Source organism: Diabrotica virgifera, chromosome 2 (assembly GCF_917563875.1).
Source record: "Diabrotica virgifera virgifera chromosome 2, PGI_DIABVI_V3a".
In the NCBI taxonomy this organism is placed as follows: domain Eukaryota; kingdom Metazoa; phylum Arthropoda; class Insecta; order Coleoptera; family Chrysomelidae; genus Diabrotica; species Diabrotica virgifera.
In genome coordinates this window covers 40,902,446-41,005,031 of record NC_065444.1, presented here as the reverse complement: position 1 = coordinate 41,005,031, position 102,586 = coordinate 40,902,446, and the positions used below count along the sequence as shown (strand labels likewise).

The 102,586-nt window shown below is 33.1% G+C and overlaps 2 protein-coding genes across 5 annotated transcripts; both read right to left on the bottom strand.

The window, feature by feature from the left end:
- Positions 1 to 2,921: 2,921 nt before the first annotated feature.
- On the bottom strand, positions 2,922 to 101,364 carry LOC114327982 (cathepsin L-like proteinase). 4 transcript variants are annotated; one of them, XM_050643629.1, is made up of 5 exons: positions 101,244 to 101,364; positions 100,078 to 100,168; positions 98,203 to 98,538; positions 7,130 to 7,418; positions 2,922 to 3,270 (listed from the first exon to the last, which is right to left on the bottom strand). In XM_050643629.1, the coding sequence occupies exons 2-5, from the start codon at positions 100,156 to 100,158 to the stop codon at positions 3,002 to 3,004; spliced, it is 975 nt and encodes a 324-aa protein (XP_050499586.1). In that variant the 5' UTR covers positions 100,159 to 100,168; positions 101,244 to 101,364; the 3' UTR covers positions 2,922 to 3,001. The 4 variants fall into 4 exon arrangements, with proteins under 4 accessions (XP_050499586.1, XP_050499587.1, XP_050499583.1 ...); XM_050643630.1 differs by lacking the exons at positions 98,203 to 98,538; positions 100,078 to 100,168; positions 101,244 to 101,364 and adding exons at positions 80,137 to 80,472; positions 80,594 to 80,684; positions 84,223 to 84,309; XM_050643626.1 differs by lacking the exons at positions 2,922 to 3,270; positions 7,130 to 7,418; positions 98,203 to 98,538; positions 100,078 to 100,168; positions 101,244 to 101,364 and adding exons at positions 63,656 to 63,964; positions 74,825 to 75,113; positions 80,137 to 80,472; positions 80,594 to 80,684; positions 84,223 to 84,296.
- On the bottom strand, positions 30,062 to 47,282 carry LOC126880036 (cathepsin L-like proteinase). The gene is made up of 5 exons (XM_050643631.1): positions 47,138 to 47,282; positions 40,240 to 40,330; positions 37,891 to 38,226; positions 32,189 to 32,477; positions 30,062 to 30,375 (listed from the first exon to the last, which is right to left on the bottom strand). Exons 2-5 carry the CDS (start codon positions 40,318 to 40,320, stop codon positions 30,107 to 30,109), a joined length of 975 nt encoding a protein of 324 aa, XP_050499588.1. The 5' UTR covers positions 40,321 to 40,330; positions 47,138 to 47,282; the 3' UTR covers positions 30,062 to 30,106.
- Positions 101,365 to 102,586: the final 1,222 nt, after the last annotated feature.

The window sequence follows — 102,586 nt, the reverse complement described above, 5'->3', positions numbered from 1 at the left end:
TGCTAAGTAAAAAATTCTTCTAATAATTTATTTAATCTGACTCATTTATATTGGCAATTCATAAATATTGGCAACATCATTTTAAAGTCTTCTAATTTAAAATGTATTATATACGTCTGAAGAATTTTTTTACTTAGCAACAACAATTTTGTTTAATTTAGTAGTATTTTGTATTTTGACAACGACACCCGATTTGGGCGCCGAAATGTTTTTTCAATTTAATTGTGGCTTATTTCCCATCTAAATAGTTAACCCTGTGGAATATTCCAGCATATAAAATTATTGAAATTAAAACTCGACTGTAGCCTTAGGCTTTCTTAACATTTTGCTTTTTGATCCATTCGCTTATGTTGGATAATAAAAAGTTAGGTACTTTAAAAACTAGCAACGTTCTTCATCAAAACAGGGTGTTTCTAAATAAGTAATATTTTTTTCTTACAAAATGATTATTTATTTATTGTTCTAAAACCGGTTGCAAATGAATTTTAGTAGGTTTTAAGAGCAGGTTATTGCGCATTTTTTGACATACAATTAAGAGTTTTATATTCACCATTGGCGTGCATAGGCATATTACCCGGTCATATTACCCGTATGCACGCCAATGGTGAATATAAAATTCTTAGTTGTATGTCAAAAATGCGTAATAACTACCTCTTAAAACCTACCAAGTTTCATTTACATATCTCAACTGGTTTTAGAGCAACAAATAAATTGTCAGTTTTTAAGAAAAAATTCAACATCCCGTATCTCGGAAACGAAGCATTTGCGGACATATGTTTGTAAAGCAAACGGTAATTATATTTCATGCAGAATTATCCCTTAAAGTTTGTCGCACTTATTTAGAAACACCCTGTATTGATGATGAACGTTGCTAGTTGTTAAAGTACCTAACTTTTTTATTATCCAACAGAAGCAATTGACTCAAAAAGCAAAATGTTAAGCAAGCCTGAGGCTACAGTTGAGTTTTAATTTCAATATTCATCATACGATGAAATATTCCACAGGGTGTTCCGAACTTTGAGAAAAAAACACACTATCATTGTTACACCCGGTATACAATGACACTTACCTGTTTAGCAACAATATTATTACGTCGATATTTTTGAATAATAAAGCTATAACATACTAAAAAATTACTCAAATCAGACAACAGGTTTAGGAAATACGAGACATAAAAAATGTCACATTTTTAAGGTGGTGCGTTAATTTTGATGCTTAGTGTATTTGGCATAAAACACAATTTTTTTATTGGATTGAATATTTGATCCCGGCATAGGGTCATAATTAACTTCTTAACTTTTTTTCTTTAAGACTCTGTCTCTTTTTCAATGCCTCCAGTAATTTGTCGTTCCATCATTTTCGTGGTCTTCCCATTGATCGTCATCCTATTTTGCTCTGTCCTATTATAGTGGCTTACCAGCGATTTTTCTAAAGGCTTTCGTCTCTGCTGTTTCTAGCATTATTTTTATTCTCTCTTTATCAGGTCGTGTTTCTGCCGCATAATATGTCATTATTGGTCTGATGACTGTTTTTTATATTTTGTATGGCCTTTTATTTCTTTCACGATATTATCATTACACCATATTGTTCTGTTCAGGCATCCTGCGGCCTTGTTTCTTCTATTCACTTGATCTTCTACTTCATTTTGGAGCTTTCCGTAGCTAGATATTTAGACTCCATCACTTGTTCGATTATCTGACCTTCCAGCTCTAATTTATATCTTACATCCAGATTTACTGTTAGAATACACCAATACCAATGTAGTTATAACATTGGTGCAACATACGCTACAAATCATCTTCACTTTGAGAGATTAGTATTGCATCGTCTGTCCGAGTATAGCAGATTATTTTAAGTTGTTTTTCTCCCATTTGGGACAACTGTTTTTGTTCTTAATTTTTTATTATTTCATGCATGATCAGGATAAATGTATATAGAGTTCAAAGATCCCCCTGTCTTATACCATTGCCAGCTTCAATTGGTCAGTTAGTTCTACTACTTTTACTTTATTGTGTTTTTCTGGTAGACATTTTCGATAGTATTGATTATTACTAGAGGTATCTCTCTTGCATACAAATAGGTAGATACCATCCTTTAATTTGACCCTGTCTAATGCCTTTTTAAGGTCCACGAAATTGGTTTGTTGTTTTCTTATGCTTTCTCTTGCACTTGACTCATTAGAAATAATATTTCTATATTATAGCGTCGGCGAATGATCTCGACATGAAAACTTACTGTTCTTCTGCTAGTGATATAATTTCGTTTAGTTAATTTTTTTACAACTTTATTTATTAATTTTAGTGTCTTGAATAAATACCAAATATTGAATAATTTCTTTCATGTCAAACTTATCACTACCGGTGCATCATCGAGGATTTATGATTCGCGAATAAAATTAAAAATTAGAGGGAGCAGAAGTAACCGATACTGGGCCGAAAACCTATAAAAAATTGAATCGATTATTTCTGAAAGAACTTGAGTTAATTTTTTTGAAAAATTGGTGCAATAAAGAAAATCGAAAATTCTAGATTCATTTGAGTAATACACACCTTTAACCGAACCATAGTAATGAAAACAAGAATAAAAATTTTAAAATATCAAGAGGTTAAAAAATAAACAACATTTTTCTGTTTTTCTCAAAACTTGCTAATAGCACTTAGTCCCTTTAAGAAATAATTGATTCAATTTATCTGGATCTGATAAAGAAAGTAGAATAGATATGTCTAAAAGAAGAAATTAACCAGAATAAATATGTCTAAAATAGTAATATATTCTTTTGCACTAGCTTGTTTTTCTAGTCACCTTTCTTTATTTTTAAATTTTCCATTCTTTATGATAAGAATAAGGTAACAGTTAAGCCAATAAATTATGATTTTGGGAATTAAGGTCATATTGGTGGAAATGAGAAAGAATTATAAACATTATTTTACGATTTTACAATCTCTATTTAAATTACGTTCACATTGTTATTAAATTTCTTATTTAATCAACCAATGGCTTCTTACAAAACTGGATAGCTGGTCATCAAAGCCAAACCGCACAATTTAGCGTTTCTTTGCAGCCTGAAGTAACCTTGTTCTCCCCAACTTGCACCCCATGAGTTCTTGATAATCCAGTAGGGAGTGTTGTTTTCTTCACCGTAACCTACGACGAGGATTCCGTGATCCAAGTAGTTGACATTGTTCACGCACTGTTTGCTGTTAAAGATACCACTGTTGTAGAACTGGATTGGTTCGGCGTAAATGGCTGCAGAAATGGGACCAACAGTACCTTAAAAAGAGAAATAGGTAAACAATGGGCAATAAAAACAACAAATTAATATCGTTTGGCGTCTCGTTTTAACATATCAACATCGTTAAGAAGGCATTAATTTACTCCAGGCAAGAGAGGTGCTTCTAGGAATAATTAAAACGAACGAAAATATCTACCAGACCAACACAATTAAAATAAAAGTAGATGAAGAACTAATTGACCCAATTAAAGCTGGCAATGGGATAAGATAGGGAGACTCTCTGAATACTCTCTTGTTCAACCTGATCATGGATGAAATAATAAAAAAAACTAACAAATGATACCAAATGGGAGAAAAGCAACTTTCTACTGTGCAGACGATGCAATACTAATCTCTTAACCTTCCGATGACCAACCTTTTTTGTTACACGGATGACCAACGGGGGTCAAAAATAACCCCAAGTCAAAAATGACAATTGACAAAAAAATTAAGTTGTTTTAAAAAATAAAATAATGTATTCCTAATTTTAATGTTAATATTGTTTCAATAAATGATAAATAAACATTAGTAAAACATATTTTAAATACAACTGAACAAAAACAGGAATCATTCTGAACATAGAACTAAAGAAATTTTCAAATATACCCTTTAACTACCCGCGCATCAAGTTATAACATAACTACACGCGTGGCGTACTTTATACGCCACAAGAAAATACACTTAGAAACAGCGGATTTGTTTATTTTTTTTTTGAAAAATACACTTAGTTGTTTGTTATAAACCTTATTTGGCATCAGTGAATACTTGGAGTTCCTTCTCAGTAAGCCAATTGGGACTTATAACTACAATCATGGAATAACTGGATTCCATGATAAATAAAATTACTAATAAAAGATTTTTTGAAATGTGATTTTTTACAGGAGAAAAAGTATTGTTTATAAAGAAAAATATATTTTATGCCATAGTGACTAAAAAACAATTGAAATATATACTTATATTACTACTTATATTAATATAATCGTGGCGTATATTGTCCATCACCGGAAACAACAAATAATAAACTGTAAATTACGATCTTCCCAGAACGCCGATTATAACGAAACTAAAACCAAATTGTAAAACACATTCCAGTGATATAGTCTAAGAGCTAGTGAACCTTTTGACTAACGGTCGTCCTGTAAGGCTAAAAATTTGTAGAGTGATAATTCATAGCACACCAAAGCTAAAAACCATGACCTGGCAGGCCTCAGCGGTGCACGTGTATCTACCAGGTGAATCGAAAAGTGCAAATTTAGGGGGTAAAATAAACTTTCTCCTGTAAGGTTTAAATTTAAGTATGTGTTTGAGTAAGTCATTTAGAAGAAATGTGTACAATGACAGGCGATTCTGAAGAGCATAAGACCTTTCCAGGCGAGGGGAAAGATTAGGGGTTTTTATTAAAATTATTCTTTTTGCATCGAACAAATTTTTTTTTAGGCTTTTTGAATCATTCCAAACAGAAAAGGTCCTTAGTTATTTTTCTCTTAAGTTAATAGTTTTTGTTATATAAGCGATTGAAAATTTTGAAAATTGCGAAATCGGCCATTTTTAACCCAAATCGGACATTTATCTAAAAATTTCAATATTGGCAAGGTACGCAGATATTTCTTAAACATTGATTGATGAAATCCCGAAGAGTTTTTTGCAATAAAATAACGAAAACCGCTTTGTTTTTTTAATTGCTAATCAAGCGGGCGCTACACTGTAGTATAATTGAGGACGTTTGAGCTTGCATAAATTCATTATCTCGAGAATGGGCAAATTTGAAGAGAAATCCTCAGACAGGTCGATTTTTATTTTTGAATTAGGACTTTTTGGTATATATATAATACTAGTGACGTCATCCATCTGGGCGTGATGACGTAATCGATTATTTTTTTAAATAAGAGTAGGTGTTGTGTGATAGCTCATTTGAAAGGTTATTTAATTCTCTATTCAGTAATATAAACATTAACATAATTATTTATACAGGGTGTACAAAAAAAATTTTTTCTTCTATTTGTCAAATTTAATCAAAGTTAATTTAATAAAAAAAATTTTTTTGTACACCCTGTATAAATAATTATGTTATTGTTTATATTAGTGAATAGATAATTAAATAACCTTTCAAATGAGCTATCACACAACCCCTACTCTCATTTAAAAAAATCATCGATTACGTCATCACGCTCAGATGGATGACGTCACTAGTATTATATATATGCCAAAAAGTCCTAATTTAAAAATAAAAATCGACCTGTCTGAAGATTGCTCTTGAAATTTGCCAATTCTCGAGATAATGAATTTATGCCAACTCAAACGTCCTCACTTATACTACAGTGAAGTGTCCGCTTGATTAGCAATTAAAAAACAAAGGGGTTTCCGATATTGTATTGCAAAAAACTCTTTGGGATTTCATCAATCAATGTTTAAAGAATATCTACCTACCTTGGCAACTTTGAGATTTTTAGATAAATATCCGATTTGGGGTTAAAAATGGTCGATTTCGCAATTTTCAAAATTTTCAATCGCTTATATAACAAAAACTATTAACTTAAGAGAAAAATCACCAAAGACCTTTTCTGTTTGGAATGATTCAAACAACTGCACCGCTGAGGCCTGCCAGGTCATGGTTTTTAGCTTTGGTGTGCTATGAATTATCACTCTACAAATTTCTAGCCTTACAGGACGACCGTTAGTCAAAAGGTTCACTAGCTCTTAGACTAATAGGTTAGAGAGACAAACAAGGTCAAAAATTAAATTGTTAAATATATTTGCAGTAGAATTCTTATAATATCTGGCGTACAAAATACGCCAGCGCATGTAGTTAAAGGATACACTAATTTACGTCGCCACAGGTTTAACAAACATTTTTTTTTTCAATATTGGAATGTTTCTTACAAACAAACAATTCTTCATGATAGACGGTATCTACTTAATATAAAATTGAAACATGGAAGGCCAAGGTAGTTCGTCTTTGACCTCAAATTCAGAAAGTATTTTTTTTTGTCAAATATAAGAAATTTTTTTTATTACAAAATATGAGGGTAACTAGAATGATATTAAAGTTAAATAAAAAAAATTGAGTTTAAAATTGAAACTATTTCGGAATTTATTAAACAAAAACATACACTGGGGTCAAATTTTACCCCCCTTGGTCATCCGAAGGTTAAAGTGAAGATGATTTACAACGTATGCTGCACCAATCTATTATAATCGCTATAAAATTAATATGTTAATTTTCCCAAAAAAGACCAAATGCATGTTTATAACAGAATATCTAATAAGATGTAAATTAGAGCTGGTGGGTCAGATAATAGAATAAGTCATGGAGTTTAAATAGGTATCTAGGCATCACACTATCTAGCTACGGAAAGCTCGAAACAGAAGTCGAAGATCAAGTGAATAAAGCAAACAGAGCCACAGGTTGCCTGAATGAAACAATATGGAGAAATAAAAATATCGGATTAGAAGTGAAAGGCAGAATTTACAAAACAGTTAACAGACCAATAATGACACAAAAACATGACCTGATACAGAAAGGACAAAAGAATGCTAGAAACAGCAGAGATGAAAACCCTTCGAAAAATCGATGGTAAAATACTATGGGATAGAGCTAAAAGTGCAGATATACGACGGAGATGCAATATAGACAACATCAATAACTGGGTAAAAGACAGAAGAATAGAATGGAATGACCACATAAGCCGAATGACAACAAATAGAGTGGTAAGGACGGCGGAAGACGGTTCCTTAATAGGAAGACGAAGAGTGGGAAGACCAAGAAAATAATAACAACTTACTGGAGGCACATTGAAAAACAGAAAGAGTCGTTCCTACACCAAAAAAAAAAACATGAAGAAGAAGAGAAGAACTTACCAACAGCTTGCCTCAAAGCTTCTTCATTATCTGCTGGTTCTTTGTAACCTTTGATCTTCAGTTCGGATTTGCTAGCACTTCTTCTGCAGGTTCCTTGTCTGCCTGTGTAAGGATAGCTAGACTCAGATTCGATTCCGTTGTCCTCGATATATTCGAAAGCGTTGGTCATAAGACCACCTTCTTCACAGTCACCATTTCCGTAGTCTGAGGAACAATCCAAAAGTTCCTGCTCACTGAGACCTACTGATTTACCGTTGATGATGTAGTTTTGTCCTTCAAGAGAATCAGTCTGAAAATATATAGGGTATAAATTACGGAGGTACACTCTCAGCTATAAAAATATCTTCAGCATATTTTAATTTTAATGACACAGAAAAAAAAAACGATCAGAAATATATTAATATAATAAGAAAAGTACAAAAAATCGTATTATTAATCCAATGACAACAAATATAAATGGATGGATGAATTAATGCCTTACAGAAGCAATCCGAGAAAGCCAAAAGAAAAAGAAACACTGTCCAAATATAAATAACGAAGAGGAACTCAAGAGTTAAACCGATACTTTAATGCAACAAAAAAAATGTAAAAGAGAATTTACATACTAGTAAAGAAAAAATAAGAAACATGAATAAAGAAATATACAAAGCAATCAGAAAAGATTTGAGTACTAACCAACAGAACTGAGTTGTTAAAAACTGTGAGTAAAAGACGGGACACCGAAATAAACCTAACAAAGGCAACTGCAAAAACCATTTTTTTGAAAATCAAGTTTTTTTCTACAAATTATAAAATTTCTTGATTCAATCAAGAAATCAAGTTTCTGAACTACTTGATCAAGTGGTTCAACTTTTTTTCATCAAGTTTCTGAACTACTGCTAGACATAACGCTTAGTGAAATCAGAGAAGCAATGAATGAAACAATGAACCAAAATTGTTAGAAACAGCCGATGTGAAAATTCTTATAAAAATGGATGGTAATAAACTATTGGACAGAGCTTGACGTACAGATACATGAGAATGAAAGTGGGAAACATCAAGGCCTGGGTAAGAAAGAGAAGAGTGGAATTGAGTGCTCTTATAAGTTGACTGACAACAAATAGAGAGTAGTAAAGATGGCGAGAGATGGTTGTTCACCAATAGGAGAACGCAGTCCAGAATTTAGAATCTTGAGGCCCCTAGGCAACCCAAGCTAGGAGGCCGTTTAAGAAACTTTTGTCGTTTCCCTCCAAAACCTCGGATAACTTCTCCATCTCCGAGCGGTATTCCTTTTGCTTAAATTTTACAATAAAAAATTATTTTGCGAGTCAGCTCAATAATTAGCTTATCCAAAATTGGTAGATTCGTTTCAACCTTTAACTTTTCTCCACCCTGTAGAAAAACTTTATTGGAATTAGCATCATCAAAATGTAGTTTAATAATAAAACACTGAAAACGTTCGTTTTCTATACTTACACAGAATTTATTATAACTAAGTGACTACAGCTGTTTCGGCAGAGTGCCTTTCTCAAGTGATATAGTTTACAATGTGTTTGCCTTTTTAAGTCTTCAACTGAAGAGGTTGAGGAGTGGGGAGCTGTTTGTCTCGAGTTGGTCATTCAGAATTATATCTGTATTTTTCAGTTTATTAATTTCCATAGATTCTAAAAAAGATAGCTTAAGGCCTTTATTTTGAATATGCAGAATTTGAAACTCTTCATTGAAAGAATGATTATGATCTAGAAGGTGAAGTGCGTATGTAGAAGTATCTGTTTTTCTATTGTTGAATGCCCTTTTGTGTTCTGCTATCCGTTTGTCAAAAGTTCTGCCAGTTTTACCGATGTACGTTTTCGGACAGTCACCACACGTTAGTTTGTACACACCACTCTGTAGTTGCATTCTCTTTCGACTTTTGTTGTTCTTAATATATTTGCTTAAGTTGTTGTTAGTTCTGAAAGCTGGTGTTATTCCTTTCTTTTTTATGTATCTGGCTATTTTTGTTGTTATCTTGCCAGTATATGTGAGGGAGCAGAAGGTACTGGGTTCTTTCTGTGGTGGTGGATACACTAATTTCAGGGCTTTCTTATGGAGTTTTTGGTTTAAAATTTTGTTACCTGTTTGTTCGTTATAGCCGTTGTTTACTGCTATTTGTTTAATGATGTTTAGTTCTATCTCGAAGTTATTTTTTGTCATGGGAATTTCTGTCAGTCTATGTATCATGCTATGGTAGGCTGCTAATTTGTGTTGTGTAGGATGGGATGATGAATTGTGTATAGTTGTGTCAGTATGGGTAGGTTTATGATATACGGAGAACTCATGTTTGTTGTGTAGTCTGGAAATCGTTACATCTAGAAAGTTTATGGAGTTATTCTGTTCTCTTTCTATTGTAAACTCAATATTATTATGAAGTGAATTAATATATGATAGAAATTGGTCAAGTTGTCTGTTAGTTCCTGTAAAGCATACTAGTATATCATCCTCGTATCTCCACCAATATAAGAACTGTTTAAATACGGGATGTTTAGAAATTGTTGTTTCAAGTTGGTTCATAAATATATCTGATAGCAATGGGCTTAGAGGATTACCCATAATAAGTCCTGCACTGTTGTTTGTGTATATTTGATTACCAACTTGAAACAACAATTTCTAAACATCCCGTATTTAAACAGTTCTTATATTGGTGGAGATACGTGAATGATATACTAGTATGCTTTACAGGAACTAACAGACAACTTGACCAATTTCTATCATATATTAATTCACTTCATAATAATATTGAGTTTACAATAGAAAGAGAACAGAATAACTCCATAAACTTTCTAGATGTAACGATTTCCAGACTACACAACAAACATGAGTTCTCCGTATATCATAAACCTACCCATACTGACACAACTATACACAATTCATCATCCCATCCTACACAACACAAATTAGCAGCCTACCATAGCATGATACATAAACTGACAGAAATTCCCATGACAAAAAATAACTTCGAGATAGAACTAAACATCATTAAACAAATAGCAGTAAACAACGGCTATAACGAACAAACAGTTAACAAAATTTTAAACCAAAAACTCCATAAGAAAGCCCTGAAATTAGTGTATCCACCACCACAGAAAGAACCCAGTACCTTCTGCTCCCTCACATGTACTGGCAAGATAACAACAAAAATAGCCAGATACATAAAAAAGAAAGGAATAACACCAGCTTTCAGAACTAACAACAACTTAAGCAAATATATTAAGAATAACAAAAGCCGAAAGAGAAAGCAACTACAGAGTGGTGTGTACAAACTAACGTGTGGTGACTGTCCGAAAACGTACATCGGTAAAACTGGCAGAACTTTTGACAAACGGATAGCAGAACACAAAAGGGCATTCAACAATAGAAAAACAGACACTTCTACATACGCACTTCACCTTCTAGATCATAATCATTCTTTCAATGAAGAGTTTCAAATTCTGCATATTCAAAATAAAGGCCTTAAGCTATCTTTTTTAGAATCTATGGAAATTAATAAACTGAAAAATACAGATATAATTCTGAATGACCAACTCGAGACAAACAGCTCCCCACTCCTCAACCTCTTCAGTTGAAGACTTAAAAAGGCAAACACATTGTAAACTATATCACTTGAGAAAGGCACTCTGCCGAAACAGCTGTAGTCACTTAGTTATAATAAATTCTGTGTAAGTATAGAAAACGAACGTTTTCAGTGTTTTATTATTAGATAAAATGAACTTCCATCAAGTAACGGTCGAATCCATCAAAATGTAGTTTTCTTGCTCGCCTTTGTTTACTCTCTTCGGTATATTCAGAGTATTGTAGATCGCAGATCTTCTCCTCGTAGTAAGCCAAATTATTTCTTTGGGATATTTAGAACTCCAAAAGTCATTTTAGAAGCTGAACTGCAGTTTCAAGTTCAATCTCTTCTCTCTGTAATGATTTACTGACAGCGTTGATGAGTTCTAAAATTGTTGCCCAAAACTCATTCATTCTGAATGTTTCTGTTTTGACATTTCTTTTAACAAACACTTAACCTCATGGACTGTTTCAGCTTTCTGATTACTTTTAGCAAGAGTATGAAGAGCAGATTTGAAGGCGTTATAACCTTTAGACAAAGCTCTTGTTGTATCAGCCCTTGCAGTCTATCTAGTGCTGCTTATTCTTTTAAGGACAAGGTTTAGATCGTGGCGAATGGGATCGCTTAGTGGAGTTTTATTTAAGCATTTGATCATAGCATCTCAACAGTGGGTAGAGGCTGAAAAAAAGTTGTACACGGACTGAACAAATTAAAAAAACGATATTGCTCCAACGGGTCCAACGCAACTTTTAGCAACACTTACTCCAACTAAAGCGAGTATGCGGCACAAAAGATGTAAATTGCAAGTTTGTTAATCTTAGATAACTGAGCTTGGAGACCTATTTTCCTGATCTGTAGTGAAAGGCATGTGTAATAAAGGAGAGGGTAGCGAGGGGGCGCTGACTCATTTGTTGCTCTTGCTCTTACTACTTTTCTAAGAAACCATGCAAGACTGTTAGGCAGTACTTCTACTCTACCAAACGGCATTCATCAGCGACTTATTCTCACAACATAGGTTTTCTATGTAAACAAAAGTATGCATTGTAATGTAGTTGTATACGTCCACCATCAATTTTTCATCATAATAATATATGATTTATAATTTTTATTTAAATTTAATTATTTTTTTCATTTTGGACCCTGCGAGGCCCCCTTTGGGGCCGTGGCCCCTAGGCAACTGCCTACTTTGCCTATTGGTTAATCTGGCACTGGAAAGACGATGATTGGGAAGTCCACGATGGAATAACAACTTACTGAAGGCACACACGAAACGAAACAGGTCCAAAATTACAGAAAGTAAAATGGAGTTTATGAGAAGAAGCTGCAGAGTAACACGAATAGATCGCATTAGAAATGAGGAGATAAAACGAAGAATGGTAGTAGAACAAGACATCCTCAGCTACATCAAAGAAAAACGTTTAATTTGGTATGGACATGTGAGAAGAGGAGATCGTACAAGGTGGTTATCCAAGAGTGCGGATTGGAGCACAATAGAAAAGAGAAGAAGAGGTAGACCCCGAAGATCATGGAAGCATAAAGTGGACGAAGCCATGGAAAGACGAGACCTTAGAGATGAAGAATGGCAGAAACGACTAGAGACGTTGGTTGAAAGAAGGAAGGCGGCGACAGCTGTAAAAATCCTTACATAGATAGATAGATGAAGGCACATTGGAAAACCGACAGAGTCATGGCTACACAAAAAGAAAAAGGAGAAGAAAATTATAATTGGAAACATAGTGTATACCAATACTTGCCTAATCAAATAAAAATGGTAATATATTGTACCGTGTAAGACTTACCTTAAAGAACAACAAAATGATACTTTAAAAAACTTCAGGACATAGAACTATTTATACCTCAGCAAAAATGGTACTTTACGTGTCCTAGACAATTACTTCAGATTTTTTAGATAAATTTTTATTATTTAAATTATCACCTGGAATACTCAACATAGTTAACGAGATAAGATCTACATAGTTTTGTATGCTGATTGTTCCTAGATCTTTTAGATTAGATTTCATCAATGTTTTAATCTCATGTGAATTCTGCTTGCTGTATTTTATTCGTAGAAGTATGTAGGTCTAAGGCTCTTACCATATTGTGTGCCTTTGTTTAAACTTGTTGGTATGTTTGCTAGATTTAGCTATTTTTGTATTGAATATCATTTGATTCAAAAACAGATCATGAAATTATAACTTTGATGTTCGAGAAGGAGTTTTTAAAAAAGTATTTATTTTCAAAATATAAATTATAAACTATTTTCAAAATACGAAACAACAGAAGTGTTACGACATACTTACAATATGATTTAAGATTAGCAAAAAGTCAGAATGATCTGAAAGTCCCTCTATTTATAAGGTACTATTGCGTAGTTTCTCGTATCCTAGAATCTGCAGAATCCAGTGGCGTAACTATGAAGTTCTTTTTCTCTTTGGTATTTTTAGCTATATAGTCTAAGATCCGATAGATCTAAGGTCGAACTGCACCGATCTGTTTAATAGAAAAAAATTATTTTATATGTAAATTAGTATGTTAAACATTATAAAATACAAGGGATGCCTGATATAATCCTGTTCTGACTATAATTAATTAATAATTAAAAAATGATTTTTTTTTATAAATTTGACTGGCGTGTTTAACAAAAAAAATTAACACTATCGGTAAGTGCAAAGCCTATAGGATATGTAAAAATAGGGGTGCCTGTAAAAAGCCTGTTCTAAATGGGGGTTGCCTAATTTTTAAAATTTTACAGCGTCTATTTATGAATAATTGAACATGTGTAAAACTTTGTTATTACTAATTTTACGAAAAAAAGTTATTCTTTATAAAAAGTTCTGCATGATGTAAGTCCTATCATTCAACAATCAGATGTCAAATTTTGTCAATCTTATACGAGTTATATAAAAAATGTTAATTTCGGTCAAGAGTGACTTCGACCTTTCGAAACGGTTCGAAACCTTATTATGAAACGGTATTAATAATCAAAAAATATATATTAGTGCGCAATTACATCATTATAATTAAAAAAAAATTGCAAATTTTTCCGAAATTAGATACTAAACTTCATTTTTATTTCTTACAAGTAGGATTACTCTTTTATTATAAATTTTGCGAAAAAAAGCAATTGTTCATAAAAAGCTTTGAATTGTCTAAAACCTAAGATGCAGCCATCATCAATTTTATAAATTTTATACGGGGTATGTCAAAAAATATGAATTTCGCTCGGGAAAAAAGTTATTCAGCATTAAAAGTATGTTGCAATATAGAATTATATCCTTAAAATTGGAATATTATATTGGAATTGGAATGAAATATAAAAGTATGAAACAACTCTTGAGCGAAATTCATTGGCAAAATTGGCAAAAAAAGGAAAATCACTGGCAAAAGCTCGCAATATTTGTAGGTACTTATATAATTACAAGTACTATGAAATATCCAATAATTTGGAAATATATTTACATTAGATTAATTAAAAAAAACTGTAAACATTAAATATTGAATTATATTATAATATATTTTTCAATACAAATCCTAAAATCGGTCAGGAATTTAGACATTTTTTGACAACTTTTTTGAAAGGAACGTTCGATATTTCCATATATTTAGCTGTTGCCTGGAAACTAAAAATATCTGTATGGAAATCTTATTTCCTTACAGAAATTTCCTGTAAGGAATAGTATACTGTACAACAAATAAGAAAAAACGACGTGTTTCTCACGAGCGCAGACATTTGTTGGCACGAGCCGAGGAAGAGGGCCGCAAATCAAGCGAGGGAGAAATATGTTGTAACGATCCGAAATAAGTATACCTTTAATTTAATAATATTTATTTCTCTTTTAATTCACACCGATTACTTGCATGACGTAATCATAATAATAAGTGGTCACCGCGAGAAAACTTTTTAAATTCAATTTTCAAACGCAACAAATTCCATAACGAAAGTCATTTTTCTGATAATCCACCGACTAACTGTCACTGTCTAATAAATCATTTTAAAATTTACTTGTGCATACAATCTGGTTTCACACAATAATTTTGGTAAGTGTTCATTAAATATTTCCTTTCCTTTCGGTTTAATAATGGCTGTCCATCGAAAAAAGAAAACGTTTGTCTTACGGTATAAATTGTTACAGGTTTTGGAATGTGAAAAAGTCACAAAAAGTCCTGACTTTTTGGCCAGATTTTGCGAGGTAGCGTATATTGTTAGGACGCTCTCGTTTTGATATGCCGTTAATTTGAGACCAATTCAATTTAAGACCGTCTAGTTTGAGGCCTGTACGAATAAAGTCAACCATATTTTGATTGTTTTACAATTGTTTATCCTGTTGCTGAATTTCCACTACATACCCATTTGGAAAACTAAAGTAATAAATTTTATTAATATTTCTCATCGATTCGGAATGTGACGACAGAATCCAGCTTATTTCCTGTTTTTTTTTTGAAAATTGAATATTTAGTTTCTAAAGAATTTTGTTAGAATACTCTGCTACATAATATTATATTATTTCTTATTTGTGAAGACTAAGAAAGCTTTCCGGCGTCCAAAAATAAGTTAATTACATAGTAAATAATAATAATATCTTCTTTTTCGTTTTGATAAAATTATAATTTTTTTTGTTATTTAATTGAACGATAAATATACCATACTCTAACGTTATTACCGTTGTTCACTATTCCTAGTTTTTTTATACTTAATTCTATTCCAGATGATGAGGTGTATCTAGATGATATAGTAAAGGTAGTTAACCTCCTAATAAATATTTCATATATTTTTTTTGTGTAATCTGACTATGTATACCATGTTTGTTTTGTGTGGTTTCCATGTTTCTCCTAGGTTAGCTGAAAGATATGGTGGCGCCCGCTGAAGATTGGAAAATAAGACCTGACACCGATCGTTGTACTAAAATATTTTTTTTTATTTGATTTTCATAATTTGATCTGATAAACAGCATCACATCTCTAATAACATCCATAAGAATCCATCCCTATAATCTCTAGAGACTAGAGCTACCGTGGTATTTATATGTGTTAGCTTCCTCCAGTGTGTTTCTCATTTTTTTTTTATCATTTTATTTGAGTGAAATCTCACCATTCTATGAATCGACACTATAGTGTTGCTACACATAATTTGACGCCCAACGTGGGACTTATTCTGTAGAGGTTTGTGACAGTGTTTTTTTAAGTATAAGAACAGGTATACATAGAGATAAAAAAGGAACTAAATTTTTTTTCTTTCACCTTTTATTTTTTTTTTCGATAACATAACACCTTAGTAAGTACCAGGAACAGCAACAAAGAACAATCTATTCAAATTTAGAAAAAATAGATATCTTGTTAATGATAAAAATTTGGTTGCATTGTTTATGTAAACTGAATGATAGGAATAAATAATTCCAGTTTTTTCCGATTGTTAGTGTTTGTTTGAATCTGTCAACAGAATACCTCCAAGGGTAAACTGTGGATTGTGTCCTAATGATTGAGTGATTTTGCCTTTTTAGTGTATGTTTTTTTTTTCTGGACAACAGTGTCGTGTCTGGTCGCATATCAAATATTTTGTTTTTGGCAGGTAATAACGAAGTCGTCGTGTGTTTGTAGTTGACTCAAGTCTTTTGTCTTTCGGAAAGTTCTGAAAGTTCTTTTTGTGTGAATTTCCAGTTTAGAAAGAAAATTTCAAACATACCAAGGAGATTACGAAAATATTTATCTTGTGTCTTTGAGTCAAGTTACTACAAATTTATTTCCCCAAATGTGACTTAGTTTTTTTTTTGTTTGCTGAAGTGCACACTATCGTTTTTTCGACGACTTAAATATATTGATTTGGTTAAGAAAATTTTTTCTTTTCTATTGAGATTTTGTTAATTCTTTTAACGATAATATGGAGTCCTCTATTGTACCATATTTAAAAGTTGATGAGTTAGATTATGAACTTTTTATACGGGGAGTTAAAACTACAAGGAGTGTTAGTGACAAAAAGACTATTCTTCGTAAACTTCTGTTAAAGAATTCTCCAATAGACATTGAAATCAATGTTCTTCACTTTGACGATGAAAAGACAAGCATTGATAACACTTTAGCTGATATTACCAACCTTGTTGATGAATTTGAAGGTGATGATAATGATTCTGTCTACCGTAGAGCTAAGGCTAGGTTGACCCATCTCGCTTATAGAATTGCTCGTCTTCCTAGTGTTTCAGCTGATGAAGTAGAATACAAAAATGAAGCTACTGCAAATTGCTTATTATATGAAGGTCAACTTGATGATAAGATTGTCTCTAGTCAACCATCCACTACCTTAGGTACTCCGATTAATCAGAACAATGTCGTTATCCCAACTCCAGTTGTACAAGTTTCTCATCCGATCAATCTTGCTGATTGGAACATCAAATTCAATGGTGATCCAAAAAGTGTATTCTCTTTCCTTGAAAAAGTTAAAGACATCTCAGAATCTAGGAATGTTTCACAAGAACTACTTTTTCGTTCAGCTGTAGAATTATTTTCTGGCAGTGCTGCTACATGGTTTAGAAGCGTTCGTCATACCATCACGAATTGGCTCGACCTTACTGTTTTATTAAAAACTACATTTCTACCGCATGACTATGACGAGGAATTATGGAGTCAGATCAAAACTAGGAAACAAAAGAGGAATGAATCTTTTGCTTTGTATCAAGCTCAAATTCTGTCCTTGTCAAAACGTCTGACTACCCTTCCTATTGAAAAAACTCTAGTTAAATATATGAGACAGAATATTCTTCCAGAGTATATTCCCTTAATTGCTTTAACCGATACTAACACCATCGAGGAACTTTCAATAGTTATCAGAAAATTAGAAAATAACGCTCAGATTTCAAATGTTAAGAAAGAATCATCTTCTAATGTTGCTTTGGTTAGTCACCAACGTCAGACTAAACATTCTAATTTTAGGAATAAAAAATCTTCTCAAAACCATGCTGAATCGAATCAGTCTTCTGAAAACCTTTCAAGTGGAAGTCCCAAAAATGTTATATGTTTTAATTGTCAAAAACCGGGGCACTTTTCCAGTGAGTGTAGACGAAAACATCAGCGTTACTGTTATCGCTGTGGTAAAAAAGATGTCACCATTCCAACATGCCCCAATAATTGTTCAAAAAACTAAAGAATGACACTACTGTGTTCGGTAGGTGTGTCTTTCGTAGGAGTAAAGAATCCGAACGAAAATGTCTTTCTATTTCGACTAACAAAAATTTCGATTCAAATGAGTGGTCCAAATGGCTCAATAACGTTAAAATTTTTTTAAACCAACCAAAACCACAAATAACTCCAGTTATATATTCCAAACCGTGTGACAACCGACCATATCTAAAGGTACAAATATTTTCTCAGACTTTTACTCTTCTGTTAGATACAGGATGTACTACCACTGTCGTAGGATCCCAGGGAATTGAATTTCTTCTAAAACATGACGTTCAGATTGCAATACCCAATCATAAGAGTGTATCGCTTGCCGATGGTTCTAGTCAAAAGGTAACTGGAATTGTAGATTTGCCGATAGTTGCTAATGGCGTATGTCACGTCATAAACTGTCTTATTGTTCCATCCTTACCTCTTACATTTATTCTTGGTAGCAATTTTATTTCGAAATTCTCTCTTTCGTTGAATTTTACTCAAAACACTTGGAATGTAAAAAATCGAGTATGTTTAACATCATGTGATGAATCAGAAATGAATGAGTCTTTTGATTATTTGAGTTCTATTGAATCGTTAGATCCAGAATCGAAAAATCGTGCAGAAAAAGCTATACAAAGTTTCCAAGAAGTAGACAATAAAAATGGGATAGGTTTAACTAATAAGATCAAGCTCACTATTGACACTGGTGATGCCAAACCATTTCGGAAACGTCCTTTCCCAATGTCCCCATATATGGCCAAAATTCTAAATGATGAATTGGACGAAATGTTAAAACTTAACGTCATAGAACCTTCTAATAGTCCATGGTGTTCCCCTGTGTTACTGGTCAAGAAGAAGACAGGCGAGTATAGATTTTGCTTTGATGGCAGAAATTTGAACGAGGTCACCCGTCATGACACTTATCCTTTGCCAAACATCGATCGTATTTTGTCTCTTTTAAGAAATGCTAGATATATCAGTTCCATCGATCTTAAAAAAGCTTTCTGGCAAATTCCCCTTGATAATGCTTCACGCGAAAAAACCGCTTTCGCTGTAGTAGGTCGTGGACTTTTCCAATTTACAGTCATGCCTTTTGGCTTATGCAATTCTGCACAGACACAACAAAGACTAGTCGATCAAATTTTTGGTCCCGAATTCGAACCATATATCTTTACTTACATCGACGATATAATAGTTTGTTCAGCTACAGCCGAAGAGCATATAGCCCTCCTTCAAAAAGTGAAAGATAAACTCAAAGAAGCAAATCTTACCATCAATGTGGAAAAATGTGAATTTTTTAAAACATCTCTTAAATATTTAGGTTACATCGTTGGCAATAATTCATTGAGATCTGATCCTGATAAGATAACTGCTATGGTCAATTATCCTCGTCCGACTAACACCACGGAAATAAAACGTTTCATTGGCTTGTGTTCTTGGTACCGACGTTTTATCAAAGATTTTTCGACACTTGTCTCTCCCATTAATGACTTACTTAAAGGTAAGAAGAAAAAGGAACTTATATCTTGGAATCCCGAAGCTGAAAAAGCCTTTCTCTCTGTTAAAGAAGCTTTAATATCTTCTCCTGTTTTAGTACAGCCTGATTTCTCCTGTCCGTTTACTGTTCAATGTGATGCTAGCAATACTGGTCTTGGTGCTGTTTTAACCCAAGAAATTGATGGCGGAGAAAAGGTAATCGCTTATGCAAGTCGTTCTTTAACTAAGCAGGAACGTAACTTTTCCACGACTGAGAAAGAGTGCTTAGCCGTGTTGTTTTCGGTTGAAAAATTTCGTCCTTATATTGATGGAGTCGAGTTTACTATCATAACTGATCATTACTCTCTTTTGTGGCTAACGAATCTTAAGAATCCGACTGGACGTTTATCTCGTTGGGCGATGCGTTTAAAACAGTTTGGTTTTAGAATTATACATCGAAAAGGAACTTCCCACAATGTACCGGATGCACTTAGCAGAACTCATGAACATTCTGAAATTTCCTATCTTGAGGTAGATACCGATCGTATCGATCCCTGGTTCGATAATCTGCGTTCTAAGATCCTTAATCATCCAGATGAATTTCCCCAATGGAAAGTCGAAAACGATCTCGTCTATAAATTCATACCGTCTTGTTTACCGTTTAATTCGAATATGTTTGAGTGGAAAATATTAGTGCCCAAACCTCAACGTCGTGATGTCATCAATTCATGCCATGAACCACCAACATGTGCACACCTCGGTGCTTACAAAACTCTTGCACGTATCCGAGAACGTTATTATTGGCCGAAGATGCGCCAAGACGTTGTAAAGTATGTTAGATCTTGTAAGACTTGTGGAGCTCAAAAAGCCCCTAATACTGCTAAAATTGGAAAAATGGGTCGTCAAAAACAAGCCGATTTTCCTTGGCAAATCATTGCTGTAGATTTAATAGGTCCTTTGACTCGTAGTAAAAGTGGCCACTCCTGGTTACTTGTAGTAGCTGATTGGTTTTCTAAATTTACTCTATTACATCCTTTGAGGAAAGCTACTGCTTCGAATATTTGCAATTTTCTTGAAAATCAAGTTTTTCTCATGTTTGGAGTTCCTCAGCATCTTCTTTGTGATAATGCCCCTAATCTTAATTGTAAGATCATGAAAGATCTGTGTGATCGTTACAACGTTCAAAAAATATGGTTTTCCGCAGTCTATTCCCCTCAGGTTAATTTTGTCGAGAGAAGCAACCGTGTCATCGGAACTGCTATTCGTTGTTACGTAGAAAATCACTGTGACTGGGATAAAGAAATCCATAAGATTCGTCAGGCAATAAACACCGCCAAGCATGAAGTGACTCAATTCACTCCAGCTTTTTTAAATTTTGCTCGGCATGTACCTATCTCCGGAAATTATTACGGTCGAATACCAAATGATCTTGTTGATTTGGAAATTGTCCCAGGTGACCGTAAATCATATGCCTCTGAAGTTAAAGGTTTGTCTGAAGTTTTCTCTTTTGTACGCAAGAATATCACCAAAGCTTATGAGCGCAATGCCAAGACGTACAACCTGCGCAAGCGTGATGTCCAATTTAGTGTTGGAGATAAAGTATGGAGAAAGAATATGGCTCTCTCCAGTGCACCAAAAAAATATATGGCAAAACTTGCGCCTAAATATGTGTTATGTACAATTGTGAAAAAATTTTCTCCTCTAATATATGGTTTGAAAAATCCTGATGGATCTAATGCTGGCAAATGGCACATAAAGGATTTGAAAACATATTATCCTGATAATGATTCAGACGACGAACCGAACTCGTCAGATACAGAATAAAAGAAAGTTTTTCTTTATTTAATACTGTATCGAGTGTATGTATAAACTTCTCCTGTTTAAATTACTTATGGCCAGTGTGTCCTTTGTGACCATTTTTGTTTTGTAACGATTTTGTTTTTCTTTTGCCAAATAAATCCAGACATCCATGATCTGTCTTATCTGGTAATTGCGAGAGAAAAATTTTATAATTGTGTTGTTTTTGCTTTGAGTTCGGCAACCATACATAAAGCTGTCAGATGTGTATACTATACGCATGCTGGTCGTTTTTGGTTTATGCCTCTACTGTGTATCACAATGTTAATGATATGTAGGTTATATATCATATATCTGTTGTGCAGTTTGTTTTAATCTTGGTGTGTATTGTTAACACACTACCTTTTAGTTCTGGTTGATGATGGATGTTAGTGTCGATTTCATGAATATTGGTAAATGGTAAATTTTTGGCCGACATAACGTTTTTTAGATAATACATCTAAATAGTCAACATGTGTGTTTTGTGATTTCTCTTTCCCTATATAGAGAGATTTGATATACTCATGGGGTCACAAAAACAAAATGATGTATTAGTACATCATGTAGTTAATAGTAAATATAGTAGTAGTAGTAAATATAGTATTTTTTTTTTATTTTTTTATGGGAATCGTTTATATCCTGAATTGTAGTAAACAGTACCTACTGTTCTGATATGTATTCTATCATATGAGTACTAGTTCGAATATTGTAGTTGTACTTTACCCTATAGACTAGGAATTTTGACTCCTTGCATTCAATATTTTTCTCATTCTTTCTCATTTTGTTACTAGCGTTCAACGGATGTCTTGGATAGCCAGGCACAGAGAAGGGCTAGGAAAAATGTTAGCAGATTTCCGCCAGCTACTTGTCGGAATAATAAGTTTTTCAGATATACCGTACCAATAATAATTTTTGAGTATCCTGATTAACTTTAAGTTATGTAACCTAGGATTTTAGACCCTCACCGATTTTGAGCTTACCGAATTTGACCCTCACCAAAAATGTCCCTATTACAGGCGTTTGATACGCGTTAGTTATCACCAGTCCTAAGGAAACAATAACTATTACCATCTATCTCATATGCAAGTATGTCATCCCGTATTTCTAATGTCTAACTTTTCTCCAGTATAACCCAATTCTTTTGTTTTCGAAAAACTAGTAACGTACCTCTATGTCTGAATTTCATGGTTTGTTTCTTTTATGGCCATGTTCCTACTTTTTGTTTTTTTTTAGTTTACTCATATAACATTTACGCTGTGAGTGAACGTAGAAATGTGAAAATATGTGATTAAGTCCGCTTATAGACGTGAGGATAAATACGTATACCTCAAGTCGAGAGATATAATGAAAATCTCTATATGTCAAGCCACAAAGGCTACAATTCTCCTTCCATTTTAGTGTAATAGTATGGTCGTTTGAATAAATTTTATCTAAATTTTCTTTGGATGTATGAATTTGTCTTGGTCGTTTCGTTACGTGTGTTTCCACACCCATAGTCCGATCTAAATCGCGCTAGCGAGCTTTAGTTCGTGAAGGAGGTTGTGTAACGATCCGAAATAAGTATACCTTTAATTTAATAATATTTATTTCTCTTTTAATTCACACCGATTACTTGCATGACGTAATCATAATAATAAGTGGTCACCGCGAGAAAACTTTTTAAATTCAATTTTCAAACGCAACAAATTCCATAACGAAAGTCATTTTTCTGATAATCCACCGACTAACTGTCACTGTCTAATAAATCATTTTAAAATTTACTTGTGCATACAATCTGGTTTCACACAATAATTTTGGTAAGTGTTCATTAAATATTTCCTTTCCTTTCGGTTTAATAATGGCTGTCCATCGAAAAAAGAAAACGTTTGTCTTACGGTATAAATTGTTACAGGTTTTGGAATGTGAAAAAGTCACAAAAAGTCCTGACTTTTTGGCCAGATTTTGCGAGGTAGCGTATATTGTTAGGACGCTCTCGTTTTGATATGCCGTTAATTTGAGACCAATTCAATTTAAGACCGTCTAGTTTGAGGCCTGTACGAATAAAGTCAACCATATTTTGATTGTTTTACAATTGTTTATCCTGTTGCTGAATTTCCACTACATACCCATTTGGAAAACTAAAGTAATAAATTTTATTAATATTTCTCATCGATTCGGAATGTGACGACAGAATCCAGCTTATTTCCTGTTTTTTTTTTTGAAAATTGAATATTTAGTTTCTAAAGAATTTTGTTAGAATACTCTGCTACATAATATTATATTATTTCTTATTTGTGAAGACTAAGAAAGCTTTCCGGCGTCCAAAAATAAGTTAATTACATAGTAAATAATAATAATATCTTCTTTTTCGTTTTGATAAAATTATAATTTTTTTTGTTATTTAATTGAACGATAAATATACCATACTCTAACGTTATTACCGTTGTTCACTATTCCTAGTTTTTTTATACTTAATTCTATTCCAGATGATGAGGTGTATCTAGATGATATAGTAAAGGTAGTTAACCTCCTAATAAATATTTCATATATTTTTTTTGTGTAATCTGACTATGTATACCATGTTTGTTTTGTGTGGTTTCCATGTTTCTCCTAGGTTAGCTGAAAGATATGGTGGCGCCCGCTGAAGATTGGAAAATAAGACCTGACACCGATCGTTGTACTAAAATATTTTTTTTTATTTGATTTTCATAATTTGATCTGATAAACAGCATCACATCTCTAATAACATCCATAAGAATCCATCCCTATAATCTCTAGAGACTAGAGCTACCGTGGTATTTATATGTGTTAGCTTCCTCCAGTGTGTTTCTCATTTTTTTTTTATCATTTTATTTGAGTGAAATCTCACCATTCTATGAATCGACACTATAGTGTTGCTACAATGTAATTTTCTCATGTGTTGTACACTGTACTTTTTCTATGGATGCGGTTTTATCAACAGTTCAAAATTCAAAATTTAATAGTTTAGGTGCTTTTAGGTATATTATATGCACAAATTGAAATAAAATCATCACATTTCCGACTTACTGTAGCCTTCTTTCTTTAATTGTAAGTTCAACTTCCTTCTCTTTACCTATTCTTTTCAGTACTTCATTGTCCGTAACTCTATCTACCCAGGAGACCCTCACAATTCTTCTATAGGTCCACATTTCAAAGGCGTTAAGTCGTCTCATTGTCTCCACATTTAACGTCCATGGTCCATAACTTATGGTTTTGAATAATAAAATTCTTGTACTGAATAAAATATCTTTAATAATTATTTTTTATTTTTTAATTTGAAATTTTTGACAACTGACATTGTTCATTTATATTTACATCCTTGAAAAAGATAAACGTTTCAACTAACTATGTGTTGCTTTCTGGTTGCAATTTATAACGATATTTAAATGCTTTATTTATAATGAATAATATATGAGCGCACTTATAACCGGCAAAATAACGCAAAAGATGGAAAACATATTAAGTTGTAAGATAAAAAGCGATGAACCTAGTGGAGATGTTAAATTTAGCGATAGTAACTTATAGATTGACATTATATTGATTGTTTTCCACCTTTAGACGTATCGGACGAGTTTGAGAAATGCCACTGTCACAGTGACAGTTTTAGTTGACATACTCCTCTGATACGTCTAAAGGTGGGAAAAAATCAATATAATGTCAATCTATAAGTTACTATCGCCAAATTTAACAACTCTACTAGTTTTGTTCCCTTTTATATCACAATTTAATATGTTCTCCATCTTTTGCGCTATTTTGCCGGTTATTAGCACGTTCATCACTGTATACATATATTGCGAGTTTTTGGCAGTGATTTTCCCTTTTTGCCAATTTTGCCAAGTTGGCCGATTTTGCCAATGAATTTCGCTTAAGAGATTTTTTATACCTTTATATATTTCAGAATATTTCAAATTATAAGGATATTCTTCTATATTGCAACATATATTTAATACTGAATAACTTTTCTCCGGAGCGAAAGAATAACTTTTTGTCGTAAAATTAGTAATAACAAAGTTTAACACATGTTCAATTATCCATAAGTAGACGCTGTAAAATTTTAAAAATTAGGCAACCCCCATTTAGAACAGGCTTTTTACAGGCACCCCTATTTTTACATATCCTATAGGCTTTGCACTTACCGATAGTGTTAATTTTTTTGTTAAACACGTCAGTCAAATTTATAAAAAAAAATCATTTTTTAATTATTAATTAATTATAGTCAGAACAGGATTATATCAGGCACCCCTTGTTTTTTATAATGTTGAACATACTAATTTACATATAAAATAATTTTTTTCCATTAAACAGATCGGTGCAGTTCGACCTTATATCGTATCCTCTACTAATAGTGGCTTAGATTTTAGTTGTAGTTCTTTCATCATCTACCCTCAAAAAGTCCTCTGCTGACGATAGGCCTCTTTGCCAGTCCAGCCTTCTTAAATCGCCAATCTATCGTGTAGGTGCTCGACCAACGCTTCTTTTGTCTTCTTTTGTTCTCCACTCTAATAACCTCTTTGTCCATCACCGATCTATTATTATAGCTATGTGTCCTGCCCATTTTATTTTTAGTCTGGCTATCCTTTTTTACCTCTACCTCTACTTTTTCTGTCTTCTCTTGGTCTCCACTCACTCCTCTAGAGGTAGGCCTATGTTCAACTTTGGATACAGAAGGCTGGATGATGATGATGATCTTTTCGATAACGTCAGTCATCTTGGTTCTTCTTCTAACCTCTTCGCTTTTGTGTAACTCTCAGTTTGGTAGCCGAGGCTTCTGTTAAGGTAAGTGTTTCTGCTCCGGGAGAATGCACTAATCAAATACTTTTCTCTTTAGGCATGTGGGCAGATTACTTTTAAAATTTTCTCTCGGTTTTCCATATGCTGGTCACCCAATATCGATTCTTCTCTTCAGTTCAAGGGTCTGATTATCCCTGCCAGTCATAATTTCATGTCCCAGCTATTTATATTTACTCCAGGGTAATAAGCTGGAAATATACCATGTTCGGGACACTCAAAGATCCAGGTAGCTGATTACTTTTTTAGTTATTGTAGACCTATAGGAAGAAAACCTACCTGTTTCCTGCCTAAAGTTCGCGTCCGTTTTTTAATGAATAACAATTTAGTGCAAAAATCGCGATTTTTTCGATTTTTTGCACCCCATTCAAAAGCTAAACAGTTGACATAAAACTACAAAATTTAATTTTTTAGAACATTGAAAAACCTACAAAATGCCGATTTTTGAAAGTTAAAAAGTTAATTTGTTGCTACGCAAACTGCAAAATAAATGAAAATATTTATTTGTTAATAACTTTTACTAAAACTACTTTAGAACTTTAGTGTTTCACCCAAAGTTGTGTATTGGGGTACTTAACAAACCCTCAAAAATTTGAGACCGATCCATTAATTAGTTTAAAAGTTATCCTATTTGTTTTTCCCAGAGACCTTTGGGCAATTTTGCGTATGTCAAATAAAAGTAGAAACGTAATACTATCAAAATGTACTAAAAAAAGATAAAAAATCATCTAATATAGTCAAAAATACTAATGCCAAATTTTTGAAATTTTGTAGTTTAAAAATATTGTCCGTAGAAAAAATCATTTTACATATTCGAAAAGTTGGTATTTTACACGAATTTTTAAAAATGTTGTTCAGTTGGTGACTAGTCGTGGTAAGTGAAGGGGGGAACATTACAAATATGTAATTTGTCTATTTGCAGTTTGACATTTATTAATTAATAAACAAGCTAATTTGTTTAAACAATTTTTGAAAAAATAATTTTTTCCCAAAAATCCATGTGTTTAATCAGACTATCATTATTAATCATAGAAAAAGTTAAGGTATACTTTAATAAATAAATTATCATCAATAAATAATTTTCTAATAAAAATAATTTATTTATTAAAATGAACTTTAACTTTTTGTATGATAATTAATGATACTATGAGTAAAAAAATAGATTTTTGTAAAAAAATATTTTTTCAAGAATTGTTTAAACAAATTAGACTAATTATTAATTATTAAATTTATAAACAAATTGCATATTTGTAATGTACGTAGAAATTACATACAAATTAAAAAACGAAAGATGAAAATCCATTGAATTTATCCGGAGATACAGAAAATTGTATTAGTTTGAAATTGTGTTTTCGGTGTTTTAACTCGTGGATTCGTAGGTTCCCCTTAGTAACCGTTTGAACTACAATTTTGAAAAATCGTAGAGGGTGCTGTGAAGATACAATGTTTATGCAAATTTTTCAACAAAAAGTACAAATCCCATTATTTAAAATGGCATCAATGAAATTCCTTAATTATTATAAACAAATTAGCTATGAATTAAAAAAACAAATGTCTAACTTTGTCCCTAATGAACCAAGGCTAAATTTTTTTATTTGAAAATTCGTGTTAAAATGCTAGTTTTCCGAATATATGAAAAGATTGTTCCTACGGACAATATTTGTCAAGTTATTCTAAATGCTTATAAACTGCAAAATTTCAAAAATTTGGCATTAGGATTTTTGATTATATTGATTAATTTTTTATCTTTTTTTAATGTATTTTGATACTATCAGTCTTCTACTTTCGTTCGGCATTCTCAGAATTGCCCAATGTTCATTATTTTCTGTCTTATGTTATTGCAAAATAAATGTCTCTGGGATAAACAAATAGAATAACTTTTAAACTAATTAATGGATCGGTCTCAAATTTTAAGGGTTTGTTAAGTACCAAATAACCAACTTTGGGTGAAACCCTAAAATTCTAAGTTAAATTTAGTAAAAGTTATTAACAAATATCAAATATTAGCAACAAATTAACTTTTTATCTTTCAAAAATTGGTATTTTAAAGATTTTTCAATGTTCTAAAAAATTAAATTTTTTAGTTTTATATCAATTGTTTAGCTTCTGAATAGGGTGCAAAAAATCGAAAAAATCGCGATTTTTGCAATAAATTGTTAATAATTAAAAAACGGACGCGAACTCTAGGCAGGAAACAGGTAGGTTTTCTTCCTATAGGTCTCCAATAACTAAAAAACTAGTCAGCTACCTGGATCTTTCAGTGTCCTGAGAAAATCCTTATTACCCTGTACTATGAGTTCTATTTCTTGCCCATCAATACTGATGTTTTGGTTGGGTATCAGATTTGTCATTATTTTTGTTTTCGAGATGAATATAAAGGCATAGGCGCAAACTGTCGCCTGTCAAAATGTTCAATGTGCTTTAAATTTATTAATTTTTTCAAATCGTGAGAAAACTATAAGTATTTTTGAAATATTTAAACGCAGAATGAAAGGCTGCATTATTACCGAGGGCCGAAAGTCCCTTAGAATAATCAAAAAGTTTTTTTGAATGAGATAGGTATTTAAAATTAAAAGCCGCACTAAATTTTCTCTTATTTTTCACCCCTGTAACTTATTAAAATAAACATTATAGAAGTTTTCAGGTTTTCAGCATAACAACGTAATCTTCCATTCTGCGTTTAAATTTTTCAAAATTACATATTAGTTTTCTCATGATTGGAAAACAATGAATACATTTAAAACACATTGAACATTTTGATAGGCGACATTTTGCGCCTATCCCCTTAAACCTACATTTTCTGTACCAACAACGAGTTCCTGTACCATCTCTCTTGCCATTTCTAGATCCTCAGCTATTATGACTATATCATCGGCGAAACCTAAGTTGCTTAAATATTTTCCATCCATTTATATTCTCTTTATTAGCCAATCCAAATTCTTAAAAGTAGGTACACCTAGAAATAGTACTATCGGAGGATGGAGGGAGACAGATTTAAATCAAAACGAATCCGTAGATTTTCTTATTTTGCTAATGCCATACTCTGTATTAGAGTACACAGACTCGATTCATACGGGTTGGCTGAACCGTATATTGGAATATTTTCCTAACGGTGCCTTTTGGTATTGTCATACCTGGGTTAAACAGAGAACTTGAATCGAGTCGAAATTCATTTCTCTTAAAAGTATGTTACAGGTATATAAAGTGTGTTACAGGTTCATAAATTTTATCGACTGTTCAGAGAACTATCTCAGAGTTTGCTGAACTTCAATGGACTGGTTATGTAGTAGATATGGGTGATGCTGAGAAGAGCTTTGGATACTAAATTTTGAACAGAAGATAAAATCTCACGTAAAAGATAGGATATCTAAGTGCTAACTTGCATAATATTCTGAACGTCAAAACTTTAATACTCATGTTGTTCTGAAGCTATTTTCTTGTGGCATTTTTATAATCAAGTATATTCAAATGGGAAATAAGCCACAATTTTACCTAAAAATGATTTTATTAACGTTTCGACGCCCAAGTCGGGTGTCGTTGTCAAAATTCAAAATAATACTAAATAAACAAAAATGTTGTTGCTTCGAAATTAATTATAAAATACAAAAATTACTTGGGCGTCGAAACGTTAATAAAATCATTTTTAGGTAAAATTGTGGCTTATTTCCCATTTGAATATACTTGACTTTAATACTAGTACGGAGGACTGCCTAAGTTAAAGATAGAAATTACAAAAGACTGAGGCACAATTTGGATGTAAGTGTGATTGGCATAAAAAACTATCAACTATGTCCCAATCTTGTTGACGCCTTTCTTCCATGCGAATTTCATCGGTCTTTGCTTCTAAATTAATTTTTGATAGTCCGTTTTTCTTCGTTAATCCCAAATTGCTACACCAATGGCGTCAAATATATCTTCTCTATCTTATTATACCTTCTCATTTATCTACTACTCCAAACTACTACAATCTGTTGAGTATTCTGCGATATTTGATATCATTTTTGGTATGTTTTAAACCGGTTCCAGTAGATAAATTCCTAGATATTTTAACTGTGATTCTGTTATATACTTTTGTTGTTGACGTTATTTTACTTCTATAATATAATATTAAAAATACAAAGTATTTTTCAGAAATATTTATTTAATTTTAAATTACTAGTACACCTTTACAAAACAGGATAACTTGCCATAAGAGCCACCCCACACAAATTTTCACCTCTCTCCAACCTGAAGAAACCTTCTTCACCCCAACTCTTGCCCCACGAGTTCTTGATAACCCAGTAAGGTTTGTTGTTTTCTTCACCATAACCGACCACCAGAATTCCGTGGTCCAAGAGATATCTTTCAGCTTTGCATTTTTTGTTGTCATAAATACCACCAGAATAAAACTGGATTGGATCAGCGAAAATAGCTGCAGAAATTGGACCAATAGCACCTAAAATTAAAGAAGAATGTTGTTAATTGAATTGGTCGTCGTATACAGGGTAATTGTTTAGTGTAATGAAACTCAGTACATCCGTTATAATAATAGATAACAATAAAAGTTAGTACCAAAAATTGTAGGCAATTTTAAGGTTCACATTACAGAATTAGTTAGAACTCTGCATTTTATTTTATACACGAAATCTTCTTTACTTCTATTACAACAATATTAGTTTTTTTATATTATGCAGAGTATTTACCAACTTTCCAAGTTATTACCAATTATCTATGAAAATCTAAACGAGTTCATAATCAACTCCATGTATAATTAAAAAAAAGCACAATAACAATGATCTATTGCTGCCATATTTTTAAATTGATTGTCATAATTTTCAAAATTGATAGATTTTGTTAATTTTCTTTATATCGAATACAGAGTGAGTCAAATCGCAATGTAAAAACATATCTGTTTTTACAGTATTTTCTGAGTAATTTTAAATAGAACATCCTATATTTTATGTCAATATCGAAAGTACCATAACCATACTTCAATTTTTATTGAATATTCCCTATGTCTAAATTTTTTAGATTTTGAGATATTTTCTTTTTTCAAAGCAGATTAATTATTAATTAGGTGTTTAAATTTTTACAAATTTTAAGTAAGCCATGACTGAATTGTCTAAAACTGAACCACGATTTAATGGTATTTCCAACTTTTATTTTAGTTTTGCGTCTTCTAATTCTTTAGCTCTTATTTCTTCCATTTAATTTTTATTTGATGTTATATGTTCTATGGTTCCTTTCATCTTTGTTTGTTAAGTTTTTTCCTCGTCTATACCTTTCTCTTAATAATGTTCACGCCAGTCCTTCAATATTATTGTTATATCTGTGTTTATTTGGTTACGTTTTTCTCTTACTCCTCTTTGTTATAATTCAGTACTTTCTCCCAGAAAATTCTATTGTTGTCTATAATTTTTGTTTAGCGAATCACCGGACATATTTTAATTCCCTTTCTCTATTTCCTACGTTTTCGTTATTTTGGGATTGTTTTTTGCTATTCCTCTCTTGTTCTATTATATTTTTCTAAGATTCCAACTTTACTTCCTCCTGTAGTCCTGTATGTATATATTCTACAATTCCGTCTTTTTATTTAATGTTTTAATTGAGACATATTATCTGTTTAAAATGTTTCTGGGTATTTGTTTTTTATCCCATATTTCTTCCATTCACATTCCCCTTTTCTTTCTTTCTGTCATTTTGAATTCTCTACTAATTTATTTTTGATACATTTTTTGCTTTCGCTCATTTTTTTTATTTTTGATTGCTGTTTTGTTTTGTGTCTTTAACGATTTTCGCCACATCATCTCTACCATTACCAGTACATGACGTACTCCGATTTTCCCCTTATTTTCAGTTCAAATTTATTTTATATACCCATTTTTTTTTCATTCCTTGCGTATATACAACACAACCACCTATTATGGGTTTTGCTTCTCTGCCTTCTGCTACGAGTGAATACTTACCTATCTTGTAGTGCTTACTGGGTAAAGTAGTCCCTACTAATAGATTACTTGTCCGGCAAAATCTAAACAATTTAATTCCGTTTCTTTTACATCTCTTCAACATGTTTTCCCATGCACCCAAGTCTTTTGCTTTCTGATTTGCCTATCATACGTTTCAATCTCCACCAACGCTACTATTTTACTACATTTCGTAAAATATCTCATGCCATTGTAAAGTTTTTGGAAAATTGCTGCTTCTGGTACTCAGTTGTTCCGTTAAAGTATATATACTACATTACTTATTTAACAATAGTCTTAACTTACCAACAGCTTGTTTTAAAGCTTCTTCATTAGCTTCTAGCTCTTTGTAACCTTGAATTTGAACTACAGTCTTGCTAGCACTTCGTGTGCAATATTGTCTTACGGCTTTGTAGGGATAGTCAGACTCGGATTCTATTCCCAAATCCTGAATGTACTTAAAAGCATTAGTCATAAGGCCACCATCATGGCAATTGCCATCGCCGTATCCTCCGGAACAATCCAGAAGTTCTTGTTCACTGAGAGGAACTGATTGACCATTTACGATGTAGTTTTGTCCTTCAACGGCACCAGTCTAAAAAAAAAACAGAATATAAATTGAATAACTTAATTTCTTGCGATCAATACAATAAAGGAATCATTCCTTATTTGTTTTTTATACCCAATAACCTCTTCCAATATGGACTATTACTATAATGAACAGCTTGTTGGACAAGAAAAAGCAGAGACGATGGACATGGTAAAGTCCACAGAAAACACAACCAAAAACCAAATTGACTGCATAATTAGTAACAAAAGACAAACCGTCAGATATGCCGGTTTTCAACTGATTTTATACAGCTCATATAATGCTCCCTGGCTGTAAAAGTTGGACAATGGACTCTGAAACAGAAAAAAAAAGAATAGATGCTGAGAATTCCATTGGTACAAAAAGTTACTAGCACTGAGGTACTTCGGCGCATCAACAAACAAAAAGAAATACTAAACGTAATCAAAGAAACAAAAATACGATACTTGGGTCATGTGTTAATGAGGTGAAAGATATGAATTACTTACAATTATATTGGAAGGTAGAGTACAGGGCAAAAGATCAGTAGGAAGACTCCAGAACCCGTGGCTGAAAGACCTGAGAAGATGGTTTGACCGCTGATCCGCAGAAATTTTTCGTCCAGCGGTTTCCAAAGCTTTAATTGCCATTTGGATGGCCAACCTTCGAAAGAAGACGGCGCACTAAGAAGAATAAATTTAAAGGAGTAAAGATAGAGTCGCAAACTAACGACATTCAGACCAAGGAAAGATAAGCAAAAAAGAACGATCTATAGAAAGGTAGGATGGTTTGATAATAAATAATAAAGACGAGTAAAAACCGCTAACAAAAACACAAAACTGAAAACTTTGACTACAAACAAAAGTGGCTTTATCTAGGATAATAGATATAAAAGCAGCTAATGATAATGATTAAATTTAATATCGCTTTCTTCCAGTGTATTATAATATGAACCCTCTGTATAAATAATAATTTAAATAAGATTATTAACTTTTAGGGTACTGAACAGATATAAAAACAATAGTTTATAGTTTTCTTTCACATGTTTATTATGCGTGAACTTGAACTATATTTGTTATGATTTAGATCGGTATAAAAACATGCTGAGCAATCAGTATGGGGACATAGACAGATAATTATTATTGTAGTCAGTATTTAAGTAATGTGAAGGTAGGTCGTTACTGTTATATGTAAACACATTGTTATGGTTAGTCGTTGATGGAGGTGATTGTAAGTATAATGTATCTGAACCAAAAAAGAGAGTTTTAATTAATAAATTAATATGGACCAGAAAGGCGTTAACATCACACTATTTATGACATGGCGCTCCTGAAAATTAATTAGGAGAATCTTCTGAAAATGGGCAACAAAAATTAGAAATACCGACGGCGAAAATGGAAGATGGACCAGGACCCAGGAACCGGACAGGAAACCCAGTGGAAAAAGACACAAGTGTTAAAATGTAAGTAAGAAATTTAGTCTATCTTTATTGAAAATGCTTCCCTCGTTTTTTATGTATACATTTTATTATTGAACATTGAATATTTATCTTTGCTGATTTTTGAATAATTTATGACGTATCGATTTTTTTTAGAATATCTATGAATTTTGAAACACAAAGTGATTTTTGAATTGAATATTTTTATCGAAGTTTATTATATGTGCTATTATTGAATTTTTATTGAATTTTGAATTTTTATTGAATTTATTTGAAAAATCTATCCGGTTTCGATTTTTAGTACGGTTATTTTTGAATATTTTATGGAATATCGAATTTTTTTCCAAAAATTTCTATCGAATTTTGAGATATAAACTTATTTTGAATATTTTTATCCAACTTTTGCATATGCTATTATTAAATTTTTATTGAATGTTTGTCGAATATGTATAGAATTATTGAATTTTTATTAGCCAGTTGTTTTATTATTGATATTTATTGAGTAAATTTAGTACATTTTCATCGATTTTGTGTTAAATTTTGTATGATATGAATCTGAATTAATAATTTTTTGTGTGATAAATGATATTTTTTTAATGAATAATGATTAGTGATGACATACGTTGATATAAGAGCTTTAAGATAAACATTGCTATAAGTAAGAGATATATTTTTAACAAACCGACCTGATGAGTCGAGATAATGAATTTGGAAAAGAACTATATAGATAAAAAGAAGAACTAACAATATTATAAGTTGAATATTATGAGGAAATTTGAGACAATAAGAAACCCACTGCTTTTGTCAAATTAGGAAGGTACTAAGTGAATTATAGAAGCTTGAAAGCTTATTAGAGACCCACTCTGTGTTTTGAAGGATACCTATTTTATTCATGATTATTCGTGAATAAACAACGGCCTCAAAGCAAGGGATTGAGGTTGTGATATTTTTAGAAGAATCTGAACCGCATAAAATACCTATTTTATGTTTAGAGTTAACTATACCACCTCAATGGTGCGTACAGATCAGGGCGAAAATTCGGGTTAATATTGGCGGAGAACTAAGACATCCGAGTGAAACCTCTTTTATTAAGGTAAAACGAAGGTATCGGAGCTAGTATATGAAGTGATGATTATGATGTTATATGAAATGATATATGAGATAAATGATATATGATTGTTATATGAAATATGTATATGAAGATGAATTATGTACACGGTAGAAGTGTTATTATGTGGAGAAAAATGAAGAAATATATAGTTGTAGTACCAGACAAGAAAAAGATTAGAAAAAAAAAGATAATTTTTAGTATAATATGTGGGAAAAATGAAAGAAGACACATAAAAATTGCAAGAAAAGAAGCAAAATTAAGAAGATATTAAGCAAATAATTAGGTAATCATTGAATTATGTCTAAGAATTAAAGTTGTAAATTTTTTTTCTCTAAAGTAACGTAAATTATATATGAATTCAGGTTAAATTTTTGCGGAAAATGGAAGTATTTGAATCAATGATAGACAATATCTTACAATAGTGTTAGTAGATAGTAAGCAAAGGGACACAAAAAGTGAAGTTCTTAGAGAGATTAATCTTTATTATAGGTACAAGAGGGTTATTAGAAGTTTTTAGAGACATATTAGAAGTTTTTAGAGAGATTACATTTTTATTATAGGTACATTATTTTAAAGTTATTAAGGCGTATATAAATAAATCAAAAGAAGACTGAAATAGGAATTATTAATAAAGTAAAGGTTACATTTTTATTAACTGATTCGAGTAATATTAGCTTAGCTTAGGACTTATTAGTTAGATACGAGATTTTTATAATTATTTAGGTAAATTAGATTATTCCCCTGCTTATATGAGATGCTTATAGGCACTAAAAGACTATGATAAAAATCCGGATAAGATTAGTCACTGTTTTTATGTGGACACTGTTTTTTTTTGTGAATGGAGAAAAGACTAAAAGGCAAGACGGAACAGAAAGTGAATTAGTGATAATATACCCTATTCCACGAACATACGCCTGTTTTGGATTAATTCGACAACGAATATTTTACTGTGCAAAATAAGAAGAACGAAAGTAAATTGCAAATTACATTGTTGTTTATTGGAATAATTATTAGCGCCATTTACTTTCGTACTTCTTATGCTGTACAGTAAAATATTCGTTGTCGAAGTAATCCAAAACAGGCGTATGTTTGTGGAATGGCCCATAATAAACAATTTTTTAGTATTAGAAAAAACCGGTTTAGAACAGGAAAAAGAATATACAGGTTTAGGGTATTAGGGTAGTTAGGAAATTTAATTTTTGAAAATAGTATTCGTAAACATTTTGTAAAAGGGAAAGAGGAATATATCGTCAGATATTCTTCTTCTCTTCTTAGGACTTTCTTAAAAAAAACCGGCAGAGATGTATTATAATATGAACCATCTGTATAAATCATAATTTAAATAAGATTATTAACCTTTAGGGTATTGGACAGATATAAAAACAATAGTTTATAGTTTTGTTTCACATGTTTATTATGCGTGAACTTGAACTATATTTTTTATGATTCAGATCGGTAAAAAAACATGCTGAGCAATCAGTATGGGGACATAGACAGATAATTATTATTGTATTCAGTATTTAAGTAATGTGAAGGTAGGTCGTTACTGTTATATGTAAACACATTGTTATGGTTAGTCGTTGATGGAGGTGATTGTAAATATAATGTATTTGAACCAAGAAAGAGAGTTTTAATTAATATGGACCAGAAAGGCGTTAATATCACACTATTTATGACACCAGCCTTCATTTTAAATTCCAATCTTAAAAAATTTATAAATTACTTATATTTAATTTATCAAAAATGAGTAACCATTTTCAATTTCATTGCAAAACGAAAATACAGCCGCATCATATTTCAGTCTAATCAGAGAATGCAGCAAGCATCTCTACCAGATTCGAAACTTATTAATGTCTCATCAGGAGGCACATATGCTGCTCTCTCTGATCCAACCAAAACAAACCCCGGAGTGCAGTCACGGATTGCAACGAACGAAATGGCATAGATGCCCTAGCGGCAACTGCTAACAAAAGACTAAGTTTTCAATCTAATGGCACATAAAACAACATAATGTTATTCTACATCCCACCAGACTAAAAACAATGGGAACCTTCTCTGGTTACACCTCCGAGGCTTCTACAATTTGCAAGCCATAACGGATGCTGAGACTAAGGAACATAAGGGAATTTTACAATTTATAATTCACGTCCCATCTGCTCAGCGCGGTAAAGTTCCAACGAGAATGGTTCCCTTCGTACTCCAATCAGAGAAAACATCTACATCAAAAATGAATAACCATTTTCAATTTCGTTGCAAAACGAAAATACAGCCGCATCATATTTTAGTCTAATCAGAGAGTGCAGCAAATACCCCTACCGGTTTCGAAACTTATTAGTCTCTCATCAGGAGGCACATATGCTGCTCTCTCTGATTCAACCAAAACAAACCCCGGCGTGCAGTCACGGATTGCAACGAACGAAATGGCATAGATGCTCTAGAGGCAACTGCTAACAAAAGACTAAGTTTTCAATCTAATGGCACATAACAAAGGGAACCATTCTGGTTGGAACTTTACCGCGCTGAGCATATGGGACGTGAATTATAAATTGTAAAATTCCCTCATCTTCCTTAGTCTCAGCATCCGTTATGGCTTGCAAATTGTAGAAGCCTCGGAGGTGTAACCAGAGAAGGTTCCCATTGTTTTTAGTCTGGTGGGGTGTAGAATAACATTAGGTTGTTTTATGTGCCATTAGATTGAAAACTCTGGTCTTTTATTTATATTTACTTTATACTAAATATCATCTAATTATTCAGGATCACTTCAACACATATACTACTGATGTAGGTGATGATAAATTAGTTAAATTATAAATCGGAAAAAAGAACGAAATATTAGATGAAACGTCAGGCAAGATTTTGAGTTAACTAACTTTTTATAAGTGACAACTTACAGCACTGAAAGCCCAGCAGGATCCACACTTTCCTTGATCTTTCACCTCCAATACAGCACCTTTTTGCCTCCAGTCAATAGCGTCTGGAACTTCATCATTTAGATTGGGAACATGAAGGCTTTTCTCGATGTTGGGCATGTTCTTAGTTTGCAGAATCAACTTGGCTTTGAACTCTTCTGGAGTCATGTCAGCGAACTGGTTGACACCCATTGTGTAACTTTCAAGTCCTTGTTCGTATTTTGCGTTGTGTTCGTTGATAAGTTTCAGATTAGATTGGAAAACTGAGAAGCGGACTCTTTCTTCGATTGGATTTTTGTAAACTTTGCCATGTTTGACCTGCAATAAATTTAGGAATTATGATATGTATATAAACATTTATTTTTTACTCTGGATACTTGTTACCCAATACTTTTTATAACTAAACAATACAAAATTTTTCAGTTGGAACCGTTATTCATATCGCCAAGCACACATGGTTTTCGAGGTTAATTTGAACTGATACTAAAGCTCCGGCTTCATTGTGTTGGGGTCGCTTGATGGTACGATTCGAATTAAGAGTAGGTTGACTCTCATACTGTAGAGTATAATACTTCACTTTTTCCTTTTCATGGTGTTTTGTCGCAGTGAAGTGAAGAAGAATGACATGGCATGATAGATTTTATATATAGAGGTATTGGTTATCTAGACTAGATATTTGTATATCTATATACATATAAATGAGAATAAAACAAAAGATATGGAGTGCACAAAATCGAATCAACATGAGAATCTGAAGGTAGAAAACCTGCGAATATGCCTCCGCTTTTCCTAACCTGGGCTCAATAATAAATGACAACAACACCAGTCAAGAAATATAAGCACGGATTCTTAACGGTAGTAAGTGCTTTTATGCATAAAATACTTAATGAATGAAAAGTAAGTTACTGAACCGTGGGTTTAAGCATACAGTCTACAAAATAGTAAGTAAACCAGTGGTCACATATGGATGTGAAACGTAGACCTTCTCAACCACTGATGAAAATCAACTGAGAATATTTGAGCGCAAAATACTAAGGAAGATATTTGGATCAACCCATTGCAGCGATGATTCGTGGAGATTTAGAGCGCACATATTGTTAGATTTGTAAAGTCACAAAAACTAAACTGGCTTAGTAACTTGGAAAGAATACTAGATAATCGAGCTGTAAAAGTAATCCATAGATGGAAGCCCCAAGGACATAGAACAAGAGAAAGGCCCCATAAAAGATGGATAGACTACGTAGAGGGGGATCTTAAAACCGTAACATCAGCCAGTGGCGAAGGAAAGTATTCGATAGAGCAGACCCACATAACAATGATGTTCTCATCATGTTCACAGCATATATGTACTACCAACATTTGTCGGAGTATATTCTTTTTAGTAGGTATATGCGTAGTACAAGCATAGCATGTACCTTAAAAACATTCTAAATTTCATGTTCTTTGCAAATGTCCTTTTAATGATTTGTGCAATTACTTTTTATAAAATAATTTTCACCCCGGAGAAGGGGCGGTATCCACCCTCAGGGTAAAGGCGCAAGGTGGCACCATGTCACCTTTGTTTCTTGAGGTATCCTCTAACCACTGACCAATTTTCGTGAAAATCGATGAAGGTTCACCGAAATTGAAGGTTTTCGTTGATTTTTACCTTCAGTGACTGCACTATACAAAATAAATTGCAATTTGCTGATCTAAATGCGCGTATTTTGGGAGCTCATAAATTACTAAATGATATGTAGTCGCCAAATAATTAATTTAATGTAGTTTAAGTACAACGCTCTCTTAAGGCGGAAAGATGGGGTAGTTTTCTTGCGAAGGGGTTGTAGCTCAATAATCGAAATGCACTTGATTTAATAGTTTATTCTTAGAGTATATAAGCTATAGGAATTATATCAGCAATACGATATATTTGAAGTTTTCTCAGCATTTTTCTCTTAAGTTAAATCAATTAAAGGGTTGTTTGGGGGTGAAGGGGATGAGCTCAAAAATCAAAACTATATCATTTCAAGAGCTCATAAATAGCTCGTAATTCTGCTGCAAAAATCGATTCAATATTCCCATTTTTATGTAGTGGGGGGGGGGGGGGGGCTGACTCAGCCACCCCCAATAAAATATTAAATTCCTGCTCAGTGGAACGAGCTCAAAATTTTTAATTTGCGGAATATGAGAGCTCATAAATAGCTCATAAATCAGGGCTATTTGTTTTTTAATTTTTGCAAGTGGGGGGTGGGGCAGCTCAACACGGGTTAAAAAAACTATAGTTATCACTGCGCCAAGGAAGTGTTCTAATAGATGAAAATATAGATACAACTCTATATTTCTTTGACTTACTTTGAAGTTCTCCCAATGTTGTTTAAGTGATAAAGCACTGACGCTCAAAATGATGGCTGCGAATGCAATTAATATTTTCATTTTGATTATTCTAAAACAAAAAAAAATCAATGAAAGAAATATGATAGAAATAAAGTGCACTATAGTCAAATCAATTTTTTTCGGTCCAAATTATCAGTAGTAATTGCACAAGAGCTCTAAAATTCTATATTAATTTTAGAGATCGAGTTCAATTTGTTGCGATTATTTCAAGAATAAAACTGTTCAAAACCAAAATTTTATTGTAATTTATTTATGTAAGTACAAATTAGTACAATTAAACACACAGCTGTTATACGACGGGCAACTATCAAAAATTATCAGTTTAATTTAGATTTCTGTAGCTTTCTATTGGTCAGAATCTCCTATGAATGAAATAATCAGTAGTAATTGCACAAGAGCTCTAAAATTCTATATTAATTTTAGAGATCGAGTGAAATTTGTTGCGATTATTTCATAAATAAAACTGTTCAAAACCAAAATTTTATTGTAATTTATTTATGTAAGTACAAATTAGTACAATTAAACCAACAGTTGTTATAAATATTAATTTGACGGTTAAAAGTCATTACTTTTATAATTTTTAAAACATTAATTGTCATTAATGTCACTGAATGTATTTTTTCGTAGCAACGAAGGGCATCTGACGTAATATACTTGACGACGGGAAATTATCAAAAATTATCGATTTAATTTAGATTTCTGTAGCTTTCTATTGGTCAGAATCACCTATGAATGAAATAATCGATGAAATTTTATTAAACGGCATAAGATATGTGTCAGATGTATTCGTTTAATAGATAACAATTTTTTTAATAAATAGCTTATATCTCAGTAACGGGACATATAAACATGTTTCATCATGGATCTACAATCCATAGTGGGACTTGGTCTATTCTGATTCTGATCTATGGCTTTCGTAAATTTACCACTCGTAAGTCGTCTTCCACCTTGTAGTGATGTTGATTATAGTTACATTCGATTATTCGTTACAAATCGTTACTTTTGTATAAAGTAATCATTTAGAGTATTAGTTACTTTGATTACTATGATTACTTTTGTATTTGAGTACCTGTAATCATATCGAGAATCGTATTTCTCAGTAGGTAGGTATTTTGTAACAACGACCTTCACCGATCTGTTTAAGGGATAAAAATGATTTGATTACTATGATTACTTTTGTTACTTTTGTATTTGAGTACCGGTAATCATATTGAGAATCGTATTTCTCAGTAGTTAGTTATTTTGTATTTTGTATAGGTATAGATATAGATCTAGATAAAAATATAGGGCTCCCGCATTCGATCTTTGTTAATGACATACATTACATATTTTACCTCCATTATACCTCCATCTTTTTCATCTTCTATCTTCTCCTCACCCTCACAGTGTGAGGCTCTGAGGCTCACACCCTTAAAACGCTTCATACCGATAACGATATTCGATAATACTCGTAAGATACCGGTCCCGTTCTTTACTCGCTGGGATACGATTGGTAGAAAGTAATCGCAAGTCTACTGGTTGTAGACACAATAGTCGTTACTCGCTGTGATACGATTGGTACGAAGTAATCAGAGTAATCAAAGTATATAAAATAGTGGTTACTCGCTCTGATAAGATTGGTACTAAGTAATCAGAGTAATCAAAGTAACGATTTGCCTCTCTGTATAGTAATCGTTACTTTCGGTACTCGTAAGTAATGAGTACTTTGTAACGAATAGATACTTTTTCAACATCTCTACCACTTAATCCTGAAATCATGCTCTGGACCTGCCCGTTCTCCTCACTCCAACCGGTCTTTGATTATAGACGTATTTTGATGGCTCCATCTAATTCATTATCTCAGTGATCTAGCCTCCGCAGAATTTTTATACCCCAGGCTGTGGATGAAAAAACGTGATATAATTCAGGAATTTTTGAAACCTATCAGGTGTTGTAAAGGACGATGCCAGGAATAACTTCTACTAAAATGTAACCAAAAATATTGTGCGCTTTTTTTTAATTGCGATTTTCATTTGTTAAATTTGCAATTTTTATTCATTTTTAATTTTGTAGCTTAGGATATTGATTTTAGAGAAAAACTTTTAAATAGAAAGTTGTAGTAAATTGAAAAACCTACAATTTGAGCTATGGTAAGTTTAATTTCGTTAATTGGTTATTGCAAAACAGCCTGCGAAATATCCAAAATGGCCGTTTTTTACAATTGCATTATTTATTGTACAAATAATTTTTTTTTATTTTTTAAAGCTTTAAAACGAACATCTTTCAATTCCAAACATAAAAAAAATTGTAAAGCCAGATTAGCGAATTTGTTGCTTAGATATTATAAATTGTTTATCCCAAGAGGTAAAATGTCGAAGGCTATAACTTTTTGAAAAAAAATCGTAGAAAGTTGATGAAACATCCAATTTCCTTCGAAAGAGTTATGTTTTCATATTCTGATGTAAATAAATGCGTAAAACCTTTTTAAACCTCTAATTTTTGGATTTGAAAATAAGGGGGCAAATTTCGTTATAAACATTTAGAGCTGAAGCGGCCCTATACATCCTATGAGTTTTTAACTTACATATTATTGTTGCTGAAGATGAAACGAAGGTTTATAAAAAAATAAAAAATTTCTACGACCAACTGAAGCCGAGATAATTTTTGGGTTTGCAAATAAGGGGGCAAATTTCGTTATAAACATTTAGAGCTGAAGCGGCCCTGTATATCCTATGAGTTTTTAACATACAGATTATTATTGCTAAAGACGAAACGAAGATTCATAAAAAAATTAAAATTTTCTACAACCAACTGAAGCCGAGATAATTGTTTTTTTTTTCTTAAATCATAGTGCCTTTATTTATAACAATTAAGAAATTATTTTACAGTCATTGACTAAAGAAAGACTTATACTATCTTAAAATAAAAATTATTATAAAATATAATTATATTTAATTATTAAAAATTATTTTTTAAATCGGTGCTTTTGCAAGCGGCCGAATTTTGCAAATCGCCCGGCTTGCTTCAAATCCGCGCGCTCGGAAAATTTTTACGTAACTTGTGTTAAATGACAGAAAACAATTTAATAATATTACCATTATAATATACAGTCTATTTACCACTGTATTTGTTTTTCTTTATAAACTTTTATATGTGAAATCCAAAAAAAATAGTCACTACAAGAAGAAAAAGTTTTATGTATATTATAGTAAGAAGTAACATTATTATTATTATTAATTATTTATATGGGAAATAAGCCACAATTAAAATGAAAAAAATAATTTTATTAACGTTTCGACGCCCAAATCGGGTGCCGTTGTCAAAATACAAAATATTACTAAAATAAACTAAAGTGTTGTTGCTAAGCAAAAAAAATTCTTCTAATAATTTATTTAATTTCACTCATTTATATTGGCAATTCAGACATATATTATACATTTTAAAGTAGAAGACTTTAAAATGATATTGCCAATATTTATGAGTTGCGTTCCTGGGACGACTTACTGAAAGATAGTTCATTCGATTACATGAAATTAACCCCAACTCAAGAATATCCGTCATAAAAAATTATAGCATGTGATATGTCTTTAAAAAGACAACCAAATGCAACGACAGTAAAATTCTCGCGTTAGAGACTTCATAGTAAATCACAAGGGAAAACCAGGAAAAAACCTTGTGATACTATCCCGACATCGTAAGTATTTGGTCTTACATTAATTTACTCTCAAAAAATAATACCAAATTCTGACTTGTAACATGTTTAAATTATAAATATTATTAATAATACTAGATATATAAGTAATACTAAAATATAAAATATGTACTAGCTCGATATTATTGACTTACTAATCTTGGTATTTTCTTTCTATTGACTTCCTCTTTCAGTATGGGTAACCACATCCTACTGCATTCTACCGAGGAATTTGCGACACAATTGGTTTCATTTAGCATAATTAGAGCCGCTTCTTTGATTTTTCTCTTTATTATTATTATATTTATATAACAATGAAAAAATTAAAAATATAGTTATATATTTCATATATATGTATCATTTTTGTATTATTATTTCTTCAGAAATGAAATTTTACATATAAAAGTATATCAAGAAAAACAAATACAGTGGTAAATAGATTGTATATTATAACGGTAATATTATTAAATTGTTTTCTGTCAAAATTTAATACAAGTTACGTGAAAATTTTCCAACCGCGCGGATTTGAAGCGAGCCGGGCGATTTGCAAAATTCGGCCGCTCGCAAAAGCACCGATTTTAAAAATAATTTTTAATAATTAAATTTAATTATATTTTATAATAATTTTTATTTTAAGATAATATAAGTCTTTCTTTAGTCAATGACTGTAAAATAATTTCTTAATTGTTATAAATAAAGGCACTACAACTTAAGAAAAAAAAAAACAATTATCTCGGCTTCAGTTGGTTGTAGAAAATTTTTATTTTTTTATAAATCTTCGTTTTGTCTTCAGCAACAATAATCTGTAAGTTAGAAACTCCTAGGATGTACAGGGCCGCTACAGCTCTAAATGTTTATAACGAAATTTGCCCCCTTATTTGCAAACCCAAAAATTATCTCGGCTTCAGTTGGTCGTAGAAATTTTTAATTTTTTTTTAAATCTTTGTTTCATCTTTAGCAACAATAATCTGTAAGTTAAAAACTCGTAGGATGTACAGGGCCACTTCAGCTCTAAATGTTTATAACGAAATTTGCCCCCTTATTTTCAAACCCAAAAATTAGAGGTTTAAAAATGTTTTACGCATTTATTTACGTCAGAATATGAAAATATAAATCTTTCGAAGGAGATTGGATGTTTCACTAACTTTCTACGATTTTTTGTCAAAAAGTTATAGCCTTCGACATTTGACCTCTTGTGATAAACAATTTATAATATCTAAGCAACAAATTCGTTAATCTGGCTTTACAATTTTTTTTATGTTTGGAATTGAAAGATCTTCATTTTAAAGCTTTAAAAAATAAAAAAAATTATTTGTGCAATAAATAATGCAATTGTAAAAAACGGCCATTTTGGATCTTTCGCAGGCTGTTTTGCAATAACCAATTAACGAAATTAAAAATCAATAAAAATTGCAAATTTAACAAATGAAAATCGCAATTAAAAAAAAGCGCACAATATTTTTGGATACATTTTAGTAGAAGTTATTCCTGGCATCGTCCTTTACAACACCTGATAGGTTTCAAAAATTCCTGAATTATATCCTGAAATCGACCTATTTTTCACCCACAGCCTGGGGTATTATTTTGATAGACCTACCAATACTAGATTCACTGTAAAGGTGGTAAAGCTCAATATTACAGCACCTAGGTCATAATACAGCCTCCTGTAAACCCTTATAAATATGTCTGAGGATTTTACGTCAAAAAATCCTAAAAGTTGAGGGATTGACAAGAGTAGGTACTGAATATCAATATTTTCATTCTTTTCGTGACTATGGTTGGTATTAAAAGTTGATAATAATCACTTTTTCTAAACCTAAGTTCAAATCTGCAACCTTGGATCCAATAAACAATCATCCGGCCTTGCATATATGTATCGTGAATCTTCATAGCTCATATTCTTCCTATAATTTCTTTATCATATATAATCCTTGTCCTCACTGTCTTGAGCAAATATGATTTGGTCGTCTGCGAAAAGTAGTGAATTTAATATATAGTATTATCTTATACTATAGTTTATTTTTCAACCAGGAGGATTAAACTAAAAAGGCAGATTCACACCCAAGAAAGTCACTAGAAAATTAACCAAATATATCTTCTTTTTTGAATGATCATGTCAGCTCTCAACGGTAATCCATACATATTATATTATACTAATACGTCACTAAAGAGTTCTAAAAATAATTTCATTTTATATAAAAGCAGACTAAAAATCTAAAAATTAAAGGAATACCACAGAAAACACAAAACATCGCCGATATAACTTAATTAACCTACGAAATGTCAATCATGTCAAAATGTGATAAATGTCATTAGTGTCAAAATTTTATATCAGTGGAGTAAACTTGCCTGCGGTTGGACCAATTACAAACAAGCATTACAGCGCGGTAAATTTGAATCACTTCTCTTGGTTTAAAAACAAACCATAGTATGCCCATTGTTCTGCAATTTCTATACTATCTTTTCAAAGCCATACATTTTTTAAAAAGTTTATGTGGCAGATTTAAGGCCATTTGTTGCGCGGATTGTTTTTGTTATTTCATTACAACTTTATTTTTGTATCATTTCTTTATTTACAGTCTTTGCGTTATATTCAACCATTTTTCTCTAAGGTTAATTTTTCTCATTCGTTCTCATAGTTGTTTCCTGGGCACGCTATCGTATGATTTCATCAAGTCGATAAAGATCATATATGTATTATGTTTCAATATTTTCTCTTTGTTCTTTTCTATCATTGTCTCATGACGAAAATATCTAGACATGGTCTAGCATTTCGGAATCCGGCTTGTTCTTCGCCACAATGGTGTTGTTCTATTTTTCTTTGATAACTGTGGAAAAGATTCTTGCTACTGAAGGCATTATACTGATCGCTCTATGGTTACCTTTTGTCACCTTAGTTGAAAACGGAGGACATATAATATACATTCCCCTCCTCTCATCTCCTCTCCTGCTACGATTTTGTTCAACAACACTCCGAAATACTATTTATCTAGAAGATATATTTATGTATTCGTGCAGATCATTAATTATTACAAAATTCCAATTACAGGGAGAAACAAATGCATAGCATATTATATACCAATAGACACGATTTAACAAAAACACAAAATATAAAAATATAAAAAACAATGTAACATAAATATAATACTTCAAACTATTCGTGTATATTTTACAAATATTACTTACCTTAAAGCAACAAACAACAAAATTATATGAAAGTAACTTCAAAACTTATAGATTATTTATAGGCAATTAAATTAATATCTTCTTTAAACTGTTTAAGTGACAAAAACAAGCAGACAATACTACCACTTAAGATTTTGGAAATGATATTGATTAAATTGCCACTAAAATCGTCACTGAGATAAGTCAAGTATATAATTATTTGATTAGTTTCTGTTTCTATGTGTCTTATATCTCACAATATAATAATAATAATAATACCTGCATACCAAGTCACCTAGGGCTCGATAACACGGAAAGAGTCCTACCAGAGCTCAATCCTTTTGATACCGTAGGTATCTGGGATGAGTCAATTTTCCCCTAGGATGGAGTGTGAGCCGTATGGCTAAATCTGGTATAATAATAATAATGAGTTTTGGGGAAATCAACTTTCCACACCAGCTGCTGTTAACAACAATGCTGGCTGGATGGAAGATACAACACACAACTGTCACCTCTACGTCACTGCTAACTACGAACCATTCACGACTGAAGAAGTCTCAAATGTCATCAAAGAGCTTTATAACTGGAAATCTCCTGGACCAGACGGAATTCATTCTGGCTTGAAAAATTTTGGAGTATTCATAAGTGCTTATCAACATTAATTAATCATGTTATTACTAATCCGCAGGAAATACCATAATTTATATCTCAGGGAACTACTTATTTAATACCCAAGGATCAAAATAACACCCAAGATCCATCCAAGTACCGCCCAATTACTTGTCTTCCAACTTTGTATAAATTGGTCACATCCTGTGTAACCCGGCGTATCTACCAACACTGTGCTCTAAACAATATCATAGAGCCTCAACAGAAAGGATGCGCTAAGGGTTCCATGGGTTACAAAGAACAACTTATCATCGACTCAGTCATTTCTAACCAGGCATTCACTGCAAAAAGGAACCTTTTTACTGCTTTTATTGACTATAAAAAGGACTTTGATTCAGTATCGCATGAATGGCTAATAGATATATTGAAAATATACAAAGTCGATGATAACATAGTGACCTTTTTAAGGCATATAATGAGAGGTTGGAAGACTAAAATTCACCTCCAAATACCTGGTGCAAACAATATCGAAACCGAAAATATCTCAATCAACCGGTGTCTGTTTCAAGGAGACTCGTTGAGTCCATTGTGGTTCTGTTTAGCGTTGAACCCCCTTTCCCAGCTATTAAACTCCACTGACTCAGGTTTTAGCATTAAAAACAATAATAGTGTGGTAGCGAAGCTCAATCATCTGTTGTATGTGGATGATTTGAAATGAATGGCTTCCACTCAAGAACACCTAGAAGAGATGCTAAAAACTGTAGAAACATTCTCTAATGATATTAGTATGCAGTTCGGTCTAGACAAGTGCCGTGTTATGAATATAGTCAGAGGAAAGGTACAGCCGGTGGATTCGATATGCAAAATGGCCAGAACATCGAGGCCATGGGCGATAACGATATGTAAAAATATTTTGGAGTAAAGCAGGCGCGGAAAATTGACCATAAGCAAATGAAAACTGAGATAACTACTGAGTTTATAAGAAGTGTAAAACAGCTGTTTCGTTCACAGCTTAACGGATATAGAAAATCTTCAGCGAAAAGTACGAACACACCTCACAAAGGCATACAAACACCACCCTAAAAGTGCAGTAGAACGAACGACATTACCCCGGTATTTAGGAGGAAGAGGACTTGTGGATATAGGTGAGCAATTAGATAAACAGATTGCTAATTTAAGAACTTTGTTTCAGATGCAGGCTGAGACATCTACTCTACACCGCGCAATTTGCGCAGTAGATGACACAACACCGATCAAACTGAGGGAACCAGAAATACGCATAAGCATAAACCACCTTACTAAGGACGAAAAACTGCGCACCTGGATGGGTAAACCTCTGCACGGGCGACATCCCAATGAGGTCAGTCAAGACTATGTCGACAATACAGCGTCGAACTATTGGTTGACATCAGGAAAGATGTTCCCTGAAACGGAAGGTTCATTACTGGCCATTCAGGATCAGGTTATACCAACCAGAAATTACCTGAAATATATCGTCAAAGACCCTCAGGTTCAAAACGACAGATGCCGATATGGATGTCAAGCCCAAGAAACCATACAATATATTACAAAGGGCTGCCAGGCATTTGCTGCAACTGAATACAAGGAACGGCATGACGCAGTGGGAAAAATACTTCATCAAGAGTTAGCTATCAAGCTGAGACTTCTCCAAACGGACCATCTCCCATATTATCAATACATTCCTGAGAGTATGATTGAAAATGGCAACTACAAGCTATACTGGGACCGCAATGTGCTCACAGACCAAACAGTGGCACATAATATACCAGATCTCATACTAGTTAATAAATTAACAAGACAAACAACACTTATTGATGTTGCGATACCTAACAACAATAATCTACGTAGTAAATTTACTGAAAAGATCGCCAAGTATAGAGATCTGGAAATTCAAATACGGAGACAATGGAGAATGCAAAGTACCCAGACAATACCGATTATTATGTCTACTACTGAAGTCATTCCGAAGACCCTCCTCGAAAGCATAAAAAAGCTGGGTCTCAATGAACATCCTTATAAGACCATGCAGAAAGCTGTACTGCTGGCGACGGCCAGAAGTGTACGAAAATTTTTGGGAAATACACCTGCATTTCAAGTCACCTAGGGCTCGATAACGCGGAAAGAGTCCCGCCAGAGCTCAATCATTTTGATACCGTAGGTATCTGGGATAAGTCAATTTTCCCCTTAGAGGGAGTGTGAGCCGTATGGCTAAATCTGGATAATAATAATAATAAGACTTTAACCTGTGGGAGTTTTTTTTCAGTTCTTCTATCAGGCGCGGCCTCCTGCGAATGGGGGATGCTTTCTGGATATTCCTGGCACCAATACCCAGAGGGTAGAAGGGATACTTGCCATGGAACAAAAACTGACACCTGGCAGTAGGTATAAAATGCAAACCCATTAATATGGCGAATAATGATTTATGTTTAGGATCGCTGCCTGGGAATCGCCAGGGCACGTTTGGAGCCGGCGCTGGACGTGACAGCATGCGGGACGTCGGTGGCAGGGTGTTCAAGAGGCGGGTCTCTGTCACACAAACAGCTACATCCCAACAACAACAATCACCATAAGTGAGCCAAACAACAACAAGAGCTCCACTCGCTGAAGGTGCTGCGCTGGAACATCAGCCGGCGCTTACTCAAGCGGGACGACCGAGACAGCTTATGAAATGGACTGTGTCCATGAACGAAAACATCCTGCGCTTTTAATCTAAGGTGACAAACCTCGGTCAAGAAGCAATCGGCTACCGACAACAACTGTATGCCGAATTTTGCACGGAGTACCTAAATATTCAAGTATATGAACAACGAGTAGCAGACCAATACCGGGTGATCATCAGCAATAATCTTATCTCTGAGACTAGACGCGATGTCATCAAAAGCGAAGTCGAAAGTAAGATTAATAACCAATAGCTAGTTGTGGATCAAGTCCCTAACGAAATACATGAGCAGATTCCCGAGCCTGCCATACAAGAAACTCAACCTGAGAACACACATGAGAACAACAACGAGTTGCACGATAGTCTGTTGAACGAAATGGCACGAGCCGTATAAGAGTTTAGTGAAACAAACCCACTTAGTAGACCACCGCTACCAAGAATAAACTCTTGTAAGAAACTAGGTGTGCTGTTACAAATTATGAACACTGAAGTCCTACCCAATTATGTCGTAGAAGCTCAAACATTGGAGTATTTGCATATGATGATCTATTGTGCAGCAACATCTATTGCTAGTGTAATGGGCGTTAAGATCAGAACACGACGGGGTACTAACAACGGAAGGACTGGTGACAGAATTGCACCTTGGGAAAAACGGCTGTAAACAAAAATTGAATCGTTGCGAAGCGATATTGGTCAAATAACAGAATATATTCGAGAAACAACGAGTAGAAAATTAATTAGAATAGCTGAAGGAATAATGCGAAATACTCCGAGACACTCACAGCATGATCCAGAGAACAAAACCGGCTGAACATTGCCTAGACACATTAAAACAAAAACTCTCCGTTTATTCAGGCCGTCTAAGGAGGTACAAAGTCAGTAACAACCGAAAATGCGATAACATACTCTTTGAGCATTCAGAGAAGGCGTTTTATAGGAAACTTAACTCCACTGTAGAAAATGAAAATAAAGTATACCCAAGTCAAGAAGAAATTCATGAGTTTTGGGGAAACCAACTTTCACCGCCAGATACGCATAAGAAGAGATAATCAAACGTGCGAACTAAGCCGCCGCAAAGGACTCAGTTCAGTGGCAGAATTCTTAAAGAACGGACGTATTTGGTACTCCGAGATATTTACCCAGGATATACGGAGTATTTAATACGGGAACTTTTTACCGAAGAGCGGAATAGTTGGCGTAAAGTGATTACGGAATTGTGGCAATCGCCTAATTGTTTTAGAACAAAAAGAAATTGCGAAGTTCATATTGTTTAGTTTTAGTGTTTACAATCATTAACAATATTCGAAAACCCATTAAAAGGTGATAAGAACGTGCAAAAACTAATACGGTAGGAACTGCTTTTAATACGGTGGATAGGAGAACGAGTTCCACGCGGAGGAAGTGACGAGCTCTTTTTACGCTATCGTGTTAAAAGTTTTGTGTACCGGGGGCATGTGAAAAGTTACTGAAATGTCGTCGGATGAACTAACGGATGAAGGCAAAAGAAGGAGAGAGAAAGGAGAGGACGATGAAAGTGACCCATTTAAAAGAAGCCGCAGAGTAGAGCGGTCACCAGAAAAGACGGGAGCTGACAGAAAAATAGACAGGGTGATGAAATTGTTGGAAGATTTAGCATCCGATGTGAAGGATATTAAAAGGGAACAAGGGACTTATGTAGAAGAAATTAGAGCATTGAGGGAAGAAAATAAAAAAATTATGAAAGAAAACGAAGAAATTAAAAAAGAGAATGAGCAAGCAAAAAGAGATGTACGAAATTTAACCAGTAGAGTTGAATATTTAGAGAAAGAAAGCAAAAAAGACAACGTGGTTATAACCGGTGTTAAGATAGATACACAGGACTCAGACATTTTAAAAGAGGTGATGGAAAACCTGATTGAGAAGACCATGAATATAAAAGTGGATATTAAAACAGCTGTAAAATTAGGAGAGGAAAAATGTTTACTGCACTTGGAAACCGCGGACAAGAGGAAGGTAATGCAAAATAAGAAAAAACTAAGAGATTTTAAGGAAGAACGGATTTATATAAATGATGATCTAACAGTAACAGAGATGGAAATGAAGAGCGAATTACGGAAAAAAGCTCAAGAAGCTAGAAGCGAGGGCAAGGCAGTGAAGCTGGGGTTCAGGAAGCTCATAATAGAAGGACAAACTGGGAGATGGAACAGAAAAGACGGAAAGCTGGACCAATCAAGAAACTAGACGAGGCCGCGTGGAGGGGACAAGATGACAAAAAAATCGCTATGAACAAGGATCTGAGAGAACACACGAATGACAAAGAAAGAGGGAAAAAACAGAGAAACAACGAGCCCATTCTTAGAATAGGAACTTGTAACATGAAGAGTACATATGAAGCTGGTGCTTTGAAGCAGATAGTGACAGTATTGAAGCAGTATAAGTTGGATGTGTTAGCAATGCAAGAAACGAAGCAGAAGGGTGACAGTGTGATAACAGTGGACGGTTACAGTTTTTTCAATAGTGGAGGCGCCGATAGAATGCTGGGTACAGGTTTTGTGGTGAGTGAGAGGCTGCAGAAGGCAGTGGTAGCCTTTGAAGCTTTATCAGAAAGGAGCTGTATGCTGAGAATCAGAGGTAAGACTAGAAAGCTAAGTTTATTTAATTTGCATGCCCCTTCAGAAACCAAAGATCAAGAAACAAAAGATGAATTCTATGATATTATAGAACGGGTTTACAATAAAATTCCAAAGTATGATGTTAAAATAATTATAGGGACCTTCATGCTAAAATGGGTAATGAGAACAGGTACAGGAAGACCACAGGTGGAAGGAGTAAGCACCAGGAAAGTAACGACAACGGCAAGATGTTGATGCTTTGCACAGGAGAATAATATGAGAATAATGAGTACATACTTTGATCATCTGGAAGAAGACGCATCTCCTGGCTAAGGAACCTTAGAGAATGGTTTAACTGTAGTTCATTACAACTGTTCAGAGCAGCAGCCAACAAAGTGACCATATCCATTATGATATCCAACCTCCGCTAGGAGATGGAACTTTAACAAGAAGACTTTGATCATAAGGCAATACATAAACAGACGTGGATTTCGCCAGATGGCCAAACAAGGAATCAAATTGACCATATTTTGATTGAAGCTAAACATGCTAAACAAATAACAGATGTACGAAGTTATCGAGGAGCTGATATGGATTCCGATCATATATTGTTGATAACAAAAATAAGAGAAAGAATGCCGAAACCGAGAGGTCAATTGGAAAGTCGAAAAAAATACGATGTTGCCAAATTGAACAACGAGGACATTGCAAAGAGCTTTGAAGCGGAAATTACGGACAAGCTTAGAGGTAGGCAGTACCATGACAATATAGAAACGGAGTGGACAGAAATTGAGGAATCTTTGAAGGAATCAGCAAGTAGCACCTGGGACAAGTAAGTAGAAAACAGGAAAAAGAATGGTTCGATGAAGACTGTAGGAAAAGGTTAGAGAAAGGGAATCAGGCACGACAAAGAATGATAGATGAGCCTAGTGAAAAAAATAGAAAGAAATATGAAGAAGAGAGGAGAAACACAAAAAGAATGTGTAGATATAAAAAGCGGGAACACATGACTAAAAAGCTTGAAGATATTGAACAACACTATATCAATAAGAACATTAGAAATTTCTACCAAGAAGCAAAAAGAAGTAAAGAGCAGTATTCAAGAGGACAAAACTTTTACAGGAGCCAAAAGGGGCACCTAATAGGCGACAAGGAAGGAAAACTGGATAGATGGAGAGAGCATTTTGAGGAACTGCTAAATGAGAGGCAGGAAGGTAATGACGAGGTTCAGATGGAAGTGATACAAGAAAACTACAACCAAGAGGATGTAGTGGGGCCGCCAACAGACGAGGAAATAATGGAAGTTTTAAGAAGCATAAAGAACAACAAGAGTGCGGGTATCAACGACATTCCAGGAGAAATGATTAAACATGGAGGTAAAATATTAGAAAAGAGAATATGCAGCCTACTAAAGATGATATGGGATCAGGAAGAAATGCCGAGACACTGGAGTCAGGCTGTAATATGCCCGATATTCAAAAAGGGAGATAAATCTTAATGTGAAAGTTACAGAGGTATCGCTTTGCTTGATGTAATTTATAAAGTCCTTGCCAAGGTTATAAGAGAAAAATTAGACAGATATATTAGTGTGAAGGTAGGAGAATATCAAGGTGGTTTTAAGAAAGGAAGATCTACCATCGATCAGATTTTCGTACTAAAGATGTTACAGTGCGGTACCTACGAACAACAGCTAAATATGAAGCTCCTGTTTATAGACTTCAAGCAGGCATATGATACAGTCGTAAGGAAACGCCTTTATCAGCACTTCGGTTAATTGGGATACCGGAGAAGTTGGTCAAACTGGTGAAAATGACACTCGAGAGAACAGAAAATCGAGTAGCACTGGAGGGTAGCCTCTCAGAAAAGTTTAAAGTACGAAGGGGTTTGAAGCAGGGAGACCCTCTATCAACTGTCCTTTTTAATTGTGTATTAGCGGCAATATTCAGGGAGAGCGGGATCAGAACGCAAGGTATGATCCATGATAGAAGAACTCAGGTACTTGCGTATGCAGACGACATAGTATTGATAACAAGAACAAAAAGAGAACTGCTAAGAGTATTTAACCTTTTTGAAAGAAAAGCTAAGCAGTACGGTCTGAAAATTAACGAACACAAAACAAAATTTATGGAAATGGGAGATACACTAAATGAAGAACAGGTTTTGAAAATTAGAATAGATAACGATGGAAAAGGATATTGTTTCGAGAAAGTAAAAGAATTTAAATACCTAGGGGTCACTGTAACAGAGAAAGGAGATGAAGTTCCAGAAATTGAAAAAAGAATTGCGAAGGGAAGACGAGCAGTTGGAGCATTGAGCATACTTTTAAAAAGTAGTCTTATCTCAAGAGCAGCAAAATTGCGGTTATATAGTACGGTGATACAACCTACAGTACTGTATATTAGTGAATGTTGGGTTCTGAATAAGAGAGAAGAAAATGCATTGGAAAGATGGGAACGGAGTGTGCTGAGAAAGATTTTCGGTGGTGTGAAAGTGGGAGAGAACGAATGGAGAAGTCGGACGAATGCGGAAGTTCAAGAACTATTTTGGAAGCCAGTAATCAGCCATATGGTAAAAACTAGAAGACTTCGCTGGCTAGAACATGTGGAAAGGATGTCAGGGGACCGATGGGCGAAGAGTATATTGTTAAGAGGTGAGGGAAGAAGAAGGAGGGGTCGACCGCGGAAAAAGTGGCTGGAAGCAGCCAAAGAGGATCTACAAAGAGCAGGCGTTGTAAACTGGAAGACAGCTGCCCTGGACAGAGTAAAGTGGAGAAAGACAGTTGAAAAATTTCAAGCCATGGGCCCCTGAGGCCTGCAGCGCTATTATATATAACTTTCACCGCCAGATACGCATAAGAAGAGATAATCAAACGTGCGAACTAAGCCGCCGCATAGGACTCACTTGGGTGGCATTTGACAAGCTGAGCTATGTCCCTAATCATAACTACCTATGTGTCTCAAAAGAAAAGTCTTTGATTAGTGTGTGTTGCCAGTACTTACCTATGGTGCAGAAACTTTAACAATAACCAAGAAAGTAAGAAATAAAATTTGTTACCCAAAGAGCTATGGAATGGTCAATGTTAGGCATTTCTCGTCGGGATCGAATTACGAACAGGGAGATAAGACGGAGAACAGGAGTGACAGATGTCATAGAAAGAATTATGACCCTAAAGTGGAACTGAGCTGGACACATAGCTAGAATGTCGGACAACAGATGGACACAGCGAATAATACACTGCAGACCAAGACAAGAAGCATATCGAAGTAGAGGTCGTCCGCCAACCAGATGGTCTGATGACATAAAACGGATCGACAAAAACTGGATGACATCACAAAACAGAAATGCATGGAAAAGACTGAGGGAGACCTATATCCAGCAGTGGATAGATCCGGGTTAAATGATGATGATGATGAATTTGTAGCGCCATGCCGTAAGCATAATGGAAATACGAATGCAAATATTGCATTTATCTCAAAACTTCGTTTTTGAGGTTAGGTCACTGTTGCTCTGAGCGCCTCAAATATGAGACAGAAATTATTGTTTCTGACGGATTTAGAGTCTTGCCACCCCAAGTGTACCATAAATTAGTTTCATTAGTTCATGCTGATTTTCCACTATTCAGAACTTTCCGTTGGCGCAATTAAATCTCTCTTCTCCCCTGTTGTGTTATTGACTTTCCTTCCTTTATTTTATTTATTATATCCTCTCCATAAGTATGTGCCACAAATACAGAATCTATTTGATAAGTGGATCCAAAACTTTATTATCAATATTTTAGATGTCTTTTTTCTATTTAGATTTGTCTACAACTTTATGTTTCTAGCTAATTAATAAATAAACTGGTTGAAAAATTAACAGTACACTTTCCTACAAATTTTATTTAGTTATATTGCACCTTTACAAAACTGGATAGCTGGTCATCAAAGCCAAACCACACAATTTAGCATTTCTCTTCAACCTAAAGTAACCTTCTTCACCCCAACTTGCTCCCCATGAGTTCTTGACAATCCAGTAGGGCGTGTTATTCTCTTCACCGTAACCTACGACGAGGATTCCGTGATCCAAATAATCAAATAAGTTTACGCACAGTTGGCTGTCAAATATGCCACTTGAGTACAACTGGATTGGTTCAGCGTAAATAGCTGCAGAAAATGGGCCAATAGTACCTAAAAGAGAAGACAAGATAATCAAATACTAATAGAAAAATCGCGTTTTAACAGAATTTATATTAAATAGAAATAGACGGTTTCGTTTTGATTCAATTCGAGTCTCTTACCATCCTCTGACACATGTTTATAGGTTTACCCGTTATCAAAGAGGCTTTGTAAGAAGAATGAACTGAATAATAATGAAAATAATGATAAATATGTACATTTAAATATTCTACCAACGTATGCCTTTAGCGACATCTAAAGAGGAAATATGATATGAGTAAGGATAAAACGATATAACGACTAAAGTAATCTGTGAATCTATTTAATCAATCCATCAATATTCTTTATTTCATCTGACTTTTACAAGTATTGAAATGCGTCAAATACAATCTATGATCAGTAAAAACTATAAGTACATAAAAACAGTTAACATAAATAGTCGGAGAGATAGAAGCGGATTTTGTGCGTGATAAGTAATATGGAAAAACTATACGGGGATATGTTGAATTAGTTGTGTACATGACTTACACCAACGACCGGAAACCAGAGTTGGGGCCGAGGGTAGTTATAAGTGGTCAAAGTCGCGGATTTTATTATTTTTTTTATGACGCTCATGATCGAGATAGTGCACCAAAATTTGGGAATAAGTAGGTCATGACGTCACTAAGCAAAATCTCTAGGGGCGGAACGCTGCGTGGCCGACAAAGGGGTGGGGGTAGGAGTGAATATAAAAAATATAAAGGGTTTTTTGCGACGTTTGCGATTGAGATAGTGGACCAAAATTTGGGAATAAGTAGATCATGACATTACTAAGTAAAATCCCCAGAGCCGGAAACCAGAGTTGGGGATGAGGGCAGTTGTAAGGGGTTAAAGTCGCCGTATTTATTATTTTTTTTGTGACGCTCATGATCGAGAGAGTGCACCAAAATTTGGGAATAAGTAGGTCATGACATAACTAAGTAAAAACTCCAGGGGTGGCACGCTGCGTGGCCGACAAAGGGGTGGAGCAGGGGTGAATACAAAAAATATAGGGGGTTTTTTGCGACGTTCGTGATTGACATAGTGTACCAAAATTTGGGAATAAGTAGACCATGACATAACTAAGTAAAATGCTCAGAGCCGGAAACCAGAGTTGGGCATGAGAATAGTTATAAGGGGTCAAAATCGCCGTTTTATTATTTTTTTTGTGACGCTCATGATCGAGATAGTGCACCAAAATTTGGGAATAAGTAGACCATGACATAACTAAGTAAAATGCTCAGAGCCGGAAACCAGAGTTGGGCATGAGAATAGTTATAAGGGGTCAAAATCGCCGTTTTATTATTTTTTTTGTGACGCTCATGATCGAGATAGTGCACCAAAATTTGGGAATAAGTAGGTAATGAGGTAACTAAATATAATATGCAGGGGTGGACCGCTGCGTGGCCGATAAAGGGGTGGGGGTAGGTGTGAATATAAAAAATATAAGGGGTTTTTTGCGACGTGCTAGATTGAGATGGTGCACCAAAATTTGGGAATAAGTAGACCATGACTTAGCTAAGTAAAATCCCCAGAGCCAAAAACCAGAGTTGGGGATGAGGGTAGTTTTAAGGTGTCAAATTCGCAGTATGTATTATTATTTTGTGACCTGGCACAACATTTGTCCCCCACGCAGCGTTCCGCCCCTGGAGATTTTCCTTAGTAATGTCATGATCTACTTATTCCCAAATTTTGGTGCACTATCTCGATCACGAACGGCAAAAAAACCCCTATATATTTTTATACTCACCCCTGCCTACCACCCCTTTGTACCCCAAGCAGCGTTCCGCCCCTGAAGATTTTACTTAGTTACGTCATAACCTACTTACTCCCAAATTTTGGTGCACTATCTCGATCACGAACGGCAAAAAACCCCTATATATTTTTATACTCACCCCTGCCTACCACCCCTTTGTACCCCAAGCAGCGTTCCGCCCCTGAAGATTTTACTTATTTACGTCATAACCTACTTACTCCCAAATTTTGGTGCACTATCTCCATCATGAGCGCCCAAAAAAAAATAATAAAAACCGCGAATTTTACTCCTTATAACTACCCTCGTCCGCCACTCTGGTTTCCGCCTCTGGGGATATTAATTACTTATGTCATGGTCCACTTATTCCCAAATTTTGGTGCACTATCTCAATCACGAACGTCGCCAAAAACCCCTCATATTTTTTTATATTCACCCCTGCCCCACCCCTTTGTCGGCCACGCAGCGTTCCACTCCTGGAGATTTTACTTAGTTACGTCATGACCTACTTATTCCTAAATTTTGGTGCGCTATATCCATCATGAGCGTCACAAAAAAAAAATAATAAAAAACGGAACTTTAACCCCTTATAACTACCTTCCTTCCTCACTCTGGTTTCCAGCTCTGGGGATTTTAATTATTTATGTCATGTTCTACTTACACCCAGATTTTGGTGCACTATCTCAATCACGAACGTCGCAAAAAACCCCTTATAATTTTTATGTTCACCCCTACCCCCACCCCTTTGTCGGTCACGCAGCGTTGAGCCCCTAGAGATTTTACTTAGGTACGTCATGACCTACTTATTCCCAAATTTTGGTGCATTATCTCGATCATGAGCGTCATAAAAAAATAATAAAATCCGCGAATTTTACCCCTTATAACTACCCTCGGCCCCAACTCTGGTTTCCGGCCGTTGGTGAAAGTCATGTACACAACTAATTCAACATATCCCCGTATAGTTTTTCCATATTACTTATCACGCACAAAATCCGCTCCCAGCTCTTAGACTAGAAATACAAAAACAGATATCCATACGCATAATTTATAGATAAAGAATAGATTATTCTCGAAAATGCCAATACCCAAACAATAGGTACACTATTGTGTACCTCTTTCATACTTCGTTTCATATTTTCATACTTCCTATTTTTCATACTTCCATTGTGTACCTCTTTCATCTTGTGTACTTCTTTCATACACACTCTTTCAAACCTTTAAGAGTAAAGCGATTACAAAAATTGCAATTTGGCATTATACAGTGGCCTCTAAGGCTAGCACTCCACTTGCGATTTGTAGTCGCGGCGACAAAATAAATCGCTGTCGCAGAAAATTTGGCTTTTAGATGTTTTTTTACTCTAGATAAAGAAGAAGTCAAAACGTCAATTAATACTTTATGAGAGAAACATAAAAACGATGTTAATGAAACCAAAAGGGAACTTGCATAATGAAATTATCCATTTTGTAACGTTATGCCAAAATTTGAATAAACATATAATTTATGAAAAATTTGATGTCATCCAGGATGTAAAGGCAACTTTTCCCAATATCTTAACTGCAAATTTATTTGACGCGTCAGGTGAGCGGTCTTTTTCGGCTTTAAAAATAATAAAAACATATTTAAGGTCAAATTTGGATCAAAAAAACCTAGAAGCATTATCACTAATGTATATAGAGAATGAAGAACTGGAGAAACTGGATTGTGATAATATTATATTAGTGAAGTCACTAAAGGTTTTCACCTCCGATTTCGTTGAACCTCCATCGATTTTCATGAAAATTGGTGACTAATTAGAGGATACCTCAAGGAGCAAAGGTGACATAATGCTAACTTGCACTTTTACCCTGGGGGTGGATGCCACCCCTTCTCGGAGGTGAAAATTATTTTATTAAAAATAATACCATAAATCGATAGAGGGACAAATTATGAGCAAAATTTGTTATATCAAGTTATTAATATAAATCAACACTTTTTGAGTTATTAAAGACCAAAAATTTTATTTTTTCATAAAGAAAATGCATGTTTTAAATCGGCTTTTCACGTATAACTCAAAAACTATAAGCTTTTACAAAATAGTCATTATTTCTGAAATTGATGATAATAAAAAACTGAATCCATTCCTCATAAAAAGAACTAAATTAATGTTAGTTCAAAGTGAGTTATTGGCAATTGAATGTGTATATTTTTCGACGAGTACTCAAATCTAAGTATTCAAGCTTAAATAACGGGAAAACGATGCAATGTATCTGCAAATCATTTGTCAACGTACTTCGGAATACCTATTAAATGAGCTTCGGAACAAGTTAATAGCCTCAAGATTAAGCAAGTTATGATGAAAATAAAAGAACCCTTTCGAAATTTTTAGGAGAAAGTGAACAATAAAACATACGCCATTTCCACAAAAATTAAAATTTACAATAATCCTTACACTAACTTCTTTATATTAGCATACGTAATGATTTCAATAATTTTAACCGGTTTAAAATGCATATTTTTGAAAAAATAGGTATAATTTAAAAAAATCATAATTTTTAAAATTATTGTAATTTTCATATTCTTTTGATAATAACTCCAAAAATACTTAACATACGTAAAAAATGATAAATAACCAAATTTTAGTTTATTCTATGTCAAATATTTTACCTGTTTTACTAATACCATAGGGTAATAAATAACCGAGATAGTAACGTTTAAATCTTAAATTTTTCTGTGAACACCATGCAACCGGGGCAATTTAATTTCATTTTAAAAAAAGTGAGGGTTTTAAAAGATTAAATCCAACGCGTTTAAGTAGTTCTTGGAACTAACTTCCAAACAGTTTTTAGATAAACCTGATATCTTAAAAATAAACGGATTTATTAAAAAAAAACACTAACATTTTTTTGGAAAAATTAAAAAAAAAATAAATTTTGAAAAAGTTTTGTTGCATAAATTTTAATGCTATCAACATGTCCGGGGGCTCATTTAATAGATATTTTTAAGTACTTTGACAAATGTTTAATAAGTTTATGTTATAAAATGCATCATTTTCCCGTTATTTCAGCTTGAATACTTAAATTTTTTTACTCGCCGAAAAAAATATATATTCAATTACCTATAACTCACTTTTAGTTAACACTAAAAGGTTTTTCTAGTAAAGTATTTATTTCATTTTTAATTAGCTTTAATTTTGGTAATATTAACTTTTTTGCAAAAACTAAATATTTTTGAGTAATTGATGAAAAATCGATTAAAAATATGAATTTTTCTCAAGAAAAATTAAAATTTTTGATCTTCAATAAATCAAAAGGTATTGATTTATTTTAATAACTTAAAGTCACAAATTTTGCTTATAATTTGTCCCTCTATCGAATTATGGGGTTATTTTCAATAAAATAATTTTCACCCCCGAGAAGGGGAGGCATCTACCCCCAGGGTAAATGCGTAAGTTGGCACCATGTCACCTTTGTTCCTTGAGATATCCTCTAATCACTCACCAATTTTCATGCAAATCTATGGAGGTTCAACGAAATCGGAGGTAATAGCTCATATCCACCTCCAGTGACTGCATTATATGGCAGTTTGCGAGATGCCAAATCAAGAAAAAAAGTGATCTAATTTTTGTCTTCGTGTATTTTTTACAATATTTTTTTTTGCTTTCCATGTGTTGTTTTGTGTTGTTTTGTGGAACTTTCTCTTTTTTATTTATGTTTTTAAAAGTATTTTTTGAATTATTTTTTACGTTTGCTATTCTTCTTGCTTGTTCAAAAAAATACTTTATGGATTTTACAATAAACCATTATAGTTAATGCATGTGTTTTCTTGTTAAAAAAACTGACAACGAATAGCAATGAAGGGGGCCCCTAAACCTCCATCGCCCAGGGCCCGAAGTTAGGTTAAACCGGCACTGCCGCTCGTCAGAGATTTGTTTAATTTTCTCTATATACCATGCTATATTTCTGCGCGTTCAGGGACCTGAAAAACCCGCTGCTTCATATAGATTTCAGAGTAGCGTAGGTTTTTTACATCCCGATACTACTCTGAATGTCTTCTTTAGCACAGTATCAAATTGTTCGGTGTTGTGGGTAGATCTGCTCGAAACCTCGTACGCATATTCGGCAGTTGAAAAACACAGTGCCTGGGCCGTACTTCTTAAGGCTCCAGGACATGCCCCCCATTTACTTCTCGTTAGCTTACTGACTATATTGAGAAAATGGTCCCAATTATTTCTAGAGAATGGTCCCAATTTTCATTGACGTTCGTACCAAGGTAGGTTTTACTCTGTCTATTTGTTGACCATTCACACTGATTCATCCAAATTGCCATTCCTTCTTAGAGATCATCATACACTCTGTTGTCTTAGTAAGTATTAATGAAAGTCCGTATCTCTGACTGGCTTCTGCGATTCTGTTCATTAAATCCTGGAGGGCTTCAGAACTGTTAGCGAATATCACCGTGTCGTCTGCGTATCTTATGTTATTGATACATTCTCCGTTAATTCGAATTCCGGCATCCACTGCTTCTTAAAAGATTTCCTCAGAGTAGATGTTGAACAGCAGTGGTGATAGTGTACATCCCTGAAGGATCCCACGTTTGATTTCTACGAGTATATCGTTGGATTCTTCTGCTTCTGTCAGGAGAGACGATGTTTGATTTCGACGATCAATATTTTTTATGTCTTCTTTTTGTTTAGATTTGTCTATATTTTTATATTGGTAGCTAATTAATAAAAAAACTGGATAAAAAAATAAAAGTTCTCCATTTTACCTTATTTTATTTACTTATATTGCACCTTTACAAAACTGGATAACTGGCCATCTGAGCCAAACCACATAATGCAATATTTCTCTTCAACCTGAAGTAACCTTCTTCACCCCAAGTTGCTCCCCATGAGTTCTTGACAATCCAGTAGGGTGTGCCATTCTCTTCACCGTAACCTACGACGAGAATTCCGTGATCCAAGTATTCGACATAGTTCAAGCAATTTGGGTCGTCATATATACCGCTTGAGTAGAACTGGATTGGTTCAGCCCAAATAGCTGCAGAAATGGGACCAACAGTACCTAAAAGAGAAGAAAAGATAACCAAATACCTAATACTAGAAATATCGTATTTTAACATAATTTATATCTATTTTTATTTTTCCACAAACAATTATATGAATTCTAACATTAAAACACTGAAAACGCTTGTTTTCTATACTTCCACAAAATTTATTGTAACTAAGTGACTACAGCTGTTTCGGCAGAGTGCCTTTCTCAAGTGATATAGTTTACAATGTGTTTGCCCTTTTAAGTCTTCAACTGAAGAGGTTGAGGAGTGGGGAGCTGTTTGTCTCGAGTTGGTCATTCAGAATTATATCTGTATTTTTCAGTTTATTAATTTCCATAGATTCTGAAAAAGATAGCTTAAGGCCTTTATTTTAAATGTGCAGAATTTGAAACTCTTCATTGAAAGAATTATTATGATCTAGAAGGTGAAGTGCGTATGTAGAAGTGTCTGTTTTTCTATTGTTGAATGCCCTTTTGTGTTCTGCTATCCGTTTGTCAAAAATTCTGCCAGTTTGACCGATGTACGTTTTCGGACAGCCACCACAAGTTAGTTTGTACACACCACTCTGTAGTTGCTTTCTCTTTCGGCTTTTATTGTTCTTAATATATTTGCTTAAGTTGTTGTTAGTTCTGAAAGCTGGTGTTATTCCTTTCTTTTTTATGTATCTGGCTATTTTTGTTGTTATCTTGCCAGTATATGTGAGAGAGCAGAAGGTACTAGGTTCTTTCTGTGGTGGTGGATACACTAATTTCAGGGCTTTCTTATGAAGTTTTTGGTTTAAAATTTTGTTAACTGTTTGTTCGTTATAGCCGTTGTTTACTGCTATTTGTTTAATGATGTTTAGTTCTATCTTAAAGTTATTTTTTGTCATGGGAATTTCTGTCAGTCTATGTACCATGCTATGGTAGGCTGCTAATTTGTGTTGTGTAGGATGGGATGATGAATTGTGTATAGTTGTGTCAGTATGGGTAGGTTTATGATATACGGAGAACTCATGTTTGTTGTGTAGTCTGGAAACCGTTACATCTAGAAAGTTTATGGAGTTATTCTGTTCTGTTTCTATTGTAAACTCAATATTATTATGAAGTAAATTAATATATGATAGAAATTGGTCAAGTTGTCTGTTAGTTCCTGTAAAGCATACTAGTATATCATCCACGTATCTCCACCAATATAAGAACTGTTTAAATACGGGATGTTTAGAAATTGTTGTTGGAACTAACAGACAACTTGACCAATTTCTATCATATATTAATTCACTTCATAATAATATTGAGTTTACAATAGAAACAGAACAGAATAACTCCATAAACTTTCTAGATGTAACGATTTCCAGACTACACAACAAACATGAGTTCTCCGTATATCATAAACCTACCCATACTGACACAACTACACACAATTCATCATCCCATCCTACACAACACAAATTAGCAGCCTACCATAGCATGAAACATAGACTGACAGAAATTCCCATGACAAAAAATAACTTCGAGATAGAACTAAACATCATTAAACAAATAGCAGTAAACAACGGCTATAACGAACAAACAGTTAACAAAATTTTAAACCAAAAACTCCATAAGAAAGCCCTGAAATTAGTGTATCCACCACCACAGAAAGAACCCAGTACTTTCTGCTCTCTCACATATACTGGCAAGATAACAACAAAAATAGCCAGATACATAAAAAAGAAAGGAATAACACCAGCTTTCAGAACTAACAACAACTTAAGCAAATATATTAAGAACAATAAAAGCCGAAAGAGAAAGCAACTACAGAGTGGTGTGTACAAACTAACTTGTGGTGACTGTCCGAAAACGTACATCGGTCAAACTGGCAGGACTTTTGACAAACGGATAGCAGAATACAAAAGGGCATTCAACAATAGAAAAACAGACACTTCTACATACGCACTTCACCTTCTAGATCATAATCATTCTTTCAATGCTTTCAGCTCCCCACTCCTCAACCTCTTCAGTTGAAGACTTAAAAAGGCAAACACATTGTAAACTATATCACTTGAGAAAGGCACTCTGCCGAAACAGCTGTAATCACTTAGTTATAATAAATTTTGTGGAAGTATAGAAAACAAACGTTTTCAGTGTTTTATTGTTAGATAAAATGAACTTCCATCAAGTAACGGTCGAATCCATCAATTAATTATATGAATTCTTTTTCGAATCCTGGTTTATTAACATTACTCTTCTCAAGAACTTTCCCAATATTTGTCAATTAGTGCAGTAGTGCAGAGTTTCATCCTGGACACTCACTGAAGCGACGTAGAAAAAACTTAAAGCCTTCGAGATGTGGCTATACAGGGGAATCCTAAGGATATCATGGATGAACAAGATAGCCAACGAGACCGTACTACGAAGAATGGGGAAAGAAAGAGAAGTTATGTATACGATTAAAAGGAGAAAGTTAGAATAATGAGAAACGACACCAAATGCAGATTACTGAAAATAATCCTTCAAGGCAAATTACTCGGAAAGGGAGGAATTGGGAGAAGAAGAATATCATGGTTAAAGAACCCGAGGAAATGGTTCACTATAACAATAACTAATCTATTTAAAGCTTCAGTTAATAAACTAATTATAGTCAGAATTATCGCCAATATTCGAAGAGAATAATCACCAAAAGAAGAAGTGCAGTAAAGCAGATGACCTGCAATTTCCAGCTAGCCACAACGGAGCTTTAAGTATGGAACCACACATACATTTAAGACTATTTCTTGTATCGGTATCAATCAATTTTGCCGTATCGGAGACCTGAGGTTTCTTAGTAAATTTTAATAAGCGAAACATGTCGTCCGTGGCAGAATAAATTAATTGTACATCTTTTCATAGATTTCTCTTTACCCAAATAATTTATATTTGTGACGATGATACAATTTTATCGTCTAGAGTACGTCTATGTATCAACCATAACGTGTTTTTATAGTCTAAGAGCTAGAGCCGAAAAATCACCGTCATGAGTAATATGGAGTTTGGCATGTAATGTGAAATGTGTCTATTGAATATTGATAATTATGACCCCTTTCAGGCTGACGTCTCAGTGGATACGGGAAGTAGCAATAAGGGATGAAAGGAAAAAATTAGTGTAGTCTTTAAAGGTTTTCACCTCCTATTTTGTTAAACCTACATCGATTTTCTTGAAAATTGGTGACTAGTTAGAGCATACCCCAAGAAATAAAAATGATTTGGTGCCATCTTGCACTTTTACCCTGGGGGTGGATACCACCCCATCCCGGGGGTGAAAACTATTTTATTAAAAATAACCCCACAAATCGATAGAGAGACAAATTATAAGTAAAATTTGTTATATCATGTTATTAAAATAAATCAACACTTTTTGAGTTATTAAAGATCAAAGATTTGTCTGTTTCAGAGGACATGCGTGAAGTTATGAGTGATAAAAAGAACATATTAATTAATTGTATGTTACTAATATATTATTTTTACATTATTTCGATATTATAAATTTAGCAAAAGTGTATTCGAATATGTAAAATGTACCCATTATTGGACACCCCCCAGTTCCTGGATATATTCAGTTTATATTGATAGAAAAAATTCAATTAAATATCGAAATAATATAAAAATAATATTTTACTAACATACAATTAATTAATATGTTCTTTCTGTCATCCGTAACTTCACGCATATGCTCTTAAATAGACAAATCTTTAATCTTTATTAACTCAAAAAGTATTGATTTATTTTAGTAACACGATACAACAAATTTTACTTAAAATTTGTCCCTCTATCGATTTGTGGGGTTATTTTTAATAAAATTGTTTTCACCCGCGGGAAGGGGTGATACGAACAAGTACATGGTGGTTACGAAGAACCCAAGACCAAGGGTTAGACAAAACGTAACAATTAATGAATACAATTTTGAAGTCGTCAAAGAATTTAAGTACTTGGGAGCGATCATAACATCTGAAAATAACTATGAAAAGGACGTGGCAGCCAGGATTATTGTAGGAAACAGGGCATATTACTCGTTAAGGACCCCACTTAAATCAAAAATACTCTCAAGACCAGCAAAAATAAGAGTATATAAGACAATAATTCGTCCCACACTAACGTATGGAAGCGAAACCTGGACTCTGAATCAGCGGGAAACAACAAAGTTACTGGTACTTGAAAGAAAGATACTGCGGACTATCTATGGGCCTTGCAGAGAAGAGACAACAGGAGAATGGAGAAGAAGACACAATGATGAACTCCAGACAATATACGGAGATGAAAACATAGTACGCTACATTAAACCAAACAGAATACGATGGGCGGGTCACGTACTAAGATCAAGTGACGAAAGACTTCTAAATGCCACATTTGGGAAAGGCCCGATGGAAAAAGGTCAGTTGGTCGCCCAAGAAAGAGATGGAAGGACGCAGTAGCCAGCGATCTACGCAAAATGGGAGTACAGCAATGGGAAATAGCTGCTCAGGACCGACAACAATGGAGGGAAATAGTAAACGCGGCCAAGACTCACATAGAGTTGTAGAGCCAAATGATGATGATGATGATGCGGGAAGGGGTGGTATTCACCACCAGGGTAAAAGTGCAAATTTGCACCAAATCAGTTTTATTTCTTGAGGTATACTCTAACAAGTCACCAATTTTCATGCAAATCGATAGAAGTTTAACAAAATAGGAGGTGAAAACCTTTAATGACTGCACTAACTTTCCCCTTTCATACCTTTTTGCTACTTCCTATATCCCAGCCTAAAAGGGGTCATAATTGTCAATATACAATAGACGCATTTCACATGCCAAACTCCATATTACTTATGACGATGATTTTTCGGCTCTAGCTCTCCGTCTATTATATCTAGTGTTGCCCAAAATCGGTCTTGGTCTTGCAGTCTTGGTCTTGTTCTTGCGTTTTCGCAAGACCAAGACCAAGACCAAGACCGCCTAGTTTGGGCAAGACTAAGACGTACCGTGCAAGACTTAAGCAAGAACAAGACTAAGCCTGCGAGACTCTTGAGTCTTGCAGTTAGAATTGAGGGTCGTTTTAGGGAGTATATAGGAAAATAAAATATTTTGCATATACTTTCCCAGCAGACGATTTCTTCGCTCTGAACTTAATTGTCCAGGTTTTTGGTACAAGTGTACCAATCAAACTGTGTTTTTTTCTCAAAGTTCGCATCACCCTATGGAATATTCTAGCATTTATAAAATACTGAAATTAAAACCCAACTATCGACTTTTTATTTTCTTAATATTTTATATTTTCTTAACATTCTGTTTTTGATTCATTCGCTTATGTTGGATAATAAAAGAATTTTACTAGCTACTTTTTTAGAGGTACTTTTTTAACTAGCCATATTTTTCATCAATACAGGGTGTTTTTAAATAAGTATGGTGATCTTACAAGGTAATTCGGCACGAAAAATAATGACACTTTGATTTATAAACATAGGTTTGTCCTATTAGAGGTAAAATTCAATAGCTACACTTTGTACTTGATGAGTTTTTCCATGAACACAATTATTGGATATTGAGAAGTTAATGAATTTATCTCCATAAAGTATCATGACGTTGGGATTCAAAATGAAATAGGTAATGAATACAATGTTAATGAACAATTAAGTAAATAAGTTTATACAAAACAGTTGCCTCTATACAGAATCACATGTGATAGAAACAGAAATAATGTTATTGTTAAAATATCAACATCCATTTTATACATACAAAGGTATACAAAATTTTGCTGACTTACAAGTACTAAAGATCTATCAAAAATAACAGTGTACTATTTAAACAATGAACAATAAGTTGTGTTCTTTGAAAATAAAAAATGCCATTATTTCGGCGTTCATGAGAGCCACAAGCACAAAAGTCGCTTGCTTATCGCAAAATAGATAATGTTACCCATTATGTAAGCGTAGGCTATCTGTTACAAAGAAATTTAAACTCATATTTTTTTAATCAATCGCCGATCATAAAATGCACACTATACAGTTTCAACAATACAATATAACACACAAGTCGCCTGCTTTAATCGCAAAATAGATTATGTAAGATATTTGCTACAAAGAAATAACTTATTTCTTTAATCAATCACCGAATAGGTAATGAACACAAAAATAATAATTAGTTATGTTTAATAATGTATTGTTTGAAAGATCACTAAGTATGTATTACCGATTCGGCACCCCAGATTGTAAGGAAAAATTCACTAAGTGCAATAATAAGTTTTAATGAAATCCACAAGGAAAAGAAAAAGTTTTCCTGTAGTTGGCTGTATACCATCAATCACAAAATTGGAAAGAAATCCTTTGTAAAAGGTATAAATTTTTTTTATTATTTTATGTAAAGGGTTTTTACCCAGATATTTTCTTTTGTGGCTCAGCCAGCATCCAGTTTATCGAACACTGATGATGATTTTTTATAAAAATCGAAAACGTTTTGTTGTGATGTAGCCCCTTTTAAGGGATTTTTAATAAAAATTTTTATACCTTTTACAAAGGATTTCTTGCCAATTTTAAGTTTTAATGAGTTTTCCCTCAAACCCAAATTCACAATCATGCACAAGTGAAGTATACCATAAATTATCTCAGCAATTAGAATAGAACCCCAGGTGACTTCTCCAGGGCTGGACAGTACCGTATTGAGTTCAAATTGATGAAAATGTCAAAATCTCAAAAAGTGCACTTAGTGAGTTTTAACTCTAATAGGAAGGTATGTCCTCAAATGCTTCGTTTCCGAAATGGGGGTATTAAAATTTTTCTTACAAACTGATGATTTATTTATTGCTCTAAAACCTGTTGAGATATGCAAATGAAATTTGGTGCGTTTTATGGGGTAGTAAGCAATTAAGAATTTAATATTCACCATTGGCGTACATACGTAACATGACTCGTTTCTTTAGAATTATCCCTTAAAGTTTGCCATACTTATTTAAGAACACCCTGTATTAATGAAAAACGTGGGTAGTTGTTAAAATACCTAACTTTTTTGTTATACAACATAAGCGAATGAATCAAAAACAGAATGTTAAGAAAACATCAGACTATAGTTGGGTTTTAATTTCAGTATTTTAAATGCTAGAATATTCCACAAAATGATGCGAACTTTGAGAAAATAACACAGTTTGATTGGTATACCCGGTATCCGGTATACAATGACACTTTACCTGTCTAGCAACAATATTTTTCCAGTGATATTGTTAAAGAATAAGGCTCTATAGCCTTATACATATATAAGGCTAACAAGCGAGATATTGAAGAGTAAGTTTCACTCTGCTTGTGAAGCAGTTGACGTGCCATCAAATCTCATACTGGACTGTCTGACCCAACGTAGTGGATAAAAATGAGAACTGGCATTAACATATTGTGCAGATCTGTCACCGAATTGAATGTTTTTCAAATCACAGATAGTGAATAGCAAATAAACTAAAAAATGCACAGGTTTCTAATAAACTTTAGTTAGTTAGAATATGAGCACGGATCGCTTACATCGTGAGTTCAAACCCCACCCGGTGTCAGATATTTATTAATTTGGTTGGTTTTTACTATGGCTATGGTATTCAATTTTAAAATGTACCTACTCTGTTACGTTGTTCTAAGATATGCAATATACTAATAGGCAAACGCGAGACTTGCAAGACTCTTGCTGCAAGACCAAGACCAATACCAAGACCGAGAGCGCAATACCAAGACCAAGACCAAGACCAGGTGTACTGGCGCAAGACCAAGACTAAGACTATCTAAGTCTCGTCTTGGTCTTGCATTTGGGAAACACTAATTATATCGCTCTGACAGTATAAAAGACGGAACGGAAATCTATTTGATTATTCTCTATGTACTGAACGGAGAATTACCAACTGCAAGCGCCAGTTAACTTGGCGACACCGAATACGCACAACGTCACTGAGACTGATGATCATCCTATAAGCCACCGTGCAATGCGTCTCGCCAAGTTAACTGGCGCTTGCAGTAACCATCCAGGTATAATAGGTGAGTTAAACGTATTCCGACCATATTCTGAAACCTTTCGAACCCCATCGTCTTGGCGAGCTGAGCGAATTCGACAATCCCATTCTAAGCTACGTAAGCTTAGCGAAGTGATCCTGTCATTTTCTTTGTCTCTGGCGGGATAGCGAGATTTCCTCTCTTTATACATTGATTTCGCGTTAATAAATAAATCCGATTACTAATCCACTCGGTCGTTGTTTAGAACCAGTATTCTTGTATCAAGTATCGTCACATCGACCCGAGATTTACGAAAGTCCGATATTTAGAGTGTAAATATATTTTTAAAACGAAATTAATAAGTAATTAAGCTAATTACCTTATCTTTGTATTACACCAGGGAAATAAGGCAAAAATATACCATGTTCCGGACACTTGAGCAGCCAGGTTGGAAATGGGTTTTTTGGGTACTCTATACCTAATATATTATAAATACAAAAATGCCCGTCACAGTTTGGACGAGAAATTTAGTTATTAACAAATAAGGGTCAAAAATTAGAGTTTTTTCGTTCGTTTAAATCGCTACAGGTAAAAATAGGGTAATTAAATGTCTTATTTATAATATTTTTCTTTTAGTACATGAGCCAAGGTTTCAAATAGCGTTTTATGAATTTTGGTAAAATTATTTGTTGCTTCGGATATTGCAAAATAAAACTAAAATGTCGAAAATAAAAAATTTGCTATAACTTTTGCAAAAATAAACTTAGGACTTTTATATTGCACGAAAAGTTGAGTCAAATAGTCCATATAATGCACAAAAAATTTTAAGACGATGCGTCAATTAGTGTAAATTTTATTCAATTTGTTTATCCCAAAGAGCTTTTTTCGCAATGTTATTTTTCAGAAAATAATAATGATATAGCAATTCTGTAAAAACAACATGAAAGAAGAATAGTTATTTTTTCAAATAATTTAAAAAAAAAATCATTAAAAAGTTATTTTTATTACTCAGAAAACATTTTACTAAAATAGAGTCATTTTTGGCTTATAAACAATTTGAATAGCTTTGTTAATATTGACTGTAGGCTAAAACTATAATGGAATTTGAAAAACTGGTATTTTTATACCAATTTTCAAAGAAAAACTTTTCACCTAGGTTAACTACGGTCAAAGTTAGCCACATTTTTTATTTAATTGACGGCTACTTTGTTTATAACAATTAAGCAACCTAACCATTTTGAAGTTGAAGATATGTGGGTTGTGTGTAAAAGTTTGAGTAAACTTTGAACCTTAACGCAGTGGTTAATAAAGCTTTAAAAATGGCGTCCGAACGGAATTAATTCGTGGTCGGTGAAGGGGAATTACTAAAATATGTGCACTCAAAAATGAAACTGATTCTGCAAACATATGATGCGATTAATATCGCTGGAACTTGTTGATGGATTTTAATCATAATTTTTAATTTGTATGTACTCGTAGTCTCATAGAGTATGTTATGTACACACAACCCCACCCAACGTTACAAAATGTTAGGGGGAACTCCCCTTATCACTCAGGAATATGAAAAATAGATTACGACCGATTTTAAGACCTACCGAATATACATATATAATTTCATAAAAATCGGTCAAGCGGTCTCGGAGGAGTATGGAAACCAACACTGTGACAGGAGAACTTTATAGATGTAAATATATAGATGGCTATTAACAAATAGGGGTTGGTGAAAGAAGAGTGAAAATTAAGGGTTGTATGTATTTTTTAATTATACGTCATATAAAATTAAGGTTGTAAATTTTGTCAAAAAAACATAAAAAAAATGTAAGCGGGCAACCCCCTTTATAACTTATGGGTATAAAAAATAGATTAGAACCTCTTCAACTTCCTACAGGATAGACGTGTAAAATTTTATAAAAATCGGCCAAACCGTTTCGGAGTAGTATGGTAACTAACACTGTTACAGGAGATTTTGATGTATATAGAAGTAACTGCGAATTAAATAATAAAAGTGACTAACTTGGAATATAATTAACCTAGGCAAAAAGTTTTGTTCTGAAAATTCGTTTAAAAATACCAGCTTTTCAAAATCCTAAAGTAGATTTACTCTAAAGTCAATATTAACAAAGTTATTCAAATTGTTTAGAAGCCAAAAATGACTCTATTTTACTAAACTTTTTTCGAAGTGATAAAAACGACTTTTTAGTGATTTTTTTCAATACTTTAAAAATATAAATATTGTTCTTGCATGCGGTTTCCACAGAATTGCTATATCGTTATTATTTTCTGAACAATAACATTGCGAAAAAAAGCTCTTTGCGATAAACAAATTGAATAAAATTTAAACTAATTGACGAATAGTCTTAAAAATTTTTATGCGTTATACGTAATGTTTGACTCAACTTTTCGTGCAATATGAAAGTTTTAAAGCCATTTTCACAAAAGTTATAGCACATTTTTCATTTTTGAAATTTTAGTCTTATTTTGCACTTTCCGAAACAAACAAGGATCAGACCAAAATTCAAAAAGTGCCATTTTAATCCTTGGCTCATCTACAAAAAGAAGAATATTATAAATAAGATATTTAATTACCCTATATTTACCTGTAGCGATTTAAACAAAAAAACTGCCATTTTTGACACTTATTTGTTAATAACTAAGTTTCTCGTCCGAACTGTGACGGGTATTTTCGTATTTATAATGTATTAGGTATATAGTACCCAAAAATCCATTTGTAACCTGGCTGCTCAAGTGTCCTGACAAAAACCTTATTTCTCTGGACTTTATGTTTGGTTTTAAAATAAATGTCTTAGAAAAACGAATCCTCTATTCTATAACTAAATTTGTTACCCGAGATCATCACAAAAAAAAATAACTAAACAAATTTTGCACAAGTGGTCGACATCCAAACCATGCCACAAGAACTTAAGATGTAGAAACAACTTACCGACAGCTTGTCTCAAAGCTTCTTCAGTTGGATATACTTCATTGTAACCTTGAATATGAAGTACTGCTTTGTCATTGGTTGTTCTGCAATCTCCTTGGATAGCTTCGTAGGGATAGCTAGCTTCAGATACGATTCCGTTTTCCTCGACGAACTCAAAAGCAAGGGTCATAAGACCACCTTCATCGCAGTCACCATTTCCGTATTCTACGGAACAATCCAGAAGTTCCTGCTCACTGAGAGGTTCTGATTTTCCATTGACGATGTAGTTTTGTCCTTCAAGAGAACCAGTCTAAAAGATGTAGTTAAATTATTAGTAATATATACTAGCATTGCGCAGAATGTTCCGCATACCATGGACCGATAGGTTGAGAAACGAGGATGTCTTAAGAAGAGCAAATACTGATGGAGAAAACACTGGCGAACTTTTGCATGCCGCAAAAGACTGACATCAGACCTTAAGATAATTGGCCAACGCACTATTGGTGCGTTGTATAAAGTACAAGAGATAAAAATTACAAATGGGAATTCCAAGAAGACACCTTAGAGAAAATAAAAGAAAAAAAAGAACTATACCATAAATACCTAAGCACCAAAGATCCACAAGACCTCCGCAAATATAGAGATACGAACAGAGAAGTTAGGGCTATTACAACGAAAGAAATAAACGACCAATGGGAAAGGTCATGTAGCAGTATAGAACAGAATATGGGAGGAACAATAAGTTCAGAAGCCTGGAAAATTGTGAAATCATTACGAACTAACAGGAAAGAGAAATATTTTATACAATACATACAAGACGACGAGTCGGAGAACCACTATAAAAATCTACTGATAGAGCAAAGACCAGAATTCAGCATCGATGGAGATGAACAAAAAGTAATGACCACAGATGAAGAAAAAATAGTTATAACAGACAAAGAGATGAAACAAGCAAGAAATTTCATGAAGAACAATAAAGCTGGAGGACCAGGAGGAATTGTGGCGGAACTAATCAAATACGGAACAGAGAAATGAAGAAGAATGATATGCCGAATCATGGAAAGAGCAATAAATGGAGAGGACATCCCTAAACAATGGCAGAAAGCCTACATAACATCGATATACAAAAAAGGTAACAGAAAAGATTGGTAAAATTACAGGGGGATAAGCGTCATCGCTACAATGGGAAGACTGTATGGCAGGATCCTCAGGAACAAAATAGAGAAAAATATAGAAAGTAAAATCGAAGAAGAACAAGCAGGTTTCACAGCAGGGAAATCATGTCTAGATCATATCCATACAATACAACAGACAATAGAGAAAAAAAGAGCTAAGAACAAAGATGTACACATGGCGTTTATAGACGTTAGGAAGGCATACGACACCGTGCCAAGGAAAGAACTGTACAAAGCAATTACTAAAATAGGGATACCATCTAACCCAACACAAGCAATCAAGAACATGTACAGTGGAAATGAAGTAAATATAAAAATCGGAAACAAGGTAGTTGCTAAATTCAAAACAACAAAAGGATTACTACAACAGGGATGTCCAACGTCACCAACTCTATTTAAAATATTTTTAGAACACGCACTAACAACTTGGAAGACAAAATGTAGGGGCATGGGAATACCGATAAGGGACGATTATCTCTACATATTATGTTTCGCAGACGATCAGTTGGGGATGGCTCAAGATGAAGAGGACATCAGTTACATGGTAAGAAAACTAAAAGAGGAATACAAAAAGGTGGGCCTAGAAATAAATATGAAGAAAACGGAACACTTAGCAATATCGGAAGAAGACGTAAAAAGCTTAGAAGTAGAAGAACAAGTTGAAATAAAAGGAACGAAGAATTTTAAATATTTGGGCTTTGTAATGTCTAAAAACGGAACAATAGAAGCAGAAATAAAAAGTAGATTGGAACAAACAAGATCTTGCATCAGACAACTCCATAATGTAATCTGGAATAAGAACATCAAGGAAAAAACAAAAAAAAATTATATGCCAAACAATAGTAAGAAGCATCATGACATATGCCGCAGAAATTTGGGTCATAAACAAAAAAACCCAAAAAAGCATTCTGGCAACCGAAATGGAATACTGGAGAAGATGCTGTGGTCTCACCAGAAGAGACAGAATAACAAATGAGAAGATAAGGAGAAGAATGCAAGTGGAAAAAGGTGCTCTGCAGTATATAGACGAGAGAAGACTAAAATGGTACGGCCACGTACGCAGAGCAGAAAACACTTGGATAAACAAGGTTGCAGAATGGAGCCCAAGAGGAACGAGAAGAAGAGGACGACCGAGAAGATCTTGGAAAAATGAAGTCGACGAAGCCATGTCTAAGAAAGGATTGGATGAGGGAGACTGGGATGATCGAAAAAATGGAAGTCCTGGCTGACGGAAGGGAAACGGCATTAGCTGTAGACAACCCTCTACATATATATACTATAAGTACACATCACCATAAGAAGAAGATTACAACACAGTGTGATTAGAATCTCTTAATTCAATCTTATTCTTAATAGTACTTCATCAAAAATACTATCAGAATCAAAACATTTTCGTTTATTATTTACATAATTCGAAAAGTCTTTAAATTATTTTCCAAAGGTCCAAAAGTTTATAATTTATTTAGAAAAATTTAGGTGAATCTGATAATAAGGTTTGGAATATTCCTTAAATTCTTAACGCAAATTAGAAAAATGACCATCATTCTTCTTTTTAAGGCCAGTCATGTTTTCTTATAGTTTTATCAACTATTACTTACTTACATTTATATACATATGTGGTACACTGAGTAACAATATTTTGTATACAATACCATAATAGTGTGTTAGTAAATGCCTAAGGATTTTGTTTACGTATTTTTATTTTTTTATGTATTTTTTTTAGATCCTATCATTTTGTATTTTGTATGAGTAATATTCTTTTGAAATATTAAATTTGAGTTCTTGGGCCTAGTTTTCGGTACAAATAGATTAATATAGAAATCTAACACTTCATAAAATTTATCAACTTGTCATTAAAAACATTATCAATTTTGTATCAATAGAATGACACGTTTATAACATGGTAAGGTAGATATCGCACTTAAAACTTTAGTACTTTGGCTGTTGAAAATCAATCAATTTTGATTATATGATTGCAATTTGCATTCGAATAAAAATGCCAAATAATCCATTCTTTCACGGTTTTTGCTCTAAATTTTAAAGTACCGCTTGGATTGACATGAAATTTGGCATACGTATAGCTTACAAGTCAAAGAAAAAAAAAATGATATGGTGCCGATGTGTGCTTTTGCCCTGGGGGTGACTTTCACCCCCTATTGGGGGTGAAAAAATATATGTCCAAAATAAGTCCGGAAATGGGTAAACTGACTAATTTTAAGTAACTTTTGTTCTATAGAGCTTTTTCGCCAAGTCAACACTTTTCGAGTTATTTGCGAGTGAATATGTTCATTTTTCAACAAAATAACCAATTTTTAGATGGTTTTTCGCAAATAACTCAAAAAGTTAGTATTTTGTCGAAAAAAATGTTTTTAGCAAAAATATAGCCTATAAATAAGTAAAAAAGATGGTGTACGCGTTAGGTCTCTGGATCCCGCAGAATCAGAGTTATAGCCAATGAAAAATATATTCATATTCACCAAATTTCAAATAGAACATTTCGACGTGAAATATCCAAAAAATTAAGCACTTTTTGGGGAAAACCCATTATAACTTTTTTAAAGTGTTTAAAAAAAGCTTTATTTCTGTTTTTACAAAACGTTTTTAGCATTAGCAAGTTACGCTCAAAAAAAAGTTGGTCTCTTTTGTTTTTGCAAAAAAAATCGAGAAGACCACCCCCAAATTAGCAACTTAAATGAAATTAATCGTTACTGTTCCACAAATTATTTTACTTATGTTGGGTTTATATTATCTGTAAGTTTTATCGATTCAAAGTGCTTATTTTTGAAAAAATTTGGTTTCAAAGTAAAATTTTTAAAAATCTAAATTTTGAAAAATATGCTTTTTTTCCAAATAACTGAAAAATTGTTAGAAATACCAAAAATCTCAAAAAACCAAAAACGTCAGATTTGTTTTTCTGAATATCATGCATTTTTTTGTTTTTCTGTTATACAAAAATTGATTCAGATTTGGTGTTTCTAAATTTGCATACATTCGTGATCAGTGACTCGTTCAACCCCTTTTAACTACAGCCCTTTCAATAATAAGGACTTTGAAACAATGAAACTTACAGATCATATAAATAATATATATACAAGTAAAGAAACTTGTGAAGTCGTAACGATTAAGTTCATTTAAGATACTAATTAGGGGGTGACTTTTTCGATTTTTTTTACCAAAACCCACAGGGACTAACTATATTTTGAGCGTAATTTGTTTAATTTTGATGCTAGAAATTTTTTTTATGAAACCAAAATGAAGCTTTTTCTAAACACTTTAAATAAGTTGTAATCAGTTTTCCTCGAAATGTGCTTCATTTTTGGATATTTTACGTTAAAATATTCCATTTGGAATTTGACGAATATGAACCTATTTTTCATTAACTATAACTCTGCTTCTACTAGGTGTAGAGACGTGATTTATACACCATTTTTTTAGATTTTTTGCAGGCTATATTTTTTCTATGAATATTTTTTCGACCAAATACTTACTATTTGAGTTATTTGCGAAAAACCGTCTAAAAGCGTGGTTATTCTGTTGAAAAAATGAACAAATTCACTGCCAAATAACTCGAAAAGTATTGACTTAGTGAAAAAACTCTATAGAACAAAAGTTACTTAAAATTAGCCAGTTTATCCATTTCCTGACTTACTTTGGACGAATATTTTTTCACCCGCACCCCCAGGGCAAAAGTACATATATCAGCACACTATCACTTTTTTTGTTTGACTTGTTAGCTATGTGTATGCCAAATTTCATGTCAATCCAAGCGGTTCTTTAAAATTTAGAGGTTTTGCAATATTTTACCGTTAAAGAACGGACTAAAATTAGCATTTTAATGGATAGAAAAACTCCTCATTATTTTTTTACTTATTAGTTTGTAAAATAGTAAATATGCCAAAGAATATTTCAAATTCCGTGCTACGAATTCAGAACGAATGAAGTAAGCGCAAAATCTTGCTCCAGTGCCATTAAATAAGTTTATTTTTTCGAATTCTGAGAAAACTAATAATTATTAATAAAGCCTACATTATTACCGAGGGTCGAAAGTCCCTTAGAATAAACAAAATTTTTGTGTACATAATAAGAATTGAGTGGGGCTGAACGACATTAAAACATGAATATAAAAAAATATGTAAATTTTTAGTAGCAAAAACTTACAGCACTGAAAGCCCAGCAAGATCCACATTGTCCTTGATCTTTAACACCTAAAACGGCACCTTTTTGTCTCCAGTCAATGGAGTCTGGAACCTCAGCATTTACATTTTGAACATGACGGGATTTCTTGATCTTGGGCATGTTCTTAGCTTGCATACCAAGCTTGGCTTTGAATTCTTCTGGGGTCATGTCAGCGAACTGGTTGACTGCCATTGTGTAACCAACAAGTCCTTGTTCGTATTTAGCGTTGTGTTCGTTTATGGTTTTCAAATTTGCTTGGAAAACAGAGAAGCGGACTCTTTCCTCGATTGGGTTTTTGTAAACTTTGCCATGTTGGACCTGGAATGAAAATAAAATATAAAAATATCTATTTCTTGCTAAATATGTATTACCAAATATCTTTCCTAATTATGTAAATTACATCTAAATATTGATAATACTGAATATTTTTTTCACTTACTTTAAAGCTTTCCCAATGCTGATTGAGTGACAAAGCACTGGCGCTTAGAATAACAGCTGCAAAGGCGATGAATAGTTTCATTTTGATTTTTCTAAAACAAAAAATAAATTTAATACAAGTAGTGAGATAATAAAAAAAGCATTATAATCAAATCTATTTTGCACGATTGTACCAGCTTTGTTTGTTTTACATATTATGTAAAAAACTGAATGTAGGGCATAGAAGGAATAGAAATGTTGGAAGGAGTTATTGACTGACGATCTGTCGGTCAATTTGAAAATAAGGAAAGAGATACTTATGCACTGAAAACGGAATGGAGATAAATACCAACAAAACAAAAGTTATGCGCATAGGAGAAAAAAGTGAACATTAATGAAGACATTAAAGGAGCAAAAATAGAACAAATTAAAAGTTTTACATTTTTAGGAATAATAATAGTAGAAACAGTAATAATATATTGAATATATTCCAAATTACTGCCTAAAAATATGGGCTTCTGTCAGGGTCACCAACATGCGGACAACAAATTATTGCGTAAGATTCCATTCTAATTTCTATAAATGATTTACACCATTTTTAACCAAAACTTATATTATTGTTTTAACAAGTCACAATGATTTTGTGGTATTCTTCTAGTAGTGTCATTTTACAGTTTTTTTGATACTCAAAATACTCAATTAGCATAGATAGATATGTTGGAAGCATTTGAAATGTGGATATACCGAAGAATACCGAGAGTCTCCTGGACAAACAGAATAACCAATGAAGAAGTACTAAGAAGAATAAAGAACAGCAGGGAGATCAGTGGCGTAACAAACTCCGTTGCCCCCCCCCAGCAGAATTAAAAATGGGGCCCCTTTAAAAAATTTCTAAATGCGACATATGTAACAAATACCTATATGTGCTACAGCCCAGTAAATCAACGTAAAATATGGCGATACCGTGTAATTTTCAATGTTACAATGTACAATTTTACACCACCGAATTGGTCAACTCAAGACTTTTCGAGTTATTTATGAGTAAAAATGTTTATTGTTCAACAACAAAACCACGTTTTAAGGCGATTTTTGGGAAATAGTTCAAAGAGTAAGTATTTGATCGAAAAGAATATTATTAGCAAAAATGTAGGTATCTAGCTTATAAAAAAATGAAACAAAAATGAAGTCTATACATTCAATAAAAGAAAAGTTGTAGCTCATGAAAAGTTTTTCTTTTTGGCAACATTCCAAATAGAATATTTCAACGTGAAATAACCAGAAAATGACATACTTTTCGGGGGAAACTCGTTAGAACTTTTTTAACACTAGAGTGTTAAAAATAAACTTTATTTTTTACACAAGTTTATAGCATCAAAACTAAGCCAGTTACGCTCAAAATACAGTTAATCCCATTTTTTGGTAAAAAAAATTGTAAAAATCTCCCCCTATTTAGCACCCAAAATTAACTAATCATTATCGCCTTACAAATTACTTCACTTTTTTATATGACCTGTAAGTTTCACCGGTTCAAGGTGCTTATTTTTAAAAGGGTTCTAGTTGAAAGGGCTTGAACGAGTCACTAATTACGAGTATATGCAAATTTTTAGCAGGCATATCTTAACCAATTTTTGTCATACAGGAAAACAAAATAAAGCCAAAATATTTATAAAAGCAAGACCTACATTTCTTTACTCTTTGAGATTTTTCGTATCACTAATACTTTTGAAAGTTATTTTGAAAAAAGGCATTTTTCCAAAATTAAAAACGTTTTTTTACTATGAAACCATTTTTTTTTAAAATAAGAACTTCGAACCGGTCAACCTTACCGATCATATAAACAATAAATATTTAAAGTAAATGGTAAAGCGCTAATGATAAATTTTATTTGGGGTGCGAAATAGGGGCGGATTTTCACGATTTATTTTTTACCAAAAAAGGGGCCATCTTTATTTTGAGCGTAACTCGTATAATTTTGGTGCTAGAAACTTTTATAAAAACTAAAAAAAAGCTTTTTTTTTTGAAAAATTAAAAAAAAGTTTTAATGAGTTTTTCCCTTAAATTGCTTCATTTTTAGGTTATTTGAAGTTGAAATATTCGATTTGGAATTGGAAGAATAAGAATAATTTTTCATGAGCTTCAACTGTGCTTTTACTGTGTCGATAGACTTCATGAATAAGTACATCATTTTTTTGTATATTATAAGCTACATTTTTGCTACAAATATTTTTCGATATCTAATATTTAATTTGATAAATATTTATTTTTGAGTTATTTGCGAAAAACCCGTCTGAGAACGTTGTTTTTTTGTTGAAAAATAAACATTTTCACTCGCAAATGACTTCAAAGTATTAACATAGATAAAGAAACTACAGAATAAAAGTTGCTTATAATTAGTCAATTTATACATTTTCAGACTTATTTTAATCGTATGTTTTTCCACCACAATGAGGGGTGTCACCCCCCGAAGTAAGAGCAACTAACGACATAAATCCAACTTTGAAGTGGAATGTAATAGAACCTAAATCCAAATTGTCAAGCAAATACGTCCATCGTGACGCTGATAATTTTACTCCAAAACTGTCATTTACTGAGCTATTGGTGTATTCATGCATTGTTTATGACGACTTACATATTTCATCTTTATTGGCATACAATAAAATAGAACAAAAATTACTAAATGATTAGGTACATTAGTATTATTCTATGAGATGAACAAGTTTCTTCGTGCACTATCTACTATCGACGAATATATTATCTACAATTTTATTAATTCGGATGGACAACTTCATTTTCAATACTGCACTGCTCGTGCTATAAAATCGTCTGTATGCAAATAATGTAACAACACATTTTTACATACATATATTAGACAACAAGATGGGACCCTTGACATATTGGAGTTCCCCGTAAGCTTCATGCTGCGGGGGCCTCTGTTACGCCTCTGTATAATTGTATCGAAATAATAAACGTAGGTAAGGATTAAAGAGAAAACCCATTTCTAGATTTAGAAATATTCTTCTAAAATTCGGCAAATTACAATTCTCAAATCTTTCAATAGTCACGTACAAAGCATTATAGTTTATTGTCGTCACCAATAAAAGTTTCTTGTTACCGGAAAGGATTAAGTTTCTAGATATGAGATCATTCACTTGCCGAATACGCCTATTTAGAAATTTACGTTTTTAAATTTAAACACACCAAGTAAAATCCTATACTTATAACAGATTTTTACATTATATCAGACGACAAGATGGGGCCCTTGCTCGATTGGGGCCCCCTCGCAAGCTTCACGCTGCGGGGGCCTCTGTTACGCCCCCGAGGGAGATACTGGATTGCATCAAAATAAGAAAACTACGATATTTGGGTCATATAACACGTGGTGACAGAAAAATGAACTCCCTAAAATTAATAATGCAGGGAAAGAATTAAGAAAGCTGCAGCATAGGTAGAAGAAAAATGTCCTGGCTGAGAAATCTCAGAGAATGTTTTGGATGCAGCTCAACTGAACTCTTTGGGGCTGTAGTGTCAAAAGTTAGAATAGCAATGATGATTGCGAACCTTCATCGCGGATATGGGACGTAAAGGAGAAGAAACACTCAATTACAGAGCAGATATAAATATATAAAATAACTTAAATCATGTTTTACTTACCTTAAAGAACAACAAAATGATACGATAGGAACATAAAAAAAAAGTGGTTATTTATACCTAAATTGTTATCTTCTGTATACCCTTTAAGTGATAGAAACAAACAATACAACCACTTAAGATTTTGGAAATGATGAATGATGATAATCAAATTTACATTAAAATTATTTTAAAATCGGTGATATAATTCTGAAGGTATCCCCTCATCTTCTTCTTCAAGTGTTGTCTTCATTCCGAAGGTTGACAGTCAACAAGGATTTTGTGTACTGGAGAATAGCTAAACACCAACTTGATGTTAAACCATTCTAGTCCATTCTTTCACGGTTTTTGCTCCAAATTTTAAAGAACCGCCTGGATTGACATGAAATTTGTCATACGTATAGCTTACATGCCAAAGAAAAAAGTGATATTGTGCCGATGTGTGCTTTTGCCCTGGGGGTGACTTTCACCCCCTCTTGGGGGTGAAAAAATATATGTCCAAAATAAGTCCGGAAATGGGTAAACTAATTTTAAGTAACTTTTGTTCTATAGAGCTTTTTCGCCAAGTCAACACTTCGAGTTATTTGCGAGTGAATATGTTAATTTTTCAACAAAATAACCATATTTTTAGACGGTTTCTCGCAAATAACTCAAAAAGTAAGTAATTTGTCGAAAAAAACGTTCTTAGCAAAAATATAGCATATAAAAAAGTAAAAAAAATGGTGTACACGTTACGTCTCTGGATCTCGTAGGACCAGAGTTATAGGCAATGAAAAATAGATCCATATTCACCAAATTTCAAATAGAATATTTCGAAGTGAAATATCTAAAAAATTAAACACTTTTTGGGGAAAACCCATTAAAACTTTTTTAAATTGTTTAAAAAAAGCTTTAGTTCTGTTTTTACAAAAAGTTTCTAGCTTTAAATTTAAGCAAATTACGCTCAAAATAAAGTTGGTCCCTTTTGTTTTTGCAAAAAAAAATCGGGAAGACCACCCCCTAATTAGCAACTTTTATGAAATTAATCGTTACTGCTCCACAAATTATTTTACTTATGTTGTGTCTATATGATCTGTAAGTTTCATCGATTTAAAGTGCTTATTTTTGAAAAAATTTGGTTTCAAAATAAAATTTTTAAAAATTTAAATTTTGAAAAATAAGCTTTTTTAAAATAACTTAAAAATTGTTAGAGATACCAAAAGTCTGGAAAAACAAAAAAAGTCAGATTTGCTTTTCTCAATATCATGTATTTTTTTGTTTTTCTGTTAGACACAAATTGATTGAGATTTGGTGTTTCTAAATTTGCATACATTCTTGATCAGTGACTCGTTCAAACCCTTTTAACTACAGCCGTTTCAATAATAAGGACTTTGAACCGATGAAACTTACAGATCATATAAAAAATATATACACGAGTCAAGAAACTTGTGAAGTCGTAACGATTAAGTTCATTTAAGATACTAATTAAGGGGTGATTTTCTCGATTTTTTTACCAAAACCAAAAGGGACTAACTTTATTTTGAGCGTAACTTGTTTAATTTTGATGCCAGAATTTTTTTTTATAAAATAAAAATGAAGCTTTTTTAAACACTTTAAATAAGTTGTAATGAGTTTTCCCCGAAATGTGCTTCATTTTTGGTTATTTCACTTTAAAGTATTCCATTTGGAGTTTGACGAATATGAACCTATTTTTCATTAGATATAACTCTGCTTCTACTAGGTGTAGAGACGTGATATATACACTATTTTTTTAAATTTTTTACAGGCTATATTTTTTCTCTGAATGTTTTTTCAACAAAATACTTACTATCTGAGTTATTTGCGAAAAACCGTCTAAAAGCGTGGTTATTTTGTTGAAAAAATGAACATATTCGCTGCCAAATAACTCAAAAAGTATTGACTTAGTGAAAAAACTCTATGGAACAAAAGTTACTTAAAATTAGCCAGTTTATCCATTTCCTGACTTTTTTTGGAAGAATATTTTTTCACCCCCAAAAGCGGGTGAAAACCACCCCCAGGGCAAAAGCACATATCGGCACAATATCACTCTTTTTCTTTGACTTGTTAGTTATGTGTGTGCCAAATTTCATGTCAATCCAAGCGGTTCTTTAAAATTTAGAGGTTTTGCAATATTTTACCGTTAAAGAACGGACTATTGATCCTAACTAAACCCACAGGGACTAACCGACTTGTGATCTTCATTTGTTTATAACTATGTATATCATCAAAATCGGCTGCAGGAAACATATAGGTTATTATTATAGATGTCCATATTAATTAAGAAATTTGGTTTCGGCCTGCAGGGGGTTGTGTTACCAACAGGATATTTTTTCCTTATTTCTCTGAACTAATGCGCTTAATGGAATGTTGAAAAGCATTTTTTGATCAAGAAAGGCAAAAATACAGTTATACACAACAACTATACAACCAATAGTAACATATTGCAGTGAGACATAAACAATGACAAAAAATAAACAAGTTTACTGGAGATAATAATAATAATAAAGGACGGTTTGTGGATAAGAAAATCAAATGATGAGTTAAGGAATTATACAATCAACCTAACGTAACAGGAGTGATAAAGATACAGAGACTTAGATGGCCTAAAAAGGACGCCGAACATGAGGACTCCAAAAAGGGTAATAAACTACACTATAGCTTCAAAAAAGAGAAAAGGAAGGCCGAAAAACAGATGGAAGCAAGAGGTCGAGAAAGATAGGAAAAAAATGGGGCTAGAAGGCCAGAAAAGAAAAACTAATAACAGGAAGGAATGTAGAAAAATTCACGTATCAAGCCAGAGAAGATCTCAATACATAAAGAAAAGCGAAAATGAAGAAAGAACAAACTTTTCAAGCCATGGGCCTCTGAGGCCTTTAGTGGTATTGGATATACAGGGTGTCCCGAAAAGATTGGTCATAAATTATATCACAGATTCTGGGGTCAAAAATAGATTGATTGAACCTCACTTACCTATATACAATAGTGCACACAAAAAAAGTTACAGCCCTTTGAAGTTACAAAATGAAAATCGATTTTTTTTCATATATCGAAAACTCTCAGATATTTTTTATTGAAAATGGACATGTGGCATTTTTATGGCAACAAAACCTTAAAAAAAAATTAAAGTGAAATTTGTGCACCTCATAAAAATTTTATGGGGATTTTGTTCCCTTAAACTCCCCAAACTTTTGTGTACGTTCCAATTGAATTATTATTGTGGCACCATTAGTTAAACACAATATTTCTAAAACTTTTTTTCCTCTTAGTACTTTTTCGATAAGTCAGTGTTTATCGAGATATTTTGAATATTTGTCGAATCCACCACATATTTGTATATGTTTAAGTACGGTTATAGGTCTGGATCCCGCGTATGAAAAAAAAGTTGATTAATAGCAAGCTGAAAATTTGTTAACAGCTTAAGGGTGTCTAGTTGGATAAACTTTGATCTATGGGAACACTGAAACAGGGGCAGTTTTAATTGTGGAACAGGTTCAAAATTTGGAACGGTCAGACCACGAAAACGGCACATTTATTTTGTCCGACAGAACAGACTTAAACTCTCCGAACAGAGATTAAATTCATGCAAAAATAAGACTGCTATTTATCACCTGTCATAATTCCTGTCATTTGACATATTCTATATGTTCCACTCATTAAAACGCCCATTTGGTGATAAATAGCAGTCTTATTTTTGCATGAGAGTTTAATCTCTGTTCGGAGAGTTTAAGTCTGTTCTGTCGGACAAAATACATGTGCCGTTTTCGTGGTCTGAACGTTCCAAATTTTTAACCTGTTCCACAATTAAAACTTCCCCTGTTTCAGTGTTCCCATATATCAAAGTTTGTCCGACTAGACACCCTTTATTAATTATTAACACTATTAACAAATTTTCAGCTTGCTATTAACCTTCCGATGACCAACCTTTTTTTGTTACACGGATGACCAACGGGGGGATAAAATGACCCAGGTCAAAAATGATTAACAAAAAATGAAGTTTTTTTTATTTTATTTTTTTTATGGCATGGACTTTATGTCATTCAGCCAGTCACAACATGAGTATTAGTGTCATGTGTAGTGTGTATGTTGAGTAAGTGTCTTGTTACTTTGCAAAGTCGACGTCATTAGCGTAAAACTACTTGGAATTACACATAAGGGACGGTATTTTACTTAACATCAACTTAAGAATATATTTTTTATTCGTAAAATATAGGAATTTTTTTTAAAAAATGAATAACCATTTTCATTGGAATAGGAATTTTTTTTTATTTCAAAATATGAGGATATCTAGAATGGTATTAAAGTCAAATAAAAAAATAATGAGTTAAAAATTAAAAACACTTTTGAATTTATTAAAGAAAAACATACGCTGGGGTCACAATTTCCCCCGCTTGGTCATCCGAAGATTAATCAACTTTTTTTTCATACGCGGGATCCAGACCTATTATAGAGACCTGTTAATAATCTGAAAATTTATTTATAATTTACATTTTTAGGTATATTTTGAAAAAGAAGCTACATGTCGATAAAAGGTGACTTATAAAAAAAAAGACTAAGAGACAAAAGTCTTAAAAACACTGTGTTTAACTAATGGTACCACAATAACAGTTTAATTGTAACGTACACAAATATTTGGGGGGTTTAAAGGAACAAAACCCCCATAGAATTTTTACGTAAATATATTGAAAAAGAAGCCGTATCTTGATAAACACTGGCTTATGTGTTTAACTATTAGTACCACAATAATGAATTAATTGGAACGTACACAAAAGTTTGGGGAGTTTAAGGGAACAAAATCCCCATAAATTTTTTATGGGGTGGACAAATTTCACTATAATTTTGTTTTAAGATGTTCCTGCCATAAGAATGATACATGTCCATTTTCAATAAAAAGTCTCTTTCGATATATTGAAAACAATAGATTTTCACTTTGTAACTTTAAAGGGCTGTAACTTTTTTTATGAGCACATTTGTACTAAGGTAAGTTAGGTTCAATCGAACTATTTTTGACCCCAGAATGTGTGGTATAATTTATGACCAATCTTTTCGGGACACCCTGTACATTGAGCCTTGTCCGTCCATCTTAACACAGATGGATATGGTTCATCCCACTACACTTTAAATAAATGTCTACATAAACATTAAAAAATACCAATAGTTTTATCAAAATGTTTATTCTATTATAAGAGTAAGAATACTTATGTTTACAAAACTGGATAACTTGTCATTAAAGACAAACCGCACAATTTAGCATTTCTCTTCAATCTGAAGTAACCTTGTTCACCCCAATCTGCACCCCATGAGTTCTTGATAATCCAGTAGGGCTCGTTGTTTTCTTCACCATAACCTACGACCAAGATGCCGTGATCCAAGTAATCCCTATCATTTACGCACTCTCTGCTATCAAAAATACCTCTTGAGTAGAATTGGATGGGATCAGCGTAGATGGCTGCAGAAATTGGACCAACAGTACCTAAAAAAGAAGGAAAATAAACAAACATGTTTTACGTTATTTTAGACAACATGGTTCTTATAGTTTATATATATACAGTCAACTTACCAACAGCTTGTCTTAAAGCTTCTTCATTGGCTGCTGGTTCTTTGTAACTTTTAATGTTAACTTCAGCTTTGCCAGAGCTGCGTCTGCAGCTTCCTTGCTCGCCTTCGTAGGGGTAGCTAGACTCAGATTCGATTCCGTGGTCTTCGATATATTCGAAAGCGCTGGTCATAAGACCACCGTAGTCGCAGTCGCCATTTCCGTAGTCTGAGGAACAATCCAAAAGTTCTTGCTCGCTGAGGCCTACTGATTTGCCATTGATGATGTAGTTTTGTCCCTCAAGGGAACCAGTCTAAAATAGGTAGATCATAAATTGTTTGGATATTGTACTATCAATATATCGACAGAAATTTTTATGATCTTTTAATGGCAACGAAAATTCAAAATTCTACAAGGTGTTGAAAGGGGCCTACCTAGTTTCTGTATCGAATTATAATAAATAAATAATAATAAATAATTTATTCACCTTTTGTTTCATACAAGTATGAAGGTAAGTCAATATAGAATTACATAATAAATATTACATAATAAAGCATAAAAATTTCACAAATAACTTGCACACTTAAAATACAAAAAAAAACAGAAATTATACAATACTCTCATATCCGCGACTACCCAGATGTCTCTTGGATGAATTCTTCCAAGGAATAAAATGCATTATTCAACAAAAACTCTTTCAGCTCTTTTTGAAATTTTCTTAAGTTATTTTGATTTTTTAAACTTAGCGGTAGTCTATTAAATAGAGAAGGGCCAGTATAGTGAGGGGATTTTTTAAAACCGGCATGGTTACATTTCATCAAACGAATTTTGTCACAGTTCCTCGTAAAGTGTGAATGAAGATCGCTATTTTTCTTAAACAGTTCAACCTTCTGGAAAATAAAAGTTAACAGTTTATATATATACACGGAAGGTACCGTAAGAATTCTTTTCTTTCTGAAAACTTCCCGACAACTGTCACGGTAATTTATGTCAAAAATTCGTCTGATAATACGCTTCTGTAAGAGAAAAATGCGCAGACTTTCGGAAGCTCTGCCCCAAATAATGATGTTCTGCGCGATACGAGAATATACCTGCGCATAGTAAACAGAGATCAATGTACTTGATGGCATATCATTTTTTAATGCCGCTATCGCAAAATACGTCTTATTAAGCTGCTTACATAAATGATCTATGTGTTTATCGAAACTTAAATTAGCGTCTATAACTGTGCCTAAAAATGTTGTATGTGTTGCTGTGCTGACTACCACATCTCTGTTACTGATTTTAAGTTCAAAAACGGGTTGGGTCGTTCTTCTCTCACCGTATGAAAAGTTTACAATCTTGGTTTTTTCCAAATTTACAACCAATCCATTCCTATCACACCACTCCTTGAATCGCCCTGTTAAATATTTTACTTTTATAACTACTTGCTCCAAAGTTTCTGCGGAAACTATCATGCTGGTGTCATCGGCATACATAAATAGGTCTTCTTGTTCTCTAAAATACTCTGGTAAGTCATTAACATATAAAAGAAAAAGTAGTGGACCTAATATTCCTCCTTGAGGAGTTCCTAGGCTATTGTGAAAGATATCAGAATATATATTGTTTATCGCAACGTAAAACGGACGATTACAAACATATGAGAGTATCCAAGAATTCACGGGATTTCTGATACCAACTGCCTCAAGTTTTTCACGCAAAAACTCCGGTTTTAAGCAGTCAAATGCACGCGATAAATCAAAGAACAAACCATATGTAAATAAATTTTTGTCAATTTTATCATGGATAGATTGTACAAACTCGATAGAGGCGGTCTCACAAGAATGCCCCGGCCGAAAACCATGTTGTTTACTCGTAAAAAATATTTTCATTATTTAAATAAGGCATAATTTGGTTATAAACAGCCTTTTCAAATGTTTTTGCAAAGACACTTAAAAGTGTTATTCCTCTGTAGTTGGACAGGAGATTTTTTTCTCCTCTTTTGTAAACTGGAACTACCTTGGCCATCTTTAGTATATTTGGAAATGTTCCTGTGGATACAGAGTAGTTTATTAATTCAGTTAGAACGGGTACGATCTTATCAGAACATTCTCTCAACAAGAACAGTGGTACATCATCAAACCCTGTAGATCTCTTATTTTTGAAAGTATTTATAATTTCCAATATATCAATTTCAATTACTGGCCTATAAAAGAATGACCCACCAGGTGTGTTTTTGCTAATCGTACATGTATTGCTGTTATTTGGTACAATTGATAACACCGAGCTAGTGAAAAAGTCTGCAAAGCCATTACTAGCATCTTTTTTGTTTTCATATTGCCGACCGTTATGTTCAAGTTTTTCTGGAATGACGTGGTTTTTGTTTTTTCCTAATTTTGTGTTGACAAATTTCCAAATTGTTTTCGTTTTATTTTGAGAGTTGTTTATTAAGTTAGATAAATGAGTTTGTTTTTCACGTATAATTTTATTATTTATATTATTCTTTTTAATTCTATACTCTTCGTTACTTATTAAATTTGTATTCTTACGTAGCCAATTCTCATGTTTAAGGTTATCTATTTCTTGTTTTAATTCAGCTGAAATATTTGTTTTAAATAGATGATTTGCTTGATTATTTCTTTTTACTTTTTTTAATGGAAATGAAGCATTGAATGCATACATAAGATCATCCCAAAAAACTTCAAATTTGTTGTCAACAGCAATGCAATTACCTATTCCAATTTTTCCTAATAGAAACTTAAATTCTGCAATAGACAGCTGGTTGAAAACTCTACGTGTTATTACCTCACTCCGCAGTGGTGGTGCTGTGGGTACCTGAACCCATTTCAACATCTGTGCAGAGTGATCAGAGATAGCTGGGTCAAACACCGTAATATTAAGCGATTTAAAATCCATATTTGAATTAAATGGTCAACGGATGATTTGGTTAAGATGCTACCGTATTTGGCGACACGGGTAGACACGGATATATGAGATTTTAGTTGAAAACATTCCAACAGATCAGCAAAACATTTTACCTGAATTGAATCTATAAAACCATCTATGTTTAAATCTCCACAAATGACCACCTGTGCATAGTTTTGAATTGTGTTATTTAAAATTTCGTGAAGATTATTAAAAAATACATCGATGTCTCCATCTGGCGATCTATATATAGTTAAAATGCAACAGTTGCCATTTAAGGAGATTCCAGTACATTCAAAATTTAGTTCCACATTAAACTGTGCTAAATAGTCAATTTCTTTACATACATTGAATCTATTATTTTTTATATATATTGCCACACCTCCATGGATGTGACAACTCCTCGAGTAACTAGTAATTAAAACATAATTATACAATCCAAGTGTAAGAAGTTTATCAGAGGATGCCCAATGTTCAGTAATACACAATATATCCGGTTGATACGTGTCATTGAAAATATCAAGTAAATTTATTTTATTATTTAAGCTTTGCACATTTAGGTGACACAAAACATTAAATGGCACACAGCTACTGAGAATGTCAATTTCACTTATGTTGTCTTCTTGTAGTAAATCCGCTGTACTTAGGAGATTTTTGGAAGGTACGTTTTCTACGAAAAAAATATTCACTTACTTCTATGCCGCTAGGCCATGTGTGTGGCTTGAAGAGAGTATCTCTAAGCTCCGCATCAGCCGTGATTCTGAACGAATTGGAGCCATTTATTTTGTTTTCGTACAATGTACATGAGAATTCATGCCCAGGGAACTTAGATTGTAGGTAATTTTCCATTTTTTCTGTAGTATAAGATGTTTTATATTTGGTAGCGTACACCCATACCTTGTCTTTTGATGCTAGGTCCACGTTGTCGCTATTGTTGCCAACAATTTTTCCATCTGATCGAGTTTGGCTAACATTTTGACCTAATGTCTGGATATCATTCATTTTTATATTTTGCTGTACTTGCATTAATGCACTTGAGACCTGATGGTGTGTAACTTGCCTATTGTGGCGTATCTCTGGCCTGCTGTTCATTTTTCTGCCATTTCCCGTAGCGACGGATTCCGGAGAAGGTACGGCAACGCTGCTCTCTGTATTGGTATTTGATTCGTGTTTAACCTCTAAATTTGCAGGGTTTTGTAAAAGGTTAATAACTAAATCTTGGTTGCTAATAGTTCTTTCCAGTTCTTTAATTAGGCGTGTGGAGGCCTCTACTTGAATATTTGCGATTTTCAGCTCGTATTTTAATGTTAATTCACTTACCGGTTCAGCATTGTCGGCTATGAAATTATCAGAGATTTCATCAGTTGCATCAAGGAACTCTATTTTTTCACTTTCCACATATTGTATCACTTTAATACTTGTTTTTAAGTCCGTAGGCACTTTTTTTCCTATTATTATTCTAATTAAATCACTTTTATTTAGTTTATTTAACTCTTTCTTGACTTCTTCAATTGCAGCCATGTTGCCAATGATGGCTTAGGTTGAATTTGAAATTACACAATGTGTATTACCCCTCACTAATGAATGCGTATAACGATCGATATCATGAAAGTCTCCTGACAAAGATGTATTGAAAGCTGTTGTACAACTGAATTTTATAAGATAGATATTAGAAATTAATGATGGAATAAAGAAAGAGATCTACTGGTGAAGAAGAAAAATGTGTATAATAAATGGCGAGCAAAAAAGCACATTTACGATAGACAACATATTAAACAAAGAAGTAAAAAAAGAGGTAAATAAAGAGGCAAAAATGAAATGTGGAACAAACAAACTCTGCGGTAATGTGGAAAATTTTATGGGTACCGCCAGAAGTAAAGAAGCCTGGAGAACAATGAGGTAGTAGAACAAATAGAAAAGAACGCAATAAGTAAACTCTAATATCTCTAGAATTATAGGTCGAATATTATAAACAAATGCTGACATAAGCTTGAGCAGAATTCCAGGAAAATGTCTACGAAATTTATGGTGAACTTAACAAGAAAATAAAGAGATAAAATAATAGATTTTTGAAACAATTCCTAAATAGACCAATCAAGTTAGTAAAAAATAAGCCGTTTTTCGACATACTTGAAAAGACGAGGTTTGACAGTTGAAATGTGTAGTATAAGATATTACAAAAAGGCTACCATCTTGGGATTCATCAATTTTTTAGTGGAACATTTTTTAAATAAACAATCAAAACGCCAAACTTAGTTTTTGACTCATAACTTAAAAACTTGTTTATTTAGAAATTTGACGTCCATAGGTAACTTTTTCAGAAAAAAAAGATACATCGAATGAGATACACCAAATTAAAATCGGTTAATAAACAAAAAAGTTATTGCAAAACTGACGACAAAATCACTGTTTTTGAATATTGTTAATAAAAATTTTATTGTTTATTAAAATATGTTTAAATATACCTAAACTTGAGGGCATTATGGTGTTTGAATGGTGTGCAAAAAATAGTCCAGATCTGTTAAATAGTTTTTGCAAAATTTAATTTGTTTATAAAATTTTTTGAAAAACGAGCTAAGTTCTGAGGCTGGTCCAGTTAATATGGCTGAATGTATCTCAATAATCAGGGACTCATTTCCTTCGTTAAGATGTATACTAATACCCTATGAAAAAAAAAGTAAAAAAAATTACATGTACGTACACAAAATTATTTGTTAATAAATAGCAGTTTTTAAGCCTATAAACAATTACAATAATTTCGTAGAAATTAGATCAAATTAAATGGCAATAAAAATACTGAAAGCTGGTTAAAATACACAACTTCTAAAAAAAAATTTTAGGTCCTACGACCCTTGGGGTCTGAGATAGCCACTTTTTTTGAAAAAATCACTGTTACGTTAATTAACAACACTAAGATCTGAAATTAACCATTCTTTTATAAGAAAAGTCAAAGTTTTTAACAAAGTTTTTTGCAAGAAAAAATGTTAAAAATTGTTTAAACAGTATTGTTATAAAGAAAGAGTATTTTGCGTTCCGACTAAAGTAAAAAAAAAATGATGGGCGCAGCCGAATGAGAATAAATTCGCGGACTAGTATATATTCGCTAGCGCTAGACCGTTGCAGCCCATTTTTAACATTGACAGTATACCGGATTTGAAGCTTAATATTTTATTTATATATTTTGGTAGAAACTTGAATTTTATGAATATTATTATGTTGCACATTTATTTAGTAAAATTATATTTTAAATAAATAGATTTAAAAAATAACAATAAAAAGGCCACAAAGTCAAAATATGCAACAGAAAAAAAGTTACGCGACCTTATAGACGAGTGATACGTGGTACTCCCCCCCAAAAAAACGCTCATTTCTCGAGATATCAACCACAGTGTGGTGAATGGCTAATTTTGGTCTTACTTTATACTTTTTATGGTGCTGAAAACGAAAATGAGTTTTATTTTGAATTTTAGATGGGGAAACATTGTCAAAATCGCAATTTTACCCTAAAAATAAAAAAAAGATGAAATACCGTTTTTCTTAAAATTAAAAGTTACACCATTTTTTTTCTATAAAACATTTTGTTCTCTGTACTCTAGATTTTAACTTAAAATTAATTAAACAGCTAAATTTCAAATTTTGTTACTCAACTTTTGCGATTAAACTTTGCAATTCAAGAATCTGCACCTTTTACTTCAAACAATTTATAACTTTCTTTATGGCAAGACAGAAATATTGAAGCAGGTTCCATTGTCTTCAGAAAGATGAGAAATATATATTATAAAAATATCAGAAAAAAATATTACAATGGAACAGAGTTGTAGCAAATTAAACTTAAAAAACGTGATTTTTTTTTATTTTTAGGGTAAATTTGCGATTTTGATAATATTCCCCCAAGTAAAATTCAAAACAACCCTAATTTTAGTTTTGAGCACCATCAAAAATATAAAGTATGACCAAAATTAGTATGAGTACCTATCTCGAGAAATAAGCTTTTTTGGGGTGTGCTGCTCGTCTATAAAGTCACATAACATTTTTCCTATTGCATATTTTAAATTCAATTTTTTTGGAAAACTTCTTCATAAATTATATTTTATTTCTGTGTTAATCAAAATTATAAACTAAAAAGTTTGTCACTCAACTTTTTTAAGTAAACATGAAACTAACGAAATCTGACGACAAAATGTTTAAAAATTAATAACTTCTCTTTTAACGTGTTGAGTCTTTTTGGACAAATCTCATTGTTATCTAAATGCTTCAAAAATAACACAGTAAAATTTTCAAAAGGAAATATTTACAGCGACCAAAAATACAGTGAGTTAAAACTGAAAAATCATCAAGATTGATTTTTCGCATTTTTGCATAAAATTTGATTTTTGAACATGTTCCACTAATCCTAGAAAAAAAAACTCCATATTCGGATTCAGAGAGCCCGAAAACATAAGGAATGACAAAATTTTGTCATTCACCTTAAAGTGGATTTTTGTGGTCGGGATAACGTAATTTTAATAGTTGCTGCCGCATGCCGGTCGCCAACCGCGCCCACTATTCAGTCAGTCGACTACGTCCGCTATTTTTTACTTTAGTCGGAACGCAAAATACTCTGTGTTTATAACACTCCTATTTAAACAATTTTTAAAATTTTTTCTTACTAAAAACTTTGTTAAAAACTTTGACTTTTCTTATAAAAGATTGGTTAATTTCAGCTCTTAGTGTTGTTAATTAACGTAACAGTGATTTTTTCAAAAAAAGGGGCTATCTCAGACCCCAAGGGTCGTAGGACCTAAAATTTTTTTTTGAAAGTTGTGTATTTTAACCAACCTTCCGTATTTTTTATTGCCATTTAATTTGATCTAATTTCTACGAAATTATTGTAATTGTTTATAAGCTTAAAAACTGCTATTTATTAACAAATAATTTTGTGTACGTATATGTATTTTTTTTTAATTTTTTTTTCATAAGCTGTTAGTATACATCTTAACGAAGGAAATGAGCCCCGGATTATTGAGATACATTCAGCCATATTAACTGGACCAGCCTCAGAAATTAGCTCGTTTTTCAAAAAAATTTATAAACAAATTCAATTTTACGAAAACTATTTAACAGATCTGGACCATTTTTTGCACACCATTCAAACACCATAGTGCCCTCAATTTTGGGTATATTAAAACGTATTTTAACAAACAATAAAATTGTTATTAACTATATTCAAAAACAGTGATTTTGTCATCCGTTTTGCAATAACTTTTTTGTTTATTAACCGATTTTTATTTAGCGTATCTCATTCGATGTATCTTTTTTTTTCTGAGAAAGTTACCTGTGGACGTTAAATTTCTAAATAAACAAGTTTTTAAGTTATGAGTAAAAAACTAAGTTTGACGTTTTGATTGTTTATTTAAAAAATGTTCCACTAAAAAATTGATGAATCCAAAGAAGGTAGTCTTTTTGTAATATCTCATACTACACATTTCAACTGTCAAAGCTCGTCTTTTCCGTTATGTCTAGTAAAAACCTAACTTGATTGGCCTAAAAGTTAAAAACCTGATGACCATGAAAAAGCAAAAACTTACAGTACTGAATGCCCAGCAGGATCCGCAGTCTCCTTGGTCTTTAACTCCCAATACGGCACCTTTTTGTCTCCAATCGATGGAGTCTGGAACCTCAGCATTTACATCTTGAACATGAGGAGTTTTCTTGATGTTAGGGATGTTCTTTGCTTGCATACCTAGCTTGGCTTTGAACTCTTCTGGAGTTATGTCAGCGAACTGATTTATTGCCATTGTGTAACCAACAAGTCCTTGCTCGTATTTTGCATTGTGTTCATTGATGAGTTTTAGATTGGATTGGAAAACTGAGAAGCGGACTCTTTCCTCGATTGGGTTTTTGTAAGCTTTGCCATGTTTAACCTGGAATAAATTAATAATAATTAGGGAGCGGATTTATATGCGATCAATTTTGAGGAAATATGCGCATATATATGCAGTAAAAAATAACGAAATATGCGCAAGATATGCACAAAAATTCAAGAAATGCGCATTTCGAGAAACCACAAATTTTCTGTTCTATTCTTTTCTAGTTGGTTCTTTTATAAGAGGGGGGGGGGCAAACTTATTTATTATCTTTCAAATAAAATCATTATTTTTTATAGATGCAATTTATTCTCATTTTTTACAAAAACTGATACCAATATTTGCAAGATCTCCTATATATCTTCGATTATAATTCACTACAATGTATTTTTCCAATTTTTTACCAGGAAACATTTTGTTTAATCAGATAAAATATTTTTATAACTTGAAAAACTCCTTTCAACATCACCAGAAGTAATTGGGGCGTATTTAAAATAACTTGTTAAAGCCGCAAATTCTGCTCCCAAATCAATTTCAAAATTTCCATTAAAAATTTCGTGTATGTCCTCCAAAGTTTTAAAGCCATTTTTCTAGAACCAATTCTAATTTCTTTTTAACTGAATTACCGATTTCACCGGGAACTTTCGAAATGTTTGCTTTAAAATTTCTAAATATTTCAACGGACTCTGTTAAAGATATTTTCCGCTTTTTTAAATTATTTATGGTTTTTACTATAAAACTATAATGCGTCTTGATAAAAGTTAACTGATTTGCCAATGAAGTTTTTTAACAATATGTTGTGCCTTTATTCCTTTATAATAACAGCACTGTCTTCGGCGTTAAATTCTAAAAGCAATTCCTTAATTGGCACAAAATGTTCAGCATATAAATTGCAGTTTCCAACCAAGTTCCCCACCTAGTCAGTACTGGGTCGGGAGGTAAAGCTACATTAGGTAATCTGTTCCTGTTCCTTTTTTTACGCTACTTATTAGTATATTTACATCAAGGAATTCACCCCTAATATGTTCCGTTAATGTTAATAATCTCAGTCAGAAAATCGTAAAACTACGGTTAAAGGTGTAAATTCTCTTAACAATAGGGGATTTAAAAGGATCACCAGAATTATTATAGGTACCTACTAAATATAATAAAAGTAAATAAAATTCGGATTTCCTGGTAAACTATCCTTCATCATTTTAACATCCTACAATCATTAAATTTTATAACGGCGTATTATAAGCACTAAAATACTTTGTGTAAAGATCGGGTATTTTCTAAGAAAAAAAATGAAAAGGCAGAGAATGAACAGTCTCTCTTCATGTAGTTCTCGAATTAATAGAACAGCCTGTGGGAAGAAAAATTTTGTGTCGAATTAAAAAATTAAAAAATTTTTTTTGGACTTAAATGTTTTTAAATATGCATAAAATATGCATGTTTTTTTTTAAATATGCAAAATTTAGTAAAGGTCTCAAATATGCGAAATATGCATGCAATATGCATTTAGCATAAAATCCGCTCCCTAATAATAATGCTAAGGTTAACAGCTTTTATTGATTATGTATAAGTGATATAGGTATCAATATTTATTTGACTTACCTTAAAGTTTTCCCAATGGTCGTTGAGTGACAAAGCACTGGCGCTCAAGATGATGACGGCGAAGGCGACAAATAGTTTCATTTTGATTTTTCTAAAACAAATTATATATTTTTTAAAGTGATAAAATTCAGAGGATTCATAGTATAAACATTTTTTTGATTTAAACTTAAGGACTGAGCATTAGCAATTTGTAAAACGTACAACGAAAAGTATAGATATAGTGTAGTGAAAAGGTTGATAACGTAGTGTTTTAGAACAAAAACTGGAACAACAGTGGAGACTATCTTTTGGGGTGGGGGAAAGAATAAAACTAAGTAGGACAAAAATATAATATTTGGAATGTTCATTTAAAGATGGAGTTACCACAAATAAAATGGTATCTTTGGATGGTGAAAGGATTGTGAAAAGCAATAGTTTTAAATACCTAGGATTGGTATTACAGAGTAATGGAGAAATAGATGGAGATGCATGCAGTAGAATTAGGGCTGGATCGATGATGTGGAAGGAAGCGAGTGGTGTGTTGTGTGACAGAAAAAATTCAAGGAGATTGATTGTAAAATTCTATAAAATAGCCGTAAGACCAAATATTATGTACGGAACTGATAAAAAAGGGGAGCGACGGAGGCATGTGGCGAAAATAAGAAGTCTTATAATAATATAGATGAGTGGATTGACAAAAAAGGATAAAATTAAAAATGGATATATCAGAAGACATCTGGAAGTCTAGGGTAGTACTAGTTAATGCTAAAATGATAAAGCATATATTAAGTTAAATCATTATATTATCGAACAAAAATGAATGTGACATTATTAGAATCTGCTAGAGATAGAGTGAGAAAAAATCTACCAACTAAACAAACACACAAAAAGGAAGAACTGCAGGATGCCTCTCAGAAAGAAAAAGATATGTTGGATAAAAAAGTAGACAAAAATGCCTAATCCCTGCATAAGGCAATTGGAAGAAGAAGAAGATATACATAAAAGTATAAATAATTGTTGCTTTTACGTAACCATACAGCATTTGTTTTTGTTGTTAAATAAAATATACACCAGAGTTAATAATATAATTTATATGAAAATAAATCAAGAACACAAAACCTAAAAAACATAAAAATAACTTTGTCTTATATTTTTAGCTATATTGAAAATCAACTTATATTACTTACCTCGAAGAACAACAAAATGATACTTTGAGAAACTTTACTAAATGCGAACTATATATAGTAATCGGAAACGCACTTTAGTATATTCAAGAGGCATCACCAGACAATACTTATAATTTTTTTTGAAAATATCATATTGGGATTTACAACTAAAATATGGTGCATTCATTGAGATAAAATCTTGTAGATATTTCGTTATCTGATTTTTTGTGAACTACTGTGAATTGGTGTCAATTTTTTCAGATCGACATTAACACACTTTTTACAAAAGTTTGTTTATAAAATAAAAGTTTATTTTTAAAATAAAACAAACTAAAAAGTTTTTTGTTTTTATTACCAAGAAATTTATATTGGGATAATAGTACAATTAGGATAGCATTTGACATTGCATGGCGCACTGCCTAAAATTTTAGGCATTATACCGTTGTTGCGTTAACCGCCATCTTAATTTTAAAGAAGAATCGTTTTGCTCGGTACCTCAGCCATTTTCGGCAAATATGGTAGGAACTAAAATTTTTGCAAATGCAATTTCCTATAACTGCTTTGTTAAAATTTTTTACGCGGTCAATTTTTCGAATTAAGGGGGAAATAGTGGAGGTTGAAAGGAAGCAGAATTATTGAATCATCTTATTTATTATTAACTTTACCACATAATTTTACATAAACAAGAATGGATAGAACGACATTTTTAACAATTTTGATCTGATAATTGTATTGCTAAAATCAATACTTAAGGTTTTAGATTCGTTTTTTTTATGGTTTGCTTCTGATGACGTCGGTCGGTGTCGTCAGGTTCGTTAATCACTATGTCTCGTTACGCTTGTCATATACATAGGTCTTTAAATTTTTCAAGCCCCCCACTCTAGTAATTTTTTGGTAAATTTGCCTCCTTTCATTTTTGAAACATGTTCCGTCCATCTCCATTTTTGCCCTGTAAAACGTATAAAAATGTTTTCCACTCCAGTTTGACCACAAAATTCCTCGTTTCTTAGGCTATTTCTCGAGTCTATTCCAAGCATTTTTCTTTGAATATTAAGTTGTGTCCTTTTCAATTTTTCCTCTGATGTTTCTGTGTGAGCTAAGGTTTATCTTCTATATGTGAAGACTGGTAGAACACAATGATTGAAAGCTTTCCTTTTCAAGCGGGTTGGGACATTTTTTAAAATACTTCTCCCATTTTTGGGAATACAACCCATTTATATGGGCGATTTCTTGATTTATAGGAAAGACGGGATTTGTCATAATTTTTATTTTCCATAGTTTATCTTTAAAACTATCTGTCTTTGTTACTTGTTATAGCGTAACTATGGCTCTCTTAAGTGGTCTGTTATAAGAACAATGGCATC

What these genes read in the sequence shown, in the direction of transcription:
- LOC126880036 (XM_050643631.1), bottom strand. Translation starts at nt 40,320, where the DNA reads ATGAAAATATTAATTGCATTCGCAGCCATCATTTTGAGCGTCAGTGCT. An exon ending in CCTGCTGGGCTTTCAGTGCT is followed by an intron (nt 32,478 to 37,890) that starts GTAAGTTGTCAC and finishes TTTTTTTTTTAG; the next exon opens with ACTGGTGCCGTTGAAGGACA. An exon ending in AGCTTTAAAACAAGCTGTTG is followed by an intron (nt 30,376 to 32,188) that starts GTAAGTTAAGAC and finishes CTTTAATTTTAG; the next exon opens with GTGCTATTGGTCCAATTTCT.
- LOC114327982 (XM_050643629.1), bottom strand. Translation starts at nt 100,158, where the DNA reads ATGAAACTATTTGTCGCCTTCGCCGTCATCATCTTGAGCGCCAGTGCT. An exon ending in ACCATTGGGAAAACTTTAAG is followed by an intron (nt 98,539 to 100,077) that starts GTAAGTCAAATA and finishes AATTTATTCCAG; the next exon opens with GTTAAACATGGCAAAGCTTA. An exon ending in AGCTTTGAGGCAAGCTGTTG is followed by an intron (nt 3,271 to 7,129) that starts GTAAGTTCTTCT and finishes TCTCTTTTTAAG; the next exon opens with GTACTGTTGGTCCCATTTCT.